Source organism: Sorghum bicolor, chromosome 2 (genome assembly GCF_000003195.3).
Source record: "Sorghum bicolor cultivar BTx623 chromosome 2, Sorghum_bicolor_NCBIv3, whole genome shotgun sequence".
NCBI lineage: Eukaryota > Viridiplantae > Streptophyta > Magnoliopsida > Poales > Poaceae > Sorghum > Sorghum bicolor.
In genome coordinates, this window is record NC_012871.2 from 75993191 (window position 1) to 76130148 (window position 136958).

A 136958-nucleotide genomic window follows, 5' to 3' on the forward strand; every position below is an offset into this window, starting at 1 on the left:
ATATATTTATAGACATGCCATCAATACTGATACTTTAAATTTATTTTGAGCCACTATTTAGTGATCGGGTTTATTCAATGGAGCACTTACGACTTGTGTTTGAGACATGCTCGGTAGGTTTTTGTACCAGGGTTTCTCTTTATTTTATTTGTAATCTCAAGCATGAATGATCCATAATTCTCGAAGTGTCATAGCCGTCAATGTTTGAGTCTAGTGATGTAGTTAGATATATGTAGGTCTAACCTTTACACAGGATGCGTATAAAGGCCATGACACAATCACAACCGTGTGCGTGTAACATGGGTTTAGATACTATATAGGGAAAAGAGAAGAGAAGCTATTGCAACACTTAGGCCTTGTTTAGATATAAAAAGTTTTTGGATTTTGACACTGTAGTATTTTCGTTTTTATTTGACAAACATTGTCTAATTATGGAGTAACTAGGCTTAAAAGATTCGTCTCGTGATTTACAGTTAAACTGTACAATTAGTTATTATTTTTATCTATATTTAATACTTCATGCATGTGCCGCAAGATTCGATGTGATAGAAAATCTTGTAAAGTTTTAGGTTTTTAGGTGTATCTAACAAAGCCTTAACCGTGCTCCAAGTCCAAGCAAGAAACACGTGCACCAAATTCCTCCAGGCGTCAGCTCAGCCGTCACGCCGTCACCCGCAAGCAAGAGACCCTAGAGGTCCGAACGGACATTCCAATTATTCGCTGCTTCGCTCTCGTCCTCAGAGACCTCCTCAAGCGAAAAGCCGCGCGGGGAAAGGGGAAAAAAAGGAGAGCCGCGGGCCGCGGAGCAGCCCAAAAAGAAAACCAGCGTCCGGCAAGCGGCAAGGCTGGCCACCGCCGCCTGTCCCCCTTCCCAGCAGGCGTCCAGTCCAGGCCACCCAGACCCCAGCCAGGTCTACCAAACGGAAACGGGCAGGGGAGGCGAACGCGAACGCAAGACAAGAGGAGGAGGGTGAAGACTACTCGTAGCGAGTACCGAGGGAGGCAGCCGCAAAAAGGCTGGCTCGCCAGCTCCCGCAAAACCAATTAATAAAATAAAAAAATTTATTCTCGCGTGCGACGAAACCTCGAGACGCCGAGGCGAGGCAGCAGACAAGGGGGGGGTCAGGACAGAGAAAGAGGAGAGAGACCGAGCCGAGGGCAAGCCTGGGAGGGAGGGAAGAAGGGAGGGAAGGAGGGAGCCCGCGTCCGCGTCCGAATCTCGCGATCCCCAATCCGGAGGCCTCGATTCGCCGATCCGGGCGCGCCCGGGGGAGAGATCCCGCCGATCGGGGAGCTCGTGCTGCTCCGATTCGAGCTTTGCTCCCTGCCCTGCTCTGCTCGCGCGGACCGGCCGCCCAGCCCTTCCTGCTGACGTCGCTCGGCCGCCCGCCCGCCTCCGCGCCGGGCCGGGAGCACCTGCTGTGTGCTGCCTGGTGGTAGAGGTAGGTAGGTGGTTAGGCGAGGCGGGGGTGCACCCGGGTGGATGCTGTCCGTGAGGCGGCGGCAGGAGGATGCGGGCGTCCGCGTAGCCGCAGCAGCGCCGGCGCAGCAGCCCCGGGGTGGACTCGGTATGGACGACGACGCCGAGCTCGAGGAGGGGGAGGCCTGCGGGGACGACACCGCCTTCGTCGACCCCGACGTCGCGCTCTCTTACATTGTGAGTCGCCCTCGCCGCGCCTCGCCTCCAGCAATGTCGTGTCGCGGCTCCGTCCCTGCTTCCGGGCACCCTCCACCGGTTCTAGGTCATTTGCCCGCACCGTCCTGTCGGGTAGACGCGCTTCCGATTTAGTGCTGTGGCTTGTCTCGTCGCTCCGATTATCATAGACAGCGAATTAAGTAGTCCGTTTCAGTTTCTCCCATGCTTCATACGACCGGAGGATTGGTACTTTTACCACCAGAGGCAATTGCTTAGCTGGATCACTTAGGAGCTTGCTCAATCTGTTGCTTTGGCTGATAGGAATGGGGTACTACTGGAAGGAAGCAGGCAATTGCGTTTCTGGGTCATTTACTCTTTTCTTTCCTCACTTGGTTTCGTGCCCGGAGGCTAGGATGCTAAATTAGTCAAGTAAGTACTATGGTGATGCTGGTGTGATGGAAATGGAAAGAAAAACTGCTCTAGTGGCTTGTCCTGGCGTTTGTTAGGTACCCACTAGTGATTTGGCTGCTCTCTCTCTCTCTCTCTCTCTCTGTGATTACACTTAAGGTTTTTATTTTTGGAATGCGCCAGTTTTGAGTGTGCTATGGTGGGGGATCAGTCTCGTCTCTCCTCCTGCCGTTTCTACTCCCTTCAACTACAACACCAGAGTCATACAGCTAGTACTGTCCTACTTGGATAGTTTCTCCAAGTCGTGACAGTGGGATCGTGTGCTCGCTTGACAGTGTCTTTTTCACAGCGGTAGTTCCTGTAACGCCTTTCGGTCTATGATGCTTTTACTCCCGTGCGTTACTGAGACCTGTCCTTGTTTTGAGCTCAAGTCAATCTCTATACACTTGTAACTCTAACATGCAATATGTGCTGTATATGAAACTCTGTTTGTCTAGAAGAAAGGTTAATAGAAAGAAGAGACATAAATGTTGTATACTTCACCAAATTTTGGTAACGGTAGCACACTTTTTAGTTTGTTTTAAAAACGACATATTCAGGGTAATTGAAGGGCGGTAGCTGTAATTCTAGCCTTGTTTGATGCAGTTCACCGTCTTTAGGGTGACTCCAGCTTGAAAGGAAGTCGCAAGCAAGACATCAATTTTGGTTTTAAGATTCTATACTGTATACCATACCACCAATCAATTTGCAGTAACATTTCTTTGTTTCAGGATGAAAAACTTCAAGATGTACTTGGCCATTTTCAGAAGGACTTTGAAGGAGGTGTGTCTGCAGAGAATCTAGGTAGGGATATGTGAACAGTCAGTGCATCAGCTTGATCTGGGTTCATTATAGATAAACATTAACCGGAACTTTAATCTTTGACAGGGTCGAAATTTGGTGGATATGGTTCATTTTTACCTACGTACCAGCGCTCTCCTCTTCCTCAAACTAGAAGTCCACCAAAGGCAGCAAATGTTACCTCGAAATCTCCCTTCCACCAGTCTAGTGAGGTGCCTAAGTTTCTGTTGGCTGTGATCATCTACTGTTGTAGAACAGTGTTTCCATGAACATGCTCTCGTCTGGCATTGATGATGTAATGATTTGTAATGTAGGGCATGTCTCAAAAGCCTCCGGCTGTGGCAGTTTCATCTACCCCCCAAAGTAATGGTCCTATGGTGCCTTTTTCTGGTGATTCAATTAAAAAGGAAATACGCCAAACCACAAAGGCTGAAAGGGGTTCTGTCTCCCATGATTCGTACGGACCATCGAAATCCAGTGACCAAAATAGACTTAAAGTCCGGATAAAAGTTGGCTCTGATAATGTTTTGGCAAGAAATAATGCGGCTATCTACAGTGGTCTGGGCCTTGATATTTCTTCACCTTCATCCATCGAGGATAGCCCCGATGGCTGTGGGAGCCTGTCCCCTGAAGTTAACAATGTGCCACATGAATCTCCACAAACCATTCTTCAGGTAAATTATTCTGGTACAGCACAACTACACAAGGTCTTTACACTTCTATTCCATTGTACATAGTAAAAGGGGGTTGATGACAAGTTTCATTTCAATGATCGAACAGATCATGACATGCTTTTCAGTTCCTGGAGGCTTCCTGTTATCCCCTCTACCAGCCAATATATTGCAATTGACAAAAAAGGTTGTGGCTTCGTCAAAGAAGTGGGAATCAAATGTGGACATAGAAAATGTACAAGAACCATATGAAGGCCATGTGGCTAAAAAGGTGAAATCTGATGGTAAGAAAAAGAAGGTGATAGATGCAAAAAATTCAAAGAACAGAAATGATATTGGTGCAGTTATGAGAAAGGAGATTGATATAGAAACAGTAGCTGGTCAAAAGATCGTATCTGAAGCTCTCAACATATCATTGCTATCTGATCCTAGAGCGATGGATGCAAAAGGTGAGAATCGACTTGAAGAGGTGCCAGCAGAAAACAACTTCGGCGGAACTAGAGATGCTCGATTGAAAGAGCGGTCCACCAAGACTGACTCCATGACTATCAAAGCGGAACCTGTCAAAGCAGAGGCGACGGAATGCTTAGAGAACAGTAGTTTTGGCAGTTCAGAAATGGATTTGTCAGCAGTGAAATGGGAACCAAAACCCAAGACAGAAAAGGGAGAGACGACTTTAGAAGAGAGGAATACAACTAATGACAAAGACCTAATATCAGGTAGGAAGCAAGAAAAGAAAATAAAACCTGAGAGTAAATGTGATGCCTCTAACTTTGAAGGTAGCAATGTTATAAACGAAAGAGCTCCAGCTGTTTCCCGGAGCATGGAAAAAGTTTCTGGTAAAGAAACTTTACCTTATGACACAAATGGGGAAAATAACTCCAAGAGTGAGGTAAAAAAAATGCAGAGAGAACAAAAGACCAACGTTTTGACGTCTTCTGATTTCCTGGAGGATGAGAAACACATTCATTCTTCTGCTGCAGTTAAGGAGAGGAAAAGTGATATGCAGTCCAAATCTAGCCATACTGTAAAGAAACCCAAAGCAAAATCACATAGAGGTGTTAGGGACAACTTGCCTGAAGGATCTTATGGAAGCAAGGAACAGGACACATTGGAGAATGGAAGTGGCTTTGGAGATACCCGACCAAAGGAAAAACCATGGAAATATGACAGTGAGAGGGATTCTGATGCACCTGGGATCTCAAGGAGGGAGATTTCTTCTAGTGTAAAGCATGACAAGCACTTGGCTTCTGAGGAGCAGAAGATGCATATACCTCCACCTGTCACTGTATCAACTGCTAATGCAGCTCCTACACATGCAGCCCCAGTTGTAATAGAGGAACATTGGGTGAGCTGTGACATATGCGATAAATGGCGTCTCCTACCTTATGAAATGAATCCTTCAAATCTTCCTAAGAAGTGGAAATGTAGCATGCTATATTGGCTGTAAGTTTCAGTCCATTCATACTTTCCAGTTTCACATCATGGATGTTTTATAATTTTTAGATATTTTCTCCTCAATCTTCTTTTTGTGCTTTTTTTAGGGAAATCTTCTTTTTGTGCTTGTTTCTGTATGCTGTTTCTTGTTTCCTTTGTCTAACATCAGTGTATGAACTAGGTAACAATGTAACTAGTGCCATCTTACCTGTCTGGGGTTGGTTGGTTTGATGCGTTTAAACCACTACAGTTGCATAGGAATTTTGGAACACAGAAGACCCATTCTGATAAAACATATATTTGGAATTTTGATGTCTTACTGCATGAATCTTTGTGCTCAGTTACATCATCCTATCAAAGTAGTTATCCAGTGACCCCCATTGCTATGTTCAATTTGATATTTTATCAGTTGTGCCGAACTTCATGAATTCTGATAATTATAAGCCTAGATATTTGTTTTCATATTTTTAATTCTGATATTTTATAGAGGTACTGATGCCTTAAGTTTGAAGAGTTGACTACATGGGACTAAAGGCCAAAACAATCTTCACTTTCTTGTGTGCCTGGAGAGTATTTTATGCGCACACACCATGCTTGTCCCCTATAAAAATATTTGAACTGCTCTACATCTTTCATATCATTAAAATCCTGGGTTGCTGCCTATATTTGAGTTCCTTCCGACTCAAATTTGGGTGTCTTTTTTCTCAAATGTTTTTTCATCATGGCCTAGATAATTGGAAAACTCTTAACTGCTACTCTTAAAGTTAGAAAGATGGTATGCTGGGATGTAAGAGCAACAAAATATTTCTCTATGTTCATGTGTGATGGACACTGATGATTCCATGCTGAAATTAGATTACTTGAATGTTGAATCTTTTACAGACCTGGGATGAATAGGTGTGAGATTAGTGAAGAGGAGACTACAAATGCTCTGAATGCACTTTATGTCCCTGCCCCTGCAAATGGTATTCCTGCAGTCGGTCATCCTCATGTTGCTTCATCAGGACTAGTAACATCCAACATTCCCAATATGAATGGACATATTGAGCAGAATAGAAAAAGAAAAAATGTTCTAAGTGATGGAAATTTTGTGGCTGAGGGTTCTCACCAAACACAGGGTTCAGGTCATCCAATGAGCAACCAACATGCTCTTAGTAAAAGTAAAACTTATACTGATGGTATCCAGTATCCGATTGAGAGAGATTCTGTAAGCAAATCGGTTGACCCAACAACTGAAAAGAAAAGGTCCAAGAGCAAGCATCACAGTAGCTATTCTGATGGAGGTTCTATACTCTTTCTCCCTTATTATTTCAGTTTACCTAATCTACTATATTACCTCATTTTATACTTGTATCTATGTTTCTTTGCTGACATATTTTCTTGACCAAACTTAGGAGATCTTGTCGACAGATCTAAGAAGCATTCTAAAGTAAAAAGCAAGAGAGACTTGGATCGTGATGAATACAAAGCTTCTAAGAAAATTAGAAAAGAAGAGCGACGCCATTTTGATAGAGATCGAAACCTTGGATCTGATTTAGCTAGTGGAGATGTTCCTGATGAGGCCAAGGCTTTGCCTGTGAAGTCAGCAACCAAGGGTTCAGGTGAAAGGAGTGATCTTTCTTCATCAAAGCAAAAAAGTATCTCACGGCATAACCGTTTGGAAAATTCCAAGAAAGCAAGGCAAGATGATGTAGTTGTTCCCGAAGACGAGAGCAAGGAATATTTTCACCAGTCAGATGTACAAAGATCAGATTTGTCTAGTAAGAAGAGGATAGTGAAGGAATGGGAGGAGAGTCAGTACAATCCAATAGCTCATGTAAGCAAAGGAGCTATCAAGGAAACCTATAGGGATCAGAACTTAAAGGAAGCAAAGTTGAAGTCATTGAATTCTGAAGAACTGTTTTCTATGACGAGCTCCAAACCACCAAAAGGTCAACATGCTGATCAGGTTTTGTCTCATGATGGGGGGCGTATGAACAGCGAGTTAGTTGAGGATAACACACTCTTTAGTGCCAAAAGAGGTCTGCCTGAACAAGAAAAGAGCCTTTCTGATCAGGCTTTGGACTTTGGTGAACCTGCTAGTGATGTCGCCTATATTCAGACTTCAGCTGTAACTTCAAGTTCTTCAAAGGCTTCAGTCTCACAAAAAAAGAAGCAGACCACTCAAGCTATGAAGACTTCGCCAATTGAGCCTCTTTCTTCATCACCACAGAGAAACTCCAACATTGACAAGGTCTCTGTCTCTCATAATAGAATTTCAGGTAAGGATGGATCTCTGAATGCTAACTCAACCACTGTGCCGTCCATGGCAAAACAACTAAATACTGAAGTTGGTGTAGCAGGCAATGATCAACGGTCTAGTGAACCTGTTTTGGTTGGTTCTTCCCGAAGAAAATCTGATAGAGATAATGGACAGGTTCAGTTAACTCAAGGTCATGCCTCTGATGGTATTCATCTTGAAAGGGGTTTGAATGAGGACCTGCAGCCTGAAACTGGGAGGAAGGATTCTAATGTAAAGAGCTCCCATATTCCTAAAGGTTCTCACCATTTGCATTCTGGTGAAAAAAATAACTATAATACAGATGGCTCTCCTATGCAACCAGGAAAGCATCCTGTTGATCCAAAGACATCAGCCTTGGATAAAGGTGTTTCAAGTATGCATGAAAATACCAAAAGCACAAATTCTCTTCAGGATAGAAATGGATCAACTCATTGCCCACCAGATGGAAATCCTCCGCTCGGTTTACCATCTGGAAAAGAGAAATCATATCTCAAGAGCAACAAGCAAGATTCACAGAAGCCTAAACCCCAGGTGGTCTGCTCACCTCAGAAAGAAAGCAAATTAGATTCCCATTCCACTCCATTAAAACCTAATGGGTCAAAATTGACTCCACAATCAAGACAATACAATGCTGAAAATGGAGGGCGACATGGAACTGCAAAACATGCAATTCCTAGTCCTGCTGATACTTCTAGTCCAGCTACGAAGGACAATACGTCAACTGCATATGCTCTGAAAGAAGCCCGGGATTTAAAGCATAAGGCTAATCGTTTGAAGGTTGTTCTCTTTTGTTTTGCTCTTACAATTTGATGCAATGCCTGTATGACTACTTCGCTGTTATATTAGCTTTTATCTTATAAGGTTATCACCAATTTTCTCTGCAGGGAGAAGGAAAAGAGCTTGAAAGTACAAGACTCTACTTTGAGGCTGCCTTAAAATTTTTGCATGTTGCATCACTTTTGGAACCTCCTAGCTTTGATGGTTTCAAACAAGGCGATGCAGCCCAGAGCATGTATTCAGATACTGCAAAACTTTGCAAGTAAGCTACTCTAATTTATATGATGTGTGTACCAGGCAATTCCATTTGCATAAGGAAACATGACCATAATATTAGAATCATGACTTCTCTTGTTACCTCATGTACATTTAAATGATTGTTTAGAATTAGCAGCATGACTTGATGACATTAAAATATGAATACAATTTGATTTTTTGATCTGTAACTTCATTCTGGACAACGCTTATATTTTCCTTCAAGTACATTGCTTCAAAAACCAGGTTGCACTGTGAATAGATGATTGGGAGTGTACCTCCCCAGGTTGTAAATTGCATTGTTGGGCCTTGAATTGAAGTGCTTCTGCATAGCCTGACTTGTATGGGTAGTACCACTTGATTAACTGAATGTGTTCAAAGTAAAGTTGATTAGGCTGACAACATTAACTGTGTAATTTACTGATGGTTACAACTAGATGCGTAAAATGATGCCTTGCTGGCAATTGTTGTTCAATTGGACCTAGGCCAAATTGGTGCAATCATCATTGCTTGCCCCTAAAAAGCTTTAGATGATACTTTTATCAAATTATAATCTATACTTTTGGTTTTGTTTAACATTGCTCAAATTTGGTTGCAATATTAAGTGTCCATTTGATTTACAGCTTTGTTGGTCATGCATATGAAAAATGCAAGAAGATGGCTGCTGCTGCTTTAGCATACAAGTGTGTTGAAGTTGCTTATCTGAAGGCTGCATACTACAAACACCCAACTGCAAGCAAGGATAGACAAGTGTTACAGGCAGTTGTACAGACTGCACCAGGTACATGATGTCCAATCTCCAATGTTTTCTGATCGGCTTATCGTAACTAATCGATCTGGTACTGATCAGGACGATTAATCGACGATTACTCTAGATTAATATGCAATTGTCGTACTTGAAGGAAATTTTAGTGTCTCATATCAATGGAATTGAGGATATAAGACTCATTGGAATCGGGGATATGATATGCGATTGTTGTAGCTAGGCAAGGATGAGATATTTTTTAATATTTGATTTTTCATCCTGATCTAAACTGTAATGCAGAGTCTTTGCCAGAAGGTGCTAGCTATGGATGCATTGTCTGAGTTGGCATGACATCCTCAAAACACATGTAGTACTAGTATAGTAGATCACGTTTCTGGTTATTTTGCTCTCTGTATTTTTTGAAAGCCCTTCTATTAACTCTGTGTATTTATTCAGCTTTTATGATCACAGTTCAGTTCAAAATCATTTGAGTTTCTATAGATGAAGTGATAGACAGCTGAGCTTAATGTGGTGTTTTCTACTCATATATGATGTCCAATGTTTGCATCTCTACTATAGGCATGTTCTATAGCTTCTTTTTCTGACAACCCCATGCACAAATTCTCCTTCAAGTACATTTCTTTTTCTCACAACCCCTTGTTACTCTTGATCATATTTTTTGTAGGTGAATCACCATCATCTTCAGCCTCAGACATTGATAATTTGAATAATAATGGATTATCCAAGGGCTCTTCAAGCAAGGATGCTAATTCGCCACAAGTGGCTGGAAATCATTTGTTGCTGGCCTCTCGAAATCAACCACACTTGATGCGGTTACTTGCTTATGTAAGTTGTTAGATATCTTGATAGGCAGTCCAAACAATGTACCTGCTTTCAACATGCCTTAGTTTTCATGATTTCGAAGATAAATCATAATCTGTGGACTATGCAATAAGATAAAATGTTTTGTTGGTATCATATGTCTACTTGGCTACTCTTAGGATTTGTGTTCTGAGTCTTATCAATGGCCTGAGACTAGGTGGTGCCACTACTATTTCACTGCTTGGGGTCCTTAATTTAGTGCTGCATATTACTATCATGTTCATTGGATAGAATGAATCATCATCTGATTCCCGTACTTGCATGACAATTGTGTTATTTTGGATTTTCTTTTTTGCTGTAGTTAGATCACTCACTGCCATCCTATACAGTTTTATAGCTAACTAAAGTTGATAATTTTGAAGTTATGGCATTGAATCTTTGTTTCTCAGTGTCCCAGGATGTAGAACCAGACTAATACCTCATATACGCTAATGTTATGCCACTTTTCAATCATTAAGGTTCATAAATTCTATATGGGATCTCATGTTTCTTTGCTTTTCATAGACAAATGATGTCAATAGTGCCTTTGAGGCTACTCGGAAGTCACAAATGGCAATTGCTTCTGCTGCTGCCAATCATGAAAATGGAGATGATGGTCTTTCTTCAGTAAAAACAGTACTGGATTTTAACTTCCGAAGTGTGAATGATCTACTAAGGCTTGTGAGGATTTCAATGGAGGCTATCAGCTGCTGACGTGTTCAGAATCTGAGAAAACGCCATCTGATGAAAGTTCCTGTTGGATGTTTAATCCAATTAACTTTGTTCTTGATGAAGTAGCATGAAGCTGAATAGTTCAACAGTGCAAAAGCATAGTTCTTCTCATTTGAGCTTGCTGGTCAATTTGTACAGAGACTGGTCATGGAATTCTTCTTCCTTTTTTTTACTTTGATGATGACACCCAGTTAGTATACATAGTTGCATATCCACTTGGATGGTTTAGTTAGCGAGGGACACAAGTGAAGATGAGCTTCACACTGCTCAACGCTTGTAATAGTTCAGAGGAAGAAGGATGCTCTTGCGCATGCAGTTGATGATTCATTGTTATCTGGAAAGTAGCTTGCTACTGAGCATTCTCTTCCTACATGATGTAAGTTGTGAATCTCCATCAAGGCTGGCTTATGGCTAAAGAGTCAGTATCATAGTTTCCTTTGAGCAGTACAAGATGATGTGTCGCCACTTGACAATTTTGATGGTAATTCTTAGTTAAGGACAAATGAATTCTGTGCCTTTTTTTAAGTGCTACTCCTTGATGCTGCTATCTTTATTTTTGAGCAGGGAGAGGACAGCAAAGCCAACTAATTGTGCTAACCAAGAAATGGCTAGTCGTTTTTTTCTTCTTTTCAACCTTGCCATGATGCCATGCCTTCTGGATAAAGTTCATGCAGGTATGTTTACAAATATGATATTGTTATTGTTAATGGGATTGTACATATCTATATTTGCTCTTTACTTGAAGTATTGTAAAATGAAATTGAGTTCTAGTTTACTGCATAGATCTGCTGCAATGGTGCAGAGTGAAAAAGGTGACCTGTAAGAGCATTTGCTGATACTACTAACTCATTATGGACTTGGGGTTTTGTCCGACCTTGAATTATACCATTTGATATGTGTTTCCTTTCGCTGAAATCAGAGTTAACAATTTCTCCATTCTGTATGGCTTGCTTTCATTTGTTGTAACTTGTTTTCTTTAGAATTGAACTTGAATGCTGCATGCACAATCAGCTGCTTTTATTATCATGAATGGGGTACTTGTAACTTTTACTTAATATCTTGCTTTAAATTTTTATTTTGCAGTTGTTAGCTTTCATTTATAGAAAGAACTAATGTTCAGTTATAGAAGTGTAGAACTTCTACTGATGCAGTAAATTTCTTTTGCAGGTTTCAAATAAGAAATCACTTGTATGGATGTTGTACAAAGATTTCTAATGTACATTAGTCTAACCTTTTTTTTCATGATCACCGATACGCCGACTGTCAGCAGCGCATGTACATGTATATACACACACATTAAAGGTGGGGGCATTTGTTACCACGTGCTGGTCTCTATGTATGGCTTGACGCCTTTGGTTCTGCCAAGCTTTTTAGTCTTCTCTATTCTTCAAATTTTGTGACATTTAGTTGTTTATTAAGATAGATAGCGTGGTTCTGCCAAGCTTTTTAGTCTTTCTCTATTCTTCAAATTTGGTGACATTTAGTTGTTTATTAAGATAGGTAGCGTCTGGTACTGGGAATTTGTTGCAGAATGCAATATAAATTCCGTGTACAACTTGTAGCATAACTTGACTAACTGCTCGCCGAATTTGCACTATGTGAATCCTCTTAATGTTGGCCTAATGTTGGGTCTGCGGATGCTGATCGAGGCCAGGACATCATTCTGATGCAAATTCGAGCTGGGCTTTTACTAAGCCGCAACTGGATGAAATTCACATAGCTGTTTGAATGGAATTTTTAATTCCCATATCGTTTTGAAATGATACATATGATGGCTTTTCTGAACATTATCTATTTTAATAAAAAAAATAATGCACACATCTCGTCGATGGCCAAACGTCTGTGATTACCTGCCAGATGCTGCACTTTCCAGACTCTAAATTGATTCAGACATCAAACGGGGCATTCCATCTCGACCCGTAGACAGTTCTTCAAAAACTTCATCTCCCAGCCTAGCCCCTCGGCCACTCGGTATATCTCTTCCGACTGCGGGTGCGTCGTGTCATCCGACGAGAACTTGTACAGGTGTAGGGAATCGCCGGCGCCGCCGGCGTCCACCCAGCTGAACCCGACCTCTTTCTTGACGCCCCTCTCACGCATCTGCCGCCGCACCCTCGCCACCGCGCCCCAGTCACCCTTCTCGGCGTAGATGTTGGACAGTAGCACGTACGCGCCGGATTCCGTGGGCTCCGTCTCCGTCAGGACGCTGGCGACCCTCTCGCCGACGTCCGTGTTGCCGTGGATCCTGCAGGCGCCCAGCAGGCTCTGCAGCGCCGAGACACTCGGCCCAGAAGGCATCTGCAGCATGAGCTCCTCAGCCTCCTCCAGCCTCCCCGCCCGGCCTAGCATGTCGACGACGCACGCGTAGTGCTCCGGCCACAGCTCGGCGCCGTGCTTGGCGGCCATCGAGTCGAAGATCTCACGACCCAAGCTGACAAACCCGCTGTACCGGCAGGCGGTGAGGACAGAGAGCAGAACCACCCCATCGGGAGCGACACCGGAGCCTACCATGTCGTTGAAGAGGCTCACGACGGCGTCGTAGTTCCCGTGCTTTGAGTTCGCCGAGATGATGGCCGTCCAAGCAATGAGGCTCCGGTGGACGGTCTCGCCGAACGCCTTCCAGGACTCCTCCAAGCTGCCTCGCTTCGCGTACATGTCGATGAGAGCACCGGAGACGTACTCGCTGGCACCAAGCCCCAGCTTCAGCGCCTGGCAGTGGTACATCTGGCCGTAAGCCATGGACACGGTCTCGACCGCAGTCACTGCACTGAGGATGCTTGCGAACGTCGTCTCGTTGGGCTTCATGATCTTCATCATTGCCAAGAAGGCCTCAAGCGCGTCCTGGCACATCTCGTTCTGGGCATAACCGGAGATCAGAGCGTTCCAAGCAATGATCTCCGAGTGAGGCATAAGACTGAAGATCATCCTGGCATCATCCATGCGCCGCAGCTTGGCGTACATGGTGATGAGACTGTTGGCCGCCGCCGCCTTATCAGACAAGCTGGTCTTGAGGCACACCGCGTGGATCATCTGCCCTTCCCTCGCCGGGCAGTCTCCTGGCATCGACGAGAGCATGGCCACAAAGGTGACCTCGTTCGGCGCCACCCCGTCTCGCCTCATGCCATTGAACAGCGAGACGGCGTCCTCCCCATCCATGGACATCACCGTGGTCCATGAGATGACGTCGCGCTCGCCCATGAACTCGAAGAGCCTCCGCGCGCAGCCGGGAGTGCCGCACTTGTAGTACATCGCGACGAGCACGTTGGCGATGGAGACGTGCCCCTCGACGCCCAGCTTCACCGCGAAGCCGTGGATTTGCCGGCCAAGCTCGAGCTTTCCCTCGGCGCCACACGCCGGGATCACGCTGCAGACCGATATCCGGTCGGGCCGCACGTCCCCCTGCTTGAGCATCCGAAGGAACACCCGGATGACCTCCGCCGAACACTCGCCGTCCTGCGCGAGCCCGCAGACGAGCGCGTTCCAGGAGACGAGGTCCCGCGCCGGCATCTCCTCGAACACCTTACGGGCCGCGTCCATCAACCCACCCCGGGAGTAGGCCGTGACGAGCGCATTGCCGACGAAGACGTCGGTGGCGATCCCCGCGCGCGACGCCAGCGCGTGTAGCTGCCGCACGAGGTGGGCCTCACCGCGGCCCGCGGCGAGCGAGAGCGTGACGGTGAACGTGACGGCGTCGGGCCGCACGTCCCCGGTCCGGAGCATCCGCGCGGCGAACGCGAGCGCATCGTCCGGGTCCGGGGTCGCGGAGAGGATGGTGTTGTAGGACCTCGTGTCCCGGCTCCGCGCGGCGGCGAACACCCTGGCGGCCGCGGGGAAGGAGTTGCCCTTGGCGTAGCGCGCGGCGAGGGAGTTGGTGACGGGCGCGAAGGCGGCGAGGCCGGAGGCGACCGCGAGGGCGTGGAACGCGGGCAGGGCGTCCGGGCCGGACCGCGCGACCGCCGCGGAGAAGGCGGTGGGGGAGAGCGGGAGGCCCGCCTGCAGGAGGCCGCGGAGGGCGGCGAGGGGCGTGACGGCGCTTGCGCGCGGCGGGTGGGCAGTTTCGGCGAACGGGTGGTGGGCGGCCGCGGTGTTGGCCGTCGCGCGCGCGGGGCAAGGCAGAGGCAGCCGCCGCATAGAGACGAGGCGCCCTATCGTTTTTTTTTTCTATCGTTGGCTGGACAGTGGACTCCACCACCAATTCCCCCAACTCAAAAGTCTCAAACGAGACGGAACGGAGTGGGAGCCCTCTAATTCACGGGCCGCAGCCCGCTACCTCTTCCCGCCGGCCGCTGTCTCTTGGGCGACCTCGCCCATGGCGTGTGGGCTGCTTCAACCTGCACCTGCGGGGGCCGCCGCTTTGTGGCCGTGCTTCCTTCCCCCGGCTCCTCGTCGGAGCTTCCCAAAGGAGGTACTGACCTCTATACCTACTACACTATTTACCTGTTTCGTGGAGTAGGCAATTCGTCGAACAGGTTGTAGGTGGTAACTGATAGGAGCTCTGTGCGATTTTGGTTCGGTTCTTCAACTCAGAGTGGATGGCGTGGTCTACGCTAAATGAGTTGTGCCATCGCCTTGCTCAACTTCCGAATGTTTGAGCCATAATTCCTGGCAAACTGGGGCTCAAATGACTTGGGTAATCTGCATAGCTCAGGATATGCTGTTAATTAGTGCAGTACATAGGTGGAATTTTGTTTCCATTGGAGTGAATTCATGGACTCCCGTCGTCCAAAAAGGATGATGGATGCCACAAAGCATTTCTCCATCTTGCGAACAAATTGCTGGCCTAAAATAACTCAAGTGCCAATTGCAGCTTGTGACTAGTTGTCCCTATTTGCCAAATGAATTCACAATGATAAATCATGTCCTAGTTCCACACAATCCTTTTTGTTTGTCGTATTGTGTTCCCTTGTGCTGCTCTGCATATGGTGCCCCTTATCAGCATCTCCTGTAATAGCACCGAACAATCCTTTTGGTTTGTGTGTTCCTCTCATTGTGTTTCCTTGTAATGTTCTGCTTATGGTGCCTGTAGCTCCTTATCAGCATCTCTATATAAAGTGTCCTTTCATTTCTGTGTTCAATGCATTGTGTTTCCTCGTACTGTTGTGCATATGTCACTCGCAGCATGTTATCAGCATCTCCCGTAATAGAACACTGAATCATGTTGCTGTTATTAGCTGCTGTGCTGTTATTCCCTATGTCTGAACTCAATTCCTGTTCTGATAATCTTATGTTCACAGGAGCAACTAAATCAGTTCCAACGTTGGAAGCTACCTTTGAGCGGTAAGGCATTTATTCTTCAGTCATCACAACTTAGGCAACATCAGTGTCAGTGTTGCTATTCTAATTCAACCTTGGAGCCCATATCATCCATCTCTTAAAATGAACTCATGTTTGCAGCTACCAGGTCACAGAGGTCAAGGAGCCATGTTGGTTGCTCATGTTCAGGCTCATCTGAAGGAGTTGCTGCGGTGAGCAGACCTGCAGATGCTCCCACTGCTCAGAGTGCTGTGTCCATGACGTGCTGGGTGGATTTGGACCCAGGTGCGCCTATTGTTATTTTTGGCTACTGGACTGGCCCCGATGTGGATGATGGTTGTGGTAGTGTTGAGGCCATGCTTCAAAGAATGGTATGATGTTTGCGCTTGCGGTTAACTAGGGCAATTGTTTCTGGAATATCGAAGCATCATCTGGACCATATATACAATGGCTATATTTTGCTTCTTTCAGAGCTGTTTTTTCCCCTTGGGGTTATAAGTTGTTTTGTTTGCTATTAACTACATCGCTGTTTTCAGCGTGCCCAAAGCAAAATCCTAGAAATCCTGTCATCAGTTCAGAAAAACAAAAGCAATAATGAAGGACCTGCATCGGTTATTTTGGTTGGCCCAAATTAGAAGGGCGTGGTGTATATTGGTTTGCATTTCGGTGTCAATCAATTTGCAATTGCATGATATTTATGCTATAACAACATACATTTGGTAGAACTTTTGAGCTTTGAGGCTAGGGCATGCTGGCACCGTGCTTGCTTCCTTGCAGTGGCGGATCTAGGATTTTAATCATGGGGGTACGAACGAAAACGATATAGTTCATCGATATAAACATAACATAATTAGATCACTAAACGGTGATAAAATAGTTGTGAATATAGAATGTTAAGGTTGTTATATAAGCTAAGTAGACTAGCAATTATGTATAACAATGTATTATACGTGTATATATTATTAAAGAGTATACATATTAAATATTTTTCAAAAAAATTTGGGGGGACAGCTGTCCCCCCATGCTACTACTCTAGAACCGCCCCTGCTTCCTTGATGTCCCTGAGCCTCTCGCGTGCTCTGCTCATGCAGCGGGTGTGGGATGCCATTGCCGATTGGTCAGGCTGGGGAGGTGTGCGATGAAGGAAGTCTGCTGCAAGTTCATACTAAGTCACCAGCAAACCGTGCCCATGCCGTTTGATGTGATTATGGCATGGAGAGGCAAACAGTTTGGGGGTTTCATGGATACGTAGTTCCAAGAAAGAGGGGGGTTTCCCCCCCTATTCTACTATACGCTAGACATGCAGGCATAAGATACTCCTGTACATTGAAGGACGAAAGTGGGAGCGAAAGGAGATGCAGAAGCATCTGTAGACTGAGATTACACCACTCAGAGTGCTTTCTTTTTAAACTACTATTTCTTTCTCTCACGCAAGATCTTACGCACGACTTTCTTGCTTTGGGGTGGAGAAAAAACACTACGGTTTTTTATTGGTGCATGTATGGAAATGAAGGGATTGGTTTTGGAGCTGAGTATTCGTAGCTCAACAAAATATTATATCTAGAGCTAGAGATGCATCAAGAGCATTCTCAGATGAATCATTCAGGTTTTTTTGGTGCTGTTCAAACACATGCCGACTCCCTGATTTGGATTAGTTTTTTATCCCCTCATGCCTGTTTACAAATTTGTTGTCTGCCCCAGCCCTCAGTCTATCCTAACAACTGCCTAAGCATTGTTGTTAACGACATGAGATTCCTTATTAGCATGATGCTATGCTAATAAGGAGCCGGGGTCAGTGATCTGATTTCATTTCCATTTGCGTTACATTTCTACAAACCAAACAGCACGTGTCCAAATCCAATAGAATCCAAGTGAGAAAATCTAATTGGATCTTTGTATTATGCCAAGTCTAATCCCAGGTCTATTAACATCAGATGATTTTGCATTTTTGCCTGATGCTGATGCTTCATTCTCTAGGAACAGATAATGGTCAATCAAGAGACCGTTGCAGTGTAGACTGATCCACCGGTTCAACCGCCCCAGCTGCTCCGGATGACGATCTTACCAGAGCATGAATCCAAATGGAAGAATCAGTTCTCCGGTTAACTATGGGTTCATCCCAATCATATCACTTGAGCCGAGGCTCTATGCCTCTACATGCTACCTTTGGCATCTAATTCTTGAAGAACCATGTGCTTTAAGCTGTTTGATTCATGTGTGGACCGAGGACCGCCACCCATCCTTTGGATATACGATAAGCACAAGTGATTCTATGAGAAAGTGATTTTATGGTTGAAATCACTCTAGAAGCTGATCTTAGATGTCTGCCTAACATGTCCTAAATTGTGAGAAGTTAATTACAAGGCTGGCCTAACCAAACCTAACATACCAAAACCAGATTATATCTTTAGGATCTTGGTACTAACTTGTGTCCAAGCCCACACCCTGAAAGATCTCAATAAAAAAGAGAGACCACTTTGGGTTGTTCTTGCACTATAGTCACTTCCAAAGTTCCAATGCCACATTCAAAGGCGCAGCAATAAAGCAGCTTGGAGTGGTACACATCCAACACACGCATCATATATATCTGCCATCGACAAGAAAAGGCGAATAAACCATAGAGAAAGTGGTGAACTTCGCCAGACAAAGATATGGATTCGCTGTTCGTGTGCTGATCAAGCTGAACGGCATCATCTCCATATAGAATTTTTTTGGTGAAAAATATCACATATAGAATAGGGAAAGCTTTAAACGACCATGATTGCACGCCACAGGAGCATTGATCCCTTAAGCTGTTGAGCATAAGATGCCACCCATAACCTATTATTGTCTCCTGGCCAAACCTAGAATAATGAGCCGTGCAAGCTGTTTCCCAGAACAAGAGCTGATGGTATGCGTTCTTGTGAGGCTTTCTCCATTCTCCACTTGATGGCCTAGATAAATATGGCACCCGGAATGTCAAAAAACTTCCAATATTTAAACATGAAAATTGGTGCAATCTTAAGGACTCATTTTCATGCAATTCTCTCATCAGAAAGGCCATCTATGTTGGTCCTAAGTCAGAACTTTTTTTTTCTTAAAATAAGACTTCAGTTAGCAATCTCTCTACAATAATATCATATTATTTGGAAAAAAGTTACACATTCATTATAAAAGGAGTCTTCGTAACGAAATTTGTAGTTTCAATCTACATAAAGTGTTAGATATTGATGGTGAATGTTTGGCTTTAGAATAAATCCATGGCAATATGAACAATGGTGGAAGTTGGACAATTGGACCCAGCACCCCCCAATCATTAGAGAATAAATGGTTCTTTAATTTTTTTTATCAAGGCAAATGATTGCAAGTAATGGAGTTCACAGAAGTTAAGGGGTGGCCATGGTCTCTATTGGTATGTACTAACTCTGTTCTAAATTGTGGCTTTTCTAGATACAAGTGTACATCTAAATGTATAGTAAAAGTTATGTATTTAAAAAGCCAAAACATCTTGTAATTTAGAACAAAATGGAGTACTAAGAAGGTCCACCACTGAGCAGGAAGATCAGAACACCATGGTCTCTTGGCGAGACATGCATGGTAGCAGGGCTAGGTAAGAATAGCGGCAACATACGGCTCTGTATCAGTATCACCAAGGTCGTGGAGCAATAAGGCCTTGTTCAGTTCGCAAAAATTTTCAAGATTTCCCATCACATCGAATCTTTGGTCGCATGCATGGAGCATTAAATATAGACGAAAATAAAAACTAATTACACAGTTTACCTGTAATTTGTGAGATGAATCTTTTGAGGCTAGTTACTTCGTGATTGGATAATGTTTGTCAAATAAAAACGAAAGTGTTACAGTAGCCAAAAGCCAAAAATTTTGCGAACTAAACAAGGCCTAAGCAAAGGGAGAAATCGATAGGAAGAAGATGATCTGGGGAGCGCTAAATTTAAATGAATTTGCCTGTTTTTGTCAAGTGTTTTTTTTTTAATTTTGACTCATCTAATGTTTATAGTATCATATAGAATACTGAAATGCCCAAATATATGTGAATTTACCTTAGCTAGGTTTGTTGTGGTAGAATTTTTCGACTCTACGCTGCCCGTATTTTCAGTTAATTGCCATTTTAGTAATAGGCGAGGTGCCCATCATAGCGAGACATTCATAATAATATTGTCAATCTTAGATATATAGGCTCAGTTTCTTAGAATTGGTTAACATTGTCAATCTTAGATATATAGGCTCAGTTTCTTAGAATTAGTTACTATAGAGAATAGGACATGGATGTGTATGCATTTACAATTTATTTTTTAAAATAAATATCCATACATTTGCTTTCCTTTAAAGTTCCATGCCATATGTTTTCTAACTTAATAATGTATCACAACATGTACATACTCAGCATGTGTTATCTGCTCTGTTCAAAACTACTTTGAGATTCATGCCATACACTACCCAATATGAAATCCAAACTGTTTTGAATGGCACATATCTCGATACGTTATGTGAAACCTATTGTTTTAAATGATATATATCTCCATACGCTATGTAAACGGTCTAGATAACAAATGCTCGGAAAAAAAACTGCTTTCTAACCAACTGGTGGATCTTACCCCGAGTGATGGTGGGACCCACGCCACCTTCTATATAAACATGCCGAATAGCTCGACAAAGCCCGGTGCATCCATCAGTCATCACACAGAGTGCGCCATGGCGTACAGGACGCTGGAGGTGACTCTCCTGTCGGCCAAGGACCTGAAGAGGGTGAACCTGATCTCGCGCATGGAGGTGTACGCCGTGGTGACCATCTCCGGCGACCCTCTGACGCGGCAGTGCACCCAGCCGGACCCCTACGGCGGGCGCCACCCGTGCTGGAACACCTCGTTCCGGTTCAACGTCCCGCCCAGCGCCGCGACGGCCACCGGCTGCCTCCACGTGCTCCTCCGCACCGAGCGCGCCCTGGGCGACCGCGACGTCGGCGAGGTCATCGTGCCCCTGGCCGACATCCTCGCCGGTGGCGGCGCCGCGTCCGACCCCGGGTCCCGGCCGCCGCAGCTCGCGTCGTACCAGGTCCGCAAGGTGCACCGCTGCGAGCCGCGCGGCGTGCTCAACGTGTCCTACCGCCTCGGCCCCATCGTCGCCCCGCAGGCCAGAGCCGTCGACGAGGCCGCCGGCGGCGCCGGTGCCTTCGTCGGGTATCCGGTGCCGCGGCAGTTCTACGCGCCGTCGTATGCCTATCTGCCCTCGCCGCTGTCCCTGGCGCCGCCGCCGCCTCCGGCGCAAGCTGCCGGTCGCGACGCCCAGCTGCACCCACCTCCGCAGTACAGCTTGCCTGCTGCTACTTATTCGCAGGCTTATCCACAGCAGCCGGCTGCTAATTATCCACAGCAGCCGGCTGCCGGGCGCGCTGCTCTGCCGGCGCCGGCGAGCGGGGAGAGCAACGGCAAGCTGGACTTCGGGGTGGGCCTCGGCGCGGGGCTGGTCAGCGGCGCGATCGGCGGGATGCTGGTCGCCGGCGACGTGATGATGTCTGACGCGGCGGCCTACAATTCCGGGTACCGCGCTGGACTGGCCGACGGCGGCGCGGCGGCGGTGTACAAGAATTCTTATCGCGTTCACGACAAAGTCGAAGCAAAACGGGCGGCGGTGTGACTCACTTGAATCGATGCATACTGTGTGATTGTCATTAGTCTCGTCTTGTTAACAACCCATAATAGTACTTGCCGTGTGTATATGGAATATATAATTACGTATATATCATAATTAATAATATAAGATAAGAGAAATTTTACGACCCTCGAAGAAAGAGATGTCTACCCAACAATAAGTTGTTTTAGCCCTTTCCATCAACGAATTTTTTTCCATACACTTACATTTTATTATAGATATATTTACACTGTTTTATTACTATATTTACATCGATTTTTTCAATGTAATTTATTGAACAGAGTGACATAATTTTGAAATATAACACAAAAATATGTCAATTTTTCAATAGGTTTATAAATTATTTCTATGGATTCCAGACATCGGAGAAATATATGACAAATTATTCACAAATTCTTCAGACATTTCAAAAAAAAAATCAAAATCGGAGGTGAAAGAGGAGAGACACTCGCAGGGTGTTCCGAGCTCGCGTTCGTGTGTCAGTCAGTCAGGAACACACGCACAGAGCCGCATCGCACACGTGCATACAAGCTGAAGCCGAGCGCTCGCACGCACGCATGCATCAGCATGATCGCAGGGCAGAGGGAGACCGTCGCTTCCGCATCGCACGGCCCAAAAATTAGCAAATCAACCAGTTGATCATTAGCTTTTATAAATTTTTAATAGCCGTCCATAGGTTCAGGTCTATATAACGGTTATAATATGAAAGGCATCTACGTAGCCCATGAACCAATTAGAAAAAAAAATGTATAAGGGTATAGCGCTAATATAAACATGGCAATATATTTATTGTCATTCTCTGCAACTATACTTGTTTGCTGCACGTTTTCAGTTATATGATTAAGAGCATCTTGGCATATTGTCATTTGTCAAGAACCCCAAATTTTGAAAACATGTGTGTGCAATATGTCATTAATTTACATGGATTTTTGTCTATAACCTGCTTAGCAAAGTTGCCGGGAGAGTCCCTCTTCCTGAGGACCGATGTGACAGTCCCTCTTCCTGGATTTGCGTAGTGAACATGTTGCATCCCATCATTCGTTCGCTTCAGCCACTCCTAGCGGAGCCGTAGGATGAAGCCAGTTATGCGCAAATCTAGGACGCCCAGCCCCCCTAGGGCCAAGGAGCACAAACAACGTTCTAGAACACCTTGCAGCGGCTGCCTAATGTCATGCACGTTCGGCGTTCCCTACCACAGGAATGCTTTGCGGGCACTTGTCTCCTTGATTGCCCAATTAGAGAGGTTGATTGCCCAATTTGAGAGGTAGAGGGCAATGGATATATGCACGAAGCCAAAAAAAAAAAATTAGGAGTGCTGAACAAAAATGTTACATCAACTTTAATCTACTATAACCTCTTGTAATAAAAACATCGATCAACGATAAAATTTATAAAATATATATAAAAAATAAAAATCTCAAGTCATCGTACCCAAAGCTCCACGTACTATCCCAATAGCGGTAGGGGGCTAGAGCCCCCAGCCTTCGTCCCTCTGTGCACTGGGATAGATGATACTATGACTTTGGGGAGGGGAGCAACGCTCTGCCAGCATCGGAGTACTTATGCCCTCCAATGACATTGGTGGAGGGCACAGGGCAGCATGTTCATGCCAGCGACATCACCGCAAGCTATCTTCTTCAACCAGTATTAGCTTGGCCTTCTAGGGCTTTGCTTTCTCAAGCACCTGAACCGAACATCATCTCGACAGCACCACTTAGCCCGGGGATCACCGAGTCTGCAGTCGTCCGATTCGGCTCACGTTTGGTCGCTGCCGGCATGCTAGCTAGCCTTACACGTGATGTAAGGGCGGGCGCCGCCTTAGCCCACACTCCGATCCGGTTGCTGCGAGGTCTCCGATCCGATCCGGTTGCTACGAGCGAGGCCGTGTTGGCCGACGACGGCCCGGGCAGGGCAAAATTTCTCACACGTACCTATGCACTCCGATCCAATTCCAGCCTTTGGATCAAGATGATCAAACCGAAACAGTTAAGATTCGTCTCGCGATACTTGTTTGATACTATTTATAATAACTATTAGTTAATTTATTTTAAATTATAAGACGTTTAACTTTTTTAATATCAAATTTAACCACTTGTTTTATTAAAAAATTTGTACAAAATATATCACTTTTTTTTATTGTAACTTGCTTTATTAATAAAAATTCTTTAAAATGACTTAAATTTAACTATATTTATATAAATATTTTAAATAAAACTAGTGGTTAAATTTGAGATTAAAAAAATAAATATTTTATAATTTGGGACGAAGAAAGTATATATACTAGTTACAAGCTAGCGTTGTCGTAGAGGTCTTCGACAACAGCACGATCGATAGATGACAATGTCGGCGTCTTCCTCTGCCGCCGCTGCCGAGGCCGAGCTGCTGGTGCACGCCGCGTTCAACAGCACCGCCACCCACTTCGTCGCGGCCACGGCGTCAGGCATCCGCGTATTCTCCTGCACCCCGCTGAAGCACGTGTTCAGCAAGGGCTTCGTGCCGTCCCCGGACGCCGGTTCCCGGTCCCGGGTGATCACCGCCGACCTGGCTCCCTCCGGCACGCTCGCCGCCGTCGTGTTCAGGCCGGATCCCTCGGCCGCCGCACCCAGCGACGCCGACGACGAGGGCGACAGGATCAGGTACTGCAGCGTCGGCCTGCGCGGGCACTTGCTGCGCGACGACGACATAAGCATAAACTCCTCCACGTCCTCCTCGTGCCGCGTCCGCGCCGTCCGCCACGAGGGCGGCCACGTCCTCGTCGCCGGCGACGGCAAAACGGCGCTCCACGGCACGTCGTCGGGGCGCGCCTTGAAGCAGTGCCTCGAGGTGGACACGGGGCCTAACCCGCTCGGGGTGTGCGCGCTGGCGGAGGTGCGCGGCGGCAAGCAGACGGTCGTGCTCGCCTCCCCGCGCCCGGCCAAGGGGCAGGTGCAGGTCTGCCGCCGGGGCAGCGGCGGCGGCCGCGGCGTCGACGTGCACGCGCATCGCTCCAGCATCGTCTGCGTCGCGCTGTCCCGCGACGGCAGGCTGCTCGCCACCGCCAGCTCCAAGGGCACCGTCGTCCGCATCTTCACCGTCGCCGACGGCAACAAGGTCAACGAGGTACGCTATATATATGCATGGCACACCCGCCAATTCGTTAGTCTTTTTTTTGTCCTCCAAAAAAATAAATCTTTTTTCGTTGAATCGTTAATCTTTTTGGGACACGTATTTTAGTTATCTATAATACATAATAAAAGAAAGCCATAAAATCTTAACTGACTTTTGGAATATTCACTTCTACGTATAATAACAACGCCCGCAACTTTGCCGCTGATTCCCTCTCGTCGAGAGAGAGAGGAAACTAACTAAAACAATGGCGTCCTCCGTCGCTAGTAGGACGTGGACGAGGCCGGCGCCGACGCTATCGCATCCTCTCGTGTACCTATCCTTTAGCCACGACGCGTCCTGCGTCATAGCGGCGGACGCCTCCACCGTGCACTGGCTCAGCTGCGACACCTTCAGTCTGCGCGGCCTTTACCAGGAGAGAGGCGCCAGCAGGGCCGTCGTCGCCGCCTGCGGGGACATGCTCAACGAGAAGGCGTCCACCTGCGCCGTCGTGACGACGATGACGCGCGCCGCCGCCCTCCCTGCTGGAGGCTCCGAGACGACGACGTTCGCCGTCCGGCGCTGGAGGCCAGGCTACCTGAACTACCACTGGCGCTACGACGAGTGGGCGACGGACATCGACGCCGGCGAGGTGCAGGCGGTTGGCGTCCACGGCGACAAGACGTTTCTCGTCCACGACGGCCGCGTGGACGTGTACGGGCCAGGCGGGGACCGCGGCGTGCATGTGCTTCTCCACCGGGTGGAGACGCGGCCGGGCGGCGGCACACGCACACCCCTCTGCGCCGCGTCGCGCGTCGCGCCGGTGGCGTTCGCGTGCGCTGCCGCGGAGGCCGGCGAGGTAAGCGTGGAGCGGTGGGCGGCGGCGGTGGACGGGTTCGCGCCGCTGTCGTCGTTCCGTGCGCACTCGTCGCGGCTTGGGTGCGTGGCCGTGTCCTGGGACGGCCGGTTCGTTGCCACGGCCAGCTTCAAGGGCACCATCGTGCGCGTCTTCCATGCCGCCGATGGCACGTTGCTTCGAGAGGTCAGATCGTCTCATAGTTTAGGAGAGACTAGCTAGATTTGATCACAGTGGCGGCGAATGTAGCCGAGAACATAATGGGGCCATCAGGGTCAAATTCATCATCAAAATAGTATTTTTACCCAAATGTTTCACAGATAAATAGCTACTGAATCTCATCAGGCACATTGTTCATGTCGTCGTTGGTTGCAGCTACGAAGAGGCGCTGACAGGGCAGACATCTGCAGCATGGCGTTCTCTCACGAGTCCAAGTGGCTTGCCGTCTCCAGCGACAAGGGGACGATCCACGTCTTCAGCGTCAACGTGAATGTGCCCTCGCCGTCGCCGGAACAGGAGGACAGCAACAAGCCTGACAGTCCCAATGCAGGCTCTGCACTGAATCTGAATGCCAAGCAAGGCTCGTCCTGGTCTTTCTTCAGCGGTACAACTTCTTTGCTCAACTCATCTATGTTAGATCGACTGTAGATAGAATGTGTCGTTTCTGCACTTTTTTTTTATGTAAATGTAAAGATGGTGCCTGGAACTCGAATACTTGCTGCAGGTTTCGTGCCAGGATATTTCAGGCAAGATGGCTCGCTTGCCAAATTTCGCTTGCGTGAAGGCGTCAAGTACGTGGTGGCCTTCAGCCACCATGAGCCAAACACCATCCTCGTCGTCGGCATGGATGGAAGGTGAGTCTCTTGAGACTAAGACTGCTCTCTGAATTGACATTTGGATGCTGTTTCTTCAGATAAACTAGCTTCTGATGCTTTCTGACTGTACCTTGTGCAGCTTCTACCGCTGTGAATTCGATCCGGTGAAAGGAGGTGACATGAAACAATTGGAGTACAGGAACTTCATGAAGATGAAATGATGGCGGACCGACAGATGACTATCATGTTGCCAATAATGGATGCTATTTGTAGTTTGTGCAATCTTCTGACTGGAATCTGGCATTCATCAGTGTGACCAAGACTCAAAGACCAATTTTTTATGGTTGTACTAGTACTAAAGTCAAAACATAAAGAAAACAAGTACTCACTCTATTCCAATTATAAGTCGTTTTGGTTCTTATAGATTGTTTTATTTTATCTACGTTGTTTTCCTGTATATAGAGATAAGTTTGGACATAGTTTATATGACCGTCTAAAACAAAGGTAACTTAGAAAATAAAACTCTACTCGACATTCAATCAATACTATGTAAAATCAGGGCCGTCCAAGCACACGTCGTGTTCATGGCCGACGTCCCGCTCGGGTTCGGCGTCGCTGCGAGGTCCGCGCAGGACTGCAGGAAGGCCGATACCAATGCCGTCGTCGTGCTGCACCAGGTGGACGCCGGGGAGTACCTCCGCAAGGGGGAGGAGCTCATGTGAGGTGAGCACAGAGGCTTGGCTGATTAGAGTGAATTGATTACGGAAGATTGTGCCTTGCTGTTGTGTTCCATGGCTTGAGGCATATATCTATGTACTGAATGATTAATTGCTGGCATGGTTATGAGATGTAATGATCGCTATCGCCAGATTTCATCTTTGTTTTTGCTGATAGCTGTTGTTTTATGAGTAAATCCAATGGTAGTTTTTGGATCAGATTACTTGCTGATCACGTGGAATTGATCAATCAAAGTATAGTTTGTAGAAAAATAACTGTGTCGAATGGTTGCTTTGGCATTCGATAGTAAGCTGTTTATAACGTGAGAAATTTGACAGCACAGAGATAGCCCGGTTGACTGAAGGAATGTGTCAATACTCAATAGACTTCAAACCAATTGGAAGGCAGGAGTTCAGGATGAATAAGATGAATGGACAAGGAATGTTATGTCCTATTGTTCTGTCCAAGGCTTCATGTGCATGTGTATTGATGCACACTGAATGGACAGGAAAAGTGGAAAACTGTTAACATTGGTTGAGGTGATTTTTTTTTTTCGAAAGACGGCAAAAAATTTTTGCTGGATTTTTATTAGACGAGTAAGAAAAAAAAAGAACAAAAAGATACAAATGATTGAGGTGAATTTGAATTTTTTAGATAAACCACCGCTTGTCTTTCTCTGTAGTGGAACTGTTGAAATGCACTGCTATGTGAAGCTGATGCTATATGTTGTCAGGTTGTTAGCCCTAGACCAAGGCAAAGGCAAGGCCATCCGCCATCCCCCACCCGGTGTAAAAGCATCTGTTTCACTTTCACTGTATCACTGTTTGTCCAGGGAATATCGACTGAGGAAAAGTAAAATCATGGCTCTTGGAAAAAGCAAAAACAAAAATTGTCTAGGAATACCCACTCAGGAAATGTGAGACCATGGCGCTTGCCAAAAGCAAATTTATTTATATAAAAAAGACGTTGTTGAGTGCGCATCCGGGGAATCGAACCCCGGTCAGTACCGTGGGAGGGTACTATGATACCACTACACCAGATGCGCTTAATTGCTCTAATCAGTATTTTATACGTAATTTAACGGAGCTAAACAGAAATTCACCTTTGCATGAAGATTCAGGCTTACCTTTACCACGGTCACTCATCTTAGGTACCACGTACTACCAGACTAGCCGGGAAATCTGGGGGCAAGAATCAAACGGCCTGCATTTCTGATCTGATCTGGTCTTCAGATGCTCCCAGTCGTTGCCAGTTGGCAGCCAAATGGACGACGTGCATGGCAGATTGGCAGGTTGCACCCACCACAACCGCCACACCCCGAAGCGGAAAGGCGGGGAGCAGCCACCATTCGGGGCGGCGCCCCGACAGCGCGGGGGGCAGCAAAGCTGCGGCGGCACCGGCAGCAGGGCACGGCGTGGGGGAACGCGGGCCACGTGAAGGGCCCCGACGCGCGATGCGCCTCCACGTGACGGCCCTCGTGCCTTCCGGGGCCCCTGTCTGTCTGTCTGTGCACCCCACGGCACGCAGGCCTGCTTTGCGCGCTGCATATTCTGCCGTGGGCCCGCGGCCCGTGTGGATGATGATTTCCTTTCCGTATTGCCGCGACGCGACGTCCGCTGGTGGATCTGACTGAATGAATGGATCGCCCGCGCCTGCCTTTTCTTTTATTCTTTTCTCTCTCCGCAATGATATAAATATATATACTCCTATATATATATCCTGTGCAGCGACGGCGATGCCGGTGCTATTCCGTGACGGAAAGATATGTATGCAAATGCAATGGACAATTGCACTTGGACGTGGTGTTAGTGATTGGAGATCAACAAGGGAATCTCTATCCCAGCGGCAATCCCGGACATTCAGAACTAACCTCCACGAACTTTCCAGATGCTTTGTGTGAACCTTTTATCCTCTATACTTCCTGTGTCTTAAAAAAAACAACTCCATGTTTGAGGCCAATTAAACTTTTTTTATGATGAAAGAAAAATTATATTATATGATAGCTGAGTACATCAAACACGTTACAGGCACTTTTGATTACAATATATTACTCACGCTATGTAAAGCACAACTCAAAACCTAACCTGTTAGATGCTTTGCAGTATAGCTGACCGCATAGACAAACACTCGGCAATTGACCTGAGAACAAATGACCAACGAACAACGGCCAACATTCCACTAGGCGGAATTGAGAAACTTCTTTCTTTCCGGTGTCGTCCTTCTTCTTCTTTCTGCCACCGAAGAGTGAGGATGACTAATCTGAAAATTATTCTCCCTAGTTCTTTATTGTGGCTAGATCTACCACAATAAAACGGAGAAGAGACTGGAGAAAATTATTCCATAGCGGCGACATCGTCTCCGCCTTGATGCCGCCGTCCGGAAACAAAAGTCTCCATGTCGTCATGCCGATGAAGATGCTGACGCCGAAGTTGTCGTCCTTATCTTCAACGGAGCCGCTATGAAGAAGCCGATTCCACATCTCTCCTTCACCGTCGCCAGAGAGGAGAAGGAGAACATAAAACTCCAATACCAAAAAATTTAGCATGGAGGGATACTAATTCTAGACTCGATCTATTAAAGAAAAACTTATTAGAAACAATGGATCCCCACTCCCTTCAACCTCCGGCGAGATACCGAAGGGGAAGAGAGGGGGACCAGCGACGGTGGACGACAGGAGCTGCGACGACGGCGGCGGCGGCGCTAGGGCAGAAAACGGGCGAGCCAGAGTTGTTGCAGACCATCCGCTCCAAACTTTTTTAAACTTGATCAAAACTTTTCTTCAATACGCAAAAGATTGGCATATCTTTATTACAATCGGCTCTGTCCTCCCTAGCATATATTCTTTTACTTAATGCAGTTAGATATGCGTTGATCGAGAACCTGCAAATGTATTGATGTGTAGTAACAACTCCTGCTCCCTTTTATTTCAAAAGGTATTTTGTTTTACATTTGTACGCAAGAGGATAAGTAAGTACATCAAATGACCTATAAAAGCATGAACAGAAGAGGATGAAGATACGTCGTAGAAGCTCTAAAACAGCCTATGTGTATAGAATGGTAGAGAGAACGTACGGCCGGTTTGTGGAGTATCAAATTGTTGTTTGTTAGGCCAATAACATAATTGTTTGTTTTGTTTTTGTTCATGAGTATAGGCCCAAAATATGAATATGGTTTCTTACTTTAGAGTACGAAGATATATATCTTTCTTTTGAACTATATTCCAAGTGTCCTAAAAATATCCTATGGAACACTCATTTAATATTCACGCACATGCGTGTTTTTCCACTCATTTAATATGCATGATGCAATTTACAGGGACTAAGGAGTAGCTTAATCGAGAGTTATGAGAGTCCTGTCTTGAGCAGTACTAATGTGTGTGTGATTAGTCAAGTCCGAGCTTGAAGAAACGTTCTTCTTTGTTCTTGATTTATTTATTCCCTCTGTTGCTGTCTCACTAGAAAAGTCTACTTGCTTTTTCCGTCCCCAAGTTGCTGATTCCTGAGTTGAGGTCTCGAGTAGTTACAAGTGGAATATGTTGTGGAAATTGGAAAGGCATACTATGTGCCGAATCCCTTTGTACAACACATGTTGCTGTCACATAGATGCGACGTAGATAAACGTTTGTGATATCCCCCCACCCCAAACAAACAAAAAATGGCCACAAAAAACTGTACACTTATCGCGCGCAGCTTGACAGTAACGGTAATGCCACTAAATTCATTTCTACTAAAACGTAGAAGCTGGGTCGAATAGGTTATTTGATAGCTCTTTTCCTCCATTTATGCAAAATTTCTCATGGAAGCAATTATCTAACCGCTCTACTAAGAGCAAATCCAAAAACTTGGCTAAAATTAGTAGACAAATTTTATTGTTTAGCTATTTTATAAAATGATAACTTTTTTAAAAAAAGAAAATATCCACAACAGCCTTGCTATCAGATAGCTAGTGTCAGCAGTTGGCTATATGTCTACATGTGGCCACTGAAAATCAAGGGATAAGCAACTTTCTATTTTACAAAACTAAATAGCACATCAGTTGGAGTCTATTTTTCTGTCATACAAATTCTAAAATAGCCTCCACAACAAGAATAACCAATTGCTCTAAACAGCACCTTATTCCGAGGACACAATTGACTTGCCCTATGAGGAGAGATTGAGAAATAGTATATTAATATATTAAAGACTCAAGTAGTTAAAATAGACATATCTCTTTTTTATTGAGTATAAATATGTCATATTGTTGAAAAAGATGCAGCATTTAGTGTGTTGATAAGTTTTGCTGCTAAAACTAGTTAACCAAGTCCAAGTGCTAACTCGAGAGAAACACTTGTCGCAACACCTATACATGATAGTTTTCTAGCTTGTGTTTTAGATGAGATGGATAATCCTATAAATAAGGTTTTTTTAGAGTCCAAGATCATCGAAATCGAAATTCAGAGTTAAAACTTATGAATGTTCTAGAAATTCTAGGTCAAATCAGAATTTCGTTCAAGGTCGGAAATTCCCATGGAATTTCTAATCAAGGGGCTTCTGTTTGCATTTATTTTTTTCCAAATAGAAACCAGTCGATACCTATTGCTTCAATACTAACTTTCCACGTTGTCTAATCCTAACCAAAATTTCTATCCGATGCATAAAAATGCCCAAACAGCTAGTTTTGTGGGGTTTTGTATTTATATCGTCCCCTCAACCCCTCTCTCCTTAGAGCCTTTTGCATCCATTAGGAACACTCTCCTATATGTATTTAGAGCTCTCCCTACTCCCTCTTTACAAGACTGTTTGATTCTTGAGATCTAGAGAGTTGGCTTGAGAGTAACATAGAGCAATCCCATCCTTAAACACGAGGGGATTTTGTCAAGCATTTAGTGAAGTGTTTGTTATTGTTGGAGGTAAAGCTTCTTAGATGGAAAAGAGTTACCTGCTAAGCTCTCGTGCTTGTGGTGAGCAGCGGGAGGTTTATGAAAGCTAAGCGATGTGAAGCGAGGAAAATGGTTGAAAGATATATAGATCCCTTGGGAGTTCCTCAACAGAGGTGTAGGATTTATTAAGGTGAACTCGAACTTTGGTAAACGAAATAGGTGTCTCCTTTACTTGTCCTTGTATTCTTATTGTTCAAGTATACTTTTGACCAAATATATAGAGAAATTTGCTAGTATTTATGATATCAAATGAGTTTACTATGAAAATATATAACATGATAACAATGAGCGATACGCATTCAGTAATATAAAAATTGGTATTCTTGAGTATAAATTAATTTGGGCCAACTTTAGATAATTTGACTTACAATAAAACTAAAATGTTAAGTTTTTTAGATAGAGGAAGTAACTTTTACTATTATATATCTAGATAGTTAGAATGACTTGTAATTATATATGGGTGCCGATGATATGACATATATATGCGGAGCTTGCATGTAGTAGGAACAAAACGTATGTGCATACGTAATACTGAACAAGGAGGGATGGATCCGCGATGAAGCAAGCAGTAAAATGGGATCGAATCGAGTCACTTGCATGCATGGGTGGTGCAGAAGAACGAAGGAAGCATAAGCATCTTCTTTTGAGAAAAGTTGCGGAAGATGGATATGATGCATGGGTGTGTCCTCTCCAGTCTCCTGTAATAGCGGCGGCGTCGGCAATACCAATATGGGCACATAGTGGCTGGCTGGCATGCTTGCATGAAGCGATCCCAGACGGACGGCCACCCCTATCTCGATCGCATCTGCACCAGCAGAGAGAGACACAGCAAGCAAGTTCATGCTCTGCGCCGGCCGGCCGGCTGCCCGGGCCCTACTACTAGTAGACTGGTGGTGCAATCCGGCCGCCTATTTATAGGCACAGTCGTCAGACGGAACAGCAGCAGTGCCAGCAGGTAGCTAGCGGCATCACCGTGCAGTAGCAGTAGAGAGGCAGGCAACAAGGCAGGAACAGACCGCCGATATATAGGATCATCGATCGATGTCTGGGTCGGGCGCCGGCGTTTGGGTGTTCAAGAACGGCGTGATGCAGCTGGAGCAGCCGGCGGCGGCGAGCCGGAAGGCGCTGGTGTACGTGCCGACGAACGAGGTGGTGCGGTCGGTGGAGGCGCTGGAGCGGCGGCTGGGGACGCTGGGGTGGGAGCGCTACTACGAGAACCGAAGCATCGTGCAGCTCCACAAGCGCGACGGCGGCGCCGACCTCATCACCATCCCGCGCGACTTCGCCAACCTCCGCTCCACCCACATGTACGACGTCGTCGTCAAGAACCGCGACCACTTCAAGGTCGTCGACGCCTAATAAGCTCTACCAGCTAGCAGCTAGCTGCACCCATCCATCGTCCACGATCGATCTTCTTATCTCGCCAATTCGGCATGCATGCGTTGCGTGTGCCAGCAGTGTACAGCTGCTGATCGATATGCCTGCAGCAGTTATATAGCAAGTCTAGCTATATATACTGAATATATACGAACAAACATATGCATATACATATGTATGTGTGCAGAGTGCGTGTGTGTGTACGCAGGTACATATATATTGCTTTCGTTTGGCTTGGCTTAAATTAGTTGCACGTCTAAGATGAGTTTTTGTGTGTGTGAAAGTGAGAGATAAATACGTCTAATTAGAGGACGAGTTTGTGGGTGTGTGTGTGTGTGTGTGTGTGTGAGAGAGAGAGAGAGAGAGAGAAACTAAACTGCGCGCTAAATATTGTACTGATGTTGTGTTTGGTACTGTATATTGCCTTTTGGATTTTGTTTGTGTGAAATCAGGCCTTGTTTAGTTCACCCAAATGGAGAAAGTACTTTGGTTGACTTGCAATATATGCACCTCCAGAATCCAGATATAGGGAAAAAGAAAAACAAGCCAAACTGGCAACAGCGCATCAGAAACAATTGCTTGCATGCCGTACAACTAATAATTGTGGCATTTGCATTAACATCTGGGCGGTGTTTTAAGTCTGATGTGATCTACGACGTGGATTGAGCCGTCTATCCTGACCTCTTTTTTGTTTTCATTATTATATGCCAAGGATTTTTTTTTCATCGAGATTCCTAACACCATCTTTTTTTGGAAAAAATGAAAAAAAGTGACTTTATTGGCTATCACTGTTGATATGATTAGTAGGTTTCCGTCAAGCCAGCTTGCCGACGTATAAGCCTACAGAAAAAGGCTACATAGCCTACAAACCTTAGGCTAGCTAAGGCAGAGGATTCGGAAGATTGACAGAGATAGACACATAATTCCGTTAGGAAAGAACCAATTCAGCTCCCACTTGTCACTGTAACACGTATGCACGTCGTGTGTAATGTTTTCACGTGACGCGCCCATCCTTTTCCCAGATTTTTATTTTTTAAAAAATGACATGGCAAAAAAATCTTGTTCTTTTTTTAAAAAAAAATCAACGGTAGGAGCACTATCATATCACTTAAGAAGGGCAAATATAAATTATTATAAACCCGACTTGGAGGCAAATCCTTGGTACCTCGCTAAAAATGCCTCAAACTCACCTAGCTAGAGAATAGACGGCACCATCTAGGATCTGTGAACACTGTCAGCTAAGGCAGCAGCACTGTGAGATCCATTTTCAGACGACAATCCGATTGGTTCATGCGTCCGTGATCATCATCATGCAATTTAATTCCCAGAGGTTGATCATAGCACACGCATGTACTCACCGGAGATAGGTAGCCGTGCGACGATCGAGACGTTCTCACGCAAAGGCACCGCGCCATTGGAGGCGGAGAACAGCAGCTGCCTGCCACTGCCACCGGCGGGAGAGCAAGAAAACAACAAGCCACCTGACCCACCTACCAACCCGACAGCCTTGCTTTCCATTGCAGACAAACAAATACTACTAGCCCTGCCTCCAGGTTCGATCCGGTGGCGGGGCCCACTCTGCAGACATCGCCAATCAAGATCAACCAACCGGATGGCCGCCGAGACGACCGACCTGGCGCCACCGTCTCCTCCGCCGCCGGTGGCACCCACTGCCGCGCCAAGCCGTCCGGTACGCACGGTCAATTGCTTCTTGGGTGATGGAATCTACAATTCTGAATTCTGATCGGTTCTTGGCAAGTCTAGGCCCCGCCCAGTTGGCTTGTGCTCATCGCGTTCTGGTTCTTCACTTGCAGAGACTGTCGGGGTTCGAGCAGCTGGACGGGCGAGTCAAGGTGATTCAGAGGGCGCAGTGCCACTGGGTTCTTCGCAGCAACAGGAGCAGAGTTTTGGGCGAGTTGGGTTGATCCTTGTGCTTCTGTTGTGTTGCAGGAGCTGACCTCGTCGCAGGCGGAGTTGCTGGAGAGGATCCAGAAGCTGAAACAGGTGCGTATATATGGACTGTCCAACCAAATGCAGATTAGGGCTCCTGCAATTAATTAGCTGTGGTGACAAAACAAACGAGTTCAGAAAGTAGAGAACCTTGGATTTGGGAATTTGGTTGCTTCGATGATCAGACGCTGATGAGATGCACCTCTGTTTCAGGAGGTGCAGAACTGGCGTTCCAACATAGAGACGCAGGTCAAGACATGCCAGAATGTGAGTTCTGCCCTGTCCTTTCTTCCTCACCTTGGAAATTTCAGAATTCATAATAATGCTACTTGTAGCACTGAATATCATACCAGACGGAAACGGTGACATATCCGGCGCCAGTAATTGGATTGTGTTATACAGGAACTCCAGGGTCTGAAGAAAGGACTCGACTCTGAAGTGGAACAGCTGAAATCGGTATGCCCTCTTTCTGATGACTTTTTTATGGTATTGTCTCTAGGAGCAGCACACCATCCTGTTGTTTTGCTTATAGGAAATGAAGGCGATGAGGTCTGCAATCCAGGAAGAGAAGGGCAATCTACCTGCACAAATTACAAGTTTAGAGGTGGTTAGTTTTATATGAGAAAAATCTCTGTGATAATGCTCTACTGAGCCACGCTGTTGCACAACAAACTACAATAATTTCCTTGTTTTGTAGAGCAATGACGATACAGAACAAGCCTGGCAGACCCAAGACCAAGTACTGAAGGTTACTACTGATGCTAGTATGGAAGATCAAACAGCAACACAAGCGTGAATCAGTGCTTCCTTGCAGAGGTGAAGGCTGTTCTGCTGGATAGTCAGCTCCTTTCAATGAATCAAAAAGGGCTGGCAGATACACTGAATCACATGAAGTAAATATTATTTTTGAATCCATACCAGCAAGTTTCCAAGTGCAAATATCTCTATTCTCTATAACAGTGACAGCAAATTGAAGTGTAACATTTCAGACCAATCTTGTCAAATGATACATTACATGTACAAGAACTGTTTGTTTTGTAACAATTCCATTACTACTATTACAAATTCTAATTTTAAATAAAGTCTGCACAACTGGCTCAGGTTCTCGTGTTCTACACATGCTTGAAATAAAATATATATATATATTACCCGATGAGGATCTGAAATCTGGAGGATGACCATGTAGTATTGCACGTCAACATGTAAACATTTCTGCTATTTTGCTGCTTCACCATGTAGTATTTCTGCTTCATCACGGCTGAGAGATCACCTTATGTCATTTGCAACAGTCTAGTACTCCATCCCACCTTGTAAATTGACTAACATTATGCAAATAATGCTGGACTATCGACCTCTTCAGTTGCTTCAGGGCAACTTATTTCATAAGCTTAGGTTGCTTTCCCTTAAAAACAAAGCTGCCTAGGAAACCTTAATTTGTTTGTGGTGAATATCTTTCCGGTTATCTGTGTGAAGACTTCCTACAAGAGCCGAATATAGGGAGTCATCTGGAGTCAATCCAGCTTTCAACATATCATCATACAACTGGAACGCTTCCTCTGATCTCCCTTCCTTTGCCAGACCTGATATCAGAGCTGTATATGCCACGACATTAGGTTCGGTTCCCCTATGCTTCATCTCTTCAAACAGCTTCAGTGCCACGTCCACCTTCCCGTTGACACAGTGCCCATGAACTAGCGATGCATAAGTATATACATCTGGAACAAGCCCTTTCTTCTCCATCTCCTTTCTGAACCTCTCAGCCTCGCGGATGCTCCCCTTCTTGATGTACCCATCCATCATAACATTGTAGGTCACAACACTGGGCATTGCCCCTTTCCCTGCCATTTCTCGGAACAGCCTTCTAGCCTCCACCATGTCACCTTCCTTGCAATGTATGCTGATCAATGTGGTGTAGGTGACATAATTTGGCGGGACACCCTTCTCGATCATGATATGCAATAGAGTCTTGGCCTCAGCCATTCTATTCACCCTGCACAGTCCACAGGCTAGTGTGTTGTATGTGTAGACATCCAGTTCGATGCCCATTTTCTCCATGGCCGCCTTTACTTTAAGAGCATTGTCCACCATCCCTTGACGACAATAGCCATCAATCATCGTATTGAAAATAATCTGGTTATGCCCTACACCTCGCCCTTGCATGTCTGCCAGCAACATCTCTGCAGCCTCCATCTGCCCAATCTTGCAGAACCCGTTGATCAATACGCCATATGTACGCTCGTTCGGCTCAATGCCATTGCCAACACATTCATCAAAAACCTCAGAGGCCCTCCGCACATTCCCTGCTCGGCAGTACGCATTGATGACAGCTGTGTACAAGTACACATCCCCCGCAACATTCTTTGCCTTCATCTCATCAACCACAGCTTCAACCTTGCTGATATCCCCGGCCGTGGACAAACTATCCACCAGGATCGTATACGTCCCAACCGTCGCCTCAATGCCTCCATTTTCCATGATCTCCAGCAGCTCCTGGACACGCGCGTCATCCTTTCGGCGCACGTAGCAGTCAAGCAGCGAGTTGTAGCACAGCGCATTCAGCCTCACGCCGTGGCGAGGCATTTCGTCGAGCAGCGCGCGGGCGTCATCCACGCGCCCCGACTTACAGAACCCGTCGACGACGACGGACGCGGCGAGCGGCGATACGGAGCCCGGGCACGAGCCGAGAGCACGCGTCAGGATAGCCGCGGCGTCCGCGAGCTGGCCGGCGCGGCGGAGCGAGAGGAGCGAGGACGTGAGGGATCGCGGGTCGAGGCGGCCGAGGCGGGCCACGGCGGCGTCGAGCGCCTCAGCAGCGCGGTCTCCCGCGCCCGCGTCCGCGTACGCGCGGAAGAGCATGTCGTGGAACGCCGCCACGGCGTGCGGCGGCGCGCCGCGCGGGAGGGACTTGGCGGCGAGGTCCAGGAACGGCACCGCCAGGAGGCGCGGCGTGAGCAGGGACGGGAGCGCGGACTTGGCGGCCGCGAAGCGCCGCGCGGTCAGGAGCGACGCGAAGGCGGCGAGTGTCGGTGCGGCGGAGGCGGACGGCGCCATCGCGTCGCGTCGGCGGGGCAGGAGAGACGACAGACAGAGAGAGACAGAGCGGCCGGAGAGCGGGGCGCGGAGGCTTGGGTCGTTTTGGGTGGACGGCGTGGCGGGCTGCCGGGTTCTGAATTTTCTGATGGGCTCGGCCTGATTGGTTGGTTCATTGGGCTGGGCCTTTAAAAGATTTGGTTAGTGGAGTGGGCTTAACAGTGGGCTCTAACGAGGCAAACCATCCGTGAACACATTAACATCCTCTGATCTCATCTCAAACAGAACCGGTGCGACAAGAGAGAGATAAAAATGCGTTTCTGCAACACAAAAAAAAATGCGGACAATTCAAAAAAAAAAACGGAAGTAATAAAATTTTCACGTGGCGTAACCGCCGTTCACGAGCTGCACAGCACAGGCGCGACCAACAGGCAGTTTCCACAGAGCAGAGCACGATGAAAAGTGGCCGCCTGGGGCAGGATGTGACGCGGCCATGGCCGGAGTCCCCCGGAGTCTCCGTACGCGCACAGGGCGCCTCGCCTGCCGCGTCCCTGCGACGCCGCTCGTGCGCTGCCGGTACGGACGGCGCCCCTCGGCGGCGACAGACATGACGGCGCCTGCTCGCCCGATGACAATGACCGGTGCATATCATGTACACGTCCGTGTCCGTGCACAGTGCGTTACAGGCCTTGTTTAGATATACTCAAAAACCCAAAACTTTACAAGAATCTTCATCGCATCGAATCTTGCGGCACATGCATGGAGTATTAAATATAGATAAAAATAAAAACTAATTACGCAGTTTGTCTGTAAATCGCGAGACGAATCTTTTAAGCCTAGTTACTCCATAATTGGACAATGTTTATCAAATAAAAACGAAAGTGCTATAGTGTCAAAATCCAAAAAAAATTTGCATCTAAACAAGCCCACAGTCTCCGTGCATGTGCATGTGCGTCCATCGCGCCTGCCTCGTGTGTTCATGCAATAGCAGGGCCGTCCGCAGTCCACTAGGGTCATGTTTAGTTTCGAAAAAATGAAAAGTTTTCGATACTATAGCACTTTCGTTTGTTTGTGACAAATATTATCAAATCATGGACTAACTAGGATTAAAAGATTCGTCTCGTGATTTACAGCTAAACTGTGTAATTAGTTTTTATTTTTGTCTATATTTAATGTTTCATGCATGTGACACAAGATTCGATGTGACGAAAAATCTTTAAAAAATTTTGATTTTCAGGATGAACTAAACAAGGCCTGGCTGGGCAGAATGGGCCCCTAGAATTGAGGAGCCAGCAAATGTTGGTTCATCACGTACCATAAAAACAACAAACTCTCCTATAAGGACAATCTCAGTGGGGGTTTCATCAGGATGTCATGCACATTTATTAGAGCGCCATGTCAGCAAAACTGCATTTTTTGCATGAAACGAAGAGGAGAGAGAAGGAAGTAGTTTCACCATGGTGAAACTCTGCTGGCGTTGTTTCCCACACGGTGAAACAGAATGAAATCCCCACTAAGGACTAAATCGTTTCACCATCTTGCATGTGATCCAATCATTTTGTAGTAATTAAATGCTTTGCCCAGCCTAGGAAACATCAAGGTGAAACTCATGCATTGTGGAGGTTGTTTCATTGCTCATTTTATTGATGCTCTATCAGCAGATTTATTTTGGAAACTGTGCATTGAAACGGGCCATTAGGACGGGTTTAATCTACGTACATGCTGAGCAGCGGACCGACGATGTTCTCCGCGGTGACCTCTCTGTCTCCAGCCAGATGACCGCGGGGGCGACCTCCTCCAGCTCCAGCCGGATGTCCTCTGAATCCTGCGTGACGGAGAGTAGCGGGTCGGAGTCCACGGACAACAGCGCGACGACGACATCCACGGCGACCTCCTCCGACTCCGGCTTGATGTCCGCCGCGACGACCAGCAACCGCACGTCGGTTTCTATGGCGATGACACGAGCGGTCCGCAGTGTCCTCACGATTGTGAGTGTGACGGAAATGAAGTAGGCGTGCGAGTGATCTCTTCTCTCGAGGACAGTGTGATTAATGACGAGAGCACGCGAATGGGCTGGCACGGCTGGGGCGCCGAAGCACGAGGGGCATCAGCGTCCAAACTGATGTTGAAACGGACGAACGTCCTCCTTTCACGCAACTGCCTTCAATCGAAAGACGTCCTCCTTTTATAATACGGAGGGAGTATTAGACATGCATGTTTGCGGGCAATGTAGCAAATCTTAATATACTAGCCGTATTTGTATGCCACCAAGACCTAGCTAGGTGCCCTTAACTAAAGTTATTCTAATTAAGTGCACTGCTATCGACCTATCGTAGCGTAGAGAAAGTTTCATAGGAATGAAATTTGTTTACACTGTTTCTAATATATGGATGTTTTGGAAACTGGCCATGAAACCTGCACTAAGATGGTTTCTAATAGATAGTAGTTTATGTGTGAGGGCCTGTTTAGATTGGAAATGAAAATTTTTTGGATGTCACATCGGATGTGTCGGAAGGATGTCGGGAGGGGTTTTTAGAAACTAATAAAAAAACAAATTACATAGCTCGTCAGGAAACTGCAAGACAAATCTATTAAGTATAATTAATCTGTCATTAGCACATGTGGGTTACTGTAGCACTTAAGGCTAATTATGGAGTAACTAGGCTTAAAAGATTCGTCTCGCGATTCTCAACTTAACTGCGTAATTAGTTTATTTTTTTATCTACATTTAGTGTTCTATGCATGTGTCCAAAGATTCGATGGGATGGATGAAAAATTTTTGGGTGGGAAACTAAACAGGGCCTGAGGTAAAGATAACTTTGTTAACTAGACAGAGGAATTACATCCATCATTCAAGAGAGCAAATATATGAAAGACGCGCTTGCCTTAGCCACACCACAGTGTGAGTGTGTTCCGTATAGCTAAATGAGCCAACTCATGGACCACTTCACAAATTGAAGTTCTGACGTGACCATGTGATGACTATCTAGCAGTGCCACAACAATCCCGACTCGATCTGATCCAGTTATAATTGAACCTTCGCACCATGCTTGAATACTTCAACACATGCTTGAATTTCTACTTCATGTGCCGACGCACATCAAAAGGGGACTCGACAGGCTATGAGTAGAACGCCGTCGTGATCTCGGAGTACTACTACGCTAACCATTTTACATGAGAGATATTCAAATGGTCCATACAAGATTTAGAATTCGTTTTGGTAAGATTTAGATTAAACATTAAGAATATAATCATCAATAACTTTAGACATATTGAGTTTATAAATATGAAAATTATATAAATAGATTTATTTTGAAAAAAAACTTTCACAACGAAAAAAGAACCAGATACATTATTGTATATGAAAATAGCTTTCACAACGAACCAAATTATCGAACTTGAGTTGTGACAGTCTATATATTTTCGTACAAATTGGTAGTAGTCGACAAAGGAACGAAAGATTTAGAATTGGCCTTGTTTAGATGCAAAAAGTTTTTGGATTTCGCTACTATAGCACTTTCGTTTGTTTATGGTAAATATTGTCCAATTATGAACTAACTAAGATCAAAAAATTTGCCTCGTGATTTACATGTAAACTGTATAATTAGTTTTTTATTTTTATTTAATATTTTATGCATGTGCCGCAAAATTCGATATGACGAGAAATCTGAAAAACTTTTTAGTTTTTGGGGTGAACTAAACAAGGCCAAAAATGGACTAAGGCCTGGTTCAGTTCGCGAAAATTTTTGGTTTTGGCAACTGTAGCACTTTCGTTTGTTTGTGACAATTATTATCCAATTATGGAGTAACTAGGCTCAAAAGATTCGTCTCGCAAATTACAGACAAACTGTAAAATTAGTTTTTATTTTCATCTATATTTAATGCTTCATGCATGTGTATAAAGATTCGATGTGACGGGGAATCTTGAAAATTTTTAGTAACTAAACAATGCCTAATCAGTGGTGAGCCGGAGGAACTAGCCCCCCATCAGTGACCAGACTAGCACGGTCATAGGACGTACAAGTAGCAGTGACCACACTGCTGCCTATTATTACCTTTTATTATACCTCTCAGAAAGTTCAACAGTGGTCGAGGTCGTGTTTTTTTGCTACTGCGCACGAGACAAACCGGTGAAAACGACTGTTCAGGTACTGTAAACACCAAAAAGAACGTGACAGACTAGTGAGCACGACTGTTTAAGCACCGGCGTTGTTTAGTTGATAAAAACTAAAAACTTTTTAAGATTCCTCGTTATATAAATTTTACGGCACATAAATTAAACATTGAATATAGTCAAAAATAAAAAAACTAACTATACAGTTTGGCTGTAAATTGTTAGATAAATCTTTTAAGCCTAGTTAATTTATAATTAAATAATATTTGTCATAAACAAAAAAAAGTGCTACGGTGACCAAAAACTTTTCGTTTCAGCAACTGAGGCCTTGTTTATATCTTAAAAATTTTCGGATTTTAATACTATAGCACTTTTTTTTTATTTGAAAAATATTGTCAAATTATAGAGTAATTAGGCTTACACGAATCGTCTCGCGATTTATAGATAAAATGTGCAATTAGTTTTTGTGTTTTATCTGTATTTAGTGTTTTATGCATATATCGTAAAATTTGATGTAATAAAGAATCTTAAATTTTTATTGCTTTTAGAGTGAACTGAACAAAGCCTGAGCAAGGCCACCAGAGCCTTGTTTACTTCCACCTAAAAAGCTAAAAAAATTTCAAAATTATCCGTCACATTAAAATTTTAAACGTATATATGAATTATTAAATATAAATAAAAATAAAAACTAATTACACAGTTTAGTCAAAATTTACGAAACGAATCTTTCGAACCTAGTTAGTTCATAATTGAACAATAATTACTACAAATCCATAAACAAACAAAAGTACTTCAATATCGCGATTTTCCAACACCAACCGATGTCAATCGGAGCGAACAGCGAAGCAAGGGGCGTCGGGCACAGCTACACAGGCCACATATATATCTAGGTGCACCGACACTGCCATGCGATTCGAATGTTTTCACCGCTTAGGCCAGTCTCAATGCATGTTTAATGAGAATGTCATGCATATTAAATAGGGTGACACATAAGCAAAATTGCTGACTTAGCAGGGTCATTATGGCTCGGTTACCTAGTTTATAGTCTTGGTAACTGTACCATGAAACTATGCATTGAGACTAGACTTAGGTGAATCATGAGAACGCGGTACATTCGTACGTCCGCCTTGACTCGCATGGATCGGAGCTGGCACGTAGAAACTTTTTTACCGTCCGTCCCGTCGTCCCACGCGCGAGACGGCCAAGGTTGTTCGTGCATGCTGCAGCGTCGTCGTGCCCACGAACAATCTACGGACGTTTATTGCCGTAGGATCCGCTATAAATGCGCGTGCTCCCCTATCAGATGGAACGATTCCCCCGCGCTCTGCTGCTGCATCGTCGTGGTCGTGGCCCATGCCAATTGCCATGCACGCCTGTACTCGTCCCGTCCTAGCTTGCTACCAACATACGTACTCTACGTGTCGACATTCCAACGTACTACTAGTACGTACTACGCTACGTACGTACGACGCACCAACAGGCCACAGGCTCTTCTCACAAGAGTACACGTGCACGTAGCCATTGGCAAAGGGCGTCGCTCGCTGCGGAAATACCGTCCTGTTCTCGTCAGCACTGCACAGTTCTCTTCGGAAGCACGTACTTTTGAATAAATAAACAGTAGTTAGTTTTGTGAGCGTCTCCAACAATTTAGAGAATGACTTTACATCAACAATTTTTTTTACTAACATAAGCAACAACATAAATCAAATTTCAGCAAACTGAACAGGGAGCCTAGTACAATACTCCTACTGTCCTAGTACATACTACAAGGAACAATGTCTGACGGGAACGCTGTGTGCCGCCGCGGCTAGCGCTGCTGTCTGTCACCGTGATCGTACGAGTATTGGAATACAGAGTATGTACAACACATACATATAACGGCATATACATTATCGCACAATGGTCCATGTCAGCCAGCCTAGTTGTACGCGAGTTGACCTGCAGCCAGTAGTAGCCTTTTGCTCCTCTTCCAGGTCCCCGGACGATGCGATGCAGCAGGGACGCTCCTGGCTCTGCCTCTCCTACTCCACTTGGAGAAAAGCACCGGAAATAAATTAGCGGCTTGGGCGTCAGCAAGGGTATATATTTTTATATTATTAGACCTCAGATATATAATTCCTTATATGTTCAGTTATTTATTTATTTATTGCTAGTGATTAATCCCTCTTATTTTTTTCTTATCATAAATCAGTTACAATTGGGGACAATCTTAGATTCAGGCCTTGTTTATTTTGCGATTTTTTTGTTTTGACAGCTGTAGAACTTTTGTTTTAATATGACAGAGAAGATTTGTATCATAAATTATATATAAACTATAAAATTAGTTTTTATTGTTTATCTATATTTAATATTCTATATATATATATCCAAAGATTTGATATACAACTCCAACCCAAGTCTCTAAACTAAGCCCTTAAATTTTTATTTACGTGCTATGATAAAAAAGTAGGAGCTCAAATTAAGACTCAACTCCAACCCACCTCCTAAACAAGTAGGATAGGGGTTCTAGATGTGATGGGTTGGAACTATAATTTAAGAGGCATGGAAAATGGGAGCCCAAGTAAGAAGTGAGTTGGAGTTGATTTTTTTAAATCAAATCTCTAGATTTAGAATAGGGACTTGTTTAGGAGGTGGGTTGGAGTTGCTCTAACAAATAGCCTAGAAAAATTCTGGAAACTAAGGGTGTTTGGGACTGCTCTGCTCCACGTTTTTCAGCTCCGCTCCACGTTTTTTTAGCCAAACGGTTTCAGCTCCATGCACTCAGTTCGAGAAAAAAAGGTGGAGTTAGAGCACCTAAAGAGATACTCCACGAACTCCAGTTTTTTATGGAGCTGCTCCATAGTGTAGTTTGTGGAGCAGAGTTCGTGTAGCAGTGCCAAACACCCTAAACGAGCCCGGGGATCTGGAATCCTGCAGCACCGCGCGAGCGCATCGCGCGGTGAAAACGACGCCAGGCCAGATAATATTACGGTGTTGATGAAAAAGAAAAAGAGGCGGTTGAGTGAATGCTGCAGCTGCCGCTGGGTTGGTGCTGCCTCTAATGTCCTGTCGAGCTCGTCACCGAACCAAATCTGTCATGCACTGCACCGGGCACCTGCACCTGGAACGGATCGATCGACATGCACCGGGCACGCTCGCTCTCCGATCGGCGACACGTTGGCCCTGCGTACTGATGACTGCAGACGGCCAGGAAGATGGAGATGGAGACCGTGATCTCAATCTCTGCACAGTTGAGAAAGATGGAGAACAAAAAATCTTATCAGGATCACATGCACGATCTTGCAAAAGCTAAAGAGATGATTGTGGGTGTGTGTGTTATCAGCCATCTGATGGAAGGCAACAACTGCTAATCAGGGAGAGGACCTGCCACGGCCACCATGATGCATCATCATCATCAGCGGCCGCTTCCTTCCTCCAACTCCAATGATGTGACAAATGTGGGTCTGGTGTCACCATCCCCTGCTGCCGGCGCCGCTGCCGGACGAGACGACGAGATCCGTGCCCGGAGCCGGAGGCCCCTGCCTGCCACGCACCGCGACCTGCACGCACGGACCCACCTGTCGGTCTCGCCTTTTACTAGTAGTACACGGTGTTGGTTTGCCATTATAAAGGTTAGCTGGCTAAGCAGCCACGACCCCCCTTGCGTTGCAAAGCCATCAGAGACAGTGGAGGGTTGAGCAGCTCCGGTCGTCCAGCTACTCTAGCTCGCTCTCGCCATGGCGTCAGGGGAAGCAGAGCCGCTGCAGTACACGGTGAGCGCTAGCTTCTTCTTCTCCATGCGTTCCAACCCGCTGCATTTCCCTATCGGTTCCCTGACGTCCTCTCTTCTCTTGTCTCTGTTCTTGCCGGCAGACCACGGCGTTGCGAGTGTCCATCCACTGCGAGGGCTGCAAGAAGAAGGTCAAGAAGGTGCTCCACAGCATCGAAGGTACGTTTCCTTGGCTCTCCTGTTGCATGGGGTCCTTCGTTTTACCGGCGAATTATTCTCTGATGACTCACCGGGGGTTCTTTGCCTGCGGCGGCGAACGCCATCAGGGGTGTACAAGGTGACGGTGGACGCAGCGCAGCACAAGGTGACGGTCACCGGCAACGTGGAAGCCGACGCGCTCCTCCGGCGGCTTCACAAGGCCGGCAAGCAGGCCGCGCTCTGGCCTTCGCCGCCGGCGCCGGCGGCACCCGTCGCTGAGGCTAAGAAGCCCGAGGATGCTGCGACTGCTGCGCTGCCAGCCGCAGCCGGGGACAGCGGCGCCAAGGACGCCCAGGACGCGAAGCCTAAGGAGGCGGAGGCCAAGGAGAAGCCGCCTGAGAACAGCGAGGGCAAGGAGAAGAAGCCAGCTAAGGACAAGAAGGCTGAGAAAGGCGAGGCTGCGGCGAAACCCAGCAAGGACGAGGCTACCAAGGAGGCCGAGGTGGTCACCGAGTCCAAGGAGACGAAGAAGGGCTCCTCTGAGCCGGCGAAGCAAGACGCCGCCGAGGAGGCGGGCGCGGAGGAGCCCAGCGGCGGCGGCGGCGGCGGCGGCAAGAAAGGCAAGAAGAATAAGAAGAACAAGCCCAAGGACGGCGGCGAGGGGGAGGAGGCCCAGGCCCCGGCCGCCCCTGCCACGGCGCCGGCGCCCGATAAGAAACCGCCTCAGCAGCCGTCGTCGGTGCCAGCGCCGTCGCCGGGCCCGGAGCGCCCCCTCGGCGGCGCGTTCCCGTACTACGCGGCGCAGCCGGTGCTGAGCTACAACATGGCGCACCCGAGCTCCAGCGTGTCGTACTACGCGCCCACGCCCGCGATGCCCATGCACCCGATGCCGCCGCCGCCGCCGCCGCACATGGTGCCGTATGGGTACCCGCCGTACCCGGCCATGGTGCCGGTGCCGGCGGAGTTCTTGTACGGCCCACCGGGCATCAGGTCATCCCCGCCGCAGGAGTCGTACAACAATATGTTCAACGAGGATAACGCCAACTCGTGCAGCCTCATGTGATGTCATCCGCCGCCGCCGCCGCGGCGGTGTCCTCGACGTCGAGCTGTAGTTAGAGAGCGGCTCTCATCATCGAAATGCGGCTCGTCCTCGTACTGTCAAATTAGGCGGTCAAATCTCTTCTTGACCAGATTTTTTTTAACTGCTCGGCTCATCATGTAATCAGATGATGGTGATATTATTCTAGTAGTACTGCTGGTACCACTTGCAAATTGCAAACTGTCTTTCCTCCTGTTGCTAGTACTACTACTACTTTCGTGTCATGAACTCGTGGTAAAAAAGGGGATTTGAAAATTTCGGCGAATTTTGAGCGCGGGTACGGTTGGTGAGTGAATTTTGAAGGAGCTCTGGAGATGTTGGTAGCGCAGTGAAGCAGAGGTTTAAATGTGTACGGGTAGTAATTGCCTAATAATTAATGGTGGGAGAGTGGGGCCGGTGCATTGAGCGTTGCGGGACCCTACCCCGGCGGAGGCAGAGTAATCAAAGGTGGGTCCTGTTGGTTGACAGGCCTTTTCTAGGATGATTGCTTTCTGGTGTGCAGGGAATGTGTCACAGTTTGTCACATGTAACGCAATGATTCCCTGCGTCGCGTTGTTGAACCCCCCTTGTCCTGTCTCGACGTTGTATTCCAAATTTAGACGACACACCCAGTTAGTACGTACTCCTATACACAAGCTACATCAACCATGGGTCAGCTACATCAACCATGGGTCAGCTACATCAACCATGGGTCGAACTCAAACAACGGTTAGTAATGGCTAACCGTAAGGTAAGGTCAGTTTTCGGGGGAGAGTTTCCTAGCGTTATTTTTAAGGTTTCCACCTCATGTGAAATAAAATGTAACTTAGATGAAACTCTCACTCTCAATAGAGAGTTTCATTTCATAGTTTTATAGGATTTAATTTCAAGACTCATAGAGTTGGTAATCGTGCCAAGAGAGTTTAATCTAGATGAAACTTATTTCTTCTCTCTCTTCTTAAATACACTGCCATGTCATCCAAAATACTTATGTGGCAGCCTATTTAATGTAAATAAAACTCAGATAAAACTCCCACTGAGACTGACCTAACACCTTCCTCCGCCCCTCTCTCGATCGGCATAGTTGGTTAGGAGTAGTGGATTTGAACATACTTAGGGGGTCTTTCGAACTCTCTACATAATGAAATACATATACAGGCAAAGTATATACAACAACAAAATAAATATTTTGTTACACAAAAAAATTTAAAACTTTAAAAATAACACAAAAAACTTTTGAGGAAAAATAAACAAAATTGGTTAGCCCAAGGTCTGTAACGCTCATATGACGATCAACCGAATTCTCAGGTTAGAGAAAAGAATCACGGTAATATTAGGAAGACTAATCCCAAATAGTATAGGTGTTAATGAAGATCAATTTATATGGGAGTGTTGTTCTGTGTGTCAATAAGGCTATGTTTAGCATATGAAAATTTTTGGTTTTGGCTACCGTAACATTTTCGTTTATATAAATTTTCGTTTATATAAATCACGGACTAACTATTATCAAAAGATTTGTCTCGCAAATTACAGATAAACTATACAACTAATTTTTATTTTTATTTATATTTAATACTTCATGCATGCATCTAAAGATTTGATGTGACGGAGAATCTTGAAAATTTTTAGGAACTAAACAAGGCCTAAATATATATTGCCAAAATATGTTGTGTTGTGCTGGGGGAAGGAGGGGAGGTTTAGGCCTTGTTTAGATCGAAAAAGTTTTTGGATTTTGATACTATAACACTTTTGGTTTTTATTTGACAAATGTTGTCTACTTATAGAATAATTAGGCTTAGTTTTTGTTTATATCTATATTTAATGCATGCTCCGCCGCAAGATTCGATGTGATGAGAAATTTTGAAAAAGTTTTTGGTTTTTGAGATGAACTAAACAAGGCCTTAATCATGTAGCATGGTGGGTCCTCGGTATGTGTGCTGTTGGTGTTTGTGTGAGCATGTTTATTGGTATGAAAAATCATGATTGAAGAATATTGTTCGTTGATTTATTGTGAAAAAAATAGAAAAAGGACGGTTTATAAAAGATGCATAACTGTCCACTTCTGGTTTCGTCGGGAAATTTATTCAGATAGGCGCCCCTAGTAACTTTAAGTAAAAGAAACATCGGTAAGTAATAAGTTATCTGATGTTGGGTTTGAAAGGGAGTTGAGATTAGAAAGAGAGAGCAGAAACACAAGTGTAAAGGGAGGTGTTAATACGAGTACGACGGACGAGCAGCCCTTGGCTTGATTCAAGCATGGGAGACGCAGGATTTGCGATTGCAACTACTGTCGATAGGATAGGAAAGGAACGGGACGGGCATTGGCGTTGGCGCACGGAGAAAGTGCCGCTTGCTCGTTTCGTACCTTGTTTACCGTTCAGCACTAGTATGTATAACCACCCCGGCTTTGCTAGTGCTTGATGATAGTACAACTGATAACAGTAGTATGGTAGTTGGCAGTCTGTGGGCTTTTTTTTACCGGCTGACGACGCCTGGGCATGCACTGGAGCGCAGGCGTTGGCGCACGCACGAGGATCCGCGAGCGACGGGACGCGACGCGGTGACTGTACTGTACTGCACGAGGCTGCTGCAGCCTTCGCGAGGTAGGCTACCACTAGTAATAGGTGCTTTCTAAATTTTTTTGTAATTTTTTCGAGATTATCTGTTATATAAATTTTAACAGCTTACGTATGTACTATTTAAATATAAATAAAAATTAACTAATTACAAAATTTATCAGAAATTTATGTCTAGTTAGTTTATATTTAAATAATATTTATTAAATACAAACGAGAATACTACAGTATTTATTTTGTAAAAAAAAGTTACACCTAAACAAGGCCCTAGTAATGGTAGGATAGGACGACTGTTCTCCTAGTAGCGGAATGGAATCTAGATTAGCTAGCGGCCTGGTACTACAGCAGATGGCAGGCAGCGGCAGCGGCGGGTTAATGTTAATCTAATCCCCGCCGTAATTAATCCCCAAAAGGCAGAGCCGCTTTTGCGCTTGACGGCCAGCTCACGGTCACGGTTGACGCCCGCCGCTGCTGCCGGTGAATCGCATCTCATCGCCTCGGCACTCGGGCACTCCAGCTGCGATGCGATGCGGATGCGGCAGACTGGGGCACCGCGCCAGCCGGTTTGACCACCCCAGCCCGCATCGCCCGCGTCCGCAGCCGTGGCGTGTTTTCCCGTGGCCGGGCGCCGTTTCCGCACCTCGCCGTCTCTCGCGCCCTCCCCTGTCCCCAGTCCCGCCTCCTGCCCCTCCTGGGACTGGCTAGGCGACGAGAGTTCCCCCGTACCAGTGCAAATTATGGTCACTGAAATTTTAACTTTTATACACTACAGATGCTTATGTCAGTTTTAGTAGAAATTTCATATGCACATTAGATAAAACTGATGTATCATAGTTTAAATGAAGAGAGTAATGAAAATAGTTTCATACGATGGACTTGTTTACACTGTTTCTAACATCAATGAGTCATAAGCTTTGTTTAGTTCGCGATTTTTTTTTAGTAGCGTAGCATATTTGTAACTATAGCAACTAGTATTCCATTATAGACTAATTATGTTTGAAAGATTTGACTCGTAAAATACATGTAAATTATGTCATTAGTTATTTTTTATTTATATTTAATGTTTCATAAATATGTTCAAACATTCAATAAGACGAAGTGAAAAATTTTTGAGTAAAAAAGTAAACCAAGTTTTAGAAGCAGAGCCATGAAACTCTATCAGAGACTGACCTTATACTGGCCTGTTTAGATTCTAAATATTTACATTCCAAAACTTTTGGTTGTAAATTGTACATTCTAAATAGGTATTTAGATGCTTCTCAAATTTTTTGGTCTACAACTCATAAGACACGCACCTCTAAGCAAATTTACACAGTTTTGAGACTCTAAGGTCCCAAATTTCAAATTTTTACAGCCTAAATTTTACAGGCCCCTGTTTAGATCCATTCTTTCAAAAAATACTTATTTTTCTAAAAGTTTTGTCTGTTTGAGGTCTAAAATTCTGTGAAAAAAGAACTTTTCGTTTGGTGAAAAATACTGCTAAAGCAGTACGACAGAACCGAACCAATGGAGGCCGAGGGAGTACACCTACTGCAGTGTACTCCCGGCTGTAGCGCGAGCGGCCTGTAGTTGGCCTTGGCGCCTCGTCGTCCCTTCGTCCGGGGCGGGGTGCGAATTGATGGCGCCGGCGGATGCGGCGCTGATTCACGGCTGCAAACTTGTTCTCTAGCGCGTGGCCTTTTGCGCTGCGGCAGGCATGCATGGCGCCCCCGCCTGCCGGGCCGCGGAGTACGAGGGAGGCCGGCCGGCGAGCCTGAGCCTGCTGCTCGCTGCCTGAGGGGCCTTGTTCAGTTCGCAAAAACGGGTGGAAAACGGCACGGTAGCACTTTCGTTTTTATTTGACAAATATTGTCTAATTATAGAGTAAGTAGGCTCAAAAGATTCATCTCGTGGTTTACAGATGAACTGTGCAAATAGTTTTTGTTTTCATGTATATTTAATGCTCCATGCATGTGCCGCAAGATTCGATGTGACGGAGAATCTTGAAAAATTTTGCGAAGTAAACAAGGCCGTACTCCTCCTGACTCCTCCTACTCGTGATCAAGGCGGCCCTGCTCAGTCACTGCTCACCGCGAGAGACAAGCAAGTCTGCCGCTGCAAGGGCCCTTCTTCAATGTCAATACCAGGCGCCAGCAGCAGGCATTCATTCATTGCGTGCTGCTACCTCATTCATGGCATGAGCATGAGCATGAGCATTGCGTTGGCCAATCACATTCACATCCCAAGCCTGGCAGCGAGATTCGTTTCCTCATTCAGCATTGCCGTATTTTGATGGAACCATACCAAAGACTGCATCAGCTCGGTTCAAACCATGGAGAGTGTACCGAGTACTAATACCAAGTACTCCTACAACTGTACAGGTAGACGGCCTTTTCTTTTTGGTGCTGTGGATCTTTTTTCTGTATGTGTATCTACAGCCGCAAGCTAATTAGGAGAATGTGATTGGCAATTAGGAGAGGATCTAACTAAATCTTGCTAGGCCAGGCCTAAGTGCGATATTACTAGTGAAACCTTTGCAAGCCTAAAGGATTAGCATGTCCTTTTGAATTGATCCACAATAGAATACTAGTGCTCCCCATCATATCTACATGCATGCTTAGCTAGGACGACTGGTCGGGAGTAGTTAGATCCTCTGAAACTCTCGATCTGAAAACAACCATTTCATTGCCGCACTCATGTCATGTGTGATGTGTCTGCACGTGCTACGCTGGAGGTTGTACGCTAATGCAACCATGCAGGTGATTATATATCGAGCCACAGAGATAATAGTACTTCTCCTAGTCTCCTACCCAAACCCAACACTTACCGCCGCCATCACCATGGTTTGACTATTAGCCACCCTTTGCGTACAGTACGTCCTGCTGCACGCTTTTATCAAGTCCCGTCCATCAGTAGGACGGAATCACGGCAGATCTGTGCTTGTCAAGGTGCTAATAATCTAAGTGAAGCGCATGCATGCATTATTAACACGTACGTATACGTACTCCTCCTACGTTTTTTTACTAACTATTCGTTTTCCAGCTGAAAGGCAGAAAATGGGTGCTGACCAGGTACGCGTGTACGCTCGTAATACGAGTTTCAAATGTGCAAGCAACGTATTGTAGTCGTAGTACCTACGTACGGCCGTACGCCCTGAAAAGATCCGGGCTCAGAAGATCTAACAACAGTAAAGACAAGAGAAAACAAGCAAAAACAAATTCGAAAAAAACAGCAAGGGCCCGGGCCAGGGCCACTGTCCAGCTTCAGCCTTCAGGGACGCATCACCGATTCACCGGCCGGGTGCTGGCGATGGCTTTACGCTGGCGAAAACATCGCAGTGGGAGGCCGACATGTACGTACGTATTGATCGTGTAGCGGGGTAGTGCAGGCAAAACTGTTTCAAAGCAGCGGCACATTTCCGTCTGAAAAAGGAGATCTTGTTGGGTCCATTCACATTCATTCAGAGTGCAGGAGGAGTACGTACGTGCGTGCAATCGCTTTGCTAGTACTAGTATCGTTCTGACCTGACGATGATCTGTGTCATCAGTCATGTGTGTGCTAGCTTAGCTAGCTCACTCTCCTAATTAGTAACTAGTAGCTTTTGCCAGCCAGGTACTCGGATCGAGTCCTTAGCTCGGAAGGAAGCAAAATTAGCCCAGGCCCAGGCCATGATTACCATGGTTGAAAGCTCACTCTCACCACTGATGCTTTCGGAAAAGCCGCCATGCCCATGCATGGCCTCTCTTTTCCCTCTTTACTTTTTTTAAATTTAATCCATGCGCTTCGTCAATCACACACAAAAAGTCATCAAGTGCTGTACAGCCGTTAGCCGTAGACTAAAGACAAAAGAGCAGTATATATAGAGTATAATGTATCCATTCCATTCATCAGTTGATCGCAAAAGCCCGACAAGAAAAAAAAAAGGAAGAAAAAAGAAGAAAAACTAGACCAAACTAGAAGGAACTATAGTTTAGCACTTTATTATCATATAAAAAAAATACTATGGAGAATGCTGCACACTACAGGTCGAGAGGTAACTCCTCGTTCTCACCGAAAAGGTTTCACTCTTTGTGCTATTTCGGTAAAATGGTCCCCTAATATAGTTACTCACGGTACATTTCTACATGGCTGCAAGCTGCAGAAGAAAATCTTCTACCTTTCCATCAATGTCTTAGAGAAGGTCTTATCCCTAATGGTCCACCTTTTTTTATGTCAGAAGGAAATATATAGGAACCTCAAATAAAGTTCGGTGATGATTTAACTTGGATGATCTGGCTCTGGCATACATACATGCCTCGGCCAGCTGAGCTAGCTCAACTTCCTAGTCCTAAGATCACCAAGCCTGACGAATGTGTAATTCAACTAACTGGGCTATCCTGTAGGTCCAATGTAGCTTTTGGGCCAAGAAAACCACCTCGGCCTGGTCCAGACTCCAGCGGATAACTTCTCTTCTTCTTCAGCGGATAACTCGCAGCGATCAGCCGATCAGGGTTCAGGAGGGTTCGCATCAAGCATCAACTGACACAGCCTAGCTGAAGAGCATTACAGGTTCCAGGTTGCATTACTCGTATGTCCAGGGTTTGGATTAAAACAGAAGAATACAAGCGTTTAAACCACTAGGCTGGTCTCAACGGACAGAGATGGAGTCCCAGTCTCACACAACATTTCTGCTGCATATACAGGGTGACCATTTTGACAGCTAGTTTTGTCTGTACAAGAAAACATGTCCAAGGCCAAATAATTGGAACAGTTAAAAGGAAAAAACTGTATCAACGAACAGTTTCTTCTCATTCTTCCATTGCAGTACATCTTTTAGCGAAAGATCTTCTCCATCTCAATAAAGTTACATTACATGCTAGTGATATGTCAATATCCATAGTCATCCTTGCTCTCCAATGGTTTCCAGTAGGATAGACTATTGAGATAGTGCAACATGTGCATGTGCAGGCCCATGCCTCAGAATGGCCATGTCTGAACTCTGAAACCAACTTCATGCCACTTCAATACCAAGTGATACAACAGATTGTTTAAATATAGCAGAGAGGAGCTTCATCAGAATATAAAGCAGCCACACAGTTCTGTATATTTTGTGTCACTTCAATACCAAGTGACACAAACGAAGTGAAAGGCAACAGAAGCTCCTCCTCTTCTTGAAAGCATACAACGAGTGAACAGAGTCTGGAACAACCTCATCAGAAGTCAGTCAGATACACTTACGTGGTTCATTCAGGATCCCGGGGGCTAAAGAGCGAAGCGATGGCCTTAGAATTGAGCAGTTTCAGCGCAGGGCCTGACTCGATGCACCTTGGGGTTTTGTACTGGTTAATGGAGCTGCCTTAGAACAAGCTTATCAACAGATGCAACTTCTACTGGCTATCTTGCAACAATTACCTGTCTCAGACCTCCAAGATTCTTGGTCAACCTCCTCAGGGAAATTTACTGCAAAAAAGGCCTACATTTACCTCGAGGGACATGAGCAGATACCCCTGGTCTTTCACTGGTTATGGAAAACTTTCTGCCAACCAAAACACAAGATTTTCTTCTGGCTACTACTGAAAGATAGGCTAAGTACAAGAAACCTGTTAAGAAGGAAGAACATGATTCTAGAATCTTATGACTGTGTACTTTGCCAAAGAAAAACAGAAGAGACCCTGTTACATCTCCTGTCCTTTTGCTCAATCATGTTGGGCCGCAATTGGCTTTAACATTCAAAATCAGTTTAACATCTTCCATGCCTTGGACCTGATCAGAGAGCAGGCAAATCATGAATTCTTCCTGCTGTCAGCAATATTAATGACCTGGTCAATTTGGGGGGCAAGAAATGACTACATCTTTAAAGGAATACAGCCTAGCTTAACAAGAACTAAGAGTTGCTACTTAAAGGAGCTGCAGATCTTGTCTCTGAGAGCAAGCACTAGGCACAAGGTGGCATTTGATTCATGGATCCTGAATCTTTAGTGCTGTGTCTTTCTTTTTTTATTTTCTTCTACTCTTTCAGAGTTTCTTGACTCTGTTCTTTTTGTATGTTTTCTCTCGCTCTTTGTTCTGTACTGTTTGAACCTCTTTTAATAAATGCTCCTGTAGGGATCTTCGATCCCTCCGGCTTATTCAAAAAAAAATGGAGCTGCCTTGGCTGACCAACAGATCCATCAGAGCATCAAAGGCGCCAGCCGTATCTCCAGTGGCCCTACAGACTTGTCATGGGCTCTGCCTCTGCAGCGCCTGTAGACGTAGTCAAGTGACTCCTCCACAGCAATGCAGCAGCTGTCGAGGAGCTGGGCATCCAGAGGTGGACTTGATCTCCCAGAACAGAACGTAGTGGCCCGGGACCGTGGAGGTGTCGGTGCAGCTAGAGTACTCCAGGAGGAGGTGGTTTTGGTTCTCCAAGATTTTCTTGGCCCGGGACACGCTACTGTGGAGATCCTCCTTGTTGGTCTTATCTGAATCAATGCTGAGGATCACATTTCTCCGGCAGATGAATTTGAATTGTGGTGCACGGTTGTACCTGCAAATACCTGAACAAAAAAAAAATGGAATTCAGATTTACATTAGTTATGACTGAGTATTAGTTGAAGTATAACTGCAGATTATAGTTATATATTTGCAAGAGGTGTTCTTACCAACAAATGTGGTAACCACGAACTCATAGTAGCATCCAACCTTGACATCCACCAGGCTGACAAGCTTGTCATTCTCCACCACCTCATCATCCTCCACTGACTTGAGGCCATCATCGAATGGTACGAATTCAAAGTAGGCCATGCTCGGAAGGATGGTGTAAGACACGTCTTTTGGGCTGCACAGCAGCCTCAGATTGACGCCAAAGTAGCTTTCTGAGGAAGCATACATGGTGCAGACCAAGGGAATCCTACCATCGCTGTAGAATTCAAGCATGGGGATATATTGTGCCATCGTTCCCGTAAGAACAGCTTAGATGTACTTAACATTAGGCAAAAGCCTACCAATAACTCCCTTCCATGACCCTGAGCTGCATATCGCCTCAATTTCATCAGCTAGCTCAGGGTTGGGCATTGCAAGAAAACTCTCCATGGCCAACCAGCATGTGGCGTTGGTGATGTTGGAATTGATCTAGCCGGTTCGGATGTCAGTAACTAACTAGGTCATACCAATGCTTCTCAAGAAAACTGATGGACCGAAGGAATGCTGAGGCAAAAACTGCTCCGAGATGAAAGAGTAGCTGGCAGTACATGCTCTGCTGGCTGTGAGGGCAAAGAATGACCTCATCAGGACTGGTATAACTGTTGTAGAGGTCATGCTTGCGCTGTAAGAACTGAGGGCTCTTATAATAGCTAGTGAGGACTGATCGGACTGGGATGCCAGCATTTCACAAAGAGAAGATACATGGCCTTCCCCTCGCCAAGGCCTTGTACATACCTGGAGACTTGACTAAGTCAAAATTTGTTACAAGCATGGTAAAATCTAACAGCAGACTCTGAAACCTTTGAAATGTACTGATAGGACACTCTCTGAGATCTCTCTTTAATTTTGCTGAATGGAAGCAAGAGCAAAAAGATGTGATAATATAAGTTTATCTGAATTCCAAGTATCACGATAAAAACAAAATATCTCTCAAGATTGTTTAATGCATATTTAAGAAATACTGAAAGTCCTATTAGGTTAAATAATTTGCTAAAGAGTTAAATCAGAAATCTAACATTTTTTAGGCCTTCCTGAGCTCGCTCGGCTTTGTTTCTTCGATAGGATTGTTTCGCCTCGCTCAGCTTTGTTCGCGTGGAGCCTGTCTAGCTGAGCGAGCCAATTTGACTCTCTTAGTCGGGCAAAGCAAAATTTGCTTGCACAAGCTTTGAGGTCTTCGGGCAAGTCATCCAAACAAGCTAGGCAGCTTCCTATCCTCGCTGAGCGAGGCGATACAGTGGTTGGCGAGAGAACCAAGCAACCCTTGTCTTTCTAGAAATCACGGCTATTGATTCAGCCGCCTTTAGTATAAATCGCCGGTGTCTTTAAAAATAATTTCTATAGTAACATTCGAACACAAAAAAATCATGAACCCTGTATTTTTTTTTCATGTGAAATTTATGAATGATTAATATGAAAATCTTGAGTTACAGAGGAACTCTACATTCTTAAAGCTGATTGCGAGAAATGTTAGGGATGGGAGAAACATATATCCTGTTGGTGGAAGTCAATGCTAAAACTGACAATCATGACCCTGTTAATATGATTGGAAGAATTATTTGTTGGAAAAACATTATATCCTGTTAGTGGAAGCCCAGTCCTCCTTATTTTTTTAGCAAGGGGAGCTCCCCCAAAGTCAAATGGCAACTGAAATGATTCCTCCCTTCGGCCGTCCATCCTCTGTTTTTAAACCTCTCATCTGCGCAGCGCGCCCTTGCCGATCATATCACAAGCTCAACGCAAGAGAGACGCCCAGCACGTCCGCCAGACTGCCACGAACCATGGCACGGCACGCACGCGCCCCGCTCCTCCTCGCCCTCGTCGCCACGCTCGCGGTGGCCGCGGCGTCGGCGTCGGCCTACGCGCGCGCCGCCGAGGACGACACGGAGCTTCTCACCGGCGGCGACGACGACGTGCTCGGGCTTGGCGGCATGCTCCGCGGCCGGCGGCGGCTCGACGACGCCAACGCCACGGGCCTCGACGGCGCCAACGCCACGAGCGTCGACGACGGCAACGCCACGAGCATCGACGCCGCCGTCACGTTCACGTGGACGGGGTTCATCGGCTACGCCGCGCTGTCCAGGGACATCGTGCCGTGCTCGCTGCCAGGCGCGTCCTACTACAACTGCCGCCCCGGCGCGGAGGCCAACCCCTACAGCCGCGGCTGCTCCGCCATCACGCGGTGCCGCGGCTGAGCCAGCTGCTGCGACGGCGAGCGAGACTACTGCTAGGCTGCTAGCTGTGTGTCCCGCTTCTGCCATGGCTGCCCCGCCGCTAGCTGCTTGCACGCGCGCTTCTCCTGATTCAGAATGTTCAAAGAACTGAACAGAGGTTTTACCATTTTGCTGTAAATCGTTGCTATCCTTGTGATAAGATTAAGAACGACGTTTGTATTTTGTGTGATGTGTATGAGTATGACAATATCCAATATAAGTTGATTGATTCTTATAGTATTCAAGATTAATGTTGCGATGTGTATCTGCTTTTTGCCACGGTGCTGGGATAACGCAGCCATACCCACTGAATAACAGAACTGAGCAGTCATTCTAGAAAAACGCAGTACTCTGAGCTCAGACGATCTCAGCTTTTTTTTTTGGATAAAGGAATATACCATTCGAATGAGTATAGTTGTTGAGTGCAGATCTATGGTGTTTATCTCAAGTTCCACCATATGGTGAAAAACAGAGACGATCTCTCTGCCCTTGACTGCTTAGGGGGCGTTTGGTTTGTGGTGGTAAAGTTTAACGGGTACTGTAGCATTTTTGTTTTATTTAACAATTAGTGTCCAATCATGGACTAATTAGACTCAAAAGATTCGTCTTGCAAATTACTCTCTAGCTGTGTTTTTAATTTCGTAAATAATCTATATTTAATACTTCATGCATGTGTTCGAACATTCGAATTGACAGACGATAAAGTTTAACAAAGGCAACCAAACACCCCCTTAATTCCTTCATTTTACACAACTTGTTAAGGCCGCGTTTAGTTGGGTACGTTGAGAAACTGCAGAAACTAAAACGGTGTGGCATTGTCTTCACGTTCGTTTGTACTGCGACAAGCTTTTGATCCCCAGTGCGTATGCGAATAGAAGTTCGCCGGTTTTGAATCTGCCGGCAGACTTCTTGACGATTGTGCAGCGGCAGCTAGCGAGTAGCGACGATATCGAAGTTACAGGTTGTTGCAAACAGGAAGACAGCATTACATACAAGATGTACAGGGACTGCTGTTCCACTACTTGGATATGATGATTAGCGGTTGACCCAGCTCAGATAGAGGACATGTTATTCACTAATGTTTTTCTTTCTTTTCTTTATAGCAATAGTATTAGTATTACGTATGGTAGTTCAGGGGATGCTTGCTGGAACAAAATACTCGGCAGTTGGAGATCTTGGAGGCAAACTATCCATAGGGATCTTCAGCTTTTTTTTTTCCCTTCATTTTTTATCTGGAAACTCCCATACGTGTATACCACGGGAAGAGGCCGTGAGTGTTTAATAGTGCTTAAAAAAACGTAAGGAATGCCCTTTCACGGTTTGATAGTGCTGGCCAACTCTTACAGCATCAAACTATTTCATTATTAATAAAACTTACGTAGCATATGATTTCTAGCTGCGTGTACTTGAACTTATAGATGCTAATGTATTTAAAAAAATCAAAAAGTTAAAGAGATCTAATTTGGAATTAAATTAAAATATACTATAATTTGAAACAGATGAGGAGGTAGTGTCTTAAAGGAATATCTGTTTGTTGTAATTTTAGCATGCATCTGTTTAATTTAGAAAACAAGCGAGACCATCAAACCGTGGTTTGTTCATTGTTGATGAGGGCTTTGCTTGGATGGACTCGTATCCACCTTGATCCATGGAGTTGAGTTGAGTACGAGTACATAAAAAACAAGCCATGAAAGGGCAACCAACTAAAACATGATATTTCAAACACTTATTACCGTTGTTTTTTTTTCTCTGAACATGTAACACTACATTACATTTTGCTAATAGATAAGCCCGGCTAAGGCATGTTCGCTGGTCTGAAAAGTCATGGCTAAAATTATTGTTGGCTGATTTATCGTGAGAGAAAAATACTGCTGACTGATATAAAAAATACGGTTGAAAAAAAAACGAACAGGCCTGATTGATTCAATGACTCATGCACTCAGTGTGAGCGCTCATGTTTCTAGCCAGGGGCGAACCCATATTGGCTTTCCCTAATGCACAACCACACATGCACCATCAGTGTTGGGGGCGTGGAGATAAAACACAGGGGCTATATTTTTTCAATGGCAATCATAACAGGTTAGCGGTCATCTAATGGATACTACTAGGCTCTTCTATCATTTTGTGTTTGTTCTCTGTAGGCTGCAGCCAATGCTTTCTAGTTTCTATATGCTTCATAGCTTCACAGAACAACTTTTTACAGAGCAATATAAGAAAAATAGTAGTATATGCAGTAATAAAACATGCAAGCAAGGAGGGCAGGAGCCCAGGTTTGCCTCTACGAGGCTCCGTCCGATAAAATGAAAGTTTACTAATACCAGCCTCAAATCACCCATGTATTTCCCTTTAAATGCATCAATTCTTTTAATGTTTGATAGAGTGTGCATTATGGTCGGCTTTGAGCTGGCTTCACCACTGCTTTATAGTTGTTTGTTCGTGTAATGGAAAGCAGCATGTACATTGATGACAAGACATATATAGTGATTTTGCTAATGTCAAATTCTTGTAATTTAGTCTCCTATATAACTTGAGACAAACACCATAAATTTACATACACTCTACCAGCTTATAATTTGCTTATTGCAGAAATAAATGTTTATAAGATGGCTATTGCCAAAATAAGTGTTTCTTTGCACAATTCAATTTGTACTAAAACACATAGACTGATGCTCCGTTTGGTTTTGAGGAATAGCAGTGGGAACCAAATGTTCATGTAAATGCTTCTACATACAAACGCGGGAAAGACCATAAGGTAATTTCGCAGTGATTCTCCTCCAGTAACTTCCTAGTTCTGTTTAGTAATTTTTAGTATTTTTTTCCTGAATGCAACAAGTTAAAAAATGGATTGTAGTTAAGTTGTTCTTTGTCCCCAAAAAAGTTCAAATTTTTTTGAAACATATTTTTATTTGTACGATTTTCAGAAAAAATATATTATCATAATGCAATTCTGATTCATCATTCAAAATGTTTATTAAGAAAACTTGGATCTGAATTTTTTGACCAACTTATGATGATTGTAATTTTTCTGAACTGCCGTAGCTTCGTATAAAGCATTTTTGGGAAAAGCTTTACCAGGCAACAAGCCATATAAAAGTCTGAACGTATTGTCTAGAGCAAGCACGGTGTCGTCCGAAAGAAGGTCTGGGCTTGTTTGGCACAGCTCAACTTCACTAGTAAAGCTGTTTTTCTAGAAAATAGCTTCATGAGTGACTTTCTAGATGAAGCTAAGCTGTTTTGGAAAAAGTGTTTGGCAAAATAGCTTCACCAACTACTTCATGCATAGTTGAGAGAGAGAGAAATGAGGGAGAAGCTGCAATAAGCTACTTTTTTCCAGCTTCATCCAACTTATGTCTTTGTGAGAGGAGGGAAAAAACAACTTCACCCATGAAGCTGTTTTGGAAATAAGTGTTTGGCAAAAAAAACAGCTTACAACAACTCATGAAGCTGTTATGAGCTGTACCAAATAGGCCCTTAAGTGCTCTGATTAGTTTCCCATTCAGTTACATCCAATAGTTGTCTACCGCGTGGCGCCCAGCTTTGCCATTTGAAGGTTGCCAAATGTCACAGTCCTTCCCTGATTCCTCCGAGGGATCTTGCCACGTCGTCGCAATGGCCGCCAGAAGTAGGCGATGGCCCACACGTGTTCTGGGCTTTCAACGAAACAAATCCAATCGCCCGGAACGAAAGCCCAATACGCAAATTACCTCATTTAGCACGGAGAGTCTAAAGTATTTATTACATCAAACAATATAGATTTAAAGTCTTACTTTTTTATAAACATATTACCATATTAATAAAATACCATAAATAACATGTAATTAATTGTCCTTGTCTTAAAAAACAACGCGAAACCTTCCACTGACTCGTGGGCCCAACCGCCCGCGAACTCTGGCTCCTGGCTCCGGCGGCGGGTCCACGTCGTCGCCCGAATAAGAAGGCTGGTGGTCGCCACCGCGCGCAGCCCAGTCCACCCACGAGTACAAACAGCGGCAGCTCGCCTCCACGCGAGCCAAGCGCCCGCCCCCGCAACGCAAAACCCTAGCCCCGCCCGGCCCAAACCCTAGGCGGCTACGGTCTCTGATCCCGGCGGTCCCGCCCCAATGGCGTCGTCGCCGGACTTGTTCCCCAACGTCGCCTTCTCCGACGTCTCCGCCCCCGCCGACGTGCCCGCGGCCGAGGGGGCCACCGCCGCGTTCGGTCTCGGCGCGGCCACTGGGGCCCCGCGCCTTAGCCTCGTGAAGGCCGGGAAGGCCGAGGCGGAGTCCACGGTCGAGATCGACCTCGCCGACGCGCAGGTAGCCACCGTGATCTCTGTGAATGTGATTTGGGTTCGGGGCGAAGCGTGAGAGGTAGTGGCGCAGTGTGTGTGTGCTGCCGCTGCCTGTGATTTGTCTTGATTTGGTGTGGTTCCGGGGAGGTGTAAACTGCTCTCTGACGTTTTGTGGGGAGTGACACGTTTGGGTTTTGCTTTCAGGTATTCAAGTTGGGACCGAGGGAGTGGCTGTGCGTGTGCGACGAGTCGGAGGCTAAGGCTGGCGTGGAAGTGGTAATTTGTTATTTTTTTGTTTCTGCCTGGTTGAATTGCTTGTGCTGACTTTGTTTGTGGAACTACACCTTTGTTTAGCATAGCAAGAGTATAGCTCGCATTGCATTTTGTTTACGAAGAATATGTTTCCTTGGCATATGTCCTTCCAAGCTTACCTTACATTTGTATATATTTAATGTTTGATGCATGGTGGTAAAGCTGTACATTCCCCCCTTCATTATGTATAAATGATCAATGCTTCTAAATCTAGTTGGATGTAGCTTCAGATCTGGATGGCAATAATGAATTGGTACTTTTTACCCACTGCCTGCAAAGGATTTGTCTGATGCTTTGAATTCTCACATCTTTATTTCTATACTAACTTTCCTGAAATAGAGCGTAAATAGCACTAAAATGCTACTACTTTCTGACATGACATAAAGCTCCATGTGTTTAAACTCCATTGCCATTCTTGCTGACCTATAAACAACTTATATATGAACCTGAAGATCATTCTTTGTCCTTGTACATTAAAACTTTCTTGTAGTACATATTAAATGGTTACATGTTAACTCTCAGTTCTTTGAGGCAGAAGTCATTTTCAAGAGCAATTAAGGTTGTTCTTAGGACAGAAGCTGAGAGCAAAGCCTTCTCTTTAGCTTTTCAACGATGGAAACACCAAGTTATTAGTGGAAAAGCTGGTTTGTCCTTTTCATGACCTGTTTCAGATAATTTCAGCAGTACGCTTTGTTTGTATTTCCCCTGTATCTGCATCATAAAAGAGTGAAGCATTTGCTCTGAGCACTAGTGAGTTTCAGACTACATACTGTCATACTGACTTGCACTGTGTTTTTGCATGCTATGTAATCCTACAATCTGGTGAAATATCAGAAATTTTTTTGTGCATACATACTCTAATTCTACCTTCATGATGAAATTTTATGTTCCTGGTCATTTTTAGAACAAGCATAATTTTGCTGTGCATCTCCACAGACAGACCTACCAGAGTAACTGTCAGTCAGATTAAACTGTGTGCTGTGTGCAGTTTGATGCATTGGAGAAGTTGAATGAATACTCTGTAGCTGCAGAGCTCTAACAAAAGATAAACATACATCAGATATGCTTATTGCATGACTTGATGCCAAAATGGACACAAAAAAAATTACTTTGACTCCCTCTGTCCATTAATGTTGTGTGTATTTTGGTTAGGTGAAAGTAGTTTAAAGTTGATTTGACTGTCAATTTCTCTTCCAATATATACTGTCAATGCTAGAAGCTTAACATCATTTTAAAATTCCGTTTAATTCTGAACTTGTTCATGTGAACTTTGTATGCTCAACTCATTTTTTGAATAACTATTTTGTCAAAATTTGTAAAATTTGACTTTTCAAAAAAATAAATACATTTAAACTGATGATGGATGTATGTTGTAGCATTTTTCTTTTCTTTTTTTTTTGGCAAAAATGTTTATTTTTTCTTATGTGACAGGTGAGCGGCTGGAGAATGGATCAATAATTGCTTCGAAAAGCAAATTCGATACCAAAATTGAGGCATCATCAGCAAAGATGTATTTCCACTACTATGGCCAGCTATTACATCAGCAAAACATGTTACAAGATTTTGTGCGGACAGGTGTCTTGCAACCTAAAGCTCTCAGTTCCTTCTATTCTGATCCACAGGGTGTCATGGTAGTTCACATTCTGCACTAATACTGACAAGGCCATGCACATTCTTTCCCTTCAGGAACATACTATGCTGCTGTAATGGAAAACCGATCTGACTTTGAGGGTCGAATTGTGGTTGATGTTGGGGCTGGAAGTGGTATTCTTTCGTTGTTTGCTGCCCAGGTGCACTTTAAACTTCCAACATCGCCTCTTTTACCAGTTACTTCTGTGCTTGATTGAGACAGTGATGTGAGTTGACAAATAGTGGTTTGGTATGTTAATGTTAGGCTGGTGCCAGACATGTATATGCGGTTGAGGCGTCTGAAATGGCTGAACATGCTCAACGTCTAATCTCCGGGAACCCGTCTCTTGGACAACGGATCACGGTTTGTTTTGTATCCCTTGGGAGTTGGGACTGTACCCTTTTTTTGTTAGCTTTGACCCTCAACTGATATTTTATCCCCTCCTGAATAGGTCATCAAGGGCAAGGTTGAGGAAGTAGAGCTTCCAGAGAAAGCTGACATCCTGATTTCTGAGCCTATGGGTATGACACTCTTTGATTTTCTGCAATGTTCTTATTGTTTTTCTTCTGCCTTACTTGTTATCTATTATATTATTCACAGGTATTGAAAAAAAATACAATGTTAGGTTGTTATCATATGTTTAAGTAAAAGCATATCGATACGCAAACCCGTTTTTATGTTAGAATTGTCTTCATCTTACGAGCCATTTCTACAGGCTGTGGTCTGTTGGTAATAACCTTGTAGGATAGATGAAAACGATATCACTTGCGTTGTGAACCATTCGTTAACTCTATTGGAGAGTTGCATGCCCGAGCTACACCAGCTGTTATTTGTATAATGTACTAATGTTTGACTATTGTTGTTTGAGTTTGGTGATATGTCTTAGAACTTGCTTCCTCAAAATAATTTTACGATACTTAACATTTGCTCGTGTTTACAAAGATTAAATATTTTGGATGAATCATGTATTTGGTTTTAGTCTACTCCAATGTTCACGACAAACAAATATCCAGTTCTTCTTCAGTTTTGTTCACTGGGCCAAATGGCAAATTTGACAATTCAGACCTTGTTGAATAAGATCATGAGTTCATTTTTTTCTTCCTGTGTTATCCATTATTGATTGATTTGTACTTCCATGCTTTTAGGAACCCTTTTGGTTAATGAGAGGATGCTAGAGTCCTATGTCATAGCTAGAGACAGATTCCTTGCTCCAGATGGTAAAATGTTTCCAACAACAGGAAGGTAATATTTGCCACTTAGAATTACATGCTAAATTTTGATTGCTCCTGAATCTTCATAGTCTCTGATTCATCTGGTAAACAAAAAGGCCATATCAACTTTTTGCACGATTATTCCTTGTGTGCTTAGTTAGTAATTCTATCCATTTCATAGAAGTTTTTTTTGACTTTCTGTATGCACTTAGTTTACATCCTACATCCCTACCTGTATCACCTGTTTTCTAGATTTTCAGCCTTACGTGGGGTTCAATTTTCTTTTATTTGCTGAGCAATTTTGCAACATATCAGTTTGGTGGCTCTCTTGATCATGGATTGCTAATGTTGAAACCTTTATAAGCCATCAAGTCATTATCTGTATCATATGACAAGAAATATTATTAAGTCACAGAAGTACATTTTAGTATGATCTTTGACTTTGTATCGGCCTCTGCACTGCAATGCTTCAGTTACATGTATTTACTGTAACACCCTTGTGGTTGCCTTACTTCCTAAGGTTTGAGATACTGTTTGGACTTTGGACCTTGTAGTCAAGCCTGTGGTGGCCATGTTGTTTTTGCTATTGATATTGAGAGTCACAAGCTAGACATTTTGTTTGATGGCATTTACTTGTGGAATTGGAGTCGTCATATACCGATGGTGCCCCACACTGAAAGGATTCCGCTTAATCCTGATTCAGAGTCTTTAGGTTGAATTTGAATATAATTAGAAGATCATATAGGTCTCTTTTAGTACGTGAGGTGCTTTTCTTTTTGCAGCATATGAGTTTAATGTTCTTACAAGCAGTCCAACAATATTTGTTTAAAATAATGAGCTCAGAGGCATGCATAGTTGTCATTTCTTCTGTTCATAATTTGGTATATCAAATTACTCATCAATACTTCATGTCTTTTCAGGATTCACATGGCTCCTTTTTCTGATGAATACCTTTATGTTGAAATGGCAAACAAGGTACTAAATCATTGCTAGGTTTTCCTTACATTATTGCTGTCTGATGCCTTTTTGTAATGCTTTATTAATGTTACTGTAAATTCTCATCTTTGGAGTTTTCTTTTTTGCTTTCTTGAATATTGCCTTTTTTTTCATCCGCAATATATGAGGGAATAGCACCCATTCTTAATGATGAATGCTCAATCTTTTGTATCCATGAGAACTGTGTGGGGCCGAGGGCTCAACTTAATAGGAACAATGCTTTTCAAGTAGCAGTAGTGCATAGACTGAGGATTGAAGTCCAGTGCATCACTGGACATTGTAACAGTGTAACTTATCTAAAGCAAATACTACGGTACACCTGTGGGCTAGTAGACTGGCTAATCACGGGGATTCTGATCCCATCTAATTGTGGTAGTTTTTTTGTGCATCTTTTGTTTTGGTAATTAAATTATGAAAAAAGTTTTCATCGATATTTAGTATCCCATGATTCCATGAGCCGTCCATCAAATATTAAAATATGCCTATTGAAATTTCCCTAGGGTTCAAAGTATGATAGGAAGATACCACGCCACCAACTGCTATGTTTGATACTCCCTCCATACCCAAAAAGAAAGTTGTTTAGGACAACGACACGGTCTCCAAAGTCTAAATTTGACTCTTTATTTTTATAAAAATATTTATCAAAATGTGTATATGTATATTTTTATACAAGTACTTTTCAAGTCAAATCTATTCATATGGTTTTCACATTTCCAAACTCAATAACTTAAAAGTTATTCATGATTTATGTTCCCAATGTTTGACCCAAACCTTGTCCGAAACGACTTTCTTTATGGGTATAGAGGGAGTACCTTTGTTGGATATTTATATTTTAATGTGGCAACTTCACTTTGGCAGCACTTTTGCTTATTCATAATTGATTTTGTTATTTGTGTTGCCATCTTTTTGTGAAAAGATCTGTCTTATTTGATCGTACATTATTTTTATGAACTCATGATCTCTAAATGTGTGTCTATATTTTAGTATCAGGTCTTTCTCATGCAGTGTTGTCTAATATCTGGGTTATGTGCTCTTGCAGGCTCTCTTTTGGCAGCAGCACAATTTTTTTGGTGTTGATCTTACACCTTTACATGGTTCAGCATTCCAGGGATACTTTTCACAGGTTACACTGCAGTTCCATTCTATAATTGTTAACACATTTAGGTTATGTGTTCTTGCTTTTGCTGTGATGAGAAACTAGTAATTTCTTCTTCCTTTCTCCGTGCTTGCAAATTGGAACAGTGGACTTGGATTGGGGTAGATATGTATATTTACTACTGCATCACTAATTGTATTCAATTACTGTATATTGACTACTGAATCACTAATTGTATTCGATTGCTGACATGACATGATTTGTCCCAGAACTTTTATGGCTGTAGAGAACAATTCTTAAGACTTTTCCTCTATAATTACTGTTGCCTGGTTCTGTGCTAAAGAGTCTTATTAATTTGAGTGTCTCTTTATTTTTCCTTGACAAATCTAAATGCCTATTCTATTCTCATGCAGCCTGTTGTGGATGCATTTGACCCAAGATTATTAATTTCTCCACCAACATATCATACACTTGATTTTACTAGCATGAAGGTAAGCATGACATGAGATCTAAATTCCATGTGAGTTTTCTGAAAGATTTCTTGGTTTGACGGAAATATGACATGCTTATCTTTCTTTTTCAGGAAGAGGAGCTTTACGAGATTGATATTCCTCTGAGTTTTGTAGCATCAGTTGGCACTAGAGTACATGGATTAGCTTGTTGGTTTGATGTATTGTTTAATGGGAGGTCAGTATATACTGGAAATTCTGTTAACTAGTACAGTAATATTTACATAGTCGCAGCACTCCTTTAGATTTGTCTTCTGCTATTCTAAATCTGCTACGCTGTGCTGCAGTACTGTGCAAAGGTGGCTTACCACTGCTCCAGGATCCCCTACCACTCACTGGTACCAACTGCGATGTGTGCTTTCACAGCCATTGTATGTCATGGCTGGTCAAGAAATAACTGGCCGTCTTCATCTCGTAGCCCATAGTTCTCAGAGCTACACAATATACTTGACAATGTCAGGTTAGGCTCTTCCCCTATTTTTCCATTTCTCCAGTCCTGTATATTTGAAGGTTATAGTTCCTATGCTCATTTGATTCTTACTTGAAGCTAAAATGTGGGGTGTGGGTGCGGAGCAAGGCGGTATCCTACAGACATCTACCGGAAAACTTGAACTCAAGGAGCCATACTACAGGTTGTCTCAGCCGCAATCCTACATGTTGCCACAAGATCAGCAGCAGCAGCAATTGCCATCTTTGCAGGCACAGGTATGATGTACCTTCACATTGTAGCAGCAGTTATTAATTTATTATCTGTCTCTGGCCTTCCAGAACATGGTTCATCATCAGCAGTTCGGCTGTTGTCCTGCTGTGCAGTACATCCCATGTGCATGCACAGCAGTCCAACAGTACCGTGCTTCAAAGCTACTACACAGGCTTTTGATAGTAGCGCTATTCTTATTACTAAGTCACTTGAGGGAAAATCTTACAATTGTGTGTGATGTTCGCATCATACTGAACATGTTGCAGTACTACAGTATAGCAACACTGGCTCCTGCACGCTCCAGGATCATCACAATAGACATAAGTTTTTTCTGGTGGTTAGGCATTGATATAAGGTCTGGATTAGGGTTCCATGTCCCACATTTTTTTGTTTGTGTTTTGTTTGGCGAGGGGTATGGTACGTTATTGGAATTTGGGTGGATATTTTGCTTGAGAATTATGTCTGGTTCTTTGTGCAGAGAAAAAAAACTTTCATTCGTAGTTATAATTGAAATTTCAGCTTTGGACCAGCATTATTTTGCTGCATTACGTATGTTATTATTGTAACATTTATATTATATTTGCAAACAGGGATCAGAGCAGCAGATGCAGGAAGGGCTTAGCCCAGGCATCACGATAGACCAAGTAGACCAAGATTGTGGCCTCAACTAGACAGCTTGAAGAACCTGAGTTGTTTTCCAGCAACGAGCTCAGGTCTGTACAACAGTTCATAGTGCTCGTTAGCCTATATTGTCAGGCGTTAGCTGCCAAATGCTAACATCACGTTTGAGGTGTACGAGACCATTCCTGAGTTGTGCAGCTGCAGCTAACTGCGGTCGCGCCTGTTCCGTTACTTACGAGGGGGTCGAAAAAGGCAATTATAAAGTGTATTTGGTTTCAGGTAAAGTGAAGAGCAGAGGCATCTAACAAGGACGGGTGTATGTTGTTTGATATATTCTTGCTAGAAATTAATTTGTTTCCATGTTAAGCATGTTTAATTCAGTTTCCTTAATACTGCTCGTGCGTCTTGTCGTGGCGTATCTGCATGTTCAATTCAAGTACAAGTATGTCTGATCCAGTCGGCTCATAAGCAGTTTGTTCTTGGTCCATATTGTGCCTACGTCCATGTGAAATCATCGTGGCCTGGTCCACTAGCATCGGGCCATAATTTGAGATCTAGTGTTGCTTTAAATTGTGATGAAGATATTTCTGACGGGGGTGTCTAATTCTAATCTAATTCGACACAACTCTTGTGTTGCCGAGCCCGAGCTCGCTGAAGCCTTGGATCCGATCTGAGTCCACACCGTCAAGGAACTTGGAAAGCAGCAGGAATCCGACACACGTGAGCCCGTGCAGGACGGTCTGTAGATCGCGGAGTGCATCTCAAACGCCGGCAATGGAATATCCCCGTCCCAGCCTGCGTGCTTCCACCAACTTTGGGGGTGATTTCCTTGCGTACCATACTACCATTCGTCAGTAGTCTTCGTTACGGCGCCGCAGCAGCAGCTTGACCATGTCAACGGTCCTACTTAAATTTTTCGATCGGACAAGTCGCCAGATCTTCTGTTCCTTAACCCTAGAGCAAAATTACAGGGTCAAAGCTTGTGTTCCTTGAACCCAAAGGCAAAATTAAAATAGAGAAATCTCTCAAGATAATCGTGCCGTATGAAATAAGAGGATTAAATCAAAATAGAGACATCTCTCAAGATAAGCGTGCCGTATAAAATAGAAGATCAAAATAGAGAAATCTCTCAAGATAAGCGTGTCGTCATCCGAAAGTCTAGAACTTGGTGTGACATATATAATCGGGCCCACCACCAGCAGCCGTGCCCTCCAACTTGAAGCACTAGCACACAGATCAATCCGCGCGATTCCGCGAGGAGTAAGGGCACTCACGACTCTATCATAGAGTCTAAAGCTATTTATTACGTCGAACAATGTGGACTTGAAGTCTAAATAAAGCTTTGTTTAGTTCCCAAAAAATTTTAAATTTTTTTTCAGATTCTCCGTCATATCAAATCTTTAGACGCATGCATGAAGTATTAAATATAGACGAAAATAAAAACTAATTGCACAGTTTGGTCCAAATTGACGAGACGAATTTTTTGAGTCTAGTTAGTCCATGATTGGATAATATTTGTCAAATACAAACGAAAGTGGTACTATTTATATTTTGCAAAAAAATTTTGGAACTAAACAAGGCCTAAGACTTGAAGTCTTATTTTTTTCTATTTTTTCATAAATATGCTGCCACATCAGCAAAACACCACAAATAGTATGCAGTTAGGTGTCTTGGATAAAAGATACAGGGCGGTTACGCCGTTGGCGACGTGCCCATCACGGGAACCCCGACGTGGCGACCCCGCTCTAGAGTGTTCTGGCGTAGCCTCGACGGCCCCGATCGAGCGCGTCATGCATCGGACGGCCCGACGACGCCGCCCGTCTCCTATATAGGCCGCCTTTACGGCCCTTCCGTCACCTCGTTCTTCTAGCGAAGCAAAAGCAGCCGAATCGTCTCGTCTCGCCTCTTCAGTTCTCTTCTCTTCTCCCCTCCCCGCAGCCCGGTTTCCCGACCAGGTTCCAGAGAAGCCAACCCAACCCCCCGTCCGGTTCGCGCGATGGCGGAGGAGCAGCCCAACCCCCAGCCGCAGCAAGCGGTAAGCGTGATCCTTCCCAGCGCTCCTCGCCTCGATTCGGACCTGAATTCGGAGGTTGATTGATGATTTGGTCTTGTGGGGTTTTGGTCTGATCTGTTGGTGCGCCGTCCACAGGAGGAGAGCGAGGTTGTTGTGGAGCAGCAGCCGAGGAGGGCCCCGAAGCTGAGGTACCTGGACTTCGTCCAGGTGGCGGCGGCGCAGGCCGTGGTGTGCCTCGCGGGGCTCTACGGCCTCGCCAAGGACCACGCCGGCCCGCTCCGCCCCGGCGTCGACGCCGTCGAGTCCACCGTCAAGGGCGTCGCCGGCCCCGTCTACGCTCGCTTCGGCGGCCTGCCCCTCGACGTCCTCGCCTTCGTCGACCGCAAGGTGAGTCGCGTCGCACGATCCCCCTCTTCTCCTGCTCCTTCGTTGGTCTGGGTAGCGGACAAGCACGATCTCGGTGCCGTGGTTCTGCGCAACGCTTGGGGGCCGGTTTCACGAACCTCGCCGGCGGCCGGACCACTCCCGCCGGTGGCGTCATGGCGTGGTTCTGCGCCCATTTGGATTGTTCTGGTCGCCGATTAGATATTTTCCGAACATTGTGCGGTGTATGATTGCTATGGCGGGCCCCACGCGAGCGGTGTGCGGCTCAGCTGAGCTGCGGCCCCAACACTCGGGGGGCCTATTTGGGTGGGTGACTTTGTCCTTGTGCGAGGAATCCGTCATGCCGAGGGTGCCTTTCTGTGCGACTGTGCCAGATTCCTTAGATTCCGGTGCATGTTAGCTGCGCCCGGCGGAGACCCCGATGCCATTGTCGGCAAGAGAATTAGCAAGTGTTAATTAAATCTTGGGCTTCCTTATTAGCGGTAATTAATAATTACGGCCATCGCTGTTCATCTGTCTGTTTTGTGTGCTGTGTGTTCTCCCTCCGCTTCTTACAACAATGGCGCGCAGGTGGACGACACGGTGCACGAGGTGGACAAGCACCTCCCGGGCGCGCTGAAGGCGGCGTCGGCGCGTGCCTACGCGGTGGCGCGGGGCGTGCCTGAGGTGGCGCGCGAGCTGGTGGCGGAGGCGCAGCAGTCGGGCGTGAAGGGCGCGGCGCGCGCGGCGCTCGCCAGGGCGGAGCCCGTGGCGAGGGACGTGTACGGCCGCGTGGAGCCCGTGGCGAGGGACCTGTACGTGCGGTACGAGCCCGCGGCGGAGCACCTGGCCGTCTCCGCCTGGCGCTCTCTCAACGGCCTGCCGGTGTTCCCGCACGTCGCGCAGATCGTCGTGCCCACCGCCGCGCACTGGGCCGAGAAGTACAACAGGGCGGTCGTCGCCGCGGCCGAGCGGGGCTACGCCGGAGCCAAGTACCTCCCCGCCATCCCCACTGAGCGCATCGCCAAGGTGTTCTCGTCGCCGGATGCCGAGCCGCTGGCCGCCGAGTCCCAGTAGTGTTTGTCAGTTTGTGTGTGCGCTCGTCGTGACGGCAGGCAGGGCAGTGCGTCGTTTACCCTGATGATGATGATGATGATGATGAGTGGTGAACTCTGGATTGCCCTCGAACTGCAGAACTGAATAAGAAAGGGGAAATCCGGGGGCTAAAGATGGTGGTACTGGTATTGTGGTGGTGTTGTACTAGATGCGTGATGGGGAGCGATTTGTCATGGACCGTGATCATCATGATGATGATGATGCTATGTTCCACTAGCGCTCTGCTTTGCGCTCTCCTCCTTGCTTTTTTTTTATAAAAGAAAGTCGTTCGATGTCGCGATCCCTGTTTAATCTGCTGCGGTTTGGTTGTTTTGTTTGTGGCTAGTCTTTGTTGGTCCAGGTTACGGGCGAAAACGGTAAGCTGTGCCATTGGGTGGCTTCAGAATCCATTTTCTGTGGATGTCGTTAGTCCTGGAAATTTGTTGGCTTAGCCTGTTTGTGCCATGGCGTTTTGCGCAGATGTCAAAATCACAGGGTCTTTTACAAGACAGACGAGGTACTGTAGTGTAGTATTCCAGAAGGTTATCGTCGGAGCTCCGAAGGATATGCTCTCTGCTTGGAAAAAGCGACGTTTCATTTTCTCTGTCTTCTATCAAGCATCAATTTCTCTTCTTTTTTCCACTGCAACCACCGGTGTTCAGTTAAGAGGATGAGCTGACGCACTAGTATCGACAAGTCCGCATACATTTAGTGACTTAGTGAATTAAAGTACTGAACATAATAATATTGTTTCCTGTTTCCTCCTTTAACTAAAGACACGTGAGGAGCAGCCTAAGATGGCTTTATACTCTTTTTTAAAAAGAAAATTATCTGAGGACAGTATTCATGTTCACACTATGGTTGTGGAACCATCTTCTTGAGTCTGGTGAAGCCTAATTCTTATATACGGCTTGAGACTTCTAACCCTCGAATACACAGGCCGATCGGAAGTATCGGCTGTACTATCGGGGTACGAGAACAAGGGCCCTTGATGTTTTTGCCGCAGCCTCGACGAAAACATTGCCATATATGTCTACAGATGTACTAGTTCAGTAGTTTCTTTTACTTTAACTGGCTCTGTAATCTGGGAATACTTTTCTCACACTATTGTACTGTGCTTTAATGTTATATATAAAGTGTTGCCGTTCTAAAAAAAATGCCTAACGTTAATAACGTTTCAACAGAAAATGATTGCAAACACTCGTGTAGTAGTAGTACATGTGACAAGGAAAGTCAGTATCGTCTAATGTTGTGGCTGCTCTTATCATCTCTTGTATTCGTTGACGATGCCAAGGTGGCGACGTAGAGTCTGTTTTAAGACTGCGTTGGCCAGATGCAACACACGGTGAGCTCATGGCAGTATGGTCGTGATTTGTTTTATTGTGTCATTGTGTGAATTATTCATCTAGGGACACCTTAATCCTAGCGGGAATCTGTTTGCTCAGCCTGTGTTGTATAATTGTATTTGATAATCTGGTAGCGTGTAGAGAGAACACTCGGTGCCATGGCGTTTTGACTTCTGCGTGGATTGATCACACGCGTACCATCCAAGAACCAGAAGATTGTCATCGGAAGGATGTGCATGTGCTCTCTGTTAAAGTTGCAGGCAGGCCGAGGCCGATGAAGAGTCACCCTCGTTCGCTGGCATGTCACTGTCAGACAAGGAGAAGGGCCGCTTCTACTCTGGGCCTCTTGGGCCCTCCAAGCTGCAAGCCGCACGAGTCTTCCCACTGCAGCGTGGGCTCACAGCGCACCGGCGGCCCGGCCTTTGAGACAAACCAGAGGAATCTTGCCTGGGCCTCCGCACACTGCGACGTACGGAGTAGAGCTTCTGCGGTTCCGCGCGCATTCGCCACCGCTCCAGACGGGGCCGCTTTAACGAAAGCGAAGGGAGGCCTCTGCAATTCCTGATTTCCTTCTAGCCTTGTTTAGTTCCCGAAAAATTTTGTAAAATTTTTTAGATTTTCCGTCACATCGAATCTTTAGACGTATGCATGAAGTATTAAATATTGATGAAAATAAAAACTAATTGCACAGTTTGGTCGGAATTGACGAGACAAATCTTTTGAGCCTAGTTAGTCCATAATTGGACAATATTTGTCAAATACAAACGAAAGTGCTACTATTCCTATTTTGTAAAAATTTTTGGAAGTAAACAAGGCCTCAGTCAGTGGCGAAGCTTGATGGGAAAACAAGAGGGGGCTATTAGCACTAATTTTTTACTTAATATGTATATTTATTGATCTTAATCTCTAATTTAATAACTACTTAATGAAGTTTTCTATGAGCAAGGAGGTGCCATGGCCCTCTTTGGCCTACATGTAGCTCCGTCGGTGCTTCTGGTAATCTAGGGCGCGTTTTTAATATAGAAACTTCTCATAGGAAACAATTAAATTTTTACTGAGTCAAATTAATTTTGCAGTTACGTGTTCTGAGGCTCCCTTGGTCCAATTTATCCGCTTCAATGTGGATGGGATCTAGAGAGGTTCTTGGAAATCAAGTCGTCTCTTAACAAACAAACAAAAAAACTCAATCCACGAAAAGTAAGACAACATCTAAGGTAATCTTTTTTTAGAAAACTACTGGACACATGTCCCAACTATATACAGCGGCATGGATGCATATGCGAGAAATTGAACTTGTCCTTAGACTTGTGCTTTAGCATGAGATAAATGAGAGATTTTTTAACCTAAATCCTAGCCTTTGCTATCACGGAAAGTCGAACTTTATAACCTTAGAAGTGCTATTAGGGCCAACTATTAAGATTTTTCTCTTTCCACTTTGCAATCATTAAAAGGACTATGTGATTAGGGTTCACTAGGATCTTGCTTAGCTATATATATATATATATATATAAAATTAAGGCCTTGTTTAGTTACCAAAATTTTTCAAGATTCTCCGTCACATCGAATTTTACGGCACATGCATGAAGCATTAAATATAGACGAAAAGAAAAACTAATTACGCAGTTTACCTGTAAATCGCGAGACGAATCTTTTGATCCTAGTTAGTCTATGATTGGATAATATTTACCACAAACAAACGAAAGTGCTACAGTAGCGAAATCCAAAATTTTTCTCAAACTAAACAAGGCCTAAACAAGACCTTGAGCTAAAACTCTGAATCTTCATTCTTATGCCAGTACCTCTCGGTGAGGAATCGAACGAACGAAGCAGCTCGTGCGCCACTAGCCGGGACGAGAATACGAGATGCAGTCCGGGTCCGGCCCCGGCAGCAGGCTCTCGGCCTCGGGCCTCCGGCAACCAGCGCCAGCGCTGTCGCTCTTCCCCGGTCTCCGGTGTTTTTCCACGACCGTGGACCGAGCTGCACCACCCGTCCCCAGCTAGCCGCGCGGTCGTCGGCGACAGGCGACAGGAGATCAGACACACGGACAGTGCATGCAGGCTGCAGTCTGGCAGTCGGGCACCCAGGCATCACAACCGGACCCCCGTATCGGTGGCGAATTCCGTGCGTCTCGTGTCGACGTGTCGTGATTCCCAATTCCCAGTTCCCAAAGCCGCGCGGCACCTCGACTCGACGTGAGTGACCTCGGTGGCCCGGTGGGACCGACCGGCGTTGTCTCGATCGGTGCTCGCCGTCCTTTGACGGCAACGTCGCGGTCGTCACGTACAGGCAGGCAGGCAGGCCGGGGACCCGACCGGGGACGGCATCGTCGTATGGTATGGGTATGGCATTCTCCTCGCCTTTTTCTCTCCTGTGTCTGTGTCTCGCCCACACTGCCGGCGCTGAGCTGGGAGACGGGAGACCTGCTGCTGCTGCTGCTGCGCCCGGCCCCTGCGTCAACGGGCTACCACCGGCCGGGCGCCGGCGCGCATGCAGGTCCAACCAGCACGCCTAACACGTGCTGCTTGTTACGCTACCGGCTAGTAGTAGTATTACCTTGATTGGAGTCGGCCAGCGACTCGGTCGCCACACAAACAGCAAAGGTACCAGCGCCGCATCATGATTGATTGATTGATTGAGCAAGAGTACTCTTCACGTGCACGATTTCCGTGAGGTGAATTCACGTGCATGATTCAAGAAACGATGCGCGCTCGCTCGACTCGAAAGGTGATTTAAATTCTCCATAAGAGTTTCATTTTGTCCTTGCAAACTTGCAAGGTGTTTTTTTTGCTTCTGTTCTAACCAAAGCAAACTGTGTGCACGTAGGCCTTGTTTAGTTTTCCAAAAAATTTTATAAAATTTTTCAGATTCTCCGTCACATCGAATTTTTAGATGTATGCATGAAGTATTAAATATAGACGAAAATAAAAACTAATTGCATAGCTTGGTCGGAATTGACGAGATAAATTTTTTGAGCCTAGTTAGACCATGGTTAGACAATATTTGTCAAATACAAACGAAAGTGCTACAGTGTCGATTTCCCAACAGTTTTGCAAATAGGTTTGGCATTCTTGTTTTTTTTTTTGCCAAAACTCTCAAAATCTCCTATCCAACAGTTTGGCAATCTGATGCTTCTTCGTTGATTTTCAGAACTAGTAGAATTTTGTTTTTGCCAAGTCAAAATTGTCAAATACTTGGACATGTTCTTTTTGTTTTCTCCCCATATCGTTTTGGGAGTTGGCAAATAACAACATTTGTCAAACAGAATTTGCAAAACTGTTGGAGTTGCTCTTATGTGGCTAGCATACGGTTGTCGGGCGAAGGCCCTGCCAGGCCCTTGGTCTTTCCCGACAATGATGTCATCTTTGACGTCACGCCCCTCATTAAAGGCATTGTTATGAGACCTTTTTACTCTCTTGAAGTTTGGTTGAAAAAACTGTGGTCCTCCTGTTAGCGTTGACAACATTTGCAGATATCGATTTCTTTCTTGGAGGTATAGCTGTCAGGTGCGGATCCAAAAGGGGGGCTAGGTGGGCTCCAGCCCCCTATGAGTCTGATTTATCCATTAAATTAGTATTAGTTAGCCTTAAATTTTTATTAATCTCTATCTTTAACCCTAGATGTTTACTATTTAGCTCCCCTCTTTTGTCCCCATCCTAGATCCGCCACATCGCTGTGGAAAACTTACTCCTCCTTCTAGTTCGCTTTTCTCTATGCTATGCAAGGTGGCGTTCGATGATTGTTGCTTCTGGCTAGTGCTATGTTTTTATGTGGTTTTGTTGCGTCTTTCCTAAGGGTTTTGTTTTATTTTTTTATTATTATTTTTTGTAAATCTTTTTTTCTATTCGAAAAGGTACCATTTCGTCTTGGGCTCCCAACCGATAAACTACGAGCCACTCACTTGTGCCGTAGAAAATACTCACTTTTTGTTAGGAAATGGGCCCTGTACCGCACGAGAGGAAATTTAATTTGTCGACCAAAGCATAATAGTGTCAAACGGTAGTAAACTTATGTATGTTCTCTTACATATAAGTGGTATATTGTGTGCGTTACGAACTCTAATAAAGACACACCCGTTATGTAACCCATCTTGCGAAAGGAGTCGGTGTTGCCCTTTGCTACTATAGTACTACACATGACCTTAAAAAACACTAGACACGACGTGCTTCTAAGCTTGAGGTTGGTGGTTGGTCTATACACGCATGATAAGGTATCAATGTTTAGTATTTATGACAAAAGGTATGTACTTGTCTACCAGATAAGAAAGTATTAATAAGTTTTTATGTACATATATAGTGATACTTCCATATAACACTTCCTCTATGCACAAAACTATATAAGGAAAGAGACGTCTTTGTAACCCGTCAAGTAAAATATTACACATCTTCCCTTTTATGTGATAAAAGACACGATACATGACACCCTTGTAAACTTAGGTTGATCTACATGTGCGAGAGAAGTTATTGCTTGTTCACCAGAGAAAAAAACATGTTTATGTATGTAGAATAATACTTAAGAACGGATCTAGTCCTGGGCTCAGGGGGGGAGCCTAGGACCAAACCCCCAAACACATGGATACCCCTAGAGTTTTAGTCCATGAATATGAGGCTTGCAAGACCCTGCCACACCCGAGGCCGAACATCCACTCTAACATTTGTGCAAACTCGTGTCCTCCATGGCGGCGACCTTTGTCTCTTGACTCATGCATGCACGCTCGACTCTTTGTGGCGTCGCCTTCCACCGCTTTGCCAAATGTCCTTGCTTCAATCCTACTTCTACTCCAATAATTTGGACGACCCTAGTCACTCGCTAGCCATCGCCTCCATCTGGCAAGCAACCATCGCGTATCCTCCTACATGCGAATTTATCCTAGTGCAACAACTAAGTACTCTAGACAATCTTATCAGTGTATATGGCGAAAATGAGGGTGTTTAAGTGGTAAACTTTTTTCCCATGGTGCCACGACACTAGGGAGCTTGAACCTGGCATTGCCCCTTACCCGAGGCTATGGCTAGCGACCCTATCTAGAGCCCCTAGCGACGGAGAGAATTTGGGTCCTAGGCTAGGGACCCGCAAAAGGTAGAAGACATGACACAATTGTGAAGTTTGGTTTGATCAATCTACACATGCAAGACAAGGTGACACATCTATTTTATCCATTTGGATAAGAATGTAGATTTATCTATGTGTATGGCGACACTTCATGTAATATTACTTGTGTGCATTGGAATAATGTAAAAAAAATGGAACAATTATTTTTTAACCCATGTAGCAAAAGAACACACTTTCATCACACAGTAAAAAGGCACAAGACAAGACACACTTATAAACTTAGGGCTTAGGGCTTGTTTGGTTCAAGCCCTGAATAAGTTGCTAGGACTTAAGACCTGTCTATAGATTGTTTATGTACGGTTGTAAAATTGCCTAGTCGGATAGATGTGGAATTTAAAGTAGCATTTGGCTGTTAACATGGCACCTTGCCTGAATGGTCAAAAGGGAAGGCAGTGTTTGGTTGAATTTTTGAATGTGTTTGCTGTACTTGGGAAAATGATTAGGGAGTACTAATCGAAGCTAGGTAACTCACAGGACAACCTAGGTAATCGATTTTGATGGCACGAGGTAGCAGGTACAGGCAACTACAGTCGGGCAATAATCTCAAATTAATTTTGGGCAGAGCTCCATTTTTTCGAGGGAACTGGGCAGGGCTCGATCAAAAGATACTTTTACTGTACGTGGTTGCCTTTATCGTCCATCTAATTTTAATAAGTTCTTGACTTGAGTTGACTTGAGTGTTAGTATTTTTTTTAGAATTTAATGGTATTATTATTATTATTATTATTATTATTATTATTATTATTATTATTATTATTATTATTATAATTATTATTATTATTATTATTATTATTATTATTATTATTATTATTATTATCAGATGAAGTGTTATTTGACAACCGCCTTATTTGTTTGGCTGACAAGCTATGACAGAAAGTATTGTTGACTGATTTGTTGTGAGAGGAAAACACTGCTGAATGTCTGGTAGATTCGGCTAATAAGCTTAAGCCATATGATTGTGAACAAAAGGTCCTCTCACGGTGGGGGAAAAACTGTACTACCTACTACTCTCGACGGATAAACATCCGCCTAACAAGACACACGCGCGTAATCAAATCCCTGTACGTGTATTTGTAACAAAGACAGGTTGAGACGGAGATGCATCCAAAAGAAACCCGTCCCATCCTCCCCGGCTGCCCGTGCAGATGAATGAAAGCGGCAGGCAGCGGACCGATCCAAACCCCAACTCGCTCGCTCGCTCGCTCGCTCGGCGCCTCCGTTTGTACACCGCGCACCACCCCCCACCACCACCGTTCGTTTCGTCGGTTGGTGTTCGGTTCGTTCACGCACCCAGCCACAGCCCCACGGGCCACGGTGACTGCCCAGCGGCCAGCGCGCGCGCACGCACGCAAGGCAGCAGTGCCAGTGCCAGTCCACCTCCGGGTCCACCTCCTCCACCGCAAGTCGGCAGCGGCCCAAAAGCCTGCGCCGCCGCTCAACCCAACCCAACCCAACCCAGCAGCAGCAAAGCAGGTGGGGGCCCGCTCTCTTGCTTCTCTCTCCGAGCCGTGAACCGCCGCGCCGGCGCCGCGGATCGATTCCGTCCGGGCGGGAGGAGTATTTAAGACCCGACCCCGCGCGGCGCAACGCATCGGCATCGCACCTACTACCCTTTGCTGCGCGTTCCGTAAACGGAAGAGAGAGGAGGAGGAGGAGGAGGTTGTGGGTGAGGGGGGAGGAGCGCCCGGCATCTCGCCCGTCCCCGTCCCCGTCCCCGTCGCCGAGGAGAGAAATTACATTCCAGTCCCCTCCCTCCCTCCCCGCGCCGGCCCGGCCGCTCATCCGACTTCCTTCGCGTCTCCGATCCGGGGCCCGAGGGGGAGGACACCCGCCCGCCCCCTTTCCCTCGCGATGGTCGACACCAGGCGGAGCTCCGCGGCCAAGCGCAGGGGCCCGTCCGAGGACTCCTCTCCGCCGCCGCCGCAGCCGCCGACGCAGGCGGAGGCGGCCGCGGCCGCGGCGTCCCCGACGACGGCGGGCGCGCCGGCGGATTCCGCCTCGACCCCGCCGTCGCCGCAGTCCCGGAGCCGATCGGCCAAGCGCGCCAAGGTCGCGGTACGGCGCGACTCGTTCCTGCGTTCGGGTTCTCGACTTCTCGTGCGGATTCATGATTGATCTGACGCCGCCGCTGCTTTTGCGTCCCAGGTTGCGCGGGCCGAGGACCCCGGCGATAAGGCGGTTGACCCACCCGCCGTCGACGTGCTCGACAGCTCCGTCCACAACCTGCAGGGCGTGGCGAGGCCGCCCGCCGTCAACGTCGCCGGCTCCTCCACCCTCTCCAATTCCGCAGGTGCGTGCGGGGTTTCCGCCGCCTCGACTCGATGTATCTTTTCGGTTGGCTTTGCTTCTTGATCCGGTTCGTTTCTTGGTTTTCAGGGAGGAGGAAGAAGACTCGGCCGGTCAGGGCGTTCCCCACGGACGAGGGGACGCTCTGGAAGACCCGGCCCGCCAGTGGCCGCGCTGACGCCTGGGGTCGATTGATTTCCCAGTCTTCTGAGGTTGGTTTCCTTTCCTTTGGTTTGGTTTGGTTGCTTATTCAACTCTTGGAACAGGGGAAATGATATGCCTCACATGCTCTGATCATCTTTTTTTGATTAATAAGTAAAAATGACTCAATCATTACGAGATAGTCAAGCATTTAGGCTGTACTGTAATTTATTTATTGTGTGGAAGAACTGAACCGTTGTACCCAAATCATCATGTACTGCACTGAACTGCCAAACAACTATCTAGTGAGCGCATTATGTTCTAAACCATTTCACCCTGAAACAAATGTTGGGCACTTTTTTTTTTGTAAGTTGTATGTTTTGGGTTGCTTTGAAATTCCATTCCTAACTTTGTTTCTGAATGAGCAAAATATCTTGATTGGTGTGCTGTATTACATTATCCATGAGGTCAGGTGGCAACATGAAATCATTATGTGCTGCATTGTTATTGTATCTTGTCAAACTTTGATAACATGGTGTAGTTTGAACTTTGAAGTATAATGCTCTTATGCTCCTTTCAAGTGTACGCTATCTCTATCTCCTGGCATTATGCTACCTATACCTGAATGCACGTTATATATTCTTGTAATTTGGCTGGTATTTTATCGATCACATTCTATTATTACTGTTCGGGTCATAGTCAACTTTAGCTATGGCAAGCTCCTTGTGTCATGCATTCTCCATTAGTCCATTTATCCTGCTGGCCCATTGTTTATGTTGCAGGAGGTTTTCACCTCACAATTTGTAAAAGGTCTAAATAGGACACATTCATTTTTAACGGCGGCAGCTCTGCAACCTGAATTTACGTCATATTCCCCTATTACTTTTCATAGACAAAAGTTGTCAAGTGGGATGGGTGGGGTAGAAAAGATGCCTAGCTGTCAGGCTAGTTAGTGCTTGTTCACCATACACATGTCATAGTGGTTGTCTGGTTGATGAATGATGGTGGTGGTGTTGGGAAGAGGCTATCCAACCTTGCCTCTTAAGAGACAGAATCGTTTCTCTTTTTCACATCGGCAGAGTCCCATTTATCTACCATGTTAGTGTGTGCTGTGGAGTTATTTTTATTTGTTTTTAATTCTCTGCCATTTCTTCTCCAGTATCCCTCAATTCCAATTTATCCTGCTCATTTCACTATTGGCCATGGCGGAAAGTGTGACTTGAAACTCACCGAGACATCTCCTGGGTCACTTATTTGCAAACTGAAGCATGTTAAGGTACACTTTTCCTTGTGCTTCTTTGCACATACCCTACCACTCTTGTCTGTATTCTGAGTTTTTGACTCTCAATGATGACCTCTTGTACCAGAGGGGTGCTGCCCTTGAGATCTACATGAACAAAGTTGTCCATGTCAATGGGAAGGCCTTGGACAAAGCTGCTAAAGTCACCATCACCGGTGGTGATGAAGTCATTTTTGTTTCTGTTGGGAGGCATGCTTATGTATCCTTTCCTACCACCAGCTACTTTCTTCTGTGCTTCTCTGAGATCTATTTCCCTTGTTAGAAGCTTGCCGTTAATATTCTTGATGATGTATACAAACATCCATTTGGATACGAATTTCCTTAATGTGCTGGCAGATATTTGAGCAACTTCCGGAGGAAAAGGCAAGCACATCATCTTTGTGTTCAAAATGTGTCATCCAACAAGAACAATATCCAGTTGTCAAAGGCACACTTGATCATTTGTCGTCTAAAGGAACCCAAATATCAACACCATTTAACTTTGGAAATGGCCGACCTCCACTGGTTCCACATGGTGAGCCACTGAGCCTTATATATCAGCTTTATTTTGCCACCGATACCATGCTAACTTATGATGTGGTTAGCATGTGCCATTCAAGATAATTTTAAGTATGTATTTATGTTTCCTAGTCCCATGCTTTTCATGATTTTGTGTTTGTGACATTTTTAATTTCACTGCTCTAATTGAGAGATAGTTTCAAGTCAAAACTACCGTTTGGTCTTGAACACATTAGAAGTTAGCCAGAAACTGAAAATCTGGGGTACATTTTAATTTCACTGCACCAAAAACCTAGTGTTGAAAGCTCCCACACAAGATGGGGTCTAGGGAATGGAATTTCTATGCAGCCATTGAACAACTCCAAGAGCCTCTATAAATTGCAATCTCTATATCTTTATTTGGAGTATTCTCTCGTGCCTCCAACAGATTCTCCAATTTTTGTTCTCTAGTATACTCCAATAGCTTATCATATTTTTTTGTGCAAAAAAAATTCATGAGAAAACTACCATATATTACATTTAGAGAGCCATGTAGCTTTCCCAAAGATGGAGAGTGATTTTGGAGAGCGGAAAAGATGGATACTTGGAGAGTGATTTAGAGAGTCTATTGGAGCATCTTTTTTTGGGTTTGTTTTCTAATTTGCGCGGTAAAGAACCATGTAAAGAGCCTCTTTGAGATGCTCTTAGCCTTATTTGTTGGGCAGTGATGCACTGCACTAAAATAGAATCACAATTTTAAGGTGAAATCTACTGTTTGCTCATTAACAGATAAGGAGATAGTCAGCAGTTTATGTAAGACTATGGGGGAACAGAGCTACTGCCCTTCTGAAGAAAATATGACAGTTGGTCGACACCAACTTTTGAAGGATGATTTGAAGAAAGCAGCTATAAGTGCAAGTGATATATCAGAGTCATTTGATAATTTTCCATATTATCTTAGGTATGCACTCACATTTCAGCCGCTCTCTGTTATAATATCAGTACATTTTGCATTTTTTTTATGTTGCAGTTCGTTAAGTACTTAAGTAACATCATAATGTATGAATTTGCAACACCACATTTTTTTGTTAATGTAATAACATGGCATAATTACAATGATGCAATACTACAGGTTACTGAAGAGTAATATTGCTGTCGAGCTGTATTTCTTTTGATTATTTATACTAACTAAAATTTATCTTTGCATTTTAAATCCTGCATCCAAGTGCATCTGTAATTCTTATCATATAGTGTTGTTTAACTAGTAGTGAATCGGTAGCACTGAATAGGGCTGGTAAATACCGATTACCCAAGTACGTCACCCTTGAAGCTATTGCTTAGTAGCTTCTCCTCCTTGCAGTGAAAATACCAAAAATGTTCTCCTGTCATCAGCATATGTAAACCTATGCTGCAAGGAATCCACCAAGTGGACAAAGGATATATCTTCTCTTTGTAAAAGGGTACTATTATCTGGTCCAGCAGGTATTTGCTCTTGCTCTATATGATGACCACATTGTCAATTAGAAACTTTTGTTGCTGCATGCATGTAAAAACAACTTGCCTTTTTATAGGGTCCGAGATCTACCAAGAATTACTGGTTAAGGCACTTACCAAATCCTTTGGTGCTAAGCTGCTTGTCATAGATTATTCACTGCTGTCTGGTGTAAGCTTCTTAACGTTGTTATTTTTGCGTAGTACTGATACTATTGTGCGATAGTTAATGTTGCATCACAGCCAAGGGCATGCTTGTTTTTAAGCCTAACCTTGTAGTGGTAAAGGAAACCCTTGCTAGGGAAGGAGAGCCATTTTGCTCTGAACAAATGCATGGAACAAATGTTGGGTTACTTCTTTAATTTCTTACCCATTAACATTGCTATAGAAGAACCAAAACATGCCCCATGTTCTCCTGATATTGTGATCTTTCGACATTATTTTGTAATGCTGCTATTATTTATTGCAATCATGATATGTTTCACTTCCTATTGGAAACTTGGTTCTTCAAGTAATCCGCATCTCAAAATTGCAGTAAGGTTCTGCAGCATTTCTTCTATTAGCAAGCACATAAAAAATCTGTAGCATTAGCTTTTCACTAAGTAATTTCGTATCTTGATGCCTGCCTAATATATATATGTTACGATGTAAATTGATTTTGTTGTATACTTGTATGTGGTGGAAAAAGTCCTAGTGCAAAAGGCTTGGAAGAAGGAATGATGTATAATGCCTTTCCTTTCCACAAATCAAATAATCTAGGAATTACATTGACAAAATCTGATAACATTGTTTACTAATAAGTAACGAGAAAAATAATTATAAAAGAAAAAGGGATATAAATATCCTTTTCTATGTTTGTTTTTGGTATCGCTCCAGTTTAATTTTGGGCTTGATTATATCTTTGTTTCAGGGACAGCCTTCAAAGTCAAAGGAATCAGAACCATACAAAAAAGGTAAGACCATCTACATAGTTTGCGTTGCCTAATTTTTAATGCTGTTCTATTGTGAAACTGAGTACGCTAGCCTTCATCTACATTGTAGAAAGTTGTCAGGAAATTGCAGTATTTTTCCACTATGTTCATGGTGATAATGAAACCACCTGCGATCAGATATAGACCATTGTTCACTCCAGGCTGTACTAATCCTGCTCATGGTTTGTTCAGGTGATAGGGTGAGGTACATTGGTCCTCCTCGATCATCAGGGTTTATGCTTGAGGGACCGAGGTATGTTTGTGAGTTGCATTGTTATGATTGGTTCTCTGATATACCCGCTTGCTTCGTTAGACTATGAAAGTAATTTTTAAGGAGACATATTTCCAAACTAAATATTTTAAAAAGTTAGTGATGGTCAAAATTTCATGAGTTTGATCCAAAACATCAATCATTTGTGGCTCAGGGGGTTCATAGATAGTATCATTCATGGTCAAGTAGGTATCACCATTTGTACAGGATAACTTATATTCACTGTAACCATCTTCAACTCTATTTTGTGCAAATGATACATTTGGTTTGGTGCTGAATTGATATTTGGCACTTGAGTTGTGTACTTCATCTTGGCTGTATAGTTTCCCCGATTGAACAAAGACCATGTCTAGTCTATGTTGAGTTCATGCTTGTTAGTCTGACAAGTGCCAACTTATGACTGAGCGTCGTTCAGTTACATGTAAATAATTTATGTTTAGGCTTATTATCCCTTTTTTCAATCTGCAGAGCTCCTGATTATGGTTCACAGGGTGAAGTGAGGCTTTCTTTTGCGGAAAATGGATCCTCAAAAGTTGGAGTCAGGTTTGATAAACAGATCCCTGGGGGCATTGATCTTGGAGGCAATTGTGAGCTTGATCACGGCCTATTCTGTTCGGGTATGTTTCACATTATCTCTTGTATTTCTATATCTTTAGACCATTGTGACTATATTAGAAATTTATGCTGCATGTTGTCATTTTGTAGCTTTGTAACTCACTTTGTATATTCATTGTTATCTGCCAGTTGATTCTCTATGCCTCGATGGTCCAGGATGGGAAGATAGAGCCAAACATTCATTTGATGTTGTGTTTGAGGTGATAGGATTTGTGCAGCCTGCGCTTGGTTGTATCAATATCTTGTTTTCTTTTATATTATTTACTCATTGGGTTATCTTCACAGTTTGCCTCTGAAGAAAGTCAACATGAGCCTGTAATCCTATTTCTGAAGGATGTTGAGAAAATATGTGGAAATAATTACACCTACCATGGTCTAAAGAATAAACTTGAAAGTTTCCCAGCTGGAGTTTTTATTGTTGGGTCCCAGATTCAGACGGATGCTCGGAAAGATAAGGTACTGCATCTGAGGAGAATTTACGCTCAGCTCTAAATCTCTAATGGTTCACCTCTTCTTGTATAACTAAAGTTTATTTAATTGTATTATCTGCAGTCGAACAATGGGTCTCCTTGGCTCAAGTTCCCATACAGCCAAGCAGCAATACTTGACCTTGCATTCCAGGTGCAGTTAATAGTTGATTCTACTTACCTTTCAAATTGAATTTGCTTACCTTAAATACTAGTATGTTATTCCATGATTCATTTGTATTAAAGTTCTCGAGACTTTTGTGAGCTGGCTCCAGCTAGTTTGTGGACCATGATATGAGATGGATGATGTGGGATGGAGGGTTAATATTTCCAATTTACAATGTGCTGCATTGCCACATTAGAAGATAAGGATAATAGAGGGTTAATGTTTCCTTCCTATTGCAATTTACTCCCTCCATTCCAGATTATTAGTCGTTTTGGTTTTTTCTAGATAAGTATCTAGGCATAGCGTATATTTAGGTGCATAGCAAAAGCTTATTAGAAAAATCAAAACGACTTATAATTTGGAATAGATGAGGGAGTACTGTTCAAGTCACTCAGTATCAACCTACTATGAAAATGGTGCTTCCAATTTTTTTGTTTACTTGTTGCCATCTTCCATTGTTTGATTGAGCTATCTGGTTACCAAATTACATGTTTTGATTGTAGTGCACCCTTACAATTATTATGCTGTTTTTTACAATCTGTTGTATTCTCGATGCAGGATAGCTTTGGTCGGGTGAGTGAAAAAAATAAAGAAGCACTCAAGATGTCAAAGCATATAACTAAACTTTTCCCAAATAAAGTGACAATTGAATCACCTCAGGTCTGTCATTTATGTTAGTTCTCAAGAGGTATATTATATATATATCTGGGAATTTTCTTTGCAAGTTTTAACTCTTAAAATATGCTACAGGATGAAAAAGAACTCTCCCAGTGGAAACAGCTATTGGATCGTGACATTGAAATTCTTAAGGCAAAGGCTAATGTTTTGAAAATGCAATCTGTAAGTGTGTCGTGAAGATAGCCCTTTATGTTTTATTATTTATAATAAACTTATCTGCGTTTGTTTCCTCTGGTAGTCTGGTGCCTGGTCTGTTAGCCTTCCGAATTCAATAATCGGTGTAACACTGTAATGCTTATTTTTTCTTTTTCATTAAAACCTCACTAGTGCTAATATTCTCATTTTATAGTCAAAGTAATTGTTTGGCTGCACATCCCTTTGTTGTGTGTGTCATGCTTGTTGCAAATCTATAGAGATAATGGGGATAGACTGGTGTTCTTTTAGTCAACGTCCTTAATATACAGGGTTGGGACGGTATAAAAGCACTGTATTGTGACTGATTTCTGTATGGGCTTAATACAGTTCTGGGGAATATTCAAACCTATCTGGACTCTGAATATTCAACTTGTTTATATATATTAGTCATATACTGCATGGGCTTTTTACTTCACGCTACTGCTGTTTCTGTTCTTGTGTTGCGATATTGTAAGACTTCGCTAATATATTTCTGCTTCTGGATGCAGTTTCTAACACGCCATGGTATGGAATGTACTGATTTAGAATCAGTGGTTTGTGTCAAAGATCGTAATCTGACAAGCGAATGTAAGTAGAACTCCTGCTTTCTTCGTTGATTTGATATAATTTAGTCTCTGTAGCTTTAGTCTTCTACTTGTGTTTTCAGGTGTTGATAAAATAGTTGGTTATGCTTTGAGTTATCAACTCAAGGATCGCCCTATTCAAACTCCTGGAAAGGATGCGAGAGTTGTCCTTTCCGGTGAAAGGTATTGTATCTGAACTTTCTTGGTTTGTAACTTGGTATTGTTGTGGGAAACTCTGTTTCCCAGTTTTATCTGGTGACTGCTTTGCTGATGCTTGCTAAACTGCAGCCTTAAGCATGGAGTTGATTTGTTGGAAAGTATCCAAAGTGACCCTAAGAAGAAGAGCACAAAGAAGTCACTCAAGGTGACCTGTTTTCTCGAATCATTAAGTTAGCCTCATGTTATTATGACTGCACGCTATAATTGTTCTCTTATTCATAAAGAATACATAGTGCTACACTGAGTGTCAACAAAATAAATTTGTTGTCTCATTATCTGCTTTTACCATGATAAAATAAGTTTATATTGTTGCCTTTGTCTTACATTCTCTTTGTCATTGTTAGGATGTTGTCACGGAGAATGAGTTTGAAAAACGTCTTCTTACAGACGTCATTCCTCCAGATGAGATTGGTGTTACCTTTGAGGATATTGGAGCATTAGAAAATGTCAAGGAAACTTTGAAGGAGTTAGTAATGCTTCCTTTGCAAAGGCCTGAGTTATTCTCCAAAGGACAACTTATGAAGGTACATGCCATTCTCTAAACTTCATTTTGTTTTTGTGAAACTATTGTTTGAAGTGCGACCCTTCTTGAAAGCCCAATGTACGTATGTTTAGTCATCCATAAGGTGTGGATTGCAGACACACAAATCTAGCATTAGATTGGTGGTTTGCTATTTTTTCCCCACTAATAACTCCATTTCTTTCTGTTACCTGGAGTTCAGTTTTCTTTCCTTTGACTTCGTCAACGACACCCCCTTGTGATTTTTTTGGGGGTATTGTTGAGGCTTTCCTTACCAAAATCATTCTTCTGTGTGTTTCTTATCTTGTATTCCTGAATTAAATCGAAACAAAGGAATTGCTATAAAGTTAGGATGCTGAATGTTACCTAGTGGTGTTTTTTTTGTTACATTTAATGTAATGTTTCTTTTCCCGATTCATACATGTGTGCAATCATAGTTCTGATCATTTATTTGCCCCAGCCATGCAAAGGGATATTGCTTTTTGGTCCACCTGGCACTGGTAAGACCATGCTTGCCAAAGCTGTTGCGACAGAGGCTGGTGCTAATTTTATCAACATATCAATGTCAAGCATTGCTTCAAAGGTACTTGTGCAATGTTATACTCATCCAGTTTGTTCTCATTTTGGAGTACTTTTTACTTTGCTGATTTGAACCCTGTAACTGTAACAGTGGTTTGGAGAGGGAGAAAAATATGTGAAAGCTGTTTTTTCACTTGCAAGCAAAATATCTCCTAGTGTTATTTTTGTGGATGAGGTTAGTGATGAATTTCTTAATCGCCTATGACATGATAAGTTCATTGTATCACTGTTTTAGCTTACTCATTGATTTGTGTCCTGTATATTAGGTTGATGGCATGCTGGGTAGACGTGAGAATCCAGGGGAACATGAGGCCATGCGTAAGATGAAAAACGAGTTTATGGTGAACTGGGATGGTCTTAGGACAAAAGTCAAAGAACGTGTTTTGGTACTTGCTGCCACTAATAGGCCATTTGATCTTGACGAGGCTGTTGTCAGGAGGCTCCCCAGGAGGTAAATTGCATTCCGTGTTTATGCTACTTTTCTGCCAATTGTGACATGGTAATAAATAACCCGGCCACAACTTCTCCTTAGGTTGATGGTTAACTTGCCAGATGCACCCAACAGAAAAAAGATTCTTAGTGTAATACTAGCAAAAGAAGATTTGGCAGATGATGTAGATCTGGAGGCACTAGCAAACCTGACAGATGGGTATTCAGGCAGTGATCTGAAGGTATCCCATTAAGATATTTCTTTCTTATCCTATTTTCTCTTTCTGAATTTCGCTTCTTTGTGTTGATGGCAACAACTATTTTGCAGAACCTGTGTATAACTGCAGCACATTGCCCCATAAGGGAAATTCTTGAAAGAGAGAAGAAGGTCAGCTGATATCTTGGAACACTTCCCTATCTGTTTTCTTGCTGTCTACATCATTATTATAAGCAATGTAATAAGGATGAAATTCTATGTGCTACTAGAAGCATTGACGTGGCATACATTATTTTAGGTATATTCAGTTTGATTTTCTGCCTATTTGGTTTAATGCTAACTTAAACAAACCTAACTGTGCAATGCAGGAGAGAACCTTAGCTGAAGCAGAAAATAGGCCAGCTCCACCTCAGTGTTGTAGCGGCGACGTTCGCTCCCTGAAGTTTAGTGATTTCAAGCACGCACACGAGCAGGTAAAATGCTACGGCCACTTGCTCTACCTTGTACTGTCATTTATTTTTGTCTTCTAATCTCTGCTCATGATCCGAATGTGTTGCTAACATGACTGGCCCTTGTGTTTAGGTTTGTGCGAGTATATCATCGGATTCAAACAATATGAATGAGCTCGTCCAATGGAACGACCTCTACGGAGAAGGCGGGTCGAGGCAGAAGACATCGCTGAGCTACTTCATGTAGCCTAACGCTTTTAGATGATTTGTACATAGAGAAGCAGCCGAGAAGATAGTGGCAACAAGAATAGCCTTCTGTATAGGTGGTTTCCAGTTAAATTTGCTGGAAATCTTTATTCATGTCAGGTTTCGTTTCCATAAGCAAATAGTGCCCCGGACTCAGCTTGTCCCGTCGAGCACGTGTCTGAATGTAGCCTGAGCTTCTGATTCAGATTCGTTAGTAATTTATTTCGATGGCGAGTGCAGTTCGTTGTATCATGGCAAATTGGCAATACCGCGGTGCTTTCTCAGCCTGCCCCCCTGTGTTTCGCTTTCGCTGCCGTGCCGTGCCGTACAACTCCGGCAGGAGTAGCGAGCACATCATCGGCACGAGTAGCGAGCACATCATCGGCTAACAGTAACAGAGGCTGGTCGCTTCGCTTCACATGGTGTGGTTCATGAGGCCGTGCACGAGCAGCAGCCCCATGACGAGCGAGGGGTCGGCGTGAGGCTCCACCGCTAGGGAGAGCACATCCTCCCCTAGCGCCACTCCGCAAACCGTCGTCTTCCTCTTGGCCTCCGCGACGGCGAGTCCCGTGGAAGAGTCGACGATCCTGCACTCCTGCTTCCCGGTGATGGTGTACCGCCTGACACGCCCTGTGTCGTCACACCAGAACTCGCACGACGATGTCGGCGGCGAGCGCCACCGGAAGGGGCTGCACGGCCGCGTCACCGTGAACCACGGTTTCTGGCCGGGCCACCTCCATCTGCCGAACGTGAGCCTCTGCACACGCAGCCAGTCACCATGCAAGCGCAGTTTACCAAATGTTGAATGACTGATAGATTCGGCAAATAATCAAAGTTCAAAACCATACAAAACTTACACGACTTCTTACCCTTTTAACAATGTTTAGGACGACGGTGCCGTGGAGGTCCATGAGGCAGACACCACCGCCGCCACCGCACCTGGCGGAGCCGTAGTTGTCGACGCGGTAGACGATGCCGCCGTCGGAGTCGTACACGGTGCAGCCGTGGCCGTTGAGCACCAGCGACTTCATCCACACAGTGAACACCGCCTTCCTCCGCTCGCCGGTGCACGTCGGCGTCGGCGACGATGGTGCTGCTGTTGTTGTTGTTGGAGAAGAGGAGTGTACCCGTGGCGCCATCACTCATTTGTTTACCCGGCAGGATCGGGGATCGGAGCAGGCTACTGCGGACAAATATATAGTACCTAGTACAAAGGACGAAGAGGAGAGGGTATACCCTCGACCAATCAGTTAATTACGTGTGGTTTCGGTACTTAATTTAAGGTATAGGAATGGAGGGCAAATCGCAATAGTACTCTTTTGGGGGCACTGATCAGCAGCTAGCTAGGAAATTACGAAACTAAACACATTTATGTCATGTCTGTCAAAACTGCTAACGTAAGCAGCTATATACATTTAACCCGACCTTGTCTCTCCAATTATGATGTCCAACTCCAGTACCATTCTACTCCTTCAATTCCATATTGCAAGATATTTTAGCTTTTCTAGATACATAACTTGCAATTCGATATACATATACATTAGTTTAGATAAATAGTAAAAATAATGTATCTGAGAAAACCAAAAACTCTCACACTTTAGAACGAAGGGAATTAATAGTCTGGGTGCCTCAAATTTCCATTCAATTAGGTTAGCATATGAGCCCAAACTCAAATCGGTTCAGGGCTGATGTGGTAGTGGTTGTTGATCCAATTTAAATGAGGAAAAAAAAACAATCAAAGCGCCTTCAAATATTTCAGATTTTTTTATGCATGGAATCCCACATAATATAGTCTCTAGAGCTTGTAAAACAAGGTGTAGAAGCTTCAAATAGAAGATTTGGTAGATCTACAGTGCAAATTTCAGGATGGTCTCATGCAGATGATGAAGAGATATCTTCATTGATGATAGGATCTATATGAATTTATTTGGAACTTTGCGAAGCTTATTTCTGTTTATTTGGATTATTGTGAATATTTTGCTTCAATCTTTTAGGGCCTATTTGGTTGCTGCCCTGGTAGGGCCAGACAATAAATCGTGGCTACCAAACACTCAAAATCAAATGCCCTGGAGGCCTGGATTTCTGTCTTGCCAGGTAAACTTGCCTAGGCAAGCAAAAAGATGCCCTTAATTATAACATGTTTGATGCATAGGATATTGTTATTTTAGTTTTTGATGGGACTGTTATTCGTGTCCCTAAACATTACTAGGATTTTCTTTTCCGAACTTTCTTTTTTGGAGATAATGTTTGAATTTCTCCCCTAATTTAGACTTCAAGAAATCGTTCTCGTGCCAGCGCTAAACTAAAGACTGGGCTCAAGAGACAAACTGAACTGAACAAAGTTTAAACTAAGGAAAACCTAAACTAAACTGTATTCAAGCCAGAGCTAAATTAAAATTAGACAAAGTGGAGCGTTGAAGGGCCAAATATACTTATCCTTGTACTCCTATAGCATGGCCAAGCCAAGTATATTATACTCCTGTCGTCCCTAATAGTGCATACCCTTCATTCATAAGCTACTAAATTAAACATGACGCCAAGACACGGTCACTATTACAATCAGCTTTTTATATGAGCGGTGACAGGCACTCTTAAACTGACCCTTCAAAGTTCTTAAGTTCATGCTGAAAACAGTAAGAAAAGCGCACATAGCCATGATAGCCTTTCGCGCCTTTTGGCATATAGGGCAGCAGATGGTGACAGTATATATAAGCAGAGATGTTAACTACTCCATAATTAAGCAACTATACTGCCTGCTGCCAAATACATCTATGGTCAGTTTTAGCAGGCGGGATTAAGGGCATTCACGTCATCCGTTCTGGCCACGCATGCAAAAGTGAACTTTAACAGAAGCTTCCAAGTTGGAACTGAGTTGTTAAAAGGCTACGCATGCATGCATGAGTGCACTTTTGGCGCTCAATTAGTAGTAAATTTCTGAGTTCGGTAGAGGTCCGTCACTGGATCCAATGTCACCTCGACCTTTTCTCCCAAGTTTCTTTTAGAACGGTATCCTGGCTCTTCTTTATTTTTTTTAGAAAGAATGACAAAAGCTTTATTGTCGTAATTTTGTTCTTAATCACGCAAAAATTTAATGTGTTTATTATTAAAATAGAGAAAATTTTAATACAACACAATTTAGCGATGTCCTAGAGGGTTAGAAAAATGTTCATGCATGGACACTCAGACAAACACTAATGTACTGAAATATATAATGTTATATTGAAAACTAATCAACATGAAAAGAGACGTCGGCTAGGAGGCCCCTAAGCCCGCGCAGCCGAGTCGCAGCTCCCTGAAAAAGAAGAAGAGATTTTTACAAACATGAAACATTTACACAGCTCGTCAACAGCTCCCTGAAAAACACAACCTCGACGACTAGCAACACAACTAACGGAAAGATCAGAGGCAGCTACTGAAAACCGAGATTGCCGGCACTGGAAGTACGCAACACCTCAACTCTGCCAGCAAAGAGTCACTAATCTGCAGCTTCATTCGTCCTTGGTTCTTCTTCATTTTTAAATTTTAACTAACTAGTTATCTATCATCACTCGTGTTTCATACTTTGATAGCAAACTTATTAGTTTTCGAAGACGTATATGGAAGTATATATGTAGAACGAGGTAGACATGTAGACCAGCTCCTGGTCGGTCAGTTTTGACTTTTGAGGCGGCAATAAGGTTTGCAGCCGCGACTGCCCGGCCAATTAGCCCTAAATATCTGTCTCCGTTCAAGTATATCATAAATTTAGCTTGATTTATAAAAGATATGTATAACATTTATGTCTCTAAATAAAAATTTAAAAAATAAATTTAAGAATCTTTCTAGTGATACTAATTATATACCATAAATATTAATATTTTTTAATATATATTTAGTCAAGAAGTGAAAATAACAGATATTTAGAGGACAAATATTTAGGGGTAGAAAAAGTAATTATTAGACGAAGCTGAGGTGGCACTGTTGAGTTGATTAATATTCACATCTGCCAACTCAATTCAAACTTGCACTGGTAAGGCCTTGTTCAATTTTCAAAAAATTTAAAATTCTTTATCACATTGATTCTTTGAAGGCATGCATGAAACATCAAATATAAATAAAAAAATAACTATAAATAAAAAATAACTAATTATATAATTTGTCTATAATTTACGAACCTAGTTAATCCATAATTGAATAATAATTACACCAAATATACAAACAAAATGCTATAGTACTAAAACTAAAAATTTTTCTCAACTGAACAAGACCTAATTAAGTTAATTACCTAATCAAGTTAATTTGCGGACATGTGCATTGTATTCGTGTTACAAATATGAGCAAAGTTCGGTTCATTTAAATTTTCAATCCGCGTGTGTAGTCACATGCATGATTTTTTTATGCCAAATATACCCTACTATTATATATGAATTTATTTGCTAAATACTACTTAGAGGTTTTTAGAGCAATCCAACACTTGATTTTTTTTTTCTCCCTCTCTCTCTCTCTCTCTTCAGTGCTCCGAAGAGATAACCGCCCAAACAGTAGGAACGACGAAGGGACGATGGTTACGGTTCCGATAGTGTAGAAGGCTATCGAGACAGGACGACCATGGTCATGACGGCGGCGGAGAGAGAAGAAGACGGAGGTCGCTGCAGACATGGGAGGATCTTGTCGTAGCTCTATGGTCACGGAGCTCCGGCGAGACCCTGTCGCGCTGTGACGGGGCAACGGGCGACAGCGACATGACGGAGGAAGAAGGCATTAGAAAAGAATCCTGGGTTAGAACACTCTGATGAGTGGCGAGCAGACGGACTCTAAACGAAACAGAGCAAAGAGCGCAACGCAACGGAAATTCAGTTGGGCACGGCCACTCGCTGCTGTCCCTTGCCGCAGAGCCGCGCCATGCGCTGGACGAGCGCGTCGACCAGCGCGCCGTCCGCGTCGTTCCGCGCCACCACCTCTCGCAGCTCCGCGGCACGGCGCCTGAGCGCGCGGCTCTCCTCCCCGCGCATGGCCCCGCGCACCGCGCGCGCCACGTCCTCGTCCCGGAACTCCCCGAACCGCTCCTGCGGCACGCGCACGGCGGCGCCCAGCTCCGCGGCCAGGTTGGCGCCCAGCGGCTGGTCGATGTGCAGCGGCAGCGCCACGATCGGCACCCCCGCCGCCAGCGACTCCAGCACGGAGCTCCACCCGCAGTGCGACAGGAACGTGCCGCAGGCCGGGTGCGCCAGGACGCGGCGCTGCGGCGCCCACCCTTCCACCACCAGCCCGCGCCCGGGCGCCGGGGCGAACCCGCGGGGCAGCGCGCGCGCCGGCGCCGGCGCCGGCGCCGCGTCGTCGTCCTCCTCGGGGCTCTTGGGGAACCGCACCACCCACAGGAACCGCTCGCCGCTGAGCTCAAGGCCGCGCGCCATCCGCGCCAGCTGCTCCTCCGTCATGAAGTACTCGCTGCCGACGGAGACGAGCACCACGGAAGCTGGAGGCTGGGCGTCGAGCCACCGCGTGACACGGTCGGACTCGGACGAGTTGCCGCCGCCGCCGTCGGAGTCGTCCACGAGCAGCGGGCCGACGGGGACGATCTCCTTGCCGCCCAGGAGCTCGGAGAGGTAGCCCATGTAGGGTCGTTCGATGTCGGCGCACGTCTTGATGGCCACGAAGCCCGAGGAGCGCGCGAGGCTGAGCAGCAGGCGGTCGCGCTCGGGGACCAGGGCGTCGGGGTGCTCCCGGACGGCGAACAGGGACGTGTACTTGGCCTCCTCCTCGGCGGTGCCGAGCCCGACGCCCTGGAACGGGAACGCGCGGCCGGTGCCGAGGCAGTGGACGAAGAAGGAGGTGGCGGCGGCGCTGCAGGTGCTCAAGTGCACCGCTGCCACGCCGCGGGCTGCGGCCTCCAGCGGCGCCCACGGGTAGAGGAAGTCGAAGAGGAGGAGGTCCGGGCGGAGGTCGTCGAGCAGCGCGCCAAAGCGCGGCGCGGCGAGGTCGCATGCGCGCTTGAGCGTCGGCATGAGCCGGGATGGGAGGTGCTTGGTGGTGTGCAGGTCGGGCGGCAGGTCCGGTGGCGCTGGGAGGTGGAGCTCCACGAAGCGGATCCGCGGCGTCTGGTGCCGCGCGATCGCCGACAGGTTGACGGGCGTGGAGACGAGGTGCACGGTCACGTCGATGTTATCGCCGGCGGCGCGGCGGCGGTCCGCGGAGGTGAGCCGTCTGGCCAGCTCTAGGTACGGGGTGATGTGGCCGTGCGCGAGCCACGGGAACATCACCACGCTGAGCTGCTCGCGCTCCGCCTGCGCCATGGCGGTCAGTCGGTGGATGTGGATGGATGGATGGATGCAGCCAGCCGTGTGGATCGATGAGCAGGATGGCTATGGAGATTCGTGCGTTATATGCATGGAAACGGGGTCTGGAACGCTGCGGGGAGGCGGCATGGCGGGTTCGCGACGTGGCCGGGACGTCCTGACTCGTGGCCACGTAGGGGGCGCGCGTGTCAGGCGCCTGGAGGTAGGTGTCCGTGTCCCAGCACTGCTTCCTTTTTTTTCCGCAGGTCCGCCGCCATGGCTCCAAGCTCCAGCATACAGATGGCGCGCGATTTGCAGAGACACAGACTGCTGACCTCCGGTTTCGAAATCCTCTAGAGAGCCGTGAGCTGGTTCGTCACAGATCACGACCCGCACCATACGGTCACCGTCATGCGGAACACAACATATAATCCAAGAATTGAGAAGGACATGAGAGACCATCTTGAGCGAGTCCAAGTGCGCTTTGCTTGGACGTTACGCGGCCCCCCAAGTTGAAGTTGCTGTTTCGCCGCCGGCACAGAAAGAGATCACCGGCATTCTGCTTGCGTCCTGGCACCGTGGACAGCGGCAGCCGCCGGAGGACGGGCCCAGTGCCGGAAACGATCCAGACTGAGCCCGGCATTCTGCAAATGCTTGCTTGCACCCCGCGGGCGAGATGGCACACGGCGAATTCGGATTGCCTTGCCTTGCCTACGGATTCATCAATGTTACAAGACGAATCTCTTCCGATCACGACATGAACGAGACCTCGAGCTTGCTTTATACAACAAAAAAGGGGTACTCCCGTGAAGCATTGTCCAAAACCAGGAGTACAAAATAGTACGCCACGAAGTTCACGACTGAAAAAACAATTATCCCCCAACCAACGACTGAAAGAACCAATTGTCCACGATGTTCACGGTTGATGGTTCCTCAACGTCTTCAAATCATCCCATAAGATAAAACGCTCCGTTACAATTCTGCTTCCAGTTCGCATTAGGCTCAAGTTTGCAGAGGATGCAGTACAATGGCGGATCTAGAAATAGACCAAGAAGGGGGCTAAATAATACATGCTAAAAAAAATTTTTCTCACTCAATCCAGTACACTAAGACCTTGTTTAGTTCCAATTTTTTTTTAAAAAAAATAGGAATAGTAGCATTTTCGTTTGTATTTGACAAATATTGTCCGATCATGGACTAACTAGGCTTAAAAGATTCGTCTCGCAAATTACAGGTAGACTGTGTAATTAGTTTATTTATATTTAATGCTTCATACATGTGCCGCAAGATTAGATGTGATGGGAAATCTGAGAAATTTTGTAAAATATTTTGGAAACTAAACAAGACCTAATAGATATAGCTAAGATTGATAATTCAATATTGATTCAAAGTGTTCAAAAGCAAAAATTTATAAAATAAACATAGAAAAATATCAAATATATGAAGTCTTTTGCTAAAAAAAAATATGTTGAAAAAAATTGAGCCCAAGAGGGAGGCTGCAGCCACCCCAGCCCCCCTCGTGCATCCGCCAATGATGCAGTAGCAACTAGCAAGCGCAGTGCACCATCCCCTTGTTTTCGATCGGTCATCTTCAGTAACACCAATAGCACAATTAACAGAAGCGTCAGAGGATGCTACGCCTGCGGTTCCGGCCAGCTCACCTGTCGCTGAAGCTGGCCTTCACCCTCTCCCTCGCCGTCTCCTTCTCCGTCTCCTGCTGCGCCTCCTCCTCCTCTTCCTCGCCCCGCACATCAGCCAGCTCCCCGGAGGGCGTAGCCGCGGACCTCCTCTCCGTGCTCGGCGGCCCGCGCGCTGCGGCGCGGGTGCCGGCGGCGGAGGCCTCGCGGCTCCGCGCCTGCCTCCGGTTCCTCGCCCCGGCCAACCCCACCACGGCCCCAAAGGTCTCGTCTTGGAGCCGCGGAGGCCCTCGGAAGTTCCTTCTGGAACGTTGCGATGCGGGGACGGCGGAGGCGGACGAGATGGTGATGTGGCCGCCGGCCCCGGTCTTGGAGCTGGCCCGGCTGGCCGTCGACTCCGGAGGCGATCCCGGTGCCATCCACCGTGCGCTCGACCCAACGATGCTGCCGGTGAGTGTTTATGTTCAGTTCTCCCATTCGGGCAAAGGGAAAATAAAAAGGTTTGGATGAGGATGCAAAAACAAAAATTATCTTGAGTGTAGCAAGAAATGATTTAGATTAACGCGATGGTGTGCAGCTGCAAGCCATAATTTAGTTTCAATTTGGGTTTATACTGATCAGAAGCTGGGATTGGCCATGTTCTGACTATGTTATGTTGTGTAAGTTTTGAATAGGAACAGAACAGGCACCACCATTAGGCTTTGGCTTTGCTTTCTCCTTAGTTTTTAATAATATCATGAATTATGGTATCCTTGAGTTACATTTTGTAACAATTTCAAGTAACTCGTTGGTGTACATACAAGACAAGTCTAGGTCCTTGGCCCTAGTTTAATTTTAAGTTTGCACATTAGGATTATTAGTAACCAAGATTGTACATACAGACAAGTCTAGGTCCTTGGCCCTAGTTTAATTTTAAGATTGCACATTAGGATTATTAGTAACCAAGACTGTACATACAGACAAGTCTAGGTCCTTGGCCCTAGTTTAATTTTAAGATTGCACATTAGGATTATTAGTAACCAAGACTGTACATACAGACAAGTCTAGGTCCTTGGCCCTAGTTTAATTTTAAGATTGCACATTAGGATTATTAGTAACCAAGACTGAACTATGTTTTTTTTACTGCCTAACTAAATCGATCGTTGCAATAGGTGCCAGATGTTGAGGCGGCCCAGAAGAATAAATGCGAACTCACAAGAACACCATATGGGAGGCGCTTTGCCAATGAGGTCCTGATTTAGCTCAAATCATGCTTTAATTTCCTTGTAATCATAGGCTCCGCATTTTGTTCACATGTTTTGCGCTCTTTGTGTTGCTAACAGGAGATCAATTCATATTTTGCCTTCTTGTTCGAATTGATTGTGGCACGGGGACCTTCAGTTGGATTAAATGTATCCCTGAATCGCTATGATTTGTTCCATGGGCATCTTTTCCTTGCATCTGGAACAGGACGGCTTGGAATTCTGTAAGTGCCTTGAATCGTTGCTTAGGCTTTGTTCCCGGACTTTCTACTGTCATATCTCCCTTCAGTAAAATGTTACAGAAGATGTATCTGGTTTAGACGTCTTTTGGGTGGCATTACAGTTTATCTACTTTCCTGTGCCAATCTGGAACTAAAACTACAGACATACCATCAGCAAAATGAAGCTGGAATTTCTTGGGGGAAACTTGGATCTCCTGTAAGCTCTTAGTAGTTGAGTTAACCACATATGGAGAAAAGTCAAGTTTGATATGAGGGTTGCCATAAATCATATCAATATATCATCTTTAATATGTATCCCTCTAGAAATATTTAATATACTTGAGGCAAAATGTGTCAAGTGTATGCAAAGAAATATTGATGTTTTACTCATGATTGATTCTTTTATTATGTAGGTTCCATGCTAAAGAATACCCAGCATTTAATAAGGAATTGTTTCCATATTATTTGGGATATTGCCAAGCAGGTATTTTTTTTTTTGGGGGTTTGATGCATAATCTAGTTTCCTTTGCTGTTGATGATGTACTTGGGCACTGTACTTTTAAGTACTTAATCGAATTTATTTTCCACTCCTTACTTTACAGAATCTAGTGTACCATATGATGATTCTATGAATTTGCGCAATGTCCTTTGGTTAGCACCTTTGCCATCAAATGAGACAAAAGCTTGGTTAGCACCAGGTAGGGCTGCTGTGCACTCAACTTTGTTCATGTATTCTAACTTGCTGTTTTCCTGATAATAAATCAGGCCTGTTCTGTGTATCTAATCTGTTTTGAATCCCTCTTTCTATGCACAATTTAAGCATTGTGGTTAAAATTTACAATATGCTACAGGAGCATTAGTTGTCTTGGACGCACATCCTGACGGAATTATCTATCAAGAGATGATACGTGACTATGTTCAAATTGTAAGAACAATATACGAAGGTTAGGTTCTGGAACTCTGTTGGCATGAAATGTGCTATGCGTTATAGGTAACTTAACTGATTTCTTAACACTTATGCAGATGATCTTGGGGAGGTTGCTGTTGATGTCAATTATCTAAATGTGGCAAATGCAGCTCCTATAGATAGAGTTTTCATTTGCTGAAATTCTTTTCTGAGAAGCAGACGTCAATGCATTATCCTAATGTCCACCAAAGCAATGGTTTGTTCCCATGATGACTGCTGTGTATTTCACACGTTTATTTGATTAATTAAAAATGCTCAATGAAACAATGATTTGATGTAAAGTTTTACAGTATATTGTTTTGTATATTCTGTGTACTTTATATTGATTGAAACCTTTCAAACCCAAGTATGTCTGATTGAAACATACGTCTGATTGAAACATACTATTGCACTGGGCAGAGTGAACATCATTTTTTGCATAGTACTCCCTCCATTCCAATATAAGATGTTTTATATATTGCTTTTGATATGCAAGTAGACATAATGTATGTATACATCTAGACAAGCCATAATGTTTCATAATTTGGAACAGTGGGAGTATCTGACACTTTTTGAGTCAGAAGATATGCAATAGAACGGCGGGAGTATCTGACTCAATGAGTCAGATGATAGGCAAAGTTTGAGTGAGGATAATTGTCTTCAAGTTCAGAGAATCAGCTAAGGACAGTTCAACGAAGGCATTGTAGCTCGAGAAAATGCTGCTAATTTGTATTACTCAAATTCATATAGCATGCTATAATAGTTAAGTCATTCATAGCACACAGCAAGAATACAGAATGCTTGCTACCCATGGTGCACAACAAACTACTGGGATTAGCCATGACATCGGTAAAGAACAAAAAAAGCATATCAGAGCGGATACAACTGGGACGATTCACCACCATACACAAAATTTCACTATGGCTCTACACTAGCAAAACAGCATTGATACAGCCATCATTCTCCGGGTTGTTTGTAACTTGAGCATATTTCCCTGCAATACAAGAAATTTTGTTTATTGGACAGGAACAGGATTCAAGGTAGGTTGGGCAAAAGGAGCACAAAGTTGGCAGATTTCTCACCCCAAACAACTTTTCCAGCAGGAGTTACCAGGCCAAGCTCACTGACATTTACCTGAAAGAACATAGCAAGCAGCAAAATCTCAGTGAACCGTGATAAGCACCTAATAGTCACTAGTCAGCTACACAGAGTGAATAACTGGTAAAAATGCTCAGCATACCTCAATGATTGTTCCCCTTGTCATAACACCAAGAGACGTGTACATTGGACCATTTGGGTTTTTCTTCACAGAAATTATGTCAAGGTTGAAAGTGCACTTCAGTTCTGGGTGAGTCACATGAGCTTTGGTGAAACGCAGACCAGTTGGCCGAATGAACCGTTCATACTTTGGTGGTTTCCTTGTAAATCCAGCTCCAACAAAGGTGGCTTTGGTAACCATTCTCTTCCACTGCTTGGCTGCACAAGGAAAAAAAGAACAGCTAAATTATTCAGACCAAAGGAAAATCGTGCATCCTATATTATCAAATGTTTATGAACTATTAACAGAAGATGGAAGACACTGGTTGCTCATATGAGCTGTCAACTTTTCATTAGCACATCACAATTCCACAAAGCATATGCAGATATGTGGCATGACATAAATAAAACCTTTAAACGGTAACCAAATTCCACATTCATTAAAAAAATCTCAATCACTTACTTTTTCGCTTGCCAGTTCGTAGAACCTTGAACATTTCTTCTTCAGCTACAGGTCTGACCTGAAAGGACAAGAAATGTGTGAGTAGAGAATAACCCACTGGAGCAACCAAAAATGAGCTTGTCATGTTGAGAATCACCTTTGGCAGAGGAACATCCCATTTGCCAGCCTTTTCCTTCCTCTTTTGCTTGATTGTGTTGCTCAGAACCTACACTTCACCAGACATCAGTTATCAATGCCTTAAAATGTTACTGTACCACAATTAGCTGGAGAGAAGCCAAGAACACTAATTCACCTTGGCACGCTGTGTCTGATCACGATCCAGTAGATACGGAGGAAGAGCACCCTCTTGGACATCATCATCGACCTTCTGTCGTTTATTTGATTCATCGTGCATTTTCAGGCTGCAAAAGAGCCAATTCAAACAGAGCCCCAAGTAAATAAAATTGCAGCCAGAAAGTAAGACTTGAAACTGATGTCCGCAATTTTTCTCACAACCCCTAGGCCGACTTGGTAATAATAAACTTATTATAGGTCATAATCATCATCATCTACTCGAAGTATCCATGCATCAACTTAAGTTGCTCATATCTATTACATAAGTATCAACACATAAACAGAAGCAGCAAACAAGCACTTACGTCTTCTTCATCTGTGCCTTCTCAGCATAACGTTTCTTGGCAAACCTCTTGCCCTTAGCACCAAGCAACTGCAACAGCACAAGGCACGCAATCATAAACAACAGGGGCACATGAACAACAAAATCAAAAGGGTGTAAACTTTATCAGATCAGAAGCGCACATTGCGGGCATCCTTCGAGCGCCTGTGCACCTCGCGCGCCTCGCGCTTGCGCTTGCGCTCCTCGTGGTCCAGGCGCTTGCCATGGCGCTTCTGGTGAAGCTCGATGTGGTCTCCCTGCGGCTGCAATCACACTCGTGCACGGGAAAAAATCAGCACGAAACTTGTAAAAAAAATCGCGAAAAACAATGAATAAATGGGAAGAGCGGGGAAGATTGAGATATGAGAGCTAGCTAGGGGCAAGGAGAGGTCTCAGATTCGAGGCGGCGCGAAGAAGGGACGGGGCCTTACCATGGCGGCGGAACCCTGAAGCTCGGGTTTTGGGTGGGGGAGGAGGAACCAGAGGTGAAGAGGGATATCTGGGCTTAGGGCACCAGTAGTGCGACCGGCGGCGGCCTTCTGCGCGAGCGGGGGCGGACGAGCAGCGCCGGCCTCCTGCGCGGTGGAGGGAGCGGCGGCGGCAGTCGGGAGGCGAGGCGGTGCTACGCGAGAGGAAGAGAAGATAGATGGGCTTTTTGAGATTTTGTAGTACACTCCTGATGCCCTAGGTTGTGCTGTATAGGCGGGCCCTAGCGTTTGGGCCTGTATCGTCTGGCCCATATATAATTCCATTAATATATTAGTTTAATACTGGAGTATTTTCCTAACAAAAAATCCTAAGCGTCGGCCGGGTTTTGTCGCTGTAAAAACAGGATCCCAGATCCTCCTAGGTGGTTTTATTTATTATATTATATTAGAAGGTAGTTTTATTATTAGAAGGTAGTTTGCACGGTTTTTTTAACACCTTTTGCGGTTAATTCGAGGGAACTCAGGCTCATACGATAGTTTACAGAGGCAAATAGAATTTTTTGGTACTCTATAAATCTTCCATGTAGGATTTTTTTTTTTTGCGATGATTTCCTGTAGGAGTTTTATCTAATCGGCTTTTTAACGGACCAAGCAGAAGAGCTTCGAATTATAATGATGATATATTGATAAAGATAAAGAAGAAACCACAAACAACACCCCGTGGTATATTTCCTAATTGCTATACATCTGTGCATTCTTTCGTCTGAGCTCAAAGATCGATCTCTATCCAAAATACATGGATGGTCATTTACTCATTTTTTTTTACCTCATACAGAACACCCATAATAATCGATCACAATGGAGCATTGATGAAGAAACATCTGATTCACACGTCAGTAATAGGCTGTTTGGTTCCTAACGGCATCGCTACCGCCTACCGGTCGTTCGATTTCAAGTGCCTGGGATGCAACTGCCTTGGCGAGGACCCCCAGGTCAGAGCGCCACCCAAACAAGCCCATAGGTGAAGACTGAAGAGTGTATATTTTCTGGTTGCGCAGGAAAATATGTGAAGAGTGTAATATTTTCTGAATGCCATTCTCTACAAAAGTGTGTTCTTGATTTACACTGGGATTGGGAAGCTCAGACATCAAACAATGAAGAATGCTGATTACTACAGAACAGCACAACATGGCATGGATATAAAAATTCCACTTGAAGCCATCCGGTGACATGGCCTGCTGAGACTCATTTTCCAAGTGCTAATTCTTTGGCAAGGTCTCTCGTAAGACTGAATGCCAATGTGTTATGCCATGGGAAAAGGGTCCGGGTAACTGGAAGTTTTCGCCTAAGATCCTGCGCACAAATTATGGAGAGTTTCAGTGCAACTGAAACAAAGGAGCCATAGTGACGAGGATGCCATAGCACTGTAACTAGTATAGGAACTATCATTCCAGACTATTCACTTAGCCTACCTTGAAAGTTGCATCAGACAAATTTAAGTATGATTCCTGCACATGAATAAAGCAAAACATTATCCAAGATCACACTGATGGCTAATTGGTTGACTAAACATCAGACAGATTCACACCTCGAGAGATGACAAATATTCAGACTCATGATGTCGAATGATGTTAGTAATTGAAACCGCGCAATCATCAGGTGACTGAAACATCAAGCATATAAGAAACATAATGTTAGAGGCATGGTTTAAGTTTATTGACTCTTTACTAATTTTTTCTTAAGAAAAAGAAGGAAGTGAGAACCAGGTTATATTTCAATGCATCATATAACAAAAAAAAAACATAAATGGAATATTTTTAAAGTTCTTGCCAACACCTTGTATTCGAGGAAAAAAAACTAACACCTAAACATAATATAATAACATGTAGATGGAATATTTTGCATCGCAGACTGAACTACTTTGCGCAAGTGAAGCACACCAGTATACCACGCAACAAGTGATAACCACTGAAACAGTAGTGGGACTAAATGTGTGAGGTCAGAAGAAGGATGCCATCACAATATTCAGGGCTCAAAATTATTCCAAACTAACCTGCATTATGGTGGAGTCCTTGCGATCAATATTAGTATCCAGCTGGACATTTCCCTCTTCAAAATAGTGAGCATCTACCTGGCGTATATGCAAGTGATATTTACAAAAAATTAAATTATGTTATATTAACATAAATTTAGAAGCTCTTACCTTGTTAAGTAAAAAGGCCAACCTGTATATTTCCTTTAATATTAACAAACTGCAACTCATAATTGAATTCCATGGTCCAAATTGAACGCCAGCTGCCATTGCTGGATGACACAATATTCAGTTGGCCTTCATCAGAGGCTAAACGATTAAAAGATCAAATCTTTTTGGAGCATGCTTAACAGTTCTATTGAGATTATGTGAAGCAATTCCTCTGATAGAGAAACAGAAAGAACAGGCAGGCATTAACATGTCATAAGGTTCTAGGCTGGTGATAAAATAGCATACTCAAAACCAACAACATACACAAAGATATTGAAAATGTCACCCATGAAAAATCTGAAGACTAAAAGTTGCATGCTGAATAGAAAAATAATAGGTTCTCAAAGGAATGCAAGGAGATACTGATAGGAAACTAAAGTTTAAGGAATATCCTGAATAAAGTTCCAAAACTAAAGAGAATCTAGAAACAGAGGATCGGTAAATCGCCTTAAAGGCTAAAAAGTATCAGTCTTATTATATAATGCAGAGCAAAACTAACTGATCCATATGTGCAAGATTTAAGAAAATATGGCAAATTTCTTCAGGAACAAGGAAAAGACAAAAGACATGAGCTAGACAATACCAAAAGTTCTGTGGGCTACGCTTAGCCGCAGAAATAACTGCTGTGAAACTGAAATCTGATCCTGGTCCCTCTATATCCTTTCCACTAGTACAATAAATGGCACAGGCCCCTTTGGGATAAGCTTCAACAACGTATTTTGACAATTCAACATCTAAAGCACACCTGTATTTATACATAAGATTAGATAACATATGTGCAGTTGTGATATAGTATGGAAACTGGAATAAGTCAAAGGAAAGACGCACAGGTAGTCTACCTAAACTCTTCAATGTAAGCTGATGGAAGCTCCTCATCTTCAGCAGGCCTCAGTTTTGTACAGGTCTTTTATCATGAGAAGACAAAACATTACAAATTAATTTGATGAAGGGTCGTCTACAATTGAGTGGCCAAATTAAATTCAGTAAAACTATAAAAGAGCCTTAGATGCATATACTTTTAAAATAAAACACGTTACCAAATACATTAATGAATGGGTTCAGGTGTTAAACAATTTATATCTTGTAGATTTGCCATTATCCAGGCTTAACACAATCTTTGATTTAAATAGCCTAGACAAAAGCATGTGACTACCAACAAAAGCCTGAAACTGCCAGCGGTGGCATAGTGTGTGCTATTTCAAGTTTTTTTTTTCTGGGGGGTGGGGTGTCATGTTTTAAGTTTTAACATTTCTCTTACCGAGTACATCCTCAAATTTTGAACATTTTAGACAAATTTAAGCCATGGACACAAAAACATATGGCGGTTTTAGTATCGATGTCTAAATCTATTGTGCAGTTTACTTTATAAACCAGAGCAGAAGATACTGTGCGATCAGATTCTGCAATGCAAACAGCTCATGTCTGCTACTAATTCTTATGGAGCATATTGATTGACGTGAGTGCATGACATATCCTACATGAGACACGTTAACGCGCTGCATGTACTTTAGGCAAGAAATGTTAATGTAAGATTTCAGATGCAAGGTTCCATTTATTAAATGTATCAGAAAATTTAGATTATCAAGTTCGAAACTTATTGCAGCCATGAAGCTGCTAGGTAGACTTTTCTCTAAGATGACTAGATTGTGTGGTGCAGTGGTGCTTAAGTTTTCTAACAGATAAACATCACTTGCACAATTGGCATCACAAATCTGTTTAACATAGCAAGGGAAACAGTGTGTGATGTGCGACATTACCTGTTTCAAATGATCTATAGTAGCAACTTGTGCAGTCCTGGGGTCCAGATAATTATTCTTGTCAATCTCCCCATAAGTTGAGATGATTATCTGCAAGAATAAATATTCAATGATGGTCTAGTGTGATTTCTGCTATTCTTAGCAAAGTAACATCACTTAGGCTTTTGCCCCAAGAGTGCATTGCAAAAAAACTCCACCTCACCAATTTACAAAAAATAATAAAGGTTAAGTTTCAGATGTTTAAATAGTTAACCCAAAGGCTTAGCATTACAAAACATAATGAGTCACGAATAGGGATCTATCCTATTACAAGCTCACTGGAGCTTTGAGATTTTCTGCCTCGATAGAATCTCTAAGTGAACTGCCAAAATACATCAGGGAAGTGGCAAGAGTGCAAGAAACGTTCTGATGGCGATTCATGTGTGCAGCGCCTTCATGCGAAATCCGTGGTGTGCTACGGTCTGAGGATGAGTCACAATCTCTTGGACTTCATTGTTGTGGTCAGGGTCAGGGATCAGCAGCAAAGAGCGGAGTTCTGCACTAAAGTAAGTGCACAGAGTAGGAGGAAGAGCACAAATCAAGTCATGTGTTGAATAGACAGTGGATACTCGATAAGTCCACCATGGCATCCCACTCTTGTGGTGAGGCTCAAACGCCTTCATTGGAACCTTCAGTTCTCAGAAGGTTGAAGCATATGACATATACCGAGTAATTGGATTGGATACTCAGCATTAGCATACCCTTCATGTTGAGTGTTTCCAGGGTAAGTAGGGATGTACAGGTAATTGGTGGTGAGGCATGAGGTCTCAAATGCACCAAAGGACTCAATCAACAAAGCAAGCGGCAGGGGAAGTTCAATCTCCTTGGCGAAACTTGGTGGGGTCAGATACCTGGAAGGGTGCACTCCGTAATCATGATGGATGTTGTATAGCTTTGCATACAGCGCAGTCATGCACACACGATAGTCACAGGGACAATCACTTTAAGCTCGGTATTGATATCAGCATCACGCATTGATCCACTGTCAAAATACAGGATCGTTAGCGAGTGGTTAAGGACGTTCGCCATGCAGCGGCGTAATTCAGTGAAGTTGATTTCAAGAATTTGTCTGGCCAGCTCTTTTGTAGCAGTATTGAGATATGATGGCTCAACAGAGTCTAGGAGCTCATGGAAGAGTTTCAAGCATAGGATTGTCATTTGCAGTAGGTGGCCCCATTGCCAAGGTCTGTCTTGTGGCTTGTCTCTTGGATTGGTCGGCAGAAGTTCCAGCATCTTTGCCAGTGGCATCCGTGGGTTTCATCAAATTTGCGCTTTACCGTTTCCTTGCATTCAGCCATGGGAACTAACATTGAAAGTTTATCTGCCGCAAGGGGCTTGAAAAGAAAAGGCAAAACTAAAACTTCTACAAGTATTTAAGACAATGATCTTCCATGGATCATTATCCACTATCTGCAAGCATATGTCACGCAATTGAAACAAATGTTTCATCGGCAAGGATGTTCAGGGTGTCATACCAATTTTCACTTGACTCTTATATGAAAACAAGAGGAAAATGACTGCAACCATCTGACCACGAAGCACGCCTACTTATCATGTTATCAAAGAGGGATCCACCCAAATGTTCCAAGTGCTCATAAACAACAAATTATGCAGTTCCCAGCTGCTCCGAGCCTTCCGAATCTAAAAACATAGTCCGGGGGTATTTCTAGCAATAACTGATGCAAGGGCAGGATTGCTAAGTCTTACTAATAACTGATTTAGATGGTGAAGCACGTGATAAGAACACGGATCAGGAAACAGATAAGAATTGAGAAGAGAGGTGCTCACGTCGCCACTGCGGTCGGGGAGCTCGAAGTAGACGAGGCGGGCCTTGTTGTACTCCGGGAAGGCCTCCGCGGCGGCGGCCTCGTACACCGCGTCGTCCCCCAGCAGCGCGCGCACATCTGCGCACGGACGCCACGCCACGGGATTCAATTTGAGCACGAGTCAGATGCCGAGCTGGATTATGTACAGGCATAGGGATCGGAGGAAAGAAGGAGGGAGGGGCGAGGCGCGTGGGGCTTGCCTTTGGCGACGTAGTGGATCTCGCCGGCGGGCGCGTTGGAGAGGAACCAAACGGCGATCTCCCGCTTCTGGCGGTCACTGAGCGGCTCGCCGGCGCCGCCTTCGACCGACATTTCGGGGCCCTGGAGCGGCAGCGGCGGCGGTGGGTAGGGAAGAGGGGAGGAGGGGATGGGAGAAGGCGACGTGGAGTGCGTGGGAATGAAACGGAGCGGAGGAGATGGCCGCGATGGCAACACGGACGGACGGCACGTGACGTGAGAGCAGGCGGGAGGCGGGCGCGACGGTTGACGATGGTCCAGGGTACCCATCGGACGGACGAGGCCAGCAGGGGTGCGTTTGTGAGGGTGTACCAGCCCAGCCTGGCTAGCCCATCAGACCCAGGCCCAGCCAAGCCAGGCTTGTTTGGAGCAAGTGCTGTTGTTTGTGTCATTGTATGAAACTAGCCTGGCCCAAAGTAGCTGGTGTTTGTGTAGCAGTTGGGAGCCAGGCTAACAGGACAACTACCTCAACTACCTTATGGAGATTGTGTTTGGCACATATGAAACTCGGTCAGGCCCATGATCAGAATACAACAATTCACATGTTTTGAACTGAATTTTGCAAAGATGCAGCAAAATAAACATAACACACACAGAAATCCTCCTTGTTACAACATCTAAATTGGGCCTCAGTTTTAACATCATTGCCCATTCGAATTAATTTAGTTCAGCATACAATACTTAATCTGGAAGCTAGAAAAGCTGCAGGACCTACTTATTTGCAGGACAAGTGCAACAAGATTTAGATACATACATAACCATGGCCACCAAGAGCACAATCAGAGATATAGCTATAGGAAGAAAGATGTTCATTGTACCAACAACTTGCTTGGGCTCAGTGATGCCTTGTTGTTTGGGAAAGCGATTGGTTTCCATGGCATCTTCATCACAGCCCAGGTACTCTAAGAAAGAGGCTACTGCCTCTTCCTTTGTTGGAAACCCCTGGTAGCAGTTCTTCTTAAAACCAGCAACCTGTGCATTGCAGTCAGCCCAGTCTGCATACACTCCAGGCTTGTATCCCTTGTACACAACATACCAAGTCATGTTCCTTCAAAAAAACCCGAACATCAATTTAGATTTCAATTCTGCTAGTCTTTGAAATGGAACTGAATAAGCCTCAGTCATAAAGAACCAAATTGAAACAACTATGACTGCGGCATTGAAGAACTTCAGTTTGGTTTGAACCAAATGGAAGTTCTTCCATGCCGCAACCATTTGTTGCTTCATTACTACATCATGTGACATCATAGGCTAGGACATAAGCACATAAAGGGGGGGCCTCAGACCTTATTGACTTTGCACAATTTATTGTTAAGACAATCTTCACTGGTGGCAACTTTGTGGATCCCAAAGAACTGTTTCATGAGTACCATGGGGCCATGAGATACATCCATCCTCAGCCATCAGGTGGTAAGACCAAGACCTGTTGCATTGGGGATGGATGTATCCCATGTCCTGATGATAACCATGAGTGAATGCTAGCCTTACAAAACAAGAGCAATTACAAGTGTAAAGCCACCTCAGATTGTTATGTATGTCATCATAGGCCAAATGTAAAGCCACCTCAGTAATCATTGGTAGCTGTAATGGAAAATCCAAACATTTGTGGCACCCATGGCATCTGGAGGACCATAAACTTCTAGCCATCACCTTGAGTCATAGACCCAATTGTTGCTGAGTAAAGTTTATGGTTCCTTCAGATGTGATGAATGTCACAACAAAAACAGGAAACCCATATCATAAATTTTTGTCATCATCGGCCAAGAAGAAACCAAAAAGCTTCATAGTACACAGGAAACATGAAAGACAAAACCAGTGTAGACAAATAACAGTGTAGACAGAATTCAAGCATGAAATAAACAACAGCCAACAGAGGCTGCTTAAAGTATGTTACAAATACTAGTTCTGGCCAATTAACTAAGGGCTCAAATGCTGCCCACACTCCCAACTACACTGAACCACCAATAGGTTAGGTGTTAGTAGAATCTATTCTTCAATGCACCTATAGCCCTTTCGACAGTGACTCTAAGTGATGAATGTCTGAGGTTGAATAGCTCCCTGGCATTGGTAGGTCTGTTTGTGCCCCCAAACTCGGTCAAATGGTACCTGACCCCCCTATAGGGGGGGAGGAAACCATTGCGACATGCGTATCCGGCATCCACCAAATAAAATTTACCTACAATGTGATATCTACTGTGAGCTAGTGTGGTAATGACATATGTCCTCATTTTCGTGATGTGCTAGTGCAATTACCTTGTGGGACAGTGAACCCATCGTCCCTTTCAATGGCATCAGAAAGAATGTGTGCATCATGTGCAGAACCCTCCCAACCAGCTAACACATATGTGAACTTCATATCAAAGTCCACAGCAACCATAACATTTTGTGTTGGATCCTTTTTTCGACCCCTGAAAGCTTGCTGCATGTGCCTAGGCACCCTTGCCAGCACATGAGTGCCATCAATGGCACCAATACAATCCTAAAAACCATTGGTGAGTGAAAGATAATAGTAACTAGCAACAATTCATGAAACCTAGGCAAACATTTACCTTCAAGTATGGATTCCACCTATGACTTCCAAGAATCTTAGGGTTGGTGCCACTGCTAGGTGCCTTGATGATTTCATCCCTAAGCTCACCAACAGCATACAACACTTGATGAAAGTGCTTGTGGACAGTTTGAATAGATCTCCTAAAAGGATGGTGTACAACTCTAAACCTCTGGTTGTGCCCAACAACATGGAGAAACATGGCAACTTGCTCCTCCACTGAGACACCCTCCCTGTCAGTCACCAGCTGCCTAACTCTAAAAGTACTGCATAATGCAAAAAAAAGGTGCTCTACTCATCCTAAGCATGGAAATGCACTCTACATCAGTGGAATGGTAGATGAGGCTCAAAGTCCGCTGTCTATGTTGCTCATTTAGTTCCCTAATAATAGGTGCTACAGGGTCAGGCTGTGTTTCAGAGTCAGGCATCTTTCTTTTGAGCCTGGTGGTCACAAAAGACACCATCACTACTGTCAAGGCAGCAGCTTGTCTGCGCATCATGTCATGGCTCACAGAGGGATCCATCTACATCCAGATGAAATAAAAATTACTGTTCAGCTAAACAAGGCCTGCCAGGCATCAACAAGCTTGCTGATGAAATAATTCAAAGAAAAATGCACGGCTGCAACATCGAAATGAGGCCTCCGGGTGCACAGATTGGACAACATCATTGACCATACAAACAAAAATACGATGGGAGTATAAACAACAGTATAAACAACAATATAATCTGAAACCCTTGATAAACAACAACATAAAAACAACAACATAAACAACAGTGCAAACAACAGCAAAAAGAAAAGTATAATCTCAAACGAAGCATGTATCCCCCCAAACCCTAAATCATTCATGACCCTAGAAAAAACAACAGCAGCAGCTCGATTTCACCTTGGGCTCGGGGTAGGCGAAACGGAGAGGAAGCAGATCTGGAAGTAGGGGAAGCGGATCCGATGGGAGTGGACGAAGACGAGTCGGAGAGGAGGAAGAAGAAGCCACCAACTCGGAGTCCCGGCACAAGCAGCACCAAGGCGGCGCAGAGGTTCCAACGCCGGGAACGGAGACAAAGCCGACGCTTGCCGCCTCCGCAGCCGCGCAGTGGTCACCGCCGCCGGTCTCTCACGAGGTAGGGATAAGGGATTTGAGCTCGGAAGGGGAGGAGGAGAAGCGCCAGGGCGGGTACTACTTATAGCCGGGAGATTTCACCAGGTGAGAACGCGCGCGCGGAAGTTTCACCTTCCCGCGCGAGCTCCCGCCAGCCACCCTCCACGCCCACGCTGCGCCCCGAAATCGTCCGCCGCGCGCCGCGAGCGACCAGGCTGGGAAGAAACGAACCCTAGCGGCGTTTCCCCAGGGCCAGGCGGAGACGGCGATTTTGGCTGCCGGAAGCCAGGCTTCAGAATGGGCCAGGGAAACAAACACGGCAAGTTGCAGCCCAAAGGCGCAGCCGAGCCGCTGGGCCGCCCCCGCAAACGCACCCCAGATTTATGGTACAGGGCCGTTCTAGATTGTCACTTGCGCAAAGTTTAAATAAATCTATATATATTATTAGTCGTCTGCTTTTAAAAAAAACAGGTTTGTCTTTCTAATTTTATTTTACATCTAGATACATATATTGTAAGATCCATATATTTAGATAGATAATTCAAATTCCTTGCAAAAAAAAAACTTTGAAATGATGCAAATTTTGGCTGTAACAACCATTTTGGGGGTTTTAGTTCCTTTTCTATTCAAAAAATTTTTGAGTCTTGGTTCATCATTTTGCATAATAAAATTAAACACCATGTAAATTTTTTGACAAAAAGGTGGTTATTCTCTATTTTAGATTTTCGCCTCAAGAGACAAAAAAAACCCAAAAAATCTTTAGAGGTCCTAATGAGGACAGTAAATTCTGTATTTTGGATTGAACTAAATATAACATTAAATTTTTTGATATTTTGCATTCCATCATTCCAAAGTAGTTGACATTTTTTATTTTATATTTTATAGGGAACTAAACACCTTTACCAAAAAATTTGCATGATGTTTTTTTGGATAAAAGAAAACTAAACACCCCCTAAGAAAGAAAGGCGAGGAAGGAGTGAAGACAGATAGGAAGAAGAAAGGACGTGAGAACAAAGAAGACCCCATCCTAGTCTCATTTGCTAGTTGCAGTTTTGGATATAGGATATGCTACAAGAGCAGGCGCAATGTATCTTACCTACGAGAGATGGGTCATGTGTTAGCCGGTAATAGTTGTCGAAAGGCTTCAAAGTGCTCCACCAGGTAATAAGATGGGCCCACACAACAAAAAAAATCTTAGCCTAAACTAACCCGTCACTAACCCGTCTATTGTATGTTCATTTTGCTGAAATTTGGCTTATGGTAATATCGAAATGTTGTGAGAGAAAAATATTGCTCTTTTATTACTATTATGCAACGCTACTTCAACTTTACTTTTTAGAGAAAAGACAATGTTTTTTACATGTACCAAGGGTTTACGAATCTCTCCTTATCCCCCGTGACGCCCTAAGGCCTTGTTTAGTTTTCAACATTTTTCAAGATTTTCTGTCGCATCGAATCTTTGGACTTATATATAAAGCATTAAATATAGATAAAAACAATAACTAATTGCACAGTTTATCTGTAATATGCGAGACAAATCTTTTGAGCCTAGCTAGTCGATAATTGGACAATAACTATTAAATACAAACGAAAGTGTCACAGTAGCCAAAACCAAAAAAATTTCCCAACTAGAGCAACTCCAACACTACCCTATATGCACTTGGCAAATCCTAATTTTTGGCAAAACATGGAAAAAGCTCCTCCAACACTACCCTATATGCACTTGGCAAAATAGGATGCTTGGCAAAAAGAGGGCCAACTGGCTCAAATTTAGGAGCGTTGGGAGCGCTTGGCATCCTGCCTACGCGGTGGGACCCACACATTCAGCATGCACACATGCCTTAAATAGATTGCAACTTTTGCATAAAAGTCTCTCTGATTTTTTCAGGAATCACAAGATAGTCCAAATTTGCCAAAAAAATAGCTAACTGTTGGAGAAGCCTCTTTTTTTCACTTGGCATTTGAGCTTTACACTTGGCAAAATCCAAGATTTGCCAAGTGAAGTTTAGGGTAGTGTTGGAGTTGCTCTAAGTGGTGTTAAAAGTCTATTTTTGTTGTTGTGCTGAACCACTGGTTGTGCCTTAAGGCCTTGTTTAGTTGTACCTAAAACCTAAAAATTTTTAAGATTCTTATCATATCAAATTTTACGACATATTCATAGAGCATTAAATAAAAATAAAAAAATAATTACATAGTTTATCTGTAATTTGGGATATAATCTTTTGAGCATATTTAGTTTATGGTTAGATAAAATTACCAAATACAAATGAATGTCCAAAAACTTTTCATCCAGAGAACTAAACGAGACCTAAGAATAACCGTACTCTTTTACAGATTTAAGCAACTTAAAATATTTAATTTTTTTTAAAAAATAATAATAATAATTTTATTTTCTAAGACCAAGAGAGTATCTAGCAGGGAATAAAAAAAATACTGTCACCGGCTCAAGGTATCGTAAACCCTAATGCAGAAACTATCATAGTTTCTAAGACCGAGCTTAGGGCACTCCAAACCATCATAGTTTGTATATACATTAATTATAGTGCTACCTAAGCATTTTGCTGATGTAGCAAGGTAGTTATTGAAGAGAGAGAGCAAAAATCATAGAAACTGAGTCTAACTTAGAAACCATCCAAGACATGAAGTGATATGATTGGTTGAGAATGGAGAGAGAATGAATGTGATTGAATAACAAATTATTGTATAGAAATTATCCATTAGGACTATAGTTTCTATAAATAGTGTCTATATAAATTAATAGGTATAGAAACTATATGGTTCCTAGCATTGGAAGTGCTGTTACTGCAGTTTCTCCCCAAAGCAAACATCGCTGCAATCTTCTGTCTCCACAGCTCCCAGGCATCAAGGCAGCAATGAAGGACAGCTTCAGCTCGTGAGCAACCAGGACGCATCATCTATTAGATCTGTGTCTGCTTGTTGATCTGCGAAAGATTTTGATGTTGGTGCTTTTGCGCCTGTTCTCGAATGCTTGTTGGCTTGTTCTGTTTTTTATGCTTTGCTGCAATGCGCTTTGGTTAATTGATTGTGAATCTGTTTCTATATATGTAAATATATTCTTCTTACATATTTCAGTCGATTTTTACATCATGCTTTGGTTATTTTGGGACTGCCTGAACCCGAATCCGAGATTATGAATAATTAAAATTTTCAGTCAGTTCTTAGCCATTCAAAAAAGATAGCAGTATCAACCATGGAATGTCATGACTGGTGTAAAAAAAATCCAGGGGCAGAACAGACTTTTCTACTAGAAGTTAACACTGTTGGCAGTCTAAACTGACGGAAATATCAAATAGAAAGAAAAACTCGAGTGAAAGACATATAATAAAGAATTTCAGTTTTCGTGTTAAATAGGAAAACACTATTATTTCTGGTGTCAAATAGAAAATTTTCTCAAACAAAATACTACAGTAGGGTGTTAACCTTAGCAGCCAGGGTACGGGAACATGGGCACGTTCCCTGTTCCGGAAACTTCGTCCCGAAACGTGGAACAGGAACATCATGGAACATCGTTCCCAAATGCGGTGGAACACGAATCATATATAGGAGCAATCATAGGAACGTCAGTCCCAAACGACTATGGAACTTCGTGGTGTGTGTGCATACTGCGCCGTGCCCGTCCATGAGCGGTCGGCGAAAAATCTAGATGGTGATTGACTCATTGGCCTAGACCTGCAATGAGCCTTAAGGTTGGAGTTGGACAGCCTAAATGAAACAAAAATACAATAGTAAATTATATCACACTAGGAATCAAACTCATTTGATTCAAAACAACACGTAAAACTACCTGAGCCAACCACTACGTCCCAAACACGTTCCTTTAGAAAGTGGAACGCGTTCCGCAACTTAAAGAAACGAGACGAAGCTATATACCCCCTACGTTCCATAGTTTATGAGAATATCGTACCGCGTACCACGTTCCCGTACCACGTATTCCGGGAACTTGGCTGCTAAGGTGTTAACACCTCCCACCAAATTTCCCCTCGTCTCGCCATTTCCGATTCAAATCCCCACCCCGGCGGCCGGCGCCCGCAACCTTGCAACGCCGCCGCCAGCCTTCCCAGCTACCGTCCATGCGCCGTCTCTCAGCGGCGTCATGAACAGCGCTGCAGCCAACAGCTGCCGCAAGCGCCGCTTTGCCGATGCCCACGAGGGCGGCTCCTCACCTCGCCGCCGCCGCCTCACCCTCGTCCCCAACTTGTTCCAGGTCGTTCGGTCCTTCGCAATCCGCACGCTCGCCACCGCCCCCCACAAGCGCCGCCACGACGACGCCACCTCCTCGTCTCGCCTCTGCCGTCGCCGTAGCCGCCACCGCCACCTCAGCCCCGTCCCGTTCCCCGCCCTCCGACCGCGTAGCCCCCGCGTCGCGCTAGTCACCACCCCGCGCCGCCACCGCAAGCTTCACGTCGACGACGCCCGCCACGCCCTCTTCACTCCCTGTCGCCACCGCAGCCGTAGCAGTCTGCTTCCCAGGGTCAGGCACTTCCCAGTCCTTGGTCCATTCGCACTCCATTTCCTCCTCAAGACCGGCACATTAGCCCCTCGCCGTCGCCGGAAGCCTGCGGAGGTAGATATGGGCAACCTCTTCTCACAGCTACTGGGGAAGAGCAGCAGCGACGGTGTATCAGAGGCGCACACGAAGCGGCTCGATGGGTCGCCGGAAGTGGTGGATCTCACAGTGGAGCCAGAGCTTGAAAATATCGATGTCGTGGGGAGGCGAATTGGCGACTGGAGCGTCCCTGCACTGGGGTCATCAAGGTCGCTGGAGAAGAAGCCGATGGTCCGCAAGGCACTTCAGTGGACGAAGAAGCGCGTTGGAAGATTACAGGAGTCAGGAATCGAGAAGCTCAGACTTGCTGAGCTGCCTGGTCCTCTGGACACTACACCCAAGGAGGTTACCATTTTAATCTTAATTCTCATGGAGTTTACTGAACAATGTATACATGGCCTTTTATTTTTTTTATTTGAATAGTGAAAAATGGGTAATGTGCTGGTGTTTTCAAAACTTTAGTTCTTTGAAATACAGCACCTATCGAAAATGGCTAATTGTGAGCTTTTGAAACAGAACATGAGTAGCAATTTTCTCTAAGCCTAAATTTTCTGTAGGCACACTTAATGCAAAAATTAAATCATTTTCCCCCAAATGTGCTGAGCTTTGGCACATTTAATTAATACATGCTATCTCTGTTTTTAAGTATATACTAATTACTTAGCTTTTCCTAAACTTCATATTTAAAAACTGAGGGAGTAAATTAGTACTCTGGCTTATTAGTTTTCTGTTGTTTTAATTGTTATAGCAACTTTTCATATGTATAATTTACTTTGAAACTTGATTATTGTAGGATCTATCTGAACTATTTACACCTCTAAGTGACAAAGAAGAAAGAGAAGTTAATACTCTGTTGTATAATAGGAATCACAGGTATACTTAGCATATGCTCATGTTATGGAACTTTTTTCTTCATATTGCTGGCACAACCAAATGATATTCTGGTTTCTCTTATTTTGTAGTGATAAAGTCGTAGTGATACATGAGCCTTCTAACATTGAGATTACTAACGATAAACTTCAATGTTTGAGGCCTCGTGGGTGGTTGAATGATGAGGTAAATATATTGAGTATTCCTTTTTCATCTGAGATAATTCTGCAAAAGATCTTTAATGATCACTCAGCAAAAATATGTGATGCTAGGATCCCTAGTGCTATCTCTAACATTGTGTTTTCTGCTGCTTGCAGGTCATTAATTTGTACATTGAACTGTTAAAGGAGAGGGAACAAAGGGAACACAACAGGTTTTTGAAATGCCATTTCTTCAATACATTCTTCTACAAGAAGGTATTGGATTTTCGCTTCACATATTGCATGCATAAATGTCCTTTGAAATGCTGGTTCTATTATATTATATTTAAGACTTATGGTCTTATACCGCATAGGAAGCAAAAGCATTGCCAATCGGGATTCGATAATCGGTTAATAAATGGTTCATGTATTGCCAAAGATGGATGTTATCTGATAGCAGCAAACTTGATATTAGAAATTTGCTTGCAAGCATACAGGATTGTACAATTATTTATGAACAAGCATCTCCTATATAATACATGGCCTCTTGTCATGGTAATCAATGCAAATAGTGTGATTCCAGACCCTTGCCTGGAATGCCTGGCAATGCATGTGTTTCGTCTTCTTATGCTAAATTGAACAATTTTCTTGTTCTTCTGGAGTTCTCAAAGCTAATATTAATGAATTAATGTCATTGTTCCTCTTTTAGGCTCTAAATTCACTTACTTTTTTAACACCTAGCTTACAAGCAAGGATAATAAATTTGTAACATTCTTGTCATGTATCTTAGCATTCCTCTGAGCCTAGTTAGAACACCTGCATTTTGGTGGAGGTTAACTCTTCCTTTAAGTTACAAGTTAGTTTTTCTCATATGGCTAGCACCCAGCACTAGCAGACCTCATGACTTCTGAATTATTCTCAGCTTACTTGTGGAATAGCTGGTTATGATTATCAGTCTGTTAGAAGATGGACAATGTTCAAGAGGTTGGGCTATGAACTCGTCGAGTGTGAGAAAGTAAATTGCTATTTTGTCCTTTTCATATTATTGGACTTGTCTCTGTTTCATGCTTACCCACATCCAACTTACCGTCAGAATTTATGTTACAGATCTTTGTTCCAGTGCATAGAAATGTACATTGGTGTTTGGTAGTTATAAACATGAAGGATAAAACATTGCAGTACCTTGATTCTCTTGGAGGTTTGGGCCATGATGTACTGAAAGTACTGGTAAGCTTATCTGACCAAACAGAAAGTTACACCATTCTTGGCCTTGTTTAGTTCACCCCAAAATCCAAAAACTTTTCAAGATTCCCCATCACATCGAATCTTGCGGCACATGCATGGAGCATTAAATATAGATAAAAAAATAACTAATTGCAGAGTTTGGCTGCAATTTGCGAGATAAATCTTTTGAGCCTAGTTAGTCCATGGTTGGACAATAATTGCCAAATACAAATGAAAGTGCTACAGTGTCAAAATGCAAAAAAATTTTGGAGAGTGCCTGAAATGCATGGGGTTGCCTTTGCAAATTATTAATGTAATTATTGTAAATGTCTTTCTTTTATTTTTTTAGGATATAACTGATATACATTGTCAAGAAAAACAAAAGTACAAAGTACAAAGTACATTGTTCTTCATAAAAGGACCCGACACAAAATTAAAGGGCCTGCAAGATTTCTAGTGTTGGATTGAAGCTCTAAAGTTACATTTTCTGTTTGTGGCAGACTAGATACATCGTGGATGAATTGAAGGACAAGAGTAACTTAGAGGTAGACCCTAGTTCATGGGTGGTAGTGTCAGAGTCTCTCCCCTTGCAGCAGAATGGGTAACCTTTCTTCTAGTACTAATCACCAGTTCACCACAAAATTCAGCATGTGGATGCTGATTGATTTGATTAAGAAAGGAATTTATATAAAATATTAAATTCCAGTCAATGGGTTATTGGATTTTCAACATCCAAGTATTTTTTATTTTCAATTCATGTGGTGCACATTAATGGGCAGGCATGGCTATCTTTGACACTATTCTCTTGTTATAGGTGGGACTGTGGCATGTTTATGCTTAAATACATTGATTTCCATAGCAGAGGTATCAAACCATGTTTCAGTCAGGTAATGTTGACCGGTGAAAAACATACGTACATATCTGTAATTTCAGTTGACTACTTAGATTGAGGGGCTTGAGTTTTGTCATACTTAAAAGGGAACTTTTAACTTGCTGATATGAAGCTTAAATTCTGATGCAGTAGTACAATCATACACTGTGGTGTTACGTATTAAGAAGTTTCTGTTTAGCTTGATGTTTGTCTTAATGTTGTGTGCAGGAACACATGATGTATTTTAGGAACCGAACAGCAAAAGAGATCATGACATTAAGAGCTGACTGAAGAATGACCATTTCATGGCCACCATTCTTTGACATTTTCTCAAGTCAGGTATTTCTTTTTAAACAGTAGAGATGTGATTCTAAGGCTGTTGGTATGAATTCAAGTCGATGGCACCAGACCTTTGTAGGTATGTATTTGTTAGGACCTGATTTTGTTAGCGAAAAGTGAAAAGAGAGGTAAGGTAAAACAATGCATGGATACAGAAATGTAGGAGTTCAGAAATAGTTTGACAAAATGGTCACACCTATGTAATTGCATTGGAACTAACTAAAGTTAGTACAAGGAACTGACACTTAGTTTTGTTTTGTTTATTTGTTTGGAATAAACATAGCATATGTTGTTGTGAAAACTAAGCTAGTGATTGCATGACTCTGGTGTGAATCTTCTTTAGCGTTTTATGTATTTGGGAAGTTTTTTGGTTGTGCATGGATAAACAATTGTGAATCTTGTTCCATGAGTTTTGCGACCTATATAAACATTCAGTGGTTATGGGCTTAAATCGGTCCAGAAAAAAGATGTAACCGTGTGTTTGGTTGGGGGTTGAGTGAGTTGGGTTGGATCCAACCCAGTTTTTGGGGACGGAGCCAACCCGTTTTAGTGTTTGGTTGAAGGATTGGGGACAGAGCGGCTCCATCCAGTGTTTGGATGAAGGAATTCAGTGTTTGGTGGGAGCCAACCCGGTTGGAGCGGCTCCGTCCGCCAGATTTTGACGGACGGGTCCAACCCGCATCTGAGAGGAATATTCCACCCTGGAGCCAACCCAACCCTCCCATCCTCCAACCAAACAGCCACGAGAATGGGTTCGCTCCGACCCGGCTCGCTCCGCTCTCCAACCAAACACACGGTAAGATACTCTGTAGTCAGAGGAAGCATATTGGAACAACTTCAGACTTTTCAGGCTAAAATCATAAAGCTGTACCTAGAGGGCCACATATGTACACATTTGCAACTCTGCACTTGAACAACCAACCACCACTACAGTTTCTTTCTCTAGCTAGCTAGGAGCACAAGACAGAACATTGAATGTTAATAGAGGGTTGATCACTTTATTTCACAAAAACTTGTGACAAAGCTAACCAACAACAATCTTAACAAATCGAATCATCTTCCCGCCAGTAGAAGCTGACTACTTAGATGCCTAAAAATGCTCTGCACTGTGACTCCCAATGCTCCTTAGCCAGGCGAACACGTTCAACTCGCTCCAATTGCATTCTCTTCTCCCAGTACTCTGGACAACTGTTGAGAGATTGAAAATTCAACACACTAGTAATTGACTAATAGTAATACATTGTCCTAGAAAGCTGTAAGGGCTTATACTTACCTGTGACTCAACAGCATGTTGAGTTCATCCAGGTGCATAGCGTCAGGAAAGACCCCTTGCTGAAACAGGAATAGAATGGTTGGCTAGATGATGCTCAAGTATCTACTCATTGAAGTAAGTGATAAAGTATTTACCTGTCGGCATAGGGGACATTTTGATTTGTGATCTGCAGACTTCAGCCCATCGACAATTGTCACAGATGCAGCAGAACAGCAGCATAAGTAGCAGAATATGTGGCCACAGGAAAGAGAGACTGGATCAAACACTGTATCCTGTGAATAAAAATTTGAAAAATGAAGAGTTTGATTATGGATTTTAAATAGAGAGGATGGGGAACCTTGGTAACTAGGAATAATATAGCAAGGATATATTGTTCTCTTAACCCAAGTTTACAGGGCAAAATAGCACTGTAATTGTAAGAAGTGCAACTCACCAAGCATATGGAACATGTCAAGCTAATATCAACACGCATGGAGTCAAAGAGGTTGCATGAGAGCGTTGGTCTGTCGTCATCGAATACGAGGGAACAGTCGCCAAAGAGTTCCATTGCAGCGGCATTGTTCTTCTTGCTCCTCCTCAAGTTCATGTAGAAAGCCATCAGCTCACAGAGCCATGGGGACTGAAGTATCTCAATGTGGAGGCTCTGAGCTTGAGCTTTGAATTCTTGCCCTTGCTTTGAGTAATGTATCTGCAAAAGAGTTGTTTTTCATAAATTCTCTGTGATTACCTATTCGTATCAAGTTACTATTATAATCTGAAATGCAAATATATATAGATATGCATTTGATTGATGGATTTAGCTCCTATCCTTTTTTCCCCTATTACTGTGTACTATACATTAAGGTCGAATTTTATTTTTGTTCCTGCACTTCTGTTGTGCAAATAAACTGATTCCCGCGAAATTCATACGTTCCAAAGGGTTCTAAGAAGAATGAAAGTGCTACACTGTTATCTCAGGTAGTAGGAATTAATATTTGATAAATGAAAAGTCAGGATGGTCGAGTTGAAGGGCATGCCTTGTCATACTTCTTGAGAATCTTCCTCATGGCCACGGCATTTATAATCGCATAGGTAACCAAGTCTTTGCCTTGCTGTGTCAGTCTCCCGTGGCTCTTGCCACCCTTGTTGGTGAACCACATGGTGTATTTCTTGAATCCTGACGCCAGGTGCAGTTCGAGTAGCTTCTTGGCTTTCTCGTTGAAGCAGCCGACCACAGCTGACATCTCGTTCAGAAGAGACGGGAAGAAACTCCCATCACACACTGCATGCATATGAAATGGAGTTACGAATTCGTCAGCGAACCAACCGTGAGTCCATGACAGGCAATGTACACAAAAGATGGCCATCATGTCAACTCTAGTGAATAGTTCTATGATTTTTGGGGCATTGAAGCCTTACCAAAGTCGTCCCAAAACCAGGTGAAACATGATCGAACTCGTCGCTAAAGCTAAAGAGCATGTTCGCTTGAGTTTAACTGTTGAACCTACCATTCATTCAACAACGTTTTTTCTCTCATAATAAATCAACAAATATATAGTACCTTCAACCATGATTTATCAGCCAAACGAACAGAATATAAGCTAAAAAAACAATGTCGACAATGCGTATATATATTATGGGGGCAATATACATATGTCATCATGCTCAACACCTGTGCATTGTGGAAGGAAAAGATTGTAATTAAGCACTTGGAATTTGTTTAACAGTTTGTACGATACGACCTAGGCGGCCAATGTTGCAGAGGGACACCGTTTACCAAGATAGTATATGGAGTTATTTAACAGTTACTACGACTTAGGCGGCTAAGGCCTCGTTTAGTTCCGAAAAGTGAAAACTTTTCGGTACTGTAGCACTTTCGTTTGTTTGTGACAAATATTATCCAATCATGGACTAACTAGGATCAAAAGATTCGTCTCGTGATTTCTAGCTAAACTGTGTAATTAGTTTTTGTTTTCGTCTATATTTAATGTTTCATGCATGTGCCACAAGATTCGATGTGACGGGGAATCTTGAAAACTTTTTGCTTTTCAGGGTGAACTAAACAAAGCCTAATAAACCGGACCGTTGACAAGCTCGGATGGACTATCAAGACAAGACACCAAAACCAAACAGAGGCGCCAACAGGGGACGTTACACGTTCCGTACCAAATTTGCCAAGCTGCAAGCGTGCATGATGCAGCCACAATGCGAAAAGTATTGCCATCTGGACGGACGAGGACCAGTTCTAGTCTTGTACGTAGGCTTGCTGTGAATTGTGATCCTGCATGCGCAATTGAAAGATATCTTGTCCTTTTGCTGAAGCCAAGCCAAGATTTATTTATTTTTATTTATTTTGCGTTGGCTTTGCTGCTTAACGAAAGCAATCGATCAAAATTGAAATTGGGCGAGAGGGAGGGATGGAAACCGCGATTCACGAACAACAAGTAAAAGCTAGAGAGAGTTGCTGTGGTTTTACCAGTGCAATGGCCAGTGCACCGGCGGTCACTGCTGGCGGCGGCGGAAGGTGAAGGCGAAGGCGAAGTCGAGCGGCGGCACGTCTTGAGCATCTTCTTGAGGCGCTTGATCCCGACGGCGGGGAGCTCCGCCTCCATGCCCCTCATGTACGCCTCGTACTTCTTGCCGAACTTCATGGCTGCCGGCTGGAAAAGATCGAGCTACGGCCACCACGTACCGCGAGAAGAAATGGGGTCACTCACGCGGTGCTCGGCCACTGCGAGGATGGGATATGGCGAGAGGAGGAAGAAAGCCACCCCAAGCTAAAAAGCGGAGTGATTGGATGGAGACATGGTGTCAAACTGTCAATATGGAGTGGAGGTGGAGGCAACTTACAACAAACAAAGGAGCCGCCGATCGAGCTTTTTATACAGAGCAAGGAGAAGACGGCCGGTGGGGGGTGAGAGACGGGTCATGGTCAGCCGGTCAGTGGGATTTGGGATTACAAAGGGAGACTCGACTCGCACTCGCATGCGCCACCAACGTTCATTTCGTGTCGGGAAGATTTTGCTTTGCTTTCATGGTGCGTGCACGAGCGGCTTTGCCAAAAGGGAGCCATCTTCTTCTCTCTGGTCTTCTCTCTCTCTCTCTTCACAGGACACGACTTCAAGTGTATTTCGTTAAGGCCTTGTTTAGTTCACCCTAAAAATAAAAAACTTTTCAAAATTCTCTGTCACACATCAAATCTTGAGGCACATGCATGAAGTATTAAATATAATCAAAAACAAAAACTAACTATACAGTTTGTCTATAAATCGCGAGATGAATCTTTTGAGTCTAGTTAGTTTATAATAGTATTTGCCACAAACAAACGAAAGTGCTACAGTGTCCGAAAAATTTTCATTTTACCAACTAAACAAAGCATAAGAAGAAAAGTCCATAAAATAGCGAAAGAACCAGGGACAAACCATGGCAAGATGCTAGCTAGGCTGGCAGAGTAATAGTTCATGCGAGGCCAACGGATCTTGATTCTCCCCCCCAAGCGCCCCCATTGAGTGACTCAACGACAGCCTACAGGTGCTGCTCTAGCGCCCCGGCCCTCTCACCACTTCTCCGGCCCCCGCCGTCACCCTCCATCATGCAGCAATGGTGGCCCGAGAAAATACTCCCGTCGTCACACCACCCTTCCTTCCTCCCACCCTCCACCCCCACTCCACCATCACACCATTGAAGTTTATGGTCATCATCATGGGTAGTCTGGGTCAAAAGACTTACTTGTGTGCTATCTACTAGCGTTGTTAGCGTTTGCAGATGTTAATTTCCTTCATGAAGGCATTACTAGAGCACTTCTGCAACACGCCTCCAGCTACTTGATCTCACGCCGAAGCTATTCCTTCCTGTGTTGTGCTTATTAGTGCTTTAGCTCCTCTTTACTATGGTCTATTCAGCCTACTTGGTGTTGCTTCTTCGCAGCGATACTTTGCCGTTGTCACTTTTTCTAGACGGGTGCTTTTGTTGTCCTTGCTGCTCGGGCGGATACTTGACCATCGACGTTGTTTCGGGCTTTCATCTCATGTCGATGCTACTGGGTGCATGTTGGGCATCCACACCTACAGATACTTTGCCGTCGTCAGTGGCGGATCCAGAAACGGACTGAGAGGGGGGCTAAATGACATAGACTAAAAATTTTTTTTTGCTCGTTAGACCTAGTACACTAATAGATATAGCTAAAATTGATAATTTTTAAAGTGCTCAAAGTAAAAAATACACAATAAGCATAGAAAAATATCAAATACAAAAAGTTTTTTATCTTCAGGAATTCACTAAACGAATTTTTAGAACTAAAAATGTATTTTTGTTGAAAAATATGAATTTTTAGAACTAAAAATGTATTTTTGTTAACAAAAATATGAATTTTTAGTATAAAAAATATTTTTGTTAACAAAATTTCTTGCCAAGGGGGGGGCTGCAGCCCCCCCAGCCCCCCCTTGAATCCGCCAATGGCCGTCGTAGTCTCGTCTCTTCTTGGTGGATGCATGTTTTGCCATGCTTTTTATCTCCTATGTTGGTAGCCTTGCGTTGATGTATTTTTCCTTTGCAGATCCAGCCAATTAGATTAGTGGTGGAGGGCCTCTCCTTATTGCCTTTTTCTTTCTGTTATATATGTTGCCGTTTAGGTTTCTACAATTCCTCTATGGTTCAACCTGTGGCCCTGTAGCACTCTCTTTTTTAATGAAATATGCATGAAGTCATGCTCTGGAATAAAATAAAGCTAGGTGGGGGTCGAAATTTCTTGCTAATGAATAATATATATTGGATGCATCCACTACAATATAGTATATATATTGGATGCATGCACTCACCGCTATTCCGTCCTTCACTAATGAATGAAAGCTAACCTATCTTTGCTCTACTAGAGTACTAGCTAAATAGAGAATAAGGATTTATTTGGTTGGAGACGTTAAAGTTTAATATGTACTATAGCATTTTCGTTTTATTTGGTAATTATTATCTAATCATGTACTAATTAGGCTCAAAAAATTCGTCTCGCAAATTATATCTAGCTATATGTTTTAAGTTTTATAAATAGTCTATATTTAGTATTTCATATATGTGTCTAAATATTCGATATGATGTGAGTTAAAGTTTAACGTGACGAATCAAACGGGGCCTAACTGTGTTTCAGAGACCCTACGAGATTTAGAGGAAATTTCAGTCATGTGTGGGTTCCTGAAGACCTTTTGCTTTTTGGGACGCCACCAAATCGTAATTGATTCTTTTATCTTATCTACATTAATCATAAGTGCATATTGCGGCGGCATGGCGCCATCTTTTCTCTTGGATTGCATTGGGGAGAAGCAGAGTTACGTTAGTTATATAAATATTCCAAGTAAACCCCACGAAAGGCCGTACGTTGATCGTCGTCCACACACCATTACGTTTACGGTCGTCGTCGTCGCCGCCTGAAAAAGGCAAAGTTGAGTTTAGGACCAAGACCATACATGCACGCGTGAATGATCGAAACAAGAACCAAGACCGGACGGCCGGACCGGCAGTATTAATCTATTGTTGTCTGCATTTTGCCGAGAAAATTAGATATTTACTCCAAACATCGACTCTTTGGAATAATAATCGTTTTGTCTGCAGGTGGCATGGCCAAAAGCTTTATAAGACGACAAAATGTTTAGTGCAAAACTATATCTTCAATGCAATCTATGAAAATCACATTAAAACTATATTTAGGGGGTTTCAAAAAATGAAAACTATGCACCGTATCTATAAATGTGCACTGTCACAAAATTTGAGACTTAAACTCGTTTTGTAAAAAAAAATTAAGAATAACACATTTCATTTTTATATGCACTAAAGGACAAAATTCTTAGAGTTTTGTCCTAGTGTGGTAGTGCAGTTGGAAATTTGCTTACCAAATTGAAGGGCAAATGCTTAGCAGCAGCCGCATGCGTGTGTATATAACGCTTGGAGCTAATTAGCGCACATGTTTATTTTGACGTCCGAAAAGATGCAGTTGCATTCAAGACTCGACGTGGCTTGCTTTGGTTTGAATTTTTGAGCGAGCTTGCATGGTCTCTATCCACATCTTGAATTCCGCAGCTTTTCTCGATTAAAAAAATTTATATGCAAACGGTGTGGCACAAATCAGGCTGCTGCGTGCGAGCACCGTGTCTATATTCTACACACGTGTACTCAGTCCGGCCTGAAACAGTATTTAGACGAAGTTCTGCACCCGCATGATAATAGCCCGGGTCCACTCCGCGAAACGTGTCACACGACACACTAGCACACGACAGTGTCACATATAATTATTTCCGTTCTCAGTCGCTGTTAATGCAACACGGCCACAGAATTGATCGAGTAGTGCGTAGTCTCTTCTAAATGCTACTTCTTCATTCCAAATTTGTTTTAGCCTTTTATTCATACTAGCAAATATGCACGTGCGACACACACACGTATTTGTAAAAACTATTTGGAATGCAATGGAAATATTAATTGATTTGTCTATATACAGTAAAGGTAGATGACAAATACTTGATTGATTTGATCGGGTTGCGTAGAATAAGATTTGAATTATTTGTTCATAGGATATCTCAGCTATATATATTGTTGCACTTTCATTTGACACCTTTTTAAATGGCTAGCCTAGTGTCTAGCGGCGCCATGTTTTTCTTCCTCATCGCTCATTCCTCACCATGGCATCGCCGTCGGTACCTCGCTTTTGCATCCTCAGCATCCGAAGTCCGAAGATAGGGAAGAAGAGGGGGTCTAAGAGTATGAGGTGCTGCCCAAGCCCCTAGGCCAGCTTCGTCGTTGTCGCATCATCTTTCTCACACTTACGCTAAGATTCTAAATCCCTTGCATTTTGGGTAGACTGTGAGACAAAGTTAGCGATGTAGTATCAATGCTAAAAATTTATAATTCGAGAAAATAATTATTGTCATCATCAAAAGATATGGAAACTACATATCATACAACTATTAATGTGATACAAATAAACTAAAATCTCTTGTAAATAGAGCACAATAATATACATGTTCAAATGAATTAGAATAACTCTAGTATAGATTAAATTATTCTAGAATCCTAATCCAAATAGGAAAAAAGAGTAAAAATACGTTCCTAGTTATAAGTCACGGTAAGTTTAGAATCCTAATCCAAATAGAAAAAAGAGTAAAAATATGTTCCTAATAGTTATAAGTCACGACAAGTTTTTTTTAGTTTAGGTTTTACTTATTTTCTTCTAATTTTTTAAGAATATGTCAGCCATGAAATTTTTTTCTTATTCTTTTCAAGTTACGCTTTCTTATTTATCATGTTAACACGTTCAACTAAATATAGAAACATGTAGAGAGCCAACTCCTTGTCGACCATGAATTTTTTCCTTATTTCCTTGTCGGCCATGAATTTTTTTTCCTTATAAATTTTCAAGTTACGTTTCCTTATTTATCATGTTTACACGTTTACAGGTTCAACTAAATATAGAAACAAATTTTTTCTGACCCTTTTACACAAATAATAAAAATAAATAGTATGATATAATTTTCCGTTTTCGGAGTTTAGGAGGAATCTTGGGTTAGGAGGAGTCTTACATCTTATATCATGTAAGATCTCGGATAACGGAGGGCTTATATAGCACGACGTTTAGATCGAACGGTCCATTTTACACAAATAATAAAAATAAATAGTATGATATAATTTTCCGTTTTCGGAGTTTAGGAGGAATCTTGGGTTAGGAGGAGTCTTACATCTTATATTATGTAAGATCTCGGATAACGGAGGGCTTATATAGCACGACGTTTAGATCGAACGGTTTTTAGAGACGGAGAACTCCCTTAAAAAACTCGCTCTTTTATAGTGTGATAAAAGCCAAAATTATAATCGCTGTCTACCACTAGAGCAGAGGGATGTTGGCCTCGCTGCAGTGCTCGATGAGTAGGGCCATAGCTAATGCAGTACTATAACTATATCCAAACATTTAATATGATAGAAGTTAAATTTTAACGTCAACTAAACAGAGCTTTACATCCTCTTCCTCCTTGCAGAGCTCGACCTCACCCTACTTGTTGCCCTCGTCGGAGCCCGAGAAGAGAGGCAGCACTCGCTACCACTGAGTGAGCCTTTTATCATCGGAGGTAGAAAACCAGTTTTGATTTAAAGCATGGTAGAGGGAAGTTGTCCCAAGCAGAACCTCAGTGTTTTAGATTCTCCCTTGCATATAATATAGATTAATACTATCTTTGTGAATATTGGTAGAGTTGCTACAGTAATACCACAATATATGTCTCTCGATACCTATGTGAAAGATGGAACCCACGTGTGTGTAGTTAAAGATGGCTAAACAGTGACGATGGGGATGAGCTCCTTGCTACTAGTAGGGGTGAAAGTGGCGTGGATAATTCTCCGAACCGATTCGATCCGAATCTGAATTTTGAGGATATGGAGAAGAACTTTTAACATCCGTACGGATACGGATAATCCGAATCCGATTATCTGCGGATACGGGGTAGGATATGGAATAGATAAAATCCGGCGGATATGGATTATCCGCAAATTTTATGCGGATTATCCGATGTTTAAAATAGGATATCCGAAGGTTTCTCTTCCAAGACTAAAGAATTTAGGATTTTAAAAAGTTTGTTAGTTGAGGACTTTTATTTTATGATGTGGTTGTTTAATGTTCTAATTTTAAATTAAGAAATTTGCTAGATGCTATTATTTATTGGCTAATAACTTATTATTTTTTGGTGAAGATATCATGTTAAGTGTTAATTATTAGTGTGAGAGCAGCAACATGGAATGCAATGCAAGATTATTATCTATTGCTTATTCTTGTTCTGTACTAAATAAATTCTTCACAAGCATATATAATTCTCTATGTATGCACATGTTACTCGACAATTAAAATCCGTCTCCGATCCATTTCCGCTCCATATCCGTACCAGTTCCGACTACCGAAAAAAACCATATCCACATCCACATCCGTGTATTATCCGCTCCGCACCGAATCCGACAAAGAAAAGCGGATTAGGATATGGAAAAAGCATTATCCGCACCGATCTGAACCGCTTTCATCCCTAGCTACTAGAGAGGATACAATACATACAACTCCTTAATGAAAGATGAGAGAAATATTAGCGATCACCGAAAATAGAGAGGTACTAAGAGACTCCTATACAGTTTGTAAGGATCTATATGGGGAAATATTGCTGGCGATGCTCTAACCGTTGATATTCTATTTTCAAGCTAGATATAAGTCACAAAAGGGCACATAAAGTTGAGTGGCGCCTATTCATCCCCTCGTTAGGCCACAGTGTAGTTCTGCCCCTCATTAGTCGCGAATTCGAATGTATGTGTATTGACTTCCATAGTCTCGCTTTAATCTGTTTGGCGTGTGACCGATCGGGTCGACCGCAGCTGCTGCTTTTCTTTTCTCTGAGAAAATAAGAAGCATTGAGCAGACGCCGGTGATGGAACCGGAAGCTGCTGAATCTGGAAATTCTGGAGGCTGCATGATGACTTATCTCCGTGTCCGGAAACTAAAGCAACGGCTCGTGAAGGTCGTCTCCATGAGACCATGAGCATTTGCCTGCCATATTGGTCCATCAAATATAGTACTTCAACTTCAGTGGTAGCTCTAGAGACGTTTGTTTCTATGAAATAAATATAAGATGCAACGAGCTTGAATGCATACATTAACATAAAATACGTTCGTGCTGGTTGCGTATTTTGTATTTTATTTGTAAAAGTTTTAATAACACGTTTACATATCAAATTACATGTTTTTGGTAATTTTCTAGATATTTTTTTGAATATTTTCCCTGTTTTTATAGAGCAAAATCTAATTTTCTAGAAGTCCTAGAGATATTTTTCATGAGCTCTAAATGTTTTATTTGTATTTATATTACTAGGTAAATGCCCGTGCGTTGCTACGGAAATCTTAAAATTTTTAATATAATTTAACACAAGTAAGAAAAAATAGCAGGTTAAGAGCTCAAATTTTCGACGCACTAAGAGTATCAAAAATTAGTGGGTCGAAATGAAGACAAATAAACTTTAAATTGCCTTAGCATCGAGCCATATTCAAATAAATAAGCATCAGAGTTAGTAACAATATCAAAATAAATACATGATAGATAAGTCCTCTATAACTATCTCTTTCATTGTCTTATGCCCATGATACGACTAAGATAATCTTGGCTAATATATTCTCGTACGGATAAAGGAATCACGCACCATAGTGAATTCCCATCATACGCCAATGCCCGTACGTTGCTACGAATAAAATACTATACTAATTCAAATGTTGATGTCAATAATGAAGATAAAGCGATACATGATCTATTAATTTGGGTCATTGGTATAAGTGGAAATGAAATATTAATCAAACTAAAACTATACAAGACATGTATATCAACAAAATGCAGCATTGTCGAAATGCTCAGGAAGATGTAATGCCATGATAATATGAATATGAATGTGTGGTGTACTGTTATAAAAATAATAATACTTCGAGCGTGATGGTGCTTGAGAGTCTGGAGCTCAAGGGGCAATAATACAATATATAACCCAACACCAGTATCACAATGCCCAACTCAAACAACAACAAAGTGAACCGAGAAGGAATTATTGTAACTTAACACAAATAATGATGGCGCGCATGCAGTGAAAAGTCTCCTCCGCGGTTGAGTCCTAAGTCCTAACCCTTGCAACTTGCAAGTGGTAGTACTCCCATGCAGTCTTCAAAGTATCACTTGCCTTTATAATTCCACATCCAACTATGATTATGTCACTGGCCTGTAGTTTATCATCTGAACTGCAAATCCAAGATGAAAGTGACATGGTGTATCAGATAATGCAAAAGAGCTATATGTGCATGTAGCTAGGTATGTCAGTAGGAAGACAACTCACCAAAGCAAATAGCATTGATAGTGTCTTGTTGTCAATCCTTGCATGAACACAACAATTACATTGTCATGCATAGGAGAAGGTGGCACTGCGAGAAATCAAAATTTTCTCTGCTGTAGACCTGGTTCTATTAGAGCAGCCAAAGTAGGAGATGCTGATTGATAGTTATCCATCAAAAGAACTTGCCTTCAAGGGCCGCAACTACCATCCTATAAGTGCAAGTGTGTCAAGTTTTATAGTGCATCAAAATTTTAGCTGTTAATTCCCAAGTATGAATGTTGGCAGTACAAGCAATGGCAACAGAAATCAATACCATGATGGGCAAGAGAATCACTGACATAATAAGATAGACTCCTGCATTTTTTGCATCATGAAATTTTTTCTATCCTGAACATAAATCAAAACAAATTGTACTACTATAACTCATCTATTGTTCCAGTTTAGGCTCAGTTTCGTATATCTAAGATTTTGTTGTCAGCAATCACGTGACTTATTTTTGTTGGTGATCCTAGGAAATAGGAATTCTGTAATTAGGAACCCATAATTTAGGACCTAGTAGAAAATTTGGGAACCTTTAATTCAGTAAGCTAATTTAGACAAATCTAACACTTGCATGTTCAGACTTCTATGTATATTCCTCTAAGAACTCAAAATGTTCAAACTTCTATGTAATTATGTATTCCTCTGAGGACTCAAAATGTTCAGACTTTTATGTATTCCTCTGAGTACTCAAATGTTTCCATGTTCAGAAATCTAACACTTGATCAGGTATTCTTTTTAACATTTCAAAGCAAGCATCAATTTCACTGCCACCAGAACATAGTGGAAGAATTGCTAATCCTATGGGGGCACTATGCTTGGGCTTACCTATAGCATGTTTTAGTTTATTCCCAACCAAACTAATTAAACTATTATATCTTAGGCACAGGTTGGCTGAAATGCAAATTACAGAATATCTTTGAACCACTAAAAAGATTTCCAGTGGCATGGTTGTCATTACCGTCAGAGATTTTGCATTAGGCACTTTGAAAAGGTGGCTGCAGGGACGCTTAGCAGTCCTTATCAGACAGTAACCAAACAAATTGTCAAAACTGTAACAAATTCTCAGGTATGTACTCCTAGGAGCTCTTTGTTATGGACATATGCAAATGATGAGTCAAGCATTCCAAGCTTTAGAGAAATAATAGACTCAGTGTCTGCCGATTTAGGGTTAGATTATTTTGCAAGAAGCCTTCGCTCCTGAAAATGGATCATTATTTGGCAGCTGTTATCTTTAGTGATTATGGATCATTATCTGGCAGCTGACAAAGCAAATGGATCATTATCTGGCAGATGACAATGGATGCACAAGCAATTAAGATAGCTGTTGATATATCTCAGCATGGGTGCTACAAATATACCTAAACTCGAACCAATTAAGATAGCTGTGCTGAAGAAGCGTGCTAGCTACTTGACATTACAAACTTTGTAGTTTTTCATGTTTGATTAAAGCACTGCTTGATACTCCACCTGCAGCATCACTTTCCTCTTTTTCTCTATCTTCAGAGTTATGATTCAAGAGTTCAGGGTTTCAAAGTTCTAAGCAATTATCTGCCATGCG

The 136958-nt window shown here is 43.9% G+C and overlaps 20 protein-coding genes, 2 long non-coding RNA genes, 1 other non-coding gene and 2 pseudogenes across 35 annotated transcripts in view; 14 read left to right on the forward strand and 11 right to left on the reverse strand.

Moving 5' to 3' along the window:
- On the forward strand, window positions 1098-12377 carry LOC8074424. Of its 2 annotated transcripts, XM_002461134.2 has the most exons (14): window positions 1098-1657; window positions 2815-2887; window positions 2972-3096; window positions 3199-3558; window positions 3665-5001; window positions 5875-6275; window positions 6387-7253; window positions 7335-8050; window positions 8158-8312; window positions 8929-9086; window positions 9736-9896; window positions 10437-11124; window positions 11208-11317; window positions 11811-12377. In XM_002461134.2, the coding sequence occupies exons 1-12, from the start codon at window positions 1484-1486 to the stop codon at window positions 10623-10625; spliced, it is 4716 nt and encodes a 1571-aa protein (XP_002461179.1). In that variant the 5' UTR covers window positions 1098-1483; the 3' UTR covers window positions 10626-11124; window positions 11208-11317; window positions 11811-12377. The 2 variants fall into 2 exon arrangements, with proteins under 2 accessions (XP_002461179.1, XP_021309344.1); XM_021453669.1 differs by having other exon boundaries at window positions 1099-1657; window positions 6387-8050.
- Window positions 12365-14796, reverse strand: LOC8078524 (pentatricopeptide repeat-containing protein At4g32430, mitochondrial). Its single transcript, XM_002463321.2, has one exon. It carries the CDS (start codon window positions 14772-14774, stop codon window positions 12537-12539), a length of 2238 nt encoding a protein of 745 aa, XP_002463366.1. The 5' UTR covers window positions 14775-14796; the 3' UTR covers window positions 12365-12536.
- Window positions 14919-18194, forward strand: LOC110432816. 5 transcript variants are annotated; one of them, XM_021453672.1, is made up of 4 exons: window positions 14919-15048; window positions 15878-15920; window positions 16038-16267; window positions 17874-18194. In XM_021453672.1, the coding sequence occupies exons 1-4, from the start codon at window positions 14953-14955 to the stop codon at window positions 17910-17912; spliced, it is 408 nt and encodes a 135-aa protein (XP_021309347.1). In that variant the 5' UTR covers window positions 14919-14952; the 3' UTR covers window positions 17913-18194. The 5 variants fall into 5 exon arrangements, with proteins under 5 accessions (XP_021309347.1, XP_021309348.1, XP_021309349.1 ...); XM_021453673.1 differs by having other exon boundaries at window positions 17880-18194; XM_021453674.1 differs by having other exon boundaries at window positions 16038-16181.
- On the forward strand, window positions 20313-21760 carry LOC8074425 (protein SRC2). Its single transcript, XM_002461135.2, has one exon. The coding sequence runs from the start codon at window positions 20403-20405 to the stop codon at window positions 21528-21530; it is 1128 nt and encodes a 375-aa protein (XP_002461180.2). The 5' UTR covers window positions 20313-20402; the 3' UTR covers window positions 21531-21760.
- LOC110432798 (autophagy-related protein 18a-like) lies at window positions 23886-24791 on the forward strand. Its single transcript, XM_021453629.1, has 2 exons — window positions 23886-24644; window positions 24759-24791. Exons 1-2 carry the CDS (start codon window positions 23886-23888, stop codon window positions 24789-24791), a joined length of 792 nt encoding a protein of 263 aa, XP_021309304.1.
- On the forward strand, window positions 24898-26133 carry LOC8078525 (autophagy-related protein 18a). Its single transcript, XM_021453630.1, has 2 exons — window positions 24898-25671; window positions 25861-26133. Exons 1-2 carry the CDS (start codon window positions 24898-24900, stop codon window positions 26131-26133), a joined length of 1047 nt encoding a protein of 348 aa, XP_021309305.1.
- Window positions 27992-28062, reverse strand: TRNAG-CCC. Its single transcript has one exon. It is a non-coding gene; the product is annotated as a tRNA-Gly (tRNA).
- On the forward strand, window positions 32664-33779 carry LOC8078527 (flowering-promoting factor 1-like protein 5). Its single transcript, XM_021454444.1, has one exon. The coding sequence runs from the start codon at window positions 32977-32979 to the stop codon at window positions 33292-33294; it is 318 nt and encodes a 105-aa protein (XP_021310119.1). The 5' UTR covers window positions 32664-32976; the 3' UTR covers window positions 33295-33779.
- LOC8078528 lies at window positions 34130-36362 on the forward strand. Of its 2 annotated transcripts, none has more exons than XM_021454443.1 (7): window positions 34130-35002; window positions 35127-35165; window positions 35263-35316; window positions 35476-35529; window positions 35665-35718; window positions 35795-35869; window positions 35960-36362. In XM_021454443.1, the coding sequence occupies exons 1-7, from the start codon at window positions 34661-34663 to the stop codon at window positions 36056-36058; spliced, it is 717 nt and encodes a 238-aa protein (XP_021310118.1). In that variant the 5' UTR covers window positions 34130-34660; the 3' UTR covers window positions 36059-36362. The 2 variants fall into 2 exon arrangements, with proteins under 2 accessions (XP_021310118.1, XP_002461184.2); XM_002461139.2 differs by having other exon boundaries at window positions 34229-35002; window positions 35795-35866.
- LOC110432999 lies at window positions 34421-35628 on the reverse strand. The gene is made up of 2 exons (XR_002450355.1): window positions 35413-35628; window positions 34421-35331 (listed from the first exon to the last, which is right to left on the reverse strand). It is a non-coding gene; the product is annotated as an uncharacterized LOC110432999 (long non-coding RNA).
- On the reverse strand, window positions 36232-38353 carry LOC8078529 (pentatricopeptide repeat-containing protein At2g32630). The gene has a single exon (XM_002463322.2). The coding sequence runs from the start codon at window positions 38311-38313 to the stop codon at window positions 36682-36684; it is 1632 nt and encodes a 543-aa protein (XP_002463367.1). The 5' UTR covers window positions 38314-38353; the 3' UTR covers window positions 36232-36681.
- Window positions 45998-47605, forward strand: LOC8074426 (heavy metal-associated isoprenylated plant protein 35). The gene is made up of 3 exons (XM_021452643.1): window positions 45998-46158; window positions 46259-46334; window positions 46442-47605. The coding sequence occupies exons 1-3, from the start codon at window positions 46123-46125 to the stop codon at window positions 47374-47376; spliced, it is 1047 nt and encodes a 348-aa protein (XP_021308318.1). The 5' UTR covers window positions 45998-46122; the 3' UTR covers window positions 47377-47605.
- On the reverse strand, window positions 55169-57340 carry LOC8078530 (annotated as a pseudogene).
- LOC8074427 (protein RALF-like 1) lies at window positions 58304-59063 on the forward strand. Its single transcript, XM_002461141.2, has one exon. It carries the CDS (start codon window positions 58385-58387, stop codon window positions 58796-58798), a length of 414 nt encoding a protein of 137 aa, XP_002461186.1. The 5' UTR covers window positions 58304-58384; the 3' UTR covers window positions 58799-59063.
- Window positions 62725-70551, forward strand: LOC8078531 (probable histone-arginine methyltransferase CARM1). Of its 2 annotated transcripts, none has more exons than XM_021454384.1 (15): window positions 62725-63111; window positions 63291-63362; window positions 63934-64042; window positions 64830-64973; window positions 65085-65188; window positions 65293-65391; window positions 65480-65549; window positions 66174-66270; window positions 67160-67214; window positions 68275-68358; window positions 68745-68822; window positions 68915-69018; window positions 69128-69300; window positions 69388-69545; window positions 70131-70551. In XM_021454384.1, exons 1-15 carry the CDS (start codon window positions 62917-62919, stop codon window positions 70209-70211), a joined length of 1623 nt encoding a protein of 540 aa, XP_021310059.1. In that variant the 5' UTR covers window positions 62725-62916; the 3' UTR covers window positions 70212-70551. The 2 variants fall into 2 exon arrangements, with proteins under 2 accessions (XP_021310059.1, XP_021310060.1); XM_021454385.1 differs by having other exon boundaries at window positions 62769-63111; window positions 63937-64042.
- LOC8078532 (stress-related protein) lies at window positions 72006-73945 on the forward strand. The gene is made up of 3 exons (XM_002461143.2): window positions 72006-72196; window positions 72311-72562; window positions 73130-73945. Exons 1-3 carry the CDS (start codon window positions 72158-72160, stop codon window positions 73613-73615), a joined length of 777 nt encoding a protein of 258 aa, XP_002461188.1. The 5' UTR covers window positions 72006-72157; the 3' UTR covers window positions 73616-73945.
- LOC8078533 lies at window positions 81604-92621 on the forward strand. 2 transcript variants are annotated; one of them, XM_021453028.1, is made up of 28 exons: window positions 81604-82144; window positions 82235-82379; window positions 82466-82587; window positions 83676-83792; window positions 83884-84015; window positions 84153-84330; window positions 85083-85254; window positions 85654-85775; window positions 85865-85956; window positions 86695-86737; window positions 86948-87008; window positions 87495-87643; window positions 87771-87841; window positions 87927-88097; window positions 88194-88262; window positions 88833-88934; window positions 89025-89114; window positions 89636-89714; window positions 89794-89893; window positions 89999-90074; window positions 90274-90453; window positions 90910-91032; window positions 91120-91203; window positions 91295-91479; window positions 91561-91699; window positions 91786-91845; window positions 92043-92147; window positions 92257-92621. In XM_021453028.1, exons 1-28 carry the CDS (start codon window positions 81941-81943, stop codon window positions 92368-92370), a joined length of 3285 nt encoding a protein of 1094 aa, XP_021308703.1. In that variant the 5' UTR covers window positions 81604-81940; the 3' UTR covers window positions 92371-92621. The 2 variants fall into 2 exon arrangements, with proteins under 2 accessions (XP_021308703.1, XP_021308702.1); XM_021453027.1 differs by having other exon boundaries at window positions 81676-82144; window positions 86701-86737.
- On the reverse strand, window positions 92690-93789 carry LOC8078534 (annotated as a pseudogene).
- LOC8074428 (beta-D-glucosyl crocetin beta-1,6-glucosyltransferase) lies at window positions 96534-98705 on the reverse strand. The gene has a single exon (XM_002463325.2). It carries the CDS (start codon window positions 98639-98641, stop codon window positions 97202-97204), a length of 1440 nt encoding a protein of 479 aa, XP_002463370.1. The 5' UTR covers window positions 98642-98705; the 3' UTR covers window positions 96534-97201.
- LOC8074429 lies at window positions 100180-103038 on the forward strand. The gene is made up of 7 exons (XM_002461145.2): window positions 100180-100710; window positions 101412-101489; window positions 101583-101725; window positions 102136-102206; window positions 102325-102420; window positions 102574-102666; window positions 102746-103038. The coding sequence occupies exons 1-7, from the start codon at window positions 100255-100257 to the stop codon at window positions 102826-102828; spliced, it is 1020 nt and encodes a 339-aa protein (XP_002461190.1). The 5' UTR covers window positions 100180-100254; the 3' UTR covers window positions 102829-103038.
- On the reverse strand, window positions 103370-105798 carry LOC8078535 (ribosome biogenesis protein NSA2 homolog). The gene is made up of 9 exons (XM_002463326.2): window positions 105475-105798; window positions 105187-105306; window positions 105027-105094; window positions 104681-104789; window positions 104525-104593; window positions 104389-104446; window positions 103909-104144; window positions 103751-103802; window positions 103370-103662 (listed from the first exon to the last, which is right to left on the reverse strand). The coding sequence occupies exons 1-9, from the start codon at window positions 105793-105795 to the stop codon at window positions 103595-103597; spliced, it is 1101 nt and encodes a 366-aa protein (XP_002463371.2). The 5' UTR covers window positions 105796-105798; the 3' UTR covers window positions 103370-103594.
- Window positions 106494-111857, reverse strand: LOC8074430 (F-actin-capping protein subunit alpha). The gene is made up of 10 exons (XM_002463327.2): window positions 111536-111857; window positions 111298-111413; window positions 109471-109560; window positions 108553-108617; window positions 108297-108458; window positions 107697-107775; window positions 107525-107602; window positions 107060-107134; window positions 106944-106979; window positions 106494-106824 (listed from the first exon to the last, which is right to left on the reverse strand). The coding sequence occupies exons 1-10, from the start codon at window positions 111840-111842 to the stop codon at window positions 106717-106719; spliced, it is 1116 nt and encodes a 371-aa protein (XP_002463372.2). The 5' UTR covers window positions 111843-111857; the 3' UTR covers window positions 106494-106716.
- LOC110432992 lies at window positions 119116-126809 on the forward strand. 4 transcript variants are annotated; one of them, XR_002450340.1, is made up of 11 exons: window positions 119116-120132; window positions 120581-120660; window positions 120750-120843; window positions 120975-121073; window positions 121720-121812; window positions 121905-122024; window positions 122522-122622; window positions 122836-122908; window positions 123121-124618; window positions 124704-124771; window positions 124900-125308. XR_002450340.1 is itself a non-coding variant. In XM_021454417.1 (10 exons), the coding sequence occupies exons 1-9, from the start codon at window positions 119131-119133 to the stop codon at window positions 123181-123183; spliced, it is 1725 nt and encodes a 574-aa protein (XP_021310092.1). In that variant the 5' UTR covers window positions 119116-119130; the 3' UTR covers window positions 123184-123231; window positions 126536-126809. The 4 variants fall into 4 exon arrangements, 1 of the variants encoding a protein (XP_021310092.1); XR_002450339.1 differs by having other exon boundaries at window positions 123121-124771; window positions 124900-125303; XM_021454417.1 differs by lacking the exons at window positions 124704-124771; window positions 124900-125308 and adding an exon at window positions 126536-126809 and having other exon boundaries at window positions 123121-123231.
- LOC8074431 (probable E3 ubiquitin-protein ligase BAH1-like 1) lies at window positions 124056-127336 on the reverse strand. The gene is made up of 6 exons (XM_002463328.2): window positions 126960-127336; window positions 125521-125765; window positions 124938-125192; window positions 124639-124776; window positions 124505-124563; window positions 124056-124419 (listed from the first exon to the last, which is right to left on the reverse strand). The coding sequence occupies exons 1-6, from the start codon at window positions 127132-127134 to the stop codon at window positions 124314-124316; spliced, it is 978 nt and encodes a 325-aa protein (XP_002463373.1). The 5' UTR covers window positions 127135-127336; the 3' UTR covers window positions 124056-124313.
- LOC110432304 overlaps window positions 134864-136958 on the reverse strand; it is a 4003-nt gene continuing 1908 nt past the window's right edge. Inside the window, exons 2-3 of one of the 2 annotated variants that reach the window (XR_002449719.1) lie at window positions 135362-136958; window positions 134864-135266 (exon numbers count right to left, since the gene is read on the reverse strand). The exon at window positions 135362-136958 is cut by the window's right edge and continues 261 nt beyond it. This is a non-coding gene — a long non-coding RNA (uncharacterized LOC110432304). The remainder of the gene's footprint in view (window positions 135267-135361) is intronic. The other variant, XR_002449720.1, reaches the window with a different exon arrangement.

Coding starts and splice junctions, on each gene's coding strand:
- LOC8074424 (XM_021453669.1), top strand. CDS start 1,484: ATGCTGTCCGTGAGGCGGCGGCAGGAGGATGCGGGCGTCCGCGTAGCC. Junction 3,559..3,664: donor CTCCACAAACCATTCTTCAG/GTAAATTATTCT, acceptor ATGATCGAACAG/ATCATGACATGCTTTTCAGT. Junction 6,276..6,386: donor CAGTAGCTATTCTGATGGAG/GTTCTATACTCT, acceptor GACCAAACTTAG/GAGATCTTGTCGACAGATCT.
- LOC8078524 (XM_002463321.2), bottom strand. CDS start 14,774: ATGCGGCGGCTGCCTCTGCCTTGCCCCGCGCGCGCGACGGCCAACACC.
- LOC110432816 (XM_021453671.1), top strand. CDS start 14,953: ATGGCGTGTGGGCTGCTTCAACCTGCACCTGCGGGGGCCGCCGCTTTG. Junction 15,921..16,037: donor TTGGAAGCTACCTTTGAGCG/GTAAGGCATTTA, acceptor TCATGTTTGCAG/CTACCAGGTCACAGAGGTCA. Junction 16,268..16,987: donor AGGCCATGCTTCAAAGAATG/GTATGATGTTTG, acceptor CTGCTCATGCAG/CGGGTGTGGGATGCCATTGC.
- LOC8074425 (XM_002461135.2), top strand. CDS start 20,403: ATGATATATATCTCCATACGCTATGTAAACGGTCTAGATAACAAATGC.
- LOC110432798 (XM_021453629.1), top strand. CDS start 23,886: ATGTCGGCGTCTTCCTCTGCCGCCGCTGCCGAGGCCGAGCTGCTGGTG. Junction 24,645..24,758: donor ACGGCAACAAGGTCAACGAG/GTACGCTATATA, acceptor CACGTATTTTAG/TTATCTATAATACATAATAA.
- LOC8078525 (XM_021453630.1), top strand. CDS start 24,898: ATGGCGTCCTCCGTCGCTAGTAGGACGTGGACGAGGCCGGCGCCGACG. Junction 25,672..25,860: donor ATGGCACGTTGCTTCGAGAG/GTCAGATCGTCT, acceptor CGTTGGTTGCAG/CTACGAAGAGGCGCTGACAG.
- LOC8078527 (XM_021454444.1), top strand. CDS start 32,977: ATGTCTGGGTCGGGCGCCGGCGTTTGGGTGTTCAAGAACGGCGTGATG.
- LOC8078528 (XM_021454443.1), top strand. CDS start 34,661: ATGTACTCACCGGAGATAGGTAGCCGTGCGACGATCGAGACGTTCTCA. Junction 35,166..35,262: donor AGCTGGACGGGCGAGTCAAG/GTGATTCAGAGG, acceptor GTTGTGTTGCAG/GAGCTGACCTCGTCGCAGGC. Junction 35,870..35,959: donor AAATTACAAGTTTAGAGGTG/GTTAGTTTTATA, acceptor CTTGTTTTGTAG/AGCAATGACGATACAGAACA.
- LOC8078529 (XM_002463322.2), bottom strand. CDS start 38,313: ATGGCGCCGTCCGCCTCCGCCGCACCGACACTCGCCGCCTTCGCGTCG.
- LOC8074426 (XM_021452643.1), top strand. CDS start 46,123: ATGGCGTCAGGGGAAGCAGAGCCGCTGCAGTACACG. Junction 46,159..46,258: donor CAGAGCCGCTGCAGTACACG/GTGAGCGCTAGC, acceptor TCTTGCCGGCAG/ACCACGGCGTTGCGAGTGTC. Junction 46,335..46,441: donor GGTGCTCCACAGCATCGAAG/GTACGTTTCCTT, acceptor GAACGCCATCAG/GGGTGTACAAGGTGACGGTG.
- LOC8074427 (XM_002461141.2), top strand. CDS start 58,385: ATGGCACGGCACGCACGCGCCCCGCTCCTCCTCGCCCTCGTCGCCACG.
- LOC8078531 (XM_021454384.1), top strand. CDS start 62,917: ATGGCGTCGTCGCCGGACTTGTTCCCCAACGTCGCCTTCTCCGACGTC. Junction 64,974..65,084: donor ACAAGATTTTGTGCGGACAG/GTGTCTTGCAAC, acceptor CTTTCCCTTCAG/GAACATACTATGCTGCTGTA. Junction 68,359..68,744: donor TCCAGGGATACTTTTCACAG/GTTACACTGCAG, acceptor ATTCTCATGCAG/CCTGTTGTGGATGCATTTGA.
- LOC8078532 (XM_002461143.2), top strand. CDS start 72,158: ATGGCGGAGGAGCAGCCCAACCCCCAGCCGCAGCAAGCG. Junction 72,197..72,310: donor ACCCCCAGCCGCAGCAAGCG/GTAAGCGTGATC, acceptor CGCCGTCCACAG/GAGGAGAGCGAGGTTGTTGT. Junction 72,563..73,129: donor TCGCCTTCGTCGACCGCAAG/GTGAGTCGCGTC, acceptor AATGGCGCGCAG/GTGGACGACACGGTGCACGA.
- LOC8078533 (XM_021453028.1), top strand. CDS start 81,941: ATGGTCGACACCAGGCGGAGCTCCGCGGCCAAGCGCAGGGGCCCGTCC. Junction 90,075..90,273: donor GCACAAAGAAGTCACTCAAG/GTGACCTGTTTT, acceptor TGTCATTGTTAG/GATGTTGTCACGGAGAATGA. Junction 91,700..91,785: donor ATTCAGGCAGTGATCTGAAG/GTATCCCATTAA, acceptor ACTATTTTGCAG/AACCTGTGTATAACTGCAGC.
- LOC8074428 (XM_002463325.2), bottom strand. CDS start 98,641: ATGGCGCAGGCGGAGCGCGAGCAGCTCAGCGTGGTGATGTTCCCGTGG.
- LOC8074429 (XM_002461145.2), top strand. CDS start 100,255: ATGCTACGCCTGCGGTTCCGGCCAGCTCACCTGTCGCTGAAGCTGGCC. Junction 102,421..102,573: donor AAAAGCTTGGTTAGCACCAG/GTAGGGCTGCTG, acceptor AATATGCTACAG/GAGCATTAGTTGTCTTGGAC. Junction 102,667..102,745: donor TGTAAGAACAATATACGAAG/GTTAGGTTCTGG, acceptor ACACTTATGCAG/ATGATCTTGGGGAGGTTGCT.
- LOC8078535 (XM_002463326.2), bottom strand. CDS start 105,795: ATGGAATTATATATGGGCCAGACGATACAGGCCCAAACGCTAGGGCCC. Junction 104,145..104,388: donor ACGAACTGGCAAGCGAAAAA/GTAAGTGATTGA, acceptor TTCCTTGTGCAG/CCAAGCAGTGGAAGAGAATG. Junction 103,663..103,750: donor TGCTGGAAAAGTTGTTTGGG/GTGAGAAATCTG, acceptor CTTGTATTGCAG/GGAAATATGCTCAAGTTACA.
- LOC8074430 (XM_002463327.2), bottom strand. CDS start 111,842: ATGGGTACCCTGGACCATCGTCAACCGTCGCGCCCGCCTCCCGCCTGC. Junction 111,414..111,535: donor GATCCACTACGTCGCCAAAG/GCAAGCCCCACG, acceptor GTCCGTGCGCAG/ATGTGCGCGCGCTGCTGGGG. Junction 106,825..106,943: donor TGTCTGATGCAACTTTCAAG/GTAGGCTAAGTG, acceptor ATTTGTGCGCAG/GATCTTAGGCGAAAACTTCC.
- LOC110432992 (XM_021454417.1), top strand. CDS start 119,131: ATGAGAATATCGTACCGCGTACCACGTTCCCGTACCACGTATTCCGGG. Junction 120,661..120,749: donor TTGTATAATAGGAATCACAG/GTATACTTAGCA, acceptor CTTATTTTGTAG/TGATAAAGTCGTAGTGATAC. Junction 122,909..123,120: donor TCAAACCATGTTTCAGTCAG/GTAATGTTGACC, acceptor TGTTGTGTGCAG/GAACACATGATGTATTTTAG.
- LOC8074431 (XM_002463328.2), bottom strand. CDS start 127,134: ATGAAGTTCGGCAAGAAGTACGAGGCGTACATGAGGGGCATGGAGGCG. Junction 125,193..125,520: donor TTCTCAAGAAGTATGACAAG/GCATGCCCTTCA, acceptor ACTCTTTTGCAG/ATACATTACTCAAAGCAAGG. Junction 124,777..124,937: donor TGACATGTTCCATATGCTTG/GTGAGTTGCACT, acceptor TTTTATTCACAG/GATACAGTGTTTGATCCAGT.